Source organism: Medicago truncatula, chromosome 2 (genome assembly GCF_003473485.1).
Source record: "Medicago truncatula cultivar Jemalong A17 chromosome 2, MtrunA17r5.0-ANR, whole genome shotgun sequence".
NCBI lineage: Eukaryota > Viridiplantae > Streptophyta > Magnoliopsida > Fabales > Fabaceae > Medicago > Medicago truncatula.
Window position 1 is genome coordinate 42,186,741 of NC_053043.1, and position 111,428 is coordinate 42,298,168.

At 32.0% G+C, this 111,428-nt stretch overlaps 10 protein-coding genes and 1 long non-coding RNA gene across 13 annotated transcripts; 4 read left to right on the top strand and 7 right to left on the bottom strand.

The window, feature by feature from the left end:
* The first annotated feature begins 6,395 nt into the window (after nt 1–6,395).
* LOC25487530 (serine/threonine-protein kinase D6PKL2) lies at nt 6,396–12,449 on the top strand. The gene is made up of 2 exons (XM_013609474.3): nt 6,396–7,181; nt 11,161–12,449. The coding sequence occupies exons 1-2, from the start codon at nt 6,592–6,594 to the stop codon at nt 11,963–11,965; spliced, it is 1,395 nt and encodes a 464-aa protein (XP_013464928.1). The 5' UTR covers nt 6,396–6,591; the 3' UTR covers nt 11,966–12,449.
* Nucleotides 12,450–15,407: 2,958 nt separating this feature from the next.
* Nucleotides 15,408–23,516, top strand: LOC25487531 (peptidyl-prolyl cis-trans isomerase CYP71). The gene is made up of 13 exons (XM_013609475.3): nt 15,408–15,696; nt 16,539–16,624; nt 16,971–17,059; nt 17,545–17,784; nt 17,911–18,032; nt 18,949–19,024; nt 19,162–19,269; nt 19,351–19,527; nt 19,684–19,901; nt 20,126–20,258; nt 20,540–20,763; nt 20,913–21,066; nt 23,015–23,516. Exons 1-13 carry the CDS (start codon nt 15,554–15,556, stop codon nt 23,096–23,098), a joined length of 1,854 nt encoding a protein of 617 aa, XP_013464929.1. The 5' UTR covers nt 15,408–15,553; the 3' UTR covers nt 23,099–23,516.
* A 2,577-nt stretch (nt 23,517–26,093) lies between these two features.
* Nucleotides 26,094–34,251, bottom strand: LOC25487532 (60S acidic ribosomal protein P2-1). 2 transcript variants are annotated; one of them, XM_039830734.1, is made up of 4 exons: nt 34,234–34,251; nt 34,043–34,132; nt 26,366–26,592; nt 26,094–26,280 (listed from the first exon to the last, which is right to left on the bottom strand). In XM_039830734.1, the coding sequence occupies exons 2-4, from the start codon at nt 34,128–34,130 to the stop codon at nt 26,254–26,256; spliced, it is 342 nt and encodes a 113-aa protein (XP_039686668.1). In that variant the 5' UTR covers nt 34,131–34,132; nt 34,234–34,251; the 3' UTR covers nt 26,094–26,253. The 2 variants fall into 2 exon arrangements, with proteins under 2 accessions (XP_039686668.1, XP_013464930.1); XM_013609476.3 differs by lacking the exons at nt 34,043–34,132; nt 34,234–34,251 and adding exons at nt 27,523–27,612; nt 27,714–27,860.
* Nucleotides 34,252–38,144: 3,893 nt separating this feature from the next.
* LOC120578091 (uncharacterized) lies at nt 38,145–39,779 on the top strand. The gene is made up of 3 exons (XR_005644022.1): nt 38,145–38,298; nt 38,467–38,577; nt 38,665–39,779. It is a non-coding gene; the product is annotated as an uncharacterized lncRNA (long non-coding RNA).
* A 623-nt stretch (nt 39,780–40,402) lies between these two features.
* Nucleotides 40,403–44,699, bottom strand: LOC25487536 (flagellar radial spoke protein 5). 2 transcript variants are annotated; one of them, XM_024775780.2, is made up of 9 exons: nt 44,248–44,699; nt 42,344–42,428; nt 42,057–42,173; nt 41,776–41,840; nt 41,609–41,697; nt 41,441–41,520; nt 41,218–41,329; nt 40,936–41,055; nt 40,403–40,810 (listed from the first exon to the last, which is right to left on the bottom strand). In XM_024775780.2, the coding sequence occupies exons 1-9, from the start codon at nt 44,576–44,578 to the stop codon at nt 40,625–40,627; spliced, it is 1,185 nt and encodes a 394-aa protein (XP_024631548.1). In that variant the 5' UTR covers nt 44,579–44,699; the 3' UTR covers nt 40,403–40,624. The 2 variants fall into 2 exon arrangements, with proteins under 2 accessions (XP_024631548.1, XP_013464934.1); XM_013609480.3 differs by lacking the exon at nt 44,248–44,699 and adding an exon at nt 42,828–43,198.
* A 9,068-nt stretch (nt 44,700–53,767) lies between these two features.
* Nucleotides 53,768–56,606, bottom strand: LOC25487538 (uncharacterized). The gene is made up of 6 exons (XM_039830164.1): nt 56,454–56,606; nt 56,163–56,296; nt 56,022–56,090; nt 54,595–54,666; nt 54,204–54,276; nt 53,768–54,017 (listed from the first exon to the last, which is right to left on the bottom strand). The coding sequence occupies exons 1-6, from the start codon at nt 56,511–56,513 to the stop codon at nt 53,970–53,972; spliced, it is 456 nt and encodes a 151-aa protein (XP_039686098.1). The 5' UTR covers nt 56,514–56,606; the 3' UTR covers nt 53,768–53,969.
* Nucleotides 56,607–58,707: 2,101 nt separating this feature from the next.
* Nucleotides 58,708–62,386, bottom strand: LOC11412219 (uncharacterized). The gene is made up of 6 exons (XM_039830165.1): nt 62,177–62,386; nt 61,893–62,026; nt 61,752–61,820; nt 59,531–59,602; nt 59,129–59,201; nt 58,708–58,940 (listed from the first exon to the last, which is right to left on the bottom strand). Exons 1-6 carry the CDS (start codon nt 62,234–62,236, stop codon nt 58,893–58,895), a joined length of 456 nt encoding a protein of 151 aa, XP_039686099.1. The 5' UTR covers nt 62,237–62,386; the 3' UTR covers nt 58,708–58,892.
* A 913-nt stretch (nt 62,387–63,299) lies between these two features.
* Nucleotides 63,300–64,715, top strand: LOC11412910 (uncharacterized). The gene is made up of 5 exons (XM_024777142.1): nt 63,300–63,582; nt 63,956–64,030; nt 64,064–64,101; nt 64,182–64,331; nt 64,428–64,715. The coding sequence occupies exons 1-5, from the start codon at nt 63,300–63,302 to the stop codon at nt 64,713–64,715; spliced, it is 834 nt and encodes a 277-aa protein (XP_024632910.1).
* A 6,353-nt stretch (nt 64,716–71,068) lies between these two features.
* On the bottom strand, nt 71,069–72,816 carry LOC11412410 (cytochrome P450 94C1). The gene has a single exon (XM_003596730.4). It carries the CDS (start codon nt 72,717–72,719, stop codon nt 71,223–71,225), a length of 1,497 nt encoding a protein of 498 aa, XP_003596778.1. The 5' UTR covers nt 72,720–72,816; the 3' UTR covers nt 71,069–71,222.
* A 10,270-nt stretch (nt 72,817–83,086) lies between these two features.
* On the bottom strand, nt 83,087–88,945 carry LOC11406049 (fatty acyl-CoA reductase 3). Its single transcript, XM_003596733.4, has 10 exons — nt 88,770–88,945; nt 88,585–88,688; nt 87,977–88,179; nt 87,773–87,873; nt 85,560–85,752; nt 84,801–84,962; nt 83,985–84,066; nt 83,629–83,898; nt 83,358–83,485; nt 83,087–83,264 (listed from the first exon to the last, which is right to left on the bottom strand). Exons 1-10 carry the CDS (start codon nt 88,846–88,848, stop codon nt 83,108–83,110), a joined length of 1,479 nt encoding a protein of 492 aa, XP_003596781.2. The 5' UTR covers nt 88,849–88,945; the 3' UTR covers nt 83,087–83,107.
* Nucleotides 88,946–94,381: 5,436 nt separating this feature from the next.
* LOC11425913 (fatty acyl-CoA reductase 3) lies at nt 94,382–104,774 on the bottom strand. The gene is made up of 10 exons (XM_003596735.4): nt 104,617–104,774; nt 104,425–104,528; nt 99,779–99,981; nt 99,048–99,148; nt 98,714–98,906; nt 97,748–97,909; nt 96,803–96,884; nt 95,831–96,097; nt 95,111–95,238; nt 94,382–94,942 (listed from the first exon to the last, which is right to left on the bottom strand). Exons 1-10 carry the CDS (start codon nt 104,699–104,701, stop codon nt 94,789–94,791), a joined length of 1,479 nt encoding a protein of 492 aa, XP_003596783.1. The 5' UTR covers nt 104,702–104,774; the 3' UTR covers nt 94,382–94,788.
* Nucleotides 104,775–111,428: the final 6,654 nt, after the last annotated feature.

Here is a 111,428-nt window from a genome sequence, read left to right on the forward strand (position 1 = left end):
AAATAATGGGAAGAAAAATCAACTAAAGTTTTAGGATAATCATGACACCTCCCCATATCCCCAACTAAATTTTTCCATGTTTGCAAACATATTTGTGTACAATTGAGTGATATCAAGTTTAAATTTGTTCCATTAAAAAAGTTTAAATTTGTGTTTACGGAGTTATTATATTTTTGACTTAAGTGTACAATAAGTTATATAAATTAGTGTATGAGTGAAGTTTGTAAAAATCAACTAAAAGTTTAAAACAGTGGTATGATTTTTATGTTTTTTTAGAGGAAAGGTTGTAATCTATGATTGGCAAGATGCACGTAGGATTTGTAATATACTTTGTGTGCAGTCGCGACAAACAGTAGTGTGAAATGGATTAAACCAAGTGAAGGATGATTTAAGTGCAATATTAATGTTTTTTTCTCCTAATATACTAATAGAGTTGGAATAGGAGTTTGCATAAGAGATGATACACACATTTTTGTTTTGGTAAAAATTGAAGAGTTTACTCCAGTATGAGGTACATGTTGGGGAAACTGTTAAATTGTTGTCAACTTTAGAATGGGTCATCATCTACATTTTGAATCTATTTATTTTGAGCTTGATGCCTAAAAAGTGGTAGATAGTTTTTCATATGCACATCAGGATGTTATAGAGTATTGCATTATTATTCATGATTGGAAAACTATTTTTGAACAATATTATGTTAACTAAAGTGTTGAGTTTATGAGAAGACAAGCAAATGATGCAACTCATAGATTAGTTAAGACGGTCACAACCTCAGCTAATTTCTCGATTTTTGTATAAATACTAGATTGTGTTGAACACATTTAGGTAATGAAATGCTATAACTTCTTTTCCTAAAAAAACTAAAATAATGTGATTAACCATTTTCAAATAAATAATTCGACATCTATCCTTCCTTATCAAACTCCCTTCATGGTTTATGTAATTTATACCTAGCAAAAGATACTATAATTGATTGGAAAATTGTAACCATCCCTCATGGCTTCCTTTTCTTCTCTTTTTGATGGTAGATTATGAGTAATCTGGCCACAACAAAAAAACTACATGCAATAGGCTAGACATGGCTCTAGTATTCATCCTAGCTAGTTTCAATCATATATATTGACCTTTTATTTTAGGCTTAATTACTCATTTGGTCCCTTAACTTATTTTTTGGTTTCGTTTTGGTCCCTTAACTATTAAAAGTTTCGTTTTGGCCCCTTAACTTACTTTTTGGTTTCGTTTTGGTCCCCTAACTATTAAAAGTTTCGTTTTGGTCCCTTAACTTATTTTTTGGTTTCGTTTTGGTCCCTTAACTCTTCCTCCGTCAACCACTTTGGTCCTTTATGTTAGGATGAATGTATTAGAGTTAAGAACCAAAACGAAATCAAAAAATAAGTTAAGGGACCAAAACGAAACTTTTAATAGTTAAGGGACCAAAACAAAACCAAAAAATAAATTAAGGGACCAAAACGAAACTTTTAATAGTTAAGGGATCAAAATGAAACAAAAAGTAAATTAAAGGACCAAAAGAGTAATTAAACCTTTATTTTATTTCAGTAGCTTTGTAAATTGTAATACTTGGTCCAACCATAAAGCTGGCTTGTGGTTAAAATTGCAGCATCAGTTTATTTTTTTTTGGTGAACATTGCAGTGTTAGGTTAGTCCCTACCTTCCCTAGTCGTATCTATTACTTCTCATTTGCATCACTTTCATCTAGCTACCAATTTTGTTCTCTCTCTTGTAGTTTTGTCTCATATCCAAATACGTCCAACTCAATCAAAGTTTAAAGGCCAAATCCAATTGGTTATCCAAACAAAAGTGACCCCTATTAATTAGGCAGACCACTTTCTTATAACTAAGTAATCTTCTGGTGGTGTAACACAAGGCCCAGTTCCTAAAGCTCTAATTTGTAGCTTCAGTCCTGTTGTTATTTTCCACCGTTAAATTGTCTAATTGTATGCCATTTTTAAACACATGCTTAATTCTCTACATTGGTTAACAGATTTCTATCATAAGTATTCATGTATATCTTGGATTTAGTAAATTCATGTTTTGCATAGTCACTCGAGTAAGTGTTCATTTGTGTTTTTGACCTTGTCAAGTCCCAACTTGTCATTGATTTAAGCTACACAACCTATATGTTACATTTTTATGAGTTTTTTATTCAATATTGCTACGAGTCCATTGAGAATGTTTTGATTTGCAAACCAAATCCATGTGAAACTTAACAACAGAATCCAAACCTCAGTTCCATGCATTCATAGACAAATTGAGATCTCAACTTGATCATTCAACTTGACGAAGTATTAGTAATCACATTGGTGGTTTTTTTTAACCCTCCAATTCTTAAAGGAATGATGGGTGCTAATTTAGATTTTAATCAAGAGATAATTAAATTTGATCAGTAATTATTTAAACAACAATGCTATTTGTCGCGAGGTATAGCATCCTTAATCTTTCACGAATTAGGCATGTCCTTAGATTTTCATTTGGCGGAAAAAACGGAAGGTGGGATAAGAAAGACAAATTTTGCTACAATATTTTATAGGTATATAAACTGGTTGTGATGAGTTCGCTAGAAAATTTTCGCTATAACTAACAATCTCCTTATTTAAAACTATGACTCAAACTCAGATTTTTCAAACAATTCTTTCTTAACTTGATCTAATTAACCCTTCAACTCAATAACTTGGTTACTTAACAGGTGATTAAATGGGTTTGTGACCTTTGCGGTTAGAAAATAGGAAAATGTTAACAAATGCTCCCGGAACACTTGTACACTTGTTAAGAAATTATAAAAGGAAATATTGTCTTGGAATGTATTCTACTTTTTGAAAGTTAAAAATATGTTCTTTTCAATATACTAAAACTTGACTTTTCTTTATACTTTTAGTTATTTAACTAGTGTTTCACCGGTTAACAAAATCCTAGAAAATATAGTTAGCTGGCTCTTAATGTATTCACTTGCAATGTTTAATATTTATGTCTCTAAGCAATCTACTTCTCGATCAATCGCATAGTTATATGTTTCGCAATAGACCAAACTAATTACTGTGTGGCATATATGCTCATTGCGCTACCCCCACCCTCAAATAATAATAATTATTCCTAATACGTGACAACTTCACGTGGATTTCATATGTTTGTGCGATTTGCCTTGTAAGTACTAGAAACTAGAAAGTGATGGTGCAACAAATTCTTGATTATTGCTGGAATTGACTATAAGTATGCAAACAAAATAACAAAACAAATACAGAGAAAAATTTGCTTAACATTTGGCAGTTTCTATTGTGTTTCTTTTCTTTCATAAATGAGCTTAAGAAGGAAACGGTTACATGAACCCAAACAAAAATATAATAAAATTTATTAGCTGATATTATATGAACTTTAAACATAAATTAACATTCAGCAAAAAAAACATAAATTAACACTTTTTTTTTGTCCCGTGAGCTTAGCTCGGTAGGGACAAATGCATATTATATGCAGGGGCTGGGGTTCGAACCCCGGACACCCCACTTTACAATTAAAATGTGTGAGCTCCAGCCACTAGGTTACCTGACAAAAAAAAATTAACATTTTTTTTTATTAGATATTAATTGCAACTAACACGGTAGTGGTGATGTCCTTGTTGACCTTTCTTGTGTGCTTGGGCCAATTTTAAGATGGAATTGAGTAGTTTGTTTTAAGTGGTTGTCTTTTATGGTGTTGATTTGTTTTCCAATTGACATAAAACAGAGAGGGGTCTTGAATATAAGCATTGTTCATGATGGCCTCAATAGCTTTTGGGTCTCTTTGACATAGATAATTTGAAGATAAAGTTGGTCACAAATTTAAGAAACAAACAAGACTTACTATATTGAAATTAAAAAAATTAAGTAATTAGACTCAAGTAGACAATAAACTTTAGTTAAGGACAAATTTTTCTCTTTCAAGTTTGAATCATAAATTAATCAAAGCATTAAATTTTACTTATTTTTCGGTCGAATTTATTTATCTGGAAATCGGAGGGTTAAAAGAATAATCATTAGCAGTGTTTGTCAAAAAAAAAAAAAAAAAACAGTCTATTTATATTTTTGGTGAATCTTTCTTTAACTAGTATCATTATAATACAATTATACAAGGACCCAAAAGGGGAACGATGACCTAATGAATGCATATCAATAAGGAGCAGAAGTTTTGGTTAGTGGCAACTATATGCCATAAAGATCCGTCTGCATTATGTAAATAGTGACCTAGTGATTACATAATGATAAATGATAATCGGCCCACCTGCCACAGGTTGCAAATAATGAATAGCATAATCACACAGAGAAAAGAATTTAATACTCTTTTGTACAAACCTCAATTTTACTTTTACTTTTGACAGAAGGAAAAATTATATCATTTTAACTCATCACCAACATGGAAAAGATGAGAATTAACATTAACGTGGTCACCATAGTAAGAGTTGAACAAACATATTCATTTCTGTGTCTTTATAAATTCGAAATAAGAGTTAGGTTAGTGTTTTAATTTTCCTGATACATACGATGTTGGTACTACACATCCTTAAATATAGGAATACTAGAGTTTTTCCCTTATCTTCTTTTATAGAAGTCTTTTTAAATTGTCAAGTGCAATGGTAGTTCTTAACCAACATACTTACTATTAAGTTGCATTCTTTTAATATGTAATAAATAATCTAATTAAAATATTAACCAATTCTCTCATGTAAACTTAAAAACAATAGCAAATGTCAACAAAATTCAATAACACAACAGATTTTCTTAGTTTTAGTGTTTTACTCAAAACGTATGTATATTTAAAGAAGTGTTATTTGAATAACCATTCGGTTGACAACTTATTAGATAGCCATGATTTAAAAAGAAAAGGTAGGTATTTACAGGAAAATCAAAACAATAGGGAGATAAAGTAAAAAATAATGTAAGTACGAAAAAGAAAGTTGTTACAAAATGAATGTTTAAATATCATTTCCTATATATTTAAGGGCAAAGATAGTACTCCCTCCGTCACGGATTAAATGGGTCATTTATTCATTTCATATGTATTAAGAAAAATGTACAAATGAAGGAGAGAGAAAAATGATTTTAAGTGTTCTTGTTAAGTATCGATGCATTCTCCACTATCATGAATATAAAATGGAATATATTGAATTCAGAGTGATGAAAGTAGTACTCCCTCCGGTCCTTATTATAATAAACAATTAACATTTTTAGTTCATTGTGTAAGTGATGTATCTAGACTATATTTACAATAAGATACATTAATTATTCTATGAACCTAAAAAATCAACTTTTTCTTATAATAAGGACCGGAGGGAGTATTAATTAGAGTCATAAAGGGGAAAAAGTAATTAATATTGTATTGAAAGGTGAAATGCTCAGTTATTTTAGGATTTTTTTTTTTTTTTTTTTTGTAAATGACTCAGTTATTTAGGGATGGATAGAATATATAAGGTGTTAAATGAGTAGTAAGTGTTTCATTAGGTAACCTCTTACGCTCAAAATTCAAATTTCATCTAAGAGACATGAACAATTGTAAAATGGTTAGTGTCATCGATATCAATAATAATTTCTCCTCCAATTTTTTTTATTTTTTTTTAAATAACTTTGCTACAATGCATTTTGTGGTTCAAAAGTTTGCAACTTATGTACAGAGGAAAATGTTCATGGTTACTTCCTCTGGTCTCGGACCAAATATATGGGTTACTTAAACTTATCTATGGGCATTTTGTGTAGTGAAATTCATGGTTCCTTAAACTTATCTCTTTTACATTTGTGGAATCTCTTCGATATAAAAATATAAGCAACAAAATTGTTGTGTTTGTTGGTCTCAAATATAAGCAAAGTTAATTATTTTTATTATATTTAATATTTTTATTTCAATGTCACAAAATAATTGTATAAATATTTTTTTTTTTTTGTGACATTGATGTTTTCGAACACATATATTTATACACCTCTGCATTTTTAACACTCATTCAACACCTAATTTTATTTCTCTCGTGTTTTTTCCTATCATATTATCAAATTTCATACCACTTTCTATATCTCTCTCAACTTAAGATGTACACCTTCGTCACTATTATAAACAAAAATCTATATTTTAAGTTTACTAAATACATGATGTATCTGCTTTGTATTATAAACTATATACATAATTTATTTAATAAATTTAAACAATAAATTTTTGTTTATAATAGTTCTCAAAGTCGAAGGTATAGAAGTGCGTACGAGTGTGCGAAATCATTTTCCAAATATATTTCTATTACCTTGAAGACAATGTTGATATCATCATCATTACCATATATAATAATTTACTTATAATTAATTGTAATTATGATCATGAAAAAGCAATTTAAAAATGGAAATGAAGAAATACCCATTTTCAAAATGACTTTAATCCCAAAGTTATTTCCTCCATTTCCCCCGTTTTGAGAAAGACCCATTTTCAACAACTGTAACACTTTCACCTCCGTTTACTCTCACTCTCTCCTTCTTCAACCCATTTATATCATAACACACTCAAATCAAAATAAAAAAACACTCTCTCAACTCCGAGAAATACTTAGTTGGACAAAACACCAACACAATGGACCCGTGGCTCGACGATCTAACCGACGACCTCCAGAGCCTAAGCTTTGCCTCCACAACAACCACCACTGTCACCACCGCCGACATCAAACGCAGTACAAGCTTCAGTTCATCCTCAACCTCCGCTCATCTCTCCGGTCGATCCCTTCCATTTCCTCCTCCTCCTCCAACCACCACCAAACATCACGCTCCTTCCTCCGACCCACGCTGGTCAGCCATTCACCGGATCCAATCCGAATCCCCTTCTCGTCGCATCCTCCCCTCCGACCTCCGCTTCTCCCACCGTCTCGGCTCCGGCGACATCAGCTCTGTCTACCTCGCTGAACTTAATGACGACGGCAAGATTCCGGCGATGTTTGCGGCGAAAGTGATGGATAAGAAGGAGCTTGTTAGTAGAAGTAAGGAAGGAAGAGCGAAGACAGAGAGAGAAATACTTGAATCTCTTGATCATCCTTTTTTGCCTACTCTTTATGCTACCATTGATGCTGCGAAATGGCTCTGTCTTTTGACTGAGTTTTGTCCCGGCGGTGATCTTCACGTTCTCCGGCAACGGCAGCAAAACAAACGGTTCAATGAATCCGCCGTCAGGTAAGAACTTCCATTTTAGCATCATAGTAATTAATTTTTTATTACTTTTTAATTATTAATATATTACCGCCTAGAGAGAGCTCGAAAGCTGGTACAATTTTAGTTAAAAGTATGTTTGATGTGTTCATATATGTTAGTATCCGACATAACATATATAATTACATTGTTACAAGTGAAGTGGTTATTGATTTCAATGTATCAATGTCGTGTTAGATATACCTCTCAATTGTGTTTGAGCTTATTCTTTGATGGTTGGGTGAGTGTGTGAGAGTGAAAATAGAAACTAAGAGGGAGGAGGGGATCGGGTGCGGGAATGTGCAGAAGATCCTACGGTGGAAATCTAGGAGTAGAAACCGTTATCATAACTTTCATAACTGACGGAATGAAAGACATGAAAGCGACGGTTACTAATTCATGTTTGTTTTGTAGGCTCCATAACCACCGTTTCCCATTCTCCGTTTTCGATCTACCTGGGACCCACCTTATGTCACCTTCACTTGTCTGCTTACGAGTAGTACTACAACTATGTTTAGAATCACCAGCTTAACAAAATTGCATAATGTAGTGTTCTTTTAACAAATTCATAATAACCAATACAAGGATGGACTTAATTTCTAGTCTGCAAATTGTTCTTAGATGATTGAGCATATTTATGGTTATGTTAGTAAACTAAAAATTAAATAGACAATTATCAATTATGTTTTTTTTTTTTTTTTTTGTTAAAATCGGTCCTCAAATGTATAATAACTTTTTTAATTTCCTTAACAAATATCTTAAAACACTCTTGAAGATTTATCTTTTATCATTAATCAATTCAATTCATAAAGTAAAAGATATTAAGTTGACTTAGTAGCTAGGGTGGAAAAATTATAAAGTTGAGTTATATTCTTACTATTATAGTACTCCTACTTCTTACTCACTCCGTTTTAAAATGAGTGTCGCTTTAGCAAATTGCATACATATTAAGGAATGAAATAAAGTAGTCAAATGTTCTAACAATTTTACCAAATTATCTTAATCAACTATTGGATTGTTTTTTATTAAAAAAAAAATAATACATTGGAAGTAGTGTAACATAGTATTAATTGAAGGGTGTGAAAAGAAAAAGTTAGCATTGCATTGGAAAACAAAAGTGACATTCATTTTAAAACAATTTTTTTTGCTAAAACAATACTCATTTTAAAATAGATGGAGTAAAATGAAGTAATATTATTCATCCCTTCTTGGAGTAGTTCTGAGTGATTGATTCCTCTATGAAATTTGATTATAGGACAAGTGCAACACAACAATGTCAACGTAAAATTAAATTTTGACGTGGCTTTCCAGCTTTGGCTTACTTTAACCGTATGATTCCGTGATGTGTGTGAGGCAGCACGTGTGTTGGTTAATTACACTATACTAAATACTAGTTGAATAAGTCGCCGTGAGCCTGGTTGACAGGGACAATGCATTATTATATGTTGGGATTGAGGTTCGAACCCTGACACTCCATTTATTCACTTTAAAAGTGAATTTCTAGCCACTAAACTACCTAATAAAAAAATAGGATAATCATCATTCATTCATGTGCCTACAATTTAGGTAAAATGCTAAATATCAAAAGTCAAAAAGACACCTACCGAGGTCAGCACTCATCACTCAACAACATTCACTCATCATGTTAGGACTTAGGAGCAGCGGCTAGCTTCAGTTTTGGTTTGAGTAAGTCTTACGTGGTCAGATTTAGGCAATACAATTACACAAACGTAAAAAATGAGTGAAGTTTTTTTTTTTAAGAGAAAAAAAAAGAGTAAAGTTAAATAATATATTTTTAAAATAATTAAATAATACTCCAGGTAATTTTATGTGTTTTCTTAAACAATTTGTTTGTTCTCGTGAGTTTAGCTCAATTTGTAGGATAATGCATAATACATGTAAGGTTTGGAGTTCGAACCCTCGACCATAAAAAAAAAAAAAAACAAGTATTTGTTTGGAATTGTTACCAACTATTTCTCTTTTGTTTTCACACAATAGGATAATGTACCGTTCCATCAACTACATATTGTGTTGGAGTATTTTCTTTTATTAGTACATTTTGCTATAAATATATGGAGTACAACATACATGAACATTTTTTCTAAAAAGAGTTCAAAATTTAAAATATGAGTCTGATTTTGATATGTGTCAAACTTTTTACACCGTCAACCAATTACATTGTGAATTTAAATAGGTGAATTGCTTTATTTTTCTTTGCAAATATACCAAAAAATATATAATTTAGAACTTATTTAGAACAATTTAAAAATTATTTAATTTGTATATACAACAGTGTAATTCTTTTTTATACATGCATTTGATCAAGTTACTCTATGCTGCCATCTTTTTGGTTATAGTTGATAGAATATCTCTACCAATATCTATTTAAAATTATTTGGTTGAATGTACGGTACGTGTAAAAATATTTTACAACAAACAAAACATATAAATTAATCTCTATAAAAAATCACACCTCCAACTTCTTAAAATGGAATTATGACCCCGCATCAGCCCATTGATCATATCTTGGGGGAAATGGAAATATTTTATCCTAGACCCATAAACTTTTGCGGGATTTCTGGTTTTTAATTTTATAGTATATAAATTAATTTATTTATTGAGAGGTTAAGATTTTGACGTGGTCCCATATCAGGATATGTTCAACCAAAATTTGGTTCTAGTGTTTGCAGCTGTGCTACATTATTTTCTTTTATTGTAACAGCTTTTTCTCTGAAGTAACGTAATTAGTCTATTTTTTCTCATGTTCTTTCATGTATGTTCTTTCTTTATGGGGCCAAAAAGAAATTGTGTTCATAAGCTTGTCTTTTTCGTTTCAATTCAAGAATTTTTATTATATTTTGTTTTTTAGCTTCGGATGCTTGTACGTGGTTAAGAAAACTCTGCATACCAAAACCAATGAAAGCAAGCAAAAGCCAAGTCTTCTTTCATATATGAATTTAATTAACTCGAATTAGTTTTTTTTTATTTTTTTATTTTTAAATTATGCTTTTTTTTGGTTAAAAATATACTCTTGTGACATACTTTAGGGAAGTGTCATTGACAATAATTAGTTTTTTTTTTTAATTATGCCTTTTTTGGTTAAAAATATATTAGTCCTAGTATTATGCTGTCTTTAGAATTGGGTGAAGAGTTATTTTCCAGCTTTTGCTCTGTTGTCATTATTTGCACGTCTTTTGCAAAACACGCAACTTTTTAAATTAACTCTTGTGACATACTTTAGGGAAGTGTCACTGACAATGTTTATTTCCCCTTCTTGGGTGAATAATTATTACTACTATATGAGTAGCTAAAAAACATTATTGTCAATGTCATACAAAAACATCAAAATTAATTTCATATTTTTAGAGGTATATGAAGTTTTTTTGTTTTCTTTTCCTAAAGTGCTTGGTGTTAGCCAAACAAGCAATGGAGTAGTAGCCCACAGTTATACGGCAAGACGATTTATGTCCTTGTCTGATCCTCATGATTCATTCGGTAGGCCTAACCTAACAACCAATATTCTTATATGCATTCTTCGGATCATGTTGGCCAATAATTAAACCTTCTCTTAACTTAGAGATAGCATTATTGCAATCTTTATGCCAATTATAGGCCAATCATCTTTTCTTATTTTAAGTTCTCAAGTTCACAACAATTTGTTTTTGAGGTATTGTTCGTTTTGGGTCTTGTGTGAGCCCTCATGGTTTTGTTTCTTGTAAAAGACATCTCTTTGGGTTGAAGAATATGAGTGGTGTTTATAAACTAAATTTAGTTTACAAACAAGTCCATTTAGCTTGTGTTTTCGAGGTATTGTCCGTTTTAGGTGTGTATGATACGCTTTGGCTTGTGTCTCAACTTCTAAATAATTTTAGTTTAACGGAGTACTGCCCGAACACGCATAACTATCACTCGTTTAAGGTTTGATTAATGTTGATTAATTCTTTATTAATTCATTTTTTTACAGATTCTATGCATCAGAAGTGTTGATGGCACTTGAATACCTTCACATGTTGGGAATAGTATACCGTGATCTGAAGCCAGAGAATGTATTAGTTCGATCAGATGGCCATATAATGCTCACAGACTTTGACCTCTCATTAAAATGTGATGATAGTTCCACACCAGCCCAGATAATAATCTCCAATCAAAACACTCCTCAAGTAGCCCTACCAAAAAATCCCCATACTGAACACTCACAATTTGCCTCATCTTCATGCATAATTCCCAACTGTATAGTCCCAGCAGTGTCTTGTTTCCAACCAAAACGCAAAAGAAAGAAGAAACAAAACCAGTTCAATGGGCCTGAGTTTGTTGCTGAGCCCATTGATGTTAGGTCCATGTCATTTGTTGGGACCCACGAATACTTAGCTCCTGAAATAGTGTCTGGTGAGGGACATGGTAGTGCTGTGGATTGGTGGACCTTAGGGATATTTATATTCGAATTATTTTATGGTGTCACACCTTTTAGAGGCTTGGATAATGAATTAACTCTAGCAAATATCGTGGCTCGAGCTTTGGAGTTCCCAAAGGAACCCACCGTGCCAGCCACGGCAAAAGATCTTATCTCACAGTTATTGGTTAAGGACCCATCAAGGAGGCTAGGATCAATAATGGGGGCTTCTGCAATCAAACACCACTCATTTTTTCAAGGTGTGAATTGGGCATTGTTAAGGTGTACAACTCCACCTTATGTTCCACCACCTTATACTAAAGACAAAGAAGATGTATCTGATGATAGTTGTCCACAAACTCCTGTTGATTATTATTGATCACAATAGGAGAGCTTGGATTCCACATGGATAACCCACATTCACATATTTAAGATATCGATGACCGTTCGATCAAGCTCAGACGATCTAAAACAATATCAAATTTCTTGAATCTGGATCGTCAGATCTTGATCAAACGTCCACACTGATATCTTTATTGTGTAAATACGTGGAAACCCGATCTCAGGGGAGCCGGATCACAATAGAAGGAGGAAAAAGTACAGTTAGATAGCTAGTTGAATTCAGGGAATTCAATTATATTTTTCTTTTTTTAATTTATTTTCTCTCTGTTAAGTTAATTTGTCACCATACTATTGTCTTTATATTTAAGAGGCTTGAATAGCAAAATGTAATATTGTCAACCAAACTATGTTGATTGAGCTTGATGACAAATTAAATTAATAGGTACTCGAGCAGAGCAACGTACCATATGCAGATAAGTTTGGTGAATTATAATAATATAGCTGTCGAAAGCAATTGCACATGATTTTAATAATATTTTGATGGGATCACTAAGGTCAAACAGAGATATGGGCTACACTACATTGAGATGAGACAAATTATGTAGAAACAACAAGTGACATTGACTTAGGAAGAGGATGAATGAACGAGAAAATCGCTGGCACCGCGTGGCTATTTGTGTGCAAAACCATGTCAATATATGTTTTTTGTGTGGCTTTTATGTGTGGAAGAACATGCATCCAACCACGTGGAATGTCGTGTGTTACGTGCACAAGACAACCGTGGGGCTTTGTTGTAGCCACTAGCTTGTGAGTATTGAGAGTGAGATCGGTCACCCTTCATTTTCAGCTTCTGATTATTTAGAAACGCGACACAGACACACAGGATACGACACGGACATCAGCATACTGACATCATTCATAATTTGAGAAAATCAAGTAATTTGATGTAATTATAGATATTATATTGGTGTCGAGACACGCCTAATCTAAAGAGTGTTCTTGTTTCATATGTTCTGTCTAATTGACTTTGGATATTGCTATGTTTCATTTCTACGGTTGATTTGCTTAAGATTGGACTTCATCCACACATATTAAGGTTTACTAGTATGTTTGATTTTCTCCCACTATTTTAAGCAAATTAGATGCAATAGCCAATCGAGATTTCTCTTTGAGGTTCATACACTACTCCACAATGTTCCGTTATATTTATACAACTCTTACATTTTTTTTCAATTATAAAAAAATATGTAACTCTTAAACGATCCACGCTTTTGTCAAAAAAGGCAACACACGTATATTTTTTGATTTGTGTGATACATTTTTTTTTTATTTCAATGCTATAATATTAATATCTAAATTAAACTACTTCAACAATGTAAAGGACATCATTACAACAACGCTAATTTGGTCCATCCATCTATCTAAGCATCTTCAGTAAAGTAAAATCTATGACTCTTTGTCGCTTTTTGGAGATAAACTTGGTTACTTGACATCCTTCTCCCACCAGAATATTATATGATATGATGATATGAATATGATATGATGTCAAAAATGTGTTGGTGGGCAATTCTTAAATATTTAAGTTGTTAATTCAGTTAGAATAGTTGAATTATAACCGTTTTTGTAACAAGCTAATTGTTGGTGTTTGTGTAAATAACTTGTTGAACAAGAAAATAATGAAAGTTTGTTTGTGCATTCAACTCATCAAAACATATTTTTTCCATCTAATTCTCTCATAGAGTTTCCTATCTTTCTCTTCTAAATTTATTCAATTGACTGAATGTGAAATCAATCCGATTGCAGAATGCATTATGTTCTAATAATGGTATCTAGAGCTATAAATTTTGATCATAGCATCCCTATCAAATGGAAATTTTCCTAGAAATCTTCCAATCCTCGGTGCAAATAATTATGATAAGTGGTGCAAACAAATGATGGTGGTGTTTGTATATCAAGATTTGCAGGATTAAGTGAAGTTTGGTGTTTGTATTTCAAGGAAATCGAGAAGAAAAATTTCAAGTCATTGTTCATCGTCCATTAACGTGTCAGATCCAACAATTTTGAAAGAGTTGGTGATGTTGAATCTTCAAAGGAAGCTTGGGACATCTTGGAGAAAGCTTATGTTGGGGAAGAAAACGTGAAGAAATTGATGTTACAAACTCACAAAAGGCAATACGAGTTGCTTCAATTGGAAGAAAAGGAAGGTCTTGGTGAATTGTTTACAAGAGTTGTAACCTTTATAACCTAAATGAAAAATTGTGGTGAAGCTGTAACAAATTCAATTGTGGTTGAAAAGATCGTGAGATCTCTTTTATCAAGATTTGTTATGTTGCAGTAGCAATTGAAGAGTCTAAGAACTCGACATATATGAGCATAAAAGAAATGCAAGGATATCTTGAGGCACATGAGAAAGGATATATTGAACAGTCCAACTTTCTAATAAATTATTAAAATATCACAATAGTTACCACCGAATTTATATAAACTATATTTGATAGTTAAGCTAATTCAATTCAATTCTATGAAGCACGAACGCTCCTCAATTCAATTTACAAAAGTGTTTTGAGAGAGAAATAAAAAGATAAAAGAGAGTGTATAAGTAAAAATGGGGTGCAAAAAGTATTCATATGTTTTTTGTATTATGTTCGTATGTTTTTTATTCGCCTCATATTTGACATCCGTTATCAGGAAAAGTTGGTTTACCAAAACTACGACCCAACGCAATGCTCATAGTCATTTGCAATAGTTTTTTGGTCAAGCAGTCTAGTAACCAGAGCTCACGCATTTTAAATGTGGAGAAGTGAGTGTCTAGGGTTCGAACCTCAGCTCATGCATATAATATTGCAATATCTTTACTAATTGAGCTAAACTCATGGAGATCGTCATTTGCAATAGTTTAATGTTGAATCAACCACCATTTTAGATTCTAAAATTGTAATTGTTTGACAATTTGAGACACTAAATTTACAAATATCAAATTATTCCTCAAATATTGTTGATCAAAATACTCTCCACATCAACTTTTTTAAGTCGATGTCATGTGGTTCTGAACCCTAAACACAAGTTTAACGAGTTAACTACTAAAATTTGAATGCTTAGAGTGTGCTATTTAGTTTTAGAGTTCAATCAACAGAAATCAAATATATACACATAAAACGATAAATCTTTAACTTGTGTGTTAGGATGCATTGCGACATGACATGAATATACCATGTAATCAGTATCACTTAACATTATAAATCATCACATCTAACATAGTTATTAAACCGAAAAGTTAAACAAAAAAGAGAAACAATTTGATCATAATTCATACTTCTTTCGATCTTATATATACACAAAGATTATTTTTTTTTAATTCGTTAAAAAAGTGATGTATTGAGTTTATATAGGAGTCTCATAGTTTTTTTCTTTTTCTTTTCGAAATATAGGATTCTTATAGCTAAGATTCCTAATTTCCAAATTGCAACCGTGAAAAGAAAAAAGAAAAAAAAAAATCCAAATTACTCGTTTACTCTTGTTATTACTACTTGCTACGCTCGAACGGGAAAAAGCATAAGCTCGTTAGGGTTTAGGCAAATTCTCACCTCTTCTCCTCAATCACAAGAAGCTTCTTCTGTATACGAAAATGGAGGAGCATGAAAATGGCGCAAATGCAAGCGAAGACGAACCCATAGTTGGACCCGGTCCACCTCCACCTCCTCGTGCTCGACCCAAACGCCCTCTCCAGTTCGAACAAGCTTATCTCGACGCTTTACCTTCCGCTAACATGTAAGCACTTATTCAGCTTAATCCCTTCAATTAGGGTTTCCTTTCAATCAATTAGGATATTTTGTAACTTGAAACTTTAGCATAGGATTCATTAATTTATGTTTAGGAAATTATATGTAGTTAAACCAAAATCTCGAATACTTGCTTGAATCGACTTATTTGAGCTTATCTACTTGCTATATAGCATCGACACTTCTGATCAAACACATGTCACATGTGATTACATTCAATTAAATCACTCTTTAGATAAATACTGTGTCTGTGACTCCGTGTCTGTGTTGTGTCTGCTTTATAAACAGACATAGGTACTTGTGAGACTTTTTGAGAGATCCTACGACATGTTCATAACTCATAAGGTGTTTTTAGGCTAATTTTCATAAGCTCTTATAGATAAATAGGTTATTTGCAGCTTATAGTACACGTGTTTATCATGATAAGTGCTTATATATTAGCTATTTTTATGACAAAAGATAAAATAAAGTTAAATTGTTTTTGTATTAGCTAAAAATAGGTTTCATAAGCTATCTTGGAGATCTTATAAAAATAAGCTAAAAACAGCTTTTGAACAATTTCATTAGTTGTTTTAACAAGTTCTCCCAAACAGTCTGACTGTACTTATGTCAATAGGTAAGTTCAAATAAGCCAATCGAAACAGGCTGTATGAAAAACAACTTATTGCTTATACAAAAACAATTTAACTTTATTTTATCTTTTGTTATAGAACTAGGTTATGCATAAGCACTTATCATGATATGAGTGCTTATGCTATAAGGTGTTTATTGAAAAAGGGGCTAAGTGTGTCTGAAAGTTGAGAGTTGTTTCTTATTTGTTTGGTTTTACAGGTACGAGAAAAGTTACATGCATCGTGATGTGGTTACACATGTTGCTGTTTCGGCTGCAGAGTTTTTTATTACTGGAAGTGCCGATGGTAAATTATGTTCTGATTGTCATTTCTGCAATTCTATTATGTTTTTTGAATGAGTAAAGTTAGTCATTAATTATGAATTTTATTCACTAGCCATGAGTGGTTTGCAGAGTTCTTTAAGCATCCAATTTAAACGTCGTGATCTTATTAACTACTACCTTAAGTTTTACATATATTTGGTATAAACTTATATTACGTGCTATGTAAACACTTAAAGTGTTAATGAAGGTACAATATTTGTCTCTATATGTGGTGTGGTAGTGCACCTGGATCGTATTGAATATAGCCAAGCTTTTGGGAATAATAACACAGTGATGTATCTCTTTGTGTGGTTTACTGCTGTTTTCAGGGCATTTGAAGTTTTGGAAGAAAAGGCCTATTGGTATTGAGTTTGCAAAACACTTCAGATCTCATCTTGGTCCTATTGAGGGTCTAGCTGTAAGTTCCTGACAACTCTTTTTCATGTATTGATAAAATCTTTTATGATTTAATTGATTCTTGCTTCAATTCTATGACGTATAATATTATCTACGTGGTCATTGGCGGATGGCGGCCGACCCCCAAACCACTATAATGGCATAGTGGGTTGTGGTATGGCCGCTACGTTGGACTTTCGAAGTTTAATGAATAGAATAGAGTAATACACATGTAAAAGCTCAAAAATAGAAGAATACACAAAATTAGAGACATATTTATCCATGATAATTAAAATTCATTGTTACCAATATCCAAACTCAATGTAAATTTTACCAATATCCAATACCAATATCCTAGGCCCCCCTACAGCTGCTATTGACTATTGAAAATTTTGCTAATGATGTATTATTTTTGCAAAAAATTTCTCTTGTTATATTAGGCATGTATTTATGTTTTCAAAACCTTGCTGTACTTGTTATCAACCATGACTTATTTCAGCTGTGCAGGTTAGTATTGATGGTCTGCTTTGCTGTACAATATCAAATGACCGTTCCGTAAAAGTATACGATGTAGTTAACTTTGATATGATGGTGATGATTCGGTTGCCATACATTCCTGGTGCTATTGAATGGGTTTACAATCAAGGGGATGTCAAAGCTAGTCTTGCCATTAGTGATAGGAACTCCTCTTTTGTTCACATATATGATGCACGATCTGGTTCAAATGATCCCATCATCTCCAAAGAGGTGCCAATTCTAAATTACCTTTACTGTTACTGAATTTTCAATATGCATTATCTTTTATTTTAATATTGTGTTATTTCTTTTTACAATTTAATTACAAATCATGTTATTCTTTTCTCCTGCATTCAGATTCATATGGGTCCTATTAAAGTTATGAAGTTCAATCCTGTGTACGATACTGTAATTTCGGCAGATATAAAGGGTATTATTGAATACTGGAACCCTACAACACTCCAGTTCCCGGAGGATGAGTATGTGCTTTGTTATTCTCTTCCTTTAGTTCTGCCTCTGTCTTTTTAATAACAGATTCATCAAGGTTCGAATATTTTTGGTTGCCAGTCCTCAAAACTCCTTGTCTCTTATGTATACTCAAATATGTCAAAGCCACTTACATTATACAAATTTTGAGTAGTTTAACCACTATTAGATGGATTCCGTTGTATTGCACTGGATGGATTATTTTAATTTGAAACGGAGAATTCTAAAGTCCGCATCTAGGTGAAATCATCGACAAAAATCTCATGCATACGTGATACTATTAATAGATTTAGTTGCCAATAAAATAACTGCCTTAAATACAGTATATCATTCCTATTTGGGTGCTATTGGCTGGACATATGGATGTGAATCTGGTCAACTTAAGATGAACTGATATTTGATAAGTTTAATTTTGAAAATTAGAATTTGATTTCTAATGTTGCAACATATAACAATTGACTCATACTGCCGAGGAAAGGGGCCACTAGACTTAACATTAAACAGAATTATAATCAACAATGCTGTCAAATACCAAATATTTGAAAACATTGTGATTTCTCTACATTATGATTATTATTAGTTTTTATTGTACTCCCTCCATCCCTAAATTTAAGCACTCTTTTGGCAAATTACTAGATACATTTATTGCTTCTTTTCCAAATAAACGCTTAATTAATGCCACTAAGTGTCTTGGAATATGAAAAATCAAGATTAATGATATTCATATACAAAGTATTTTAGTTACATCTATATAAAATGGATACATTAACTACACTACCAACTTTCCTTAATAAGAGTGAAATATGCAATAGGTTCTTACATAAACATTTGTGGAAATTCTTAGCTGCATGATGTATGAATTTTGTGTAGTTAATAATGCAATTTAATCATTTCCCTTTGTGCTTGCAGGGTGAATTTTAAGGTCAGAAGTGATACTAACCTCTTTGAAATAGTAAAATGCAAGACTTCTGTTTCAGCTATTGAGGTACCTCAGTTGTCTAGACACACTTCTAAATTATTAGTTGATAACTTAATATTCTGTTATTTAGGTATATAATGAAAGCTATATGGCCATTCTTTGACTTAGATGGTACTTATTATCTGCATTGCATCCTCCTTTAGGTCAGCCCAGATGGTAAACAATTTTCCATTACATCACCTGACCGTAGGATACGTGTGTTTTGGTTCAAATCGGGTAAACTAAGGCGTGTTTATGATGAATCCCTGGAGGTAACAATTTTACCTGAAATTTTGCCATTTTTTTAATTGTTTTTGGACATTTGGTTGGTAAAAGAATTGATATATTGATAGGTTGCTCAAGATCTCCAAAGAAGTGATGCTCCATTATATCGATTGGAAGCCATTGATTTTGGTCGAAGAATGGCTGTTGAGAAAGAAATAGAGAAGACAGAAAGTGCACCACAACCAAATGCAGTTTTTGACGATAGTTCCAACTTTCTTATATATGCAACCTTGCTAGGGATTAAAGTGAGTTATTCCTTAACTGGCCCGCTACCACTTCACTTCCTTCGGTTATTACATTTTTTTTTATAATTTAACTTTTCTTCGTTGCTTGCTAATGCAATGCGGCTACTAGATGAAACTTTATTCCCTAATGTGTTTACATCTTCTGCATGGTCATAGATTGTTAATTTGCACACCAATAAAGTCGCTCGAATACTTGGAAAGGTGGAGAATAATGATAGGTTCTTAAGAATAGCTTTATATCATGGTGAACGAAGTAGCAAAAAAGTTAGAAAGATTCCTTCAGCAGCTGCGAATGCTAATGAGAGCAAAGAGCCTTTGACAGACCCCACTCTCCTATGTTGTGCATTCAAAAAGCACAGAATATATTTATTCAGGTATGACAGTTCAACTCCACCAATCATTGTACCACTGCTTTGAAGTTTGAACTCCAGAGTGATTCAGTCGTATAATTTGGTAATATCACGTGTGGAATTTTCCTGGAAGTATTTTTCCTCAGTGCATTTGAGGTTGTACATTGTGTTTACTTGCATCACTGGTTGTTTGACATGCAAAATTTAAAACCTAAATAATAGCCAAGTTTTGGAATGTCATGTATCAGTCGAAGAGAGCCCGAGGAGCCTGAAGATGCAACTAAGGGAAGAGATGTGTTCAATGAAAAGCCTCCTGCTGATGAACTTTTGGCAGTTTCTGATATTGGAAAGTCACTTACAACTTCACTTCCTGAGAATGTGGTGAGATATCTTTATTTGGCTTTCAATGTAGGCTAGTATGATTGACAATCAAATAGCAGACTGCTTTTCCTTCAAATAATGCAATCCCACACAAACAAAAGTTGTCTATCTATACTATAGCATACTTCTATATTCTTCTATTTAAGTAGTTTTCCAATAGCAGACAGGAAAGATATTTCCTCTCATTCTTTTCTCGATAGTAGTTTTACATATTTTCTTTTCAAGTTACAATTATGTATATTCCCCGTAGAGTCTGACAATTGCAATTCTTCATTTTTCAGATTATGCATACCACTATGGGTGATATTCATATGAAACTATACCCAGAGGAATGTCCAAAATCTGTGGAAAACTTTACAACTCACTGCAAAAATGGCTATTATGACAATCTTATATTTCACAGGGTCATTAAAGGCTTCATGATACAAACAGGAGATCCTTTAGGAGACGGCACTGGTGGGCAATCCATTTGGGGAAGAGAGTTTGAAGATGAATTTCATAAAAGGTAATCAATTTTGTCTGCATACATTACATTGTGTCTTATTATGTACTTGAATTATCATCATGATTTCAGACTCTAGAGTAACTTTAGTAATGATCATCTGTGTTTGATCGTCTATGAAACTTAGACCAAGTAATTTTTTTCTCTTGCAGTTTAAGGCATGATAGGCCTTTCACATTGTCAATGGCAAATGCGGGACCAAATACAAATGGTTCTCAGTTTTTTATCACCACAGTGGCTACTCCATGGTTGGACAACAAGCACACTGTATTTGGTAGAGTCGTTAGGGGAATGGACGTTGTCCAGGTAAATTGGATTCTAATCTTCCACAAGCATTATTTAGTACAACATATTAATCAAGTCATGTCATATCTTGGAATTGTCTGCATGTTCTCATGCATGTTCACTTGGCAAATAATTTCCACAGAAGTGCACTTTTGTATGGCCTGATGACATATCTTTAAACTAGTTATTGCCTTAATATTTTTTTGGCAAGGTTGTCAAACACAAGAGTTTAGATTAACCCATAACCCCCATGAGATATATGTATTCTATTTAATGTGTCTATTTTATGTATTGATGCATTGTTGTCAATGGTGGACGGCGGTATATGGCAAAAGGCAAAAAATCAGCCATATAAACGCGCCACTGTGATCTATGGCGCCGTCATTGTGGGCATCCCTTCATTAATTGCCTATCGCAGTTGTCAGAAAATCCACCATGCCATTCCACCATGGCCACCATTTAACAACACATGGTAGTATTAATTGGGGGTTTTATTTGAAAAAAATATGTATACTTTTTTACAAGAATAATATACTCCTTCCGGAATGAAATATAAGCAAAAATGGTAGTTGAGAGGTCAACGTATGTGGTTAAAAATTTAGTCCACATACCACAACTTTTCAATTATCATTTTTGCTTATATTTCATTTCAGAGGGAGTACATATCTAATAATTTCAAATGAGGCTTATATGTAGGGGTATATTTATTTTTCCAAAAGGAGCTTATAGTTAGGGACAGAGGCAGTATCAACAAATTAAGTGGATAACATTGGGATATGAAAAGCTAAATGCAGCGTGTAATGAGTGACAAGGGGTAAGGACTTAAAAAGAGCAGTTTGTTTAAAACTTAAGGTTCTGTTTTGAGGGGAGGGGAGGAGAGAAAAAGATAGAAAAATTTCACCTTATTTGAGTGTTTTTGTAGAGAATGAGAAGAATTTTTTTATGATTAATATATTTTTAATTTTGAGACTATGATAAAACATCGACAGGATTAGAAGAATTTATCTATGCCCTCCAAAATCCTTCTCCAATGCATTTTTTGAGTTCTCCCACATTAGGGAGCTTTTGTTTCATGAAGAAAATAAACTCCCTATTCCAGTTGGAGGACTATCCTTCCCTTTTTCTTTTCTTTTCTCCTCCCCTTTCCCTAAAGCCCTTCCCTCCTAAGCTGTCAAACATAGCCTAAAAGTACAATCACCAAGTCAACAGACATGAATGGGAAAATTATTAAAAGATGAAAGCTAGGAACATTCTTTTCAATACTCTCCTACACTCACTTTTTTATTGGGTGAAATCCATATGGGTCCCACCACTTTGTGGAACCAATTTCTGAAAGTGTAGGACCCATATTTATTTTACCCTATAAAAGAGCGAGTGTTAGAGGGTTGAAAGAGTGTGTTCATAGCACTCCTCTTGTAAAAAATTAAATAAATAAAGAAATAAAAAATATATAAGCATAGTCACGGAGTATACAAACCTTGCTTTTTGCAGTGGCCGAGGCAGAGGTTTTGCCTGAGTTCTTTGCCTTGAATCTTTACCGAATTCGCTGCTCAAATGTCACCAGAAGGGAGGTAGCGGTCTCTAGGAGCTGTGAAGGTGCTGAGGTTTTCACAAATTTGTTAGCAACATCATGGCAAACATAACTTGAAAACATGAATGAAACACAACCAAACCCTGAGCTTTTTGCTCTTCTTCTGACATATCTTAGACACATGACTGACTCCCCTAGTTCAAGCGAGTTACACTTAGTATACACTGATCCGTGTCTGTTCAACTAACCAGTTTTTGGAACGTGGCAAACTGACTAGCGGATTTGCCAACCCTGCGTTTTGGTTCTATTCTGATTTACTTTTCTCTCTCAACTTTTTATCTTATGATGAATTACATCTTTTCCAGGTCCTTATTGTTTAATGTATGTGATTTTTCTTTTGTACTTTAAAATTGATCAATTGAGAACTTTTTTTGGCAGGCTATAGAAAAAGTGAAGACAGACAAGACAGATAAGCCATATCAAGATGTTAAAATTTTAAATGTCACTGTACCAAAGTCTTGAAGCTCTTGGTTTTTATGACCCGTGCCCTCAGCCTTCTATACTGGACTGGTGATAGGTCGGTGAAGCTCTAACAGGACAGTTTTATATTTCTTCCTTTAGATCAACCTTTCAATTTTTTTTAAAAAGTTGGGGAAGGGGACTTTATATCAACCTTTATTTCATAGGTTTTGTATGAACGTGGAAATTGATTATTCTTCGCATGCAATGCAGCACCTTCATTCATGAACTCTTTCCGTCACAAATTCCCTCTTTCCTTTATCTTGAGTTGTGTTTCAAGCGCAACTGTACTGTCTTCTTTTCTGCTTTGCCAGTGGAATGTACTTCTGTTTTTGGTACAATAGTTTTTCTGGGTACAACCAGTGTAATGCACTTTGAATTCTAAAGGATTGCAGTGACAAAATCTCTTTGAATACTATTACCTGTAGTGTGTGACATTCCTGCTTTATTATTAAGCGTGGCATTATTAATTGTTTCTTGGCTAAATTGCATGTTTGGTTCCTTATGCTTTGGTCCTCTATGTTTAAACAATTTCAAGTTGGTCTCAGAACATTACAACTAGTTTGTCATTTAGTCAAATTTCTGTCTAAAACGTCCATGTAGCTACCAGAGATGCACACATGGATAACGTGGGGTGTGACACGTGGATGTTTTAGGTAGAGTTAACGAAAGTTTGACATAAAGGCTGAACTTATGTTGACCAAGTAACATAAGAGATCAACTTGAATGGTTAGAAACATAGGAGACTAACTTGAAACCTAATATAAACGTAAGGGACCAAACATGCAATTAAACATTGTTTCTTTGAAAATGTTTTTAAAACCTCATGTGATGTGTCTTTGATCTTCAATCTGTTAAAACATAGGTGACTTTAAGTTTGATTCAGACTATTTAGTATTCACTGAATATTTGCTTCCACTACCTTTGAAGTGACTAGTGAGTATTACATGGTTGTAGATTTAATGCACTTGTGTTTTCTTGCCTTTTCCGTATCTGGATTACGGACTGTGCTCAAAATCAAATGGTACCCACCTTAGCTGTGTGATTTTGAGCTAAAATACATCATTGAAATGTGAGTTGTCGTGTCTATTTTTATGGTCTTCGTGCTCAAAATCAAAATCAATCGGTACCCATCTCAACTGTGATTTGAGCTAAAATAAATCATTGAAATGTGAGTTCTTTGACTGTGTCTGATTTTGATTGAGCAGAATGGAATTCGTGAGTGCAGCAAAGGCTGGAAAACACGATATTTAGATAATAGCTTACGGATAGGGAAATAGTGTTTGTCACGTGAGGGTGTATCATGAGTTCACAATGAAACAAGTGATTTTAACTATTTCATACACCATACCCTTCCCCCCAATTGTATTTTTTTTTTTTTTAATCTGTTTTTTTTTTTTCGTTTACTTATATAAAAAAGTCGTGTTTTCACTTTCGCGTTATTTATTTAGAATTGTTATTGTGATATGGATAAGGGATTTGATATTCATGGAACTTGTGTGACAATAAATAGTTGCAGTGTTATATCCAAAAAAACTTGGTGCGGGAGGTAAGATGTCCTTTGGTTTTGTAGAGCTAAAATAGTTGCATTAGTGCTCTCAAATCTTACACTACAAATTAAAATTATTTTTTTTGCAAGGATTTAAAAAAAAAAAATATTAAATAATACTTGGTAATTATAAATGTTTGAGTCACTGAGAGTATAATAGCTTGAAAGAAAGTGCATATTTAGTACCAACAAAACGTCCAGTGCAGGCATTTTCATGCCACAACAAGCTCAGCAGTTACTCCTTCTATTGCTGGTCCATCTACAACATGAAATAATTCAACGACAGTTATCAGCTTAGGTTTGATACTTCGATTCAAGCTTGAGTTGAGTGCTCTTGGTTCTAGTTCACAACCGGTGATTCGAAGCGTGAGTTCACTACATCGTAGTCAGGGCGAGTAAATAGTCAAGTAACTAAGGCTTAGGCTACCCACAAATGAAAGGAAATTGTTAAAGATTAACATTGGAATAAAGAAATACATGTATTCCTTTTTATTTCTGATATGATTCACATAATAAAATAATGTTTGATTTTAGAACCCAAAAAAATAGATTTTATTTTATTTTCATAGTCACATTTTGACAGTCACGTCAAAAATTGGTGTGTATAGACTGTTCATAAATGTGCATCATACAATATTATCTTTTTTTTTTTGTTACAACAAACAAATGTTTATAAGTGTTTTTTTGACGCACAATTTTGACAACAAGTTAAATAGTCAACGGAGTTATGCATATGGTCATGGTCAATTACGCTAAACTTAGGTGCCTTGGTTTGAACAAAAACAGATTGTTTTAGTTTGCCGTTTAAGGTGGTTATTTCAGATTGAGATTTGTCACACAATTTTATCATCAAAGAAATTCAGTTAGTTTTTTTTTTTTTTTTTAAGGAAATAATTCAGTTAGTTAACTCGGTTTAATTGGCTAATTACCATTTAATAGATAATATAACAAGGTGTTATTCTCTCAAAAAAAAAAAAAAAATGAAACCAATAACCAAATCAAACACACGGAAGACAATGAGAATTGATAGTAGACATAAATATGCAAGACAATCACATGAACTGACACTCGATCGATAGTACATGTAAGGCAAGCACGTAAAGAGAAAATTGAAAGTACTTTGTTCATGACATGACAAGTTCCCAACACTTATTTCCGTGTAATCAGTCAACCTTAAGTAGTTAACTAGGAACCAGTATGGAAGAAATCAAAGGAAATGACGGACCTTAATATATGAAGAATGACAACAAGGTGCATGTGAAAGCATGAGAAGTAACCTTGTTACACTCAAGATACTAGGAAACCATGCAATATTAAGACTATAGTTTCACAAGCGAATTCATTTTAGTCGTTTACTAAACAAAGGCACACAATCAAAGGCATATTCATGAATCAACAAGTTGAGGTGGAAAAGAGAGACAATTCATTCCAGTATTATACCCATTCGTAGATAAATAAAAAACACAACCATAACGCAAATTAAATTCAAAAACATAACTAATCTCGATGTCATTACATTGTCTCAAATGTAAAAGCAAAATCTTGATAGTTGACAAAAAAGCTATAACTAAAACAACAAATGTCTAACACACAGATTACTTCAGTCCTTTTAATCGAATAAGCTGAATCCCATATCCTGCACAAAGATAACATAACACAAACATTAGCTTAGCCATGAATTTACCAAATAACAAACAACAAACTATAATCTTGAAACTTACATCATCGGATTCTTCCTTCTCTTCCACCTTCTTCTCTTCCTTTGCTTCGGCAGCAGGTGCAGCAGCAGCAGCACCTCCTCCAGTTGCAGCAGAAACAGCAACAGCACCACCACCTGATGGAACTGAAGCCAACTTTTCTCTTCCACTGGCAATAAGCTCAGCAAAGTCCTTGCCCTTGACTTCACTTAGGAGCAACTCAATGTTGCAATCCTCAGCTTCAACTCCAACTACAATCAAAAAGCCAAAAATAAACTCACTTTTTTAATATACAATTCAATGTTCTAATTTCTTCATTCAAATATCTTTCCTAATCGAAGAAACCCGTTTCCTTCAATGACAGTAAAAAATACAGATAAATCAGACAAATGCAAGCTTGGCTTTGCTGATTGAAAATTCAGTAAAATCAAATTCAACTATAAAAATGAAAACATAAACAACATAAAAAACTAAATGTCTATATCAAACCCATATATGGGGCTGTTTGGGTAAAAACCAGACTTGCAGCTTATAGCACAAGCACTTATAAATAAGATTGCATAGCTATTTTAATAGCAAAAGATAAAATAATTTCAACTTGTTTTTGTATTTGCTATAAATTGTTTTTGGGACCACCATTTGGATTGACTTCTTTTGAGCTTAAGCAAAATAGCTTATACAAATAATTCATAAGTTCTCACTTAACAAAAATTGTATCTTCATTTGCAGTTTTTTAATATGAAAAAGCTTAATTATATGCATAAGCTGTTTTTCATAAGCTCAAAAACATGGCAATACTAACGGGCCCTTTATAAGCTAAATTGGAGAACTTATGAAAATAAGTTAAAAAAAGCTTACGAAAATTGCAATAAGCTGTTTTCATATATTCTCTAACACTCTCACAGAACTTATGCCAGTAGATAAACTCAAATAAACGAATCCAAACATACCCTATTCATTAATCGATTTCCATTGACCTGATTTATACTAAAAATTCCAAACTAGAATTAAAACTATTTTTTTTTCAAAAAAATCAATACTTTATTATACCAACAGTCTATGATTGAAGACAAATAAGGTTCTATTTGTAGATCTACTAAAAATCTTCAGATTATGAACAAAACAAATAAAAAAAACGCACAACAAACAAGATTATAGATTAAATTGGGATTGATATGAACCTGATCCAAGAATTTGCTTTAGATCAGAAGCAGAAGGGGATTGGTTGCCTCCCAAAACGGCCAACAAGTAAGCAGCGATAATCTTCATTTCTGATTTCAACAAAATCAACAAACAACAACAGTTAGAAACACGAATTAAGAACACAGAGAGGTGAAAGTCTGAACATTTTGTAAAGAAATCGATAACTCACTTGATGGAAATGGCGGATTGGATCTCGACTCGACGGTAGGGTTTCAGCAGAGGGATGTTGCAAGCCGCAGAAAATGTATCAGGAGCATTATATAAGAAGAGTAAGAACTAGGGTTTTGGTTTTGATGAGTTTACGATAATGCCCTTGTTCTATTTTTATTTTTGTTTAATTCAATTAATCAATTTTAAATAAAAATCAACATGGCATGATATTATTGGATGATTGCGTAAACTGTTTTTACACTGTCAATGCACTATAATTAACCTTGTTTTTGAGGTCGTGAAGCTGAAGAAATATGGATAATTAACCTTACAATGAAGCACATTTTCATCATCAACGGCAAAGCTAGCCAAAGTTTGGCGAGGAGGCCAAATATATAGAAAAAAAATAAAAAATATTTTTATGAATATTATCTTGACAATTTTTGTTATGACAAAAATTATCTGTGTACTTATTATAGAGACTGGAAATGCCAAAACAAGAAAAGTAATTTATCTATCAGAGGATAATGTGTTGTCTTTCATTTTTATTTTTTTGACAAGAGTGTTGTCTTTCATATTTCTAATAATAATTTTCACAAATAAATTTATTTGGGGTAGCTAAATCTATATTACAAGAGAAGCTAAACATAAAATTACACTAATATTTAAAAAAAAAAACTAAATAAATTAAAAAAATGAGGTAGCCAAATACAATCCCAACTTTCATTATCATTCGCTCTCCACAACGGTATAAAAGCCAGCAATATGCTCTAGAGAAAGAATATTTTTCTATTTGAGCTACTCCCTGAAATCATATATTATGTTGAATATTATTATCAAAGACCAAAGAAGGGGGACCGACCAACTATCATGTTGAGCTCTTTTGGAACCATTGTCGTCAATTTTTTCTAATCCCATGAGCCAATTTAACTAACATCCTTAAGCTATAATTGTGTACCCAAAATATTGACAAAATCAACCAAGTGAAAAGTGATCATAGCCTCGTCAGATAATTATACTAGAATGAGGAGGATCCTTCCCCGATGCAAAATTGAAGATCTTGTCTCAAAGCTTTCAATGCCTTTAAAATACTTATCCATCTTAGAGAAATGTGCCTTTATTTTTTATGTTCCAAATGTCTCAACCTTTAATGTATTAGCGAGATAGAACCCTCACTTAAAGTTTATGAGGATCGTAAAGCAGATTCCAAACTAACTTTCCTATAAGAGCAATACTAGATAGTCGAGCTTTCCTAATAATGAGCCACCCAAACTTCTTAGAAGAAGTAACACCCGACCACTTAACTCTATTTCACTTCTTATTACCACTTGTGCCATCCCAAATGAAGCTTTTCGTGACTATCAAGTTTATCACAAATATATGTAGGCAAATAATGCAACTACAGAATATAAATAGACATTGTCGTAGTAACTGATTTGGTCAGGCAAACCAGCTCCACTTTATTAAGGAGGTTATCTTTCTAAGTTGAGAGTCTTTTATGCATGTTCTCTAAAATACAATCATACATATCTTTAGTAATTCAACATTGTAGCAAAGAAAAACCCAAGTAGTGCTCCATATTGGGCACGAAGCAGATATGTGATATTTCTTTAACACTTCGTTTAACTATCTCATGCACTCTTTTATAACATATAATCTTAGACTTTAAAACATTCACTTTCATACAAGAAGAAATACAAAACTCATCTAAGGAGTCCATCATCACTTTACTTTGATCCAGAGTGACCTTCACAAAGAGAAGAACATCATTAACAAAAAAGAATGTGAGACCAACCCAAACCTTTATGATATATATATATATATATATATATATATATATATATATATATATTAGACGCCAAATCACTTGTTGGACCTTGATTTGAATGTTCAGGGCTAATTTCTCAATGTACAAAACTAATAAATATAGAGACAGTGGGTCCCCTTGTCGAAGGCCTCTTGACGACTTAGACTTATTTGTTGTTGCACCATTCTACAAGATAGAAAGGTTTGTGGCTTTCACACAGTTCATAATCAAAGAGACGATGAATTTGAGAAAATTAAAATCCAACAAAGTAAGCTAAAGAAACTTATAATTAGGCATGGCAACAAAACCCATACCCGTGGTTACTCGTCCGAACCAAACCTAATTTGACGGATTTTCCCCGTTTTGACTGGGTTTGGGTATGGGTATGTGGTTTCCCCGATCTCGAAACACGGGTATGGGATGGGTAACGGGTATATAGGTACTCACCCCGAACCCATACCCAAACCCGTCCCAAATGTAAAAAAACTACTTTATGTTGATATGTTATGTTATTTTGTTTGATAATTGTCATGTTAATAAAAACTACCATTGATATTTAAAGGATCAACTAAATAATTTTGTCTAACAAATGTGAAAGTGAACTTATTGTTGGATAATGTATTACAACGTTGCTCTTGGGGATGCAAAAAAAACTTATATTTTTTATTAAAAAAATTATTCAATGCAGAGACGGGGATGGGGCGGGGATACCTGAACCCGTCGGGGACGGGGATGAGATTCAATTTTTCATCCCCGTTGGGTATGGGTAGGGTAACGGGTAAGTATATGAGAATCGGATATGGGGACGGGGAAGGTAAAACCCGTCCCCACCCCGCCCCATTGCCATGCCTACTTATAATCGAGTCTATCATAGGCCTTCTTTAAGTCTATTTTAAAAGTCAACATTCCTTTTTGGGAACGGGAAACATGCATATGATGGACGACTTTCCAAGTCAAGATAGCATTATCAAGTGTACCTCTCCTTCCGTCAAAAAAAAAAAAAAAGTGTACCTCTCCTTAGAATGAAGCTACTCTGAAAGGGACCAATCAAATCATCAAAGAAAGAGCGGATACGGTTAACGAGAATCTCGGAGATGACTTCAAAAAATACATTACAAACGTTGACGGACCGGAAGTTCTGAAACTTGGTAAGATTGTTCTATTTCAGAACAAGAACAGGTAATGTCTCGACAATTTTATTATCAATATATTTACTATCAAAAGATTGCATGAAAAACTTGTGGAATGGAAAAAGCATTAAAAAAACAAAATTAGAAAATGTAACAATTGGAATTAATGACACCGAACAATTGGAAGGGAGTATTAGAAACAAAAGAAAACATTTATACTATTCATAAGTACCGATGTATATTGTAGTCATCCTCAATTTTTCGTGAATAATTATTATGACTTCTTTAATATTCCTCTCGATCACTATTATAAGGAAAAAACAATCACATTTTAGGTTCATTGAATAACTAATATATCTCGTCAATGATATAGGTCAGATGCATCAATTATTCAATGAATTTAAAAAGTGTATTTTTGCTTATAATAATGACCGGATGAAGTATACGTAAAATATGCAACTCGTGTTTATAATTAGAGGCATATGGAGTATTATAGACAAAATAAAACATTTAGGTTATTCACAAGTACCAATGTATGTCTTAGTTATCATCAAGTTTTGTGAAATCGGTCTGAGTTTTGTCTGTTTTCAAGATGATGACGCCTGATGTGTGAAATCCGCAAGTCACGGTGCTATCAAAGTAGTAAAATATCGTTCCACATGAAGTTATTGTAATTACTGATTTTCTTTCTAACTGTGATTAGCTGAAAAGTTCAAGGTTTTGAAGTTTAGAAAATTTGATTGATATAAAATAATAAAAAGCGTCTCGCGATTATTGGTTCGTCATAATGACAAATCACTCACAATCCAAACCTATATTTAAATCTTATGTTAAATCCGTTTCTAAAGACAAGTTTCTCTAATCTATTTTATGTTTCCTCTTAGAATACATAAGTGTATTTCAATGGCAATCACGCCTATTCTCATGTTTGATTGCTATTAAAATCCATTAAGAACGAAACTTTTAAGATCTCAAGGTTTACTCAACTATTCTCATGTTTTGCAAACCTTGTCTGATCTCACTTGTTCTAATACTAATCTTCACCTTTCGATCCTTCAATTAGTATTTGAAATATGAATTAAGAACGGTGAGATTAGATTAGAAAATATATTTACATAAAATTAGGGTTTTTGGCTTGGTTTGATAGGAATTAGGTCATTAGACTCATCCAACAATCCCAAGACAAAGAAATCTACTCACTCATGTTCATCGTAGACAAGGAGATTAAAGAGATGGAGTAGAAAGACATGAAAGTAAACGGCTGAATGTAAAAGTGCAGAATTGTAAAGAAGAAGAAATTAAAGCTTTGATCAATTTGATTCAATGAAAAACAACTTGTCATAAATATTCCCAAGATTCAAAGATGGATTTACAAGTCTGATTCCTCTCTCTCTATATATGGCAAAAGCCAGCCTCTAGAAAAGGAAATAGTTCCACATTATAAGGCACTAAAATCGGTTATAGAAACAGCCCAAATCGGAACATAAATTTGCACTAAATCAACACATAAATATGCACCAAATCAGCACATTAATATGCATCAAACCAGCACATAAATATGCACCAAATCAACAACATTTTGGAGGTTGGGATCGCGCACGGTCGTGCGTAGCTCACGGCATTGCTTGAAACGACCTATTTGGAAGGGGTGCACGGTCTGTGCAATAGCATGCACGACCGTGCACAATAGATAGGTCAAAATTTCCCTTATTTCTCTTCTCAAACAGGCTTCAATCTTGCATCTTTCATGCCTCAATCATGCTTTTAGACCCCTTCTTTTGCTTCAAGACTTTATCCTTCATCACTTGTGATCCTGAAAATAAAATAAACAAAATTGCAATAAAATAGTTCTAAAAAGGAACTTAAACAAACAAAATTATATTAAAATAAACACTTAAAAACCATCTAAATTACTCCCTCCGTCCCTATATATAAGACCCTTTTGCCAAAATCACGGGAATTAAGATAGTGGATATTTGTATTAAAGTTGTTTGTAATCACTATTGTTTTTACAATTTTATCCTTTAAGAAAGAAGGTTAGTTTATGTTTTCAACATGTTATTTATTGTTGATTGAAGAAAAAGATGTATAATAAATAGGGACATGTATGTAAAGAAATAATTAATGTAGTTGAAAATAACAAAAAGGTCTTATAAAAAGGGACAAAAAAAATTCTCAAAAGGGTCTTATAATTAGGGACGGAGGGAGTACGACTTATCAACGTCAACCATCAATTTTGTGAAATATTAGTCTGAATTTTGTCTGTTTTCAAGATGATGATCCCGTCAAACCAACAATTTAGTATCTCAAGTCATTTGACATGGGAATAAATTCCATCATTTGCATTTTGCAAGCCTCGTTACTTCACATCGAAATCAAATATTTAGAAAAATTCCAACTCTCTCCACTACTAATCAACTACTTTGCAATCTTTTGCTCTTCTTCTTACTCTTCTTCTTTCAACTCTTGATCTACACTTGCTTTTGCATGTTCTACACAAACTTCCCTTTTATCATCTCAAACGTGAATGTTGAAATTTAATTTTAATGTTGCTTTTTTACCGATTATGCAAAATAAGATATCTTACATAGGCAAAATACTTGAACCCTAAGTAAGATCTCTTTCAAGTATTTTGCATAATCGATAAAAGCAACATTACAATTACATTTCAACATTCAAGTTTGAGATGATAAAAGGGAAGTTTGTGTAGAACATACAAAAGCAAGTGTAGATCAAGAGGTGAAAGAAGAGTAAGAAGAAGAGCAAAAGATTGCAAAGTAGTCGATTAGTAGTGGAGAGAGTTGAAATTTTTCTAAATATTTGAGTTCATTGTGAAGCAACGAGGCTTGCAAAATGCAAATGATGGAATTTATTCACATGTCAAATGACTTGAGATACTAAATTGTTGGTTTGACGACATCATCATCTTGAAAATAGACAAAATTCAGACTGATATTTCACAAAAATTAATGGTTGGTGTCATCATCTTGAAAACAGACAAAACTTATATCGATTTCACAAAACACGAGGATAACTAAGACATACATTGGTACTTGTGAATAGCCCAAAATAAATCAATTGAAGAGAGAAATTGACCGACCAAAATAAAATGATAATATATTTTTTTGTAAGACTTTCTCTCTCTCTCTCTCTCTCTCTCTCTCTCTCTCTCCCCTACTCGATTTGATTATCAATTAAAAAAAAATCCCAAACTAGAATTAAAACTATTTTTTGCAAAAAAGTCGATACTTTATTATACACACATTCTATGATTGAAGGCAAATAAGGTTCTATTTGTAGATCTACTAAAATTCTTCAGATTATAAACAAAACAAAAACTAATAATAAATAAAAAAAATAAAAAAACACACAATGAATAAAATTATAGATTAAATTGGGATTGAGATGAACCTGATCCAAGAATTTGTTTAAGATCAGCAGCAGAAGGGGATTGGTTGCCTCCCAAAACGGCCAATAAGTAAGCAACGATAATCTTCATTTCTGATTTCAACAAAATCAACAAACAACAATGGTTAGAAAAACGAATTAAGAACACATAAACGTGAAAGTATGAATTTTCTGTGAAGAAATCGATAACTTACTTGATGGAAATGGCAGATTGGATCTCGACTCGACGGTAAGGTTTCAGCAGAGGGATGTTGCAAGCCGCATAAAATGTATCACGAGCTTTATATAAGAAGAGCAAGAACTAGGGTTTTTGTCTAGTTGAGTTTACAATAATACCCTTGTCCTATTTTTATTTTTGTTTATTTTTAAAAGGTTTATTTTGTTGAATTTTTTATTAAAAAAAAATCAAAATGCCTCAGTTTTCAAATTAAACACGAAATTATTATTATTATTTTTTAGAAAAGACAAAGGAAAACAAAAATCACTAAAGAATATAACACCGAGACAGTCTCTCAAAATGTCACATCTAGCCTTAAAGAGTGTCCAAACTTAGTTAAGAAATCGGCACAGTAGTTACTTTCTCTAAGCAAGTGTTAGAGAGAAATGCTAGAAAGATGCTCCTTCGAACCAAAATTTTCACCAACAAATAAACATATACATGCATATATGAGTGATCAAAATGTTGAAGAAGATGGAGGACTTTTAAAAAAGAGAAATGATATTTGTACAACCACTTTGTGACAATTTTGTGACAACTTTATCTCTCATACTCACATTATACTCTTATTCTCTCTCTTCCTTTTTCTCTTTCCATTGTTCTTAACCAATGAAAAGAGAGAAAAAAGAAGTTGTCACAAAAGTTGTATGAAATAGTTGTTCAAATATCACTACTCTTTAAAGAATTCGCCTCGTAAATAACTTGTTGAATATAGTTGTTGATGACCAACATCAAATCATGATAAACACGAAATCACTCAGCGTAAAACGCATCCCATACCCCTCGTCAGAAGATTAGCCAACTATTTAATATGCGTTGTTGTCACAAAGTAAATCGCCAACACCAATGTCACTACAATCACAACAACTTATATCAAAATTCAACTTAACACATCCATCTTGATGAAGGGTCCACTCAACAATGTGACAAATAATATGGTGCTCCAAGGAGTGAATATCAACAGATGTTACGCCAGTACACATGATGCTTATAAAATGAAGAACATTTTGGGTTTTTATTGCTTGTCGCTGAGAGTATGGTTATTTCTGAAGTTTCGCATCCATCAAATAACTATTGGAAACATGTTACGAAGATGTCATTTAGACATTTTGGGTTTTTCTTCCTTGATTCTAGTCTTTGGTCGAGGTGTTAGATAAAGGAAGAGAATAAAAAAAAATGAAAAAAATGTGTTGGATGTCATTTCTTTTTCTATCGGCAATCATGTTTTTGTTGTTTTTAATGGATCAAGTAACGATATGCTACAATGCTGTTAGAGTTGCATTATTAATAATTTTTTTGGAGGGGTTGATATGAGAAAGTATAGATACTTATTCAATTGAGTTGATCTCCTTATTTGTAACTATAGACAATTACAATTAAAGAGTGTCTCAAAAAAAAAAAAAAAACAATTGAAGAGAGAAATTGACCGACCAAAATAAAATGATAGTAATATTTTTTTAACACTTTCTCTCTCCTACTCCATCTGTACAATGATCGATGAGGATTGCATTGAGACTCGATATTACACAATTCAGTCACTATTATATATAAATAAAATTTAACATTTTAAATCTATTCAATAAATGATGTATGTGATATATATTAAGACCGCATACATCATTAAAAAATGAATCTAAAATGTCAATTTTGTTTTTAATAGTGACTAGAAGTTGTATGTAAGATCATGATTTTTTTACGATAAAGTCAAGCCATTTGATAAGCCTAGCAATAGATCTAACTTCAGATGAGTGAAGATCACTCTTTATCTTCTTCTTTTTCTTCTTTTTTTTTTTTTCAAAAAATGAGTGAAGATTTATTTATTTTATTTATGTTCTATTTACTTATTTTATACTACTTCATCAATTTTGTAAGGATAGCAAAATGTTACTGAACTATTTCTGGTGTATGCGCAACTACATATATATTAGATACCTCATATTTATGCATTTTCAATGATTTGTTTGCCTTGTTTGATCTAATGAAATAAATCTCTTATAATTAAAGCCACTAGTTATAAAGAGTTAAAGAGGTTCAGCTTGTCAATGTAGAGGTATTTTCTTCTTTTCAATGCAATGTCTTAGGAGATTGATATCTTGCCATTAATTGCCAATAACATCATGAAGATATTGTCAAAGCTGCACATTATACTGTCATAACAACACATTATGCCACCTGATGTACATATCTTTAATTTACTTGTTTATATATAAGAAAAAGACTCGATGAAAATCATGACATTCCATCACAAATCAATATTTGTTACAATGCATGTTCATATATAGTTTGCAATGTTTTGTGTTATACATGCATGATTCCAGTTAAATATATCGATCGTTTGAGTGATCTGAATATTGTTAGCGATTTCTAATATCAATGTAAAATTTTCAAATTCAATATGTGTATTTGTGTACTTTGTGATTGAGATGAGCCAGTAGCAAGAATGAAGAATGTTTGATGATGTAGCTTGTTTTGAACAATGGAATGTGTTAATCCATTATATATTCACTTTTTTTGGGCTATATTGTCAAAAATGTTCTCTTGCTCGAACAAATTTCTAGATGAACTGCTTAGAAATACCTTACTCTAATGGGTGTTTCAATATTTAAGAGAGAAGAAAAATAGATAGAGTGATGTGATAAATGTGATATGTTAATAATATAATGGAAACAAAGATAAAGAGAAAATAATGTGTGTGTATATATAGAATTTATGAGTGTCCAAATATAAAAGTTGTTTAAGTAATTGATAAAAGTATTTCTCAACCTTCGCGTGTTTCTTCTTCTTGTTCAATGGCAAGTGAAGATCATTAAGTGTTTGGTTGAAAAATTTGTAATTGACATATCTTTCAACCAATTGAGTGGTTTATGCTCACTTTGTTTTTTGGAGGAGGTAATATATTATTATGGGAAGTTGTGATTTTCAACCATATTTTTTATTTTGCAAGATCTCTTAAAAATAATTGGTTATTTCAAGTTGATCATTTGATAAGTCGGAATCATATATTCAAGCGCATTGTTATATTGATAAAAGCTTGGTGTTACCATGAGAGTCGTCTCTTGGGTTCTAAGAGTGGACTCTTTTCAACTTATGTGTTGGAAATTTTAGTCCTCTACATATTTAATCTTTACAACAATGAATTTGTTGGACCATTTGAGGTGACAAACTTGATTATTTTGATGTATATATTAACATTAATATGGCTTATGAAGAATAAGAAAATTAAATTTATGTTATTTTGATCCTATTGTTATGCATATATGATTGAGTTGATCATATATCTTGAATAATATGTTCTCTTCATTATGAATGATAGCCTTTACTCTCTTTTTTTATCCTGAATTCAAAATCGCGACAGCCGGATGTCCAAGAAAAGATCGCCAAGACTTACTGCTCACAGAAAGCTTTCTTATTGCTTGTAAGTTCTGTTATGGTTGGTGCAACCAGGAAAATCACGAGAAGCATTTTGTTTCCAAACACATCAATATTATTGATTCTCTGCGGGCAAGCAACAACCTGGGGCGTAGCCGCGTAGCATCAGTAAAGGTATATAACTTTAAAACCTTCATCGGAACAATTCTTTTTATTTAAGATGTTTCTGTTACATACGTGTAAGAAAAAAACGTTAATTTGTTCGCTGAATATAGAAGTTGTATGAAGTGTCTGCAGTATATTCTTAAGAGCAATGATATTTTTCCACTTTTGAGTGTGATATTTTGTTTGATAAATTAATAAATGTATTTTCTCCCATTAATGTAATTTTGATAAACAAAATCTCCAAGCATAAGTAACTCCAAATTATGCTGAATAATATATCAGTGGATCCAAACTATTGCAAATTTTAGATGCCTAACTCAACATTGCAATACTTCTGTATCAGCAAATCTTCTCCTATATACAGTGAATCTCCAACTCAACATTACAATACTTCTGTCTCAAAGAGAAAGTGGACCGACCTATTCTTGTTGTTTCTGTATTCAATTTTCTAGGGAAAGGTTTTCCAGCTGTGGTCAAAATCATTACAGACGGAAAAATGAGCAACCAGGTATCTATATGGTTATTTCTTTGTGGCCAGTGTGCCATATGACATTGATTCAGTTATATTTGTAACTAACTATTTTTCTTTAACTTTTGATGCGGATATCATTATAAATATATAACTGTTGATTATAATAACTTAATAAGTGTTTTTGCTTGTGATTGGTTCTCTAAGAGGGTAAAGAAGAAGCATCACATCAAGTTGAAGGCTCAAGTAGTTCTGTTAATGAGCAGGAAAATTCAGACAATTCTCGAGATCAGCCCTGATCATATCCAATTTTATTGGGTAATGCTTTATTTTATTTCATGTTCTTTCTTTTTATTTTTTCACCACTATAGTGCTTATTTAACATACCTTTATATTTTTTGACAGACATCCCTTTTGACAAATGGTACATAAAATGAAATCAATTTGCGAGAGGCCTGCTAAAGTCTAGATTTAATGGAAGTACATTGTTGTCAGCTGTTTCCTTTCACCGACAAATGGGAATTCGCCAACCAGAATTTTAAGCGGGGTCAGATGTATCTGCTGCCAGCAATCAAGCGTCGGAAGACCCAACCGCTAGCAGCAGTAAAATTAGCTGGTGATGGCTGGAACTCGCCGTCAAACTCCGGTGGCGATGACATGGGTTCAACCTTAACAGGATCAGTAGAACTAAATACCCATTGCCCCGATTTATCAAGTGAGAACAAAAAATTGATAAAAGAGAACGAGAAATTGAGCTGTGAATTGGCACGTGAAAGAAGCAGTGCAGCGAGTTGGTAGCTTTTCTACGGGATACTGTCAATGTGGGACATGATCAGGTTAACTGCATCATCCGGCAAGGAACACATGTGTCTAGTCTCAATGTGGAGCGTTTTGATGATGACCATATTGGAGTAGGTGAGGTGCGTATTTCAGATTACTCCTGCAGGGAAGACATGGCATGAACCACATCTTTCATGTTAACTGCATCATTCGGCAAGGAACAAAGGCTCTACATTCACCTATTGCAATATTGTCATCATCCAAACGCACCACGTCAGGGATGGACCCACTTGTCTCTTGTCGATCATGCAATTAATCTGATCTGGTCCCACATTGACAATGTCCTGTAGAAAAGCTACTAACTTGTTGCACTACTTCTTCGCAAGTGCCGATTCACCTTTCAATTTCTCGTTGTCTTTTTTTAATCTTTTGTTCTCAATGGATAAATCATGCAACGGGTGTTTGGTTCTACTGATCCCGTCGAGGTTGATCCCATATCTTCAGCACCAGAGTTTCACGCCGAGTTCCTGCCGTCATCAACAGATTTTACAACTGCTGGCGACTGGGGAACACTTGATTGCTGGCAGCAGCTCCATCTGTCCTCACTTGAAATTCTAGTAGGCAAATTCCCATGTGCATAGGTTCCAGCAGTTATTGGTCAGGTTCATGAGAATGTAGAATGTGACAGATTTATCATTTTGCACAAGTTAAAGATATTGTTAATTATGTCTTTGCCATCTTTTGCTCAAAAAAAAAAAAAAAAATGTCTTTGCCATCTTATCAGGCTTTTTGTGTGATCATTTATGAAGTTTTGTTTCATTGAATTGAACAGTGTTCCACAAGATTGTGAAAACGTATTCCATATTTTTAATTATCATCATGACTTACAAACAAACGTTTTCCTTGTTTGTCTGTGCTTATGAAAAAAGAGAATAATACTAAGAGTACTATTACATTTTAAAATCTTCAATTCACCACCTCCAAAGTTCTTTAGGTCGTTTTTGGCAAGAATTTATACCTTTGAAGCCTCTTAGTTTATTATGTCCTGTAATATATAAGTTAAGTTGTCTAGTGTTATAAATGTAATCATCATGTAAAGCTTTTGCTTGTATAGCTATCACTGCTCACCATCAGCTTGAAGGCGTTTTGTATGCAAAAATCATTAACACATACTTCATATGGTAAGTTTAAAATGATATAAACTATAAGTTCAAACATTTCTTTAAAATAATGGAAAAACACATACTACCTAAGCTAGGAGATTAATCTTCACAATTTCACGCCAAATATCCAATTCACACCAGAGAAAAAAAATTACGTGCAATGAGATATTAAACAATCAAGAATATCATAGAAAAAATAATTTTATCAAAAACAAAACAAATGTATTAATTTACTTATAAACAACCTTTTTGTTTCTTTTGTCTTTAAACTGGTACGGAGTAACATATGAAAGTATTACATACAAGTCCTTCTACTGAGACAAAATTGGGAGTGAATAATTTCCCTTCTTTTTATGTTCTCATCTTCCCTTGTCTTGTATAAGTGAAAACAATCACTAGTTTGATATAGCAATTATCAAAACTCATGCACGCCTGTACTCATCTCCACAATCACCAATCACTTTAAGAAGATCCTTGCCTTTCCCTGCTGCTTCCCTTATGCTGTTTACATCTTCTTCATCAAGAACAAGTGAAAAGATAGCATTGCAGTCTTGTATATGTTCTGACAAGCCAAGTCTTACACCAACCATTGATCCTGCTACAGCAGGCTGCATGTTTCACCATAACCAAAATCAAAGAAATGTGTGAACGGGCTTGTCCAATTTAATATCAATATGAGATTTTAAGTTTACTAGAATTACAAATTCTTGAAGAGAAAACAAATCAACTTCACCTGGTCAAGTATATACTTCACAGCAACAGTTGCAATGGAAACACCATGCTTAGTAGATACTTGTTTAAGAGTTCGAAGAAGTCCTTGGAACAAACCCCATCCTCCCCAAGCATCCACCATCTGCCATGTGATGCAAAGTACAGCAAAAGACGTGAATAATATTACTACGTTACGAGAACAAAGAAATGAAATCTCATCCTCCTAGTGTTCTTAAGCGAGAAAAGGATCAATTATCAGCTTGAAACTAACTTAAGATAGTTAATGATGGTCATGATATCTTACCCTTTTGTATTTTGAGAGGGATGGAGTGTTTATTGCAGGTCCAGCAAAAGGGATGTTTATGTTGGTGTCAAGGAACTTCTCAGACAACAGACCACCCATTACTGTCCCATACCTGCATCATAATAGGGGGGAAATTTTGGTAAATTAATTTCTTTAATTTCACTTTAATCTCATTTTGGAGAATCATTTTGTGATGAAATAATTTCTTAAATGGGGGACAGACGTTATCAGTTTGACTCCTGTAAGCTGACAAAGCTCTGCCATTTTCTGCTGGGGACGCATATCAACAAGTGAATGTTGTACCTGACAGTGAAGATACTTTATAAGAATAATGAACCAGCAGTAAGTTTATATAAACCGAGAGAAGAGAAATTAAAGCACTTGGGTCTACCTGATTGCTCACAATGGGAATCTCATTTTCAAGAATAATTTGTAATCTCTCGGTATCAAAATTTGTTAAAGCTATAGTTTTGATTTTACCTGTACAAGGTTAACAGAAACAGTTTGCTTAAATCTAGAAACGGGAACTTAGATGAGTTAATCAGGAACAAAACTAACCTTCTCCTTTCAAGTCTGTGAGGTGTTTTAGTGCATCAAGGTATCCTGAATTTGAATAATCCCACCTAAATTTGTTACAGATAAAGGAGAGTTGTCACAAGAAACTTAAACCTCAGAGAATCAGAATTATCATCAATAAGTAAATCAACTACATAATTGACATCAAATACTCATTTATTTCAGTAACATACTAGGAAGCAAAGTCGATGAATGACCATGTTATGAAGAATTGTAAAATATTAAGCATACACCAAATAACAAGAGGGGTAGAATTTAAATACCAATGGAACTGAAGCATATCCAAGGATTCCACGTCCATTCTCTTCCTTGACACATTAATGTTGTCTCTTACAAAGCTACTTGTCATCTTAACTGGCGGTGGCACCCACTTAGTGAGACTGCATCAAATAATACAATGGCTGAGACAGTACTTCCTATGTTCTATGGTAATTTTCTTGAGAACCTAGAATTATATAATAGGATATATATTTTCCAAATGCATATCTAAACTTGCTGCATTTTCTTCTAATAGTAAAGACTTATAATATGAATCTCAAAATCAACTCACCCTCTGACCTGTTCCAAAAATTCTGGTGGACGCTCACGACGAACTCGATTGATAAAAATCCCATATAGATCTTCAGCTGGCCCATCTGCAAAACCAAAAGAGCACAACAAATGAGAAAACAATTTACACATATTATGACCTTTAATTATGCAGACTAAAAAACAGCAGCTCATGTAAAGAAGATTGTACATCTATAACATCAGATAACATTCTGCCTACTCAAATGAGAACAGTCTCTAAACACTACTACTCTAATGGATGGATACAATTAAGTGAAATGGAAGCAGAGTCTTAGAATTCGGATTGAACCTAAATCAACTCGACAAAACTTCATAAAACCGCCCTGTAAGAATTCGGTTCATGTCACATCACTATTTAATGCAAAGCTCTCAACACCAAACAAAGCCAATTTTTTTTGGGAATTGTGGTTACATGGACTCAAACAAATTAGGTGCAAGTAGAAGCAACAAGGAAAGTTGAATACATATATCCGCCATATCAAAAGTGGTTAATCCAGCATCAGCGTATTTAAGCATAGAATCAACAGCCTCATCCCTATCAATTTTCCCCCATCCACCACTCGTTTGCCACATTCCATTCACAACCCGAGTTATATCCAATGAATCTTTCCCATTACTGACCACAATGCGCCGATTATCCTCCTGGGTAGTCACACACTGACATGGTCTCAAATGCTTATATTCTCTTGTTACAATTCCTCTTCTTGTTGGTGTTCTGTTTGAATTGTAATAAGTGAATTTGCTCAGAGAATGCTGCAATAACCCAGTCATTTTCAAACTGCTCAAAGTGCCAACAGTAGCAGCAGAAACTCTTAAAAGGTAGCTCCTTTATGCCACTTCTCAAGTTTCCCTATCCTGTATGGGCTAATCTCCACCATATATTTTTATTTTACGTGGTTCCACTTTTATTTTCAATATATATATATATGAAATATACATGAATAAGTAGATATTATTCTTATTATCACCAAAAATAAAAATCAAATTGCTTAATAAAAAATGAAGAAATCAAAACAGAATGTTTATGCTGTCTCCACATAATATTTGGTGTCAAATATTATTTCCATTATTTCACAGTGTCTAATTTGTTAAACTTTTAAAGAATAAAAAAAATATGGAAAATTCTTAAGTAACTTAGGTCCTTAGCAAAACTAATTCAAAATGATATTTACTATAAAAAATAACATTTTTTTTAGGATAAATACAAAAAATAACATAAAATTAAATAATTGAATTATGAATACCCACGAACAAAACTCCAGGATTCAGAAGTGCTCACCATAAAATTTAAGAATTTGACTACTTTAAAGTAAAGAGTCTAATGGACATACACTTTTACGCTAACATATCTTATTTGAACGAATCTACTGACATAAATGTTGTAAGACTCTGTTTGCGAGAGCTTATAAAAACAGCTTACGACAATTTTCATAAGTCCCCAAATATTACTTATAAAACCAACATATAGCGTATACAAAAACAATTGAACGTTATTATACATATTCTTTGAATCCTAAATAGTTTTTGGACAAAAAATCCTCTCAAAAAACAAAAAAGATATTTTTTTTTTTGAGTGAATAAACTTATATAGTACTCGCAATTTTCTCTCGATCCAATTTAGGCACACAAAATAAACTCAAACCAGTTTAACATTTTTCTACGAGACAAATTAGTTCATCCGACCCGACTAAGAGAAAATTGCGAGGACCAAATTGAATTTTCAGTCAATCAATCTAATTCTCAATCACAAAGCAATGAAACAGTAAACCTCCACGTCATCAAATAGGAAAAAACTAAGGTAAATATGCATCCACGTCATCATGGAGGAGAATGTGAATGAAAATGAATGAATGAAAGAGAAAATGAGTGGACTAAGTTACATACAGTGATCAGCCATGTCGAAGGTAGATAAGCCGGAATCAGCATACCGGAGCATAGCTTCAACGGCGTCGTCTCGATCAATCCTCCCCCAACCACCACTTGTCTGCCACATTCCATTAAGAACTCTACATATTTCCAATGAATCGTTCCCGTTACTCAGTTTCACTCTCTGCTGATTCTCAACCGTGTTCGTAGCACATGTGCTCAAATCACCACTGCATCGAATTCGAATCAATCTTGCGCTGTTGGTTGTTTGTGAGTGGGGATTGATTCTTGATGAGCTGTTGAAGCGAGTGAAAGTGGAGAATAGGTTGTGGCTTGATATAACTGCCATGGATTTTTGAGAAGTGAAGAAGAAGAAGAAGAGGAAGAGGATAACGAACCAAATAGAAGAATTGAAATTGAAAATGTTTTAGGTGGTTCGTTCAGGTTTTTGAAATGACCATAATGCCCACTTGTCCATAACTTATTTTTATGTAGAGTAAATTACACTATTCTCTCTCAAATAACAATAAAAAGTATATCTCTTATCTTATGTTAAACTATACACTTCTTTCTATTGAAATATACACCTTAATATTTGTCTGTAACTTTTATTTTTGGATCAATTTAATGGCACACTTCTTTCTATTGAAATATACACTTAATGTTCACTTGTCTGTAACTTTTTTTTTTGGATCAATATAATGACCAGAGCTCATACATTTTAAATGTGAAGAAGTTGGGTGTTTGGGTTCGAACTCCGACTCCTACGTATAATATGCAATATCCCGACCAACTGAGCTAAACTCAGGCTCTTCTGCCTCTCAAATAAACTTGAATTACACTCTCCTCCACTCTTACGTTAAAATATACACTTCACTCTTGAAAACTAACATTTATACTCTTCTCTCCTATGAGATGCTTGAATTACAACTCCCTAAATTAATAATTAAATATGTATTACACTTTGATTTATTTTGACATGATATATAATAATTTTGAACCACCATTTAAGAAAATTCAATTATTTTCTCTAAGATTTAATTATTTTGTTATTAATTTTATAATTTAGAGTATAATATGAACTTTTAAATAACCATATTTTATCGATTTTAGTAATTCTTCACATATTTTAATTTTATTTTGTGTTCTTTCATATTCTATAATAGAGTTTAGATCTATCTGTTAATGAATTATTGAATCAAAGTTAGCGAAAAACACACATTCAAACTCTGATTATATAAAATAGACATGCAATACTTTTTTCATTTACATGTGTTAGATTATTATTTTTTGCTAAGTTATTAGAAATAAAAAAAATATTAATAAAGTAAAGTGTAAATTTTACCATAAGAATGGATGAGAATGTAATTCAAATATTTTTGAAGGAAGAGGATGATAATTTACTCTTTTATTTAATACGGTTAAGATTGCACAAGTCCATTGATTTTTGCTTGCTAATTAACGCCGACATTTATATTAAGCTAGAGAATGTTGAATAAAGTTTTTAGAATTTTGTTAAAAATATAAGTGAATCTATTATGCACTTTTATATATGTTATTTTTTTTTAGGATCATGCTGACGAGTGTCCCTCTAACACTCTTTAAGGATTCCTAATTAAAAAAGTTAAAGACTTCAATTTCCAATTCAATAAATACACAATTTTTCATAAAATCTTTTAGGTGCTAAGTAGTGTTCGAATGACACTTGTTAGCATTTCCTTTTTTGTAATAAGCAGAAAATATAGATTAAGACACTCCTATTGAGAACAAAGTGTGAGGGAGAAAAAAGGTTTAAGCATTCAAGGAAAACAAAAGAGATCACGTGGTAGAATACCCGATACAAACAAAAGGGTTATACACCACTTATTGTATTAAAAAAAAATAAGCACAACTTCCAAGCTTTAAGCCACGACTCAATAAAGCTTAACTCAATCTAATAATTATTCTAAATTAGATGAGATTTTGTTGCAAAAGAACTCGAGAATTACGCTCATTTCACAAATAATCCAAATACAAGTCATCCATATAACATGAAACAATGAGGTGTATGTTTTTATAATAAAATTATTAAATCAATAGACTTATTTTATTAAATTGTTGTTCTGTGTATGTTTTATAATAAATTATACTTGTTGTAGACAAATTTTAATATGGACCAGTTGCCCAATATGTTCCACCATAGATCAGTTTTTTCAAATCGATTTCAGCCCTAGATATAATATTAAAATTTTGATTGGCCAGGATCAATTCATTTAGCAGGTTTTCAATTGGTTTTTTTTTAAAAAAAAAAAAAATATTGTGATGTTTTTGGAAAATGCTCAATAATAGTTATGAAATATAAGAAATAACTTAATATTGCGTCATTAATCAAATTCTTTAACAATTTATTTTTAATTATGTCATTACTGAAATAATTAAGTTCTAAATCCCTAAAATTAAGATTTTCAATTCTTCATTCAACAAAAAATTAAGATTGTTGATTCTTCCTTCAACAATCGATCATGTCTTTACCAAAGTTTGCAACTTTCGCCTTCCCTTCATCGTCGTTCTCAGTTCGCATCGTTCAATGGATGTAGTTTCGGAAAGGTAAAGTTGGTAAAATCTTGGATTTTGATTTTGGTAAAGTTATTGTTAATTGACGTCATATACTTCGTTTTAAGTTATTGAAAATCGATTTGTTAAAAATACAAATAATTGGAATAAACCGGAAGTAACAAGTAAACATTAAGTGGCAACCGGATTTTCAGGTCAATAAAAACTGATCCATGGTGGAACATATTGCCAAACTGGTCCATGGAAGTACTCGTCACTTGTTGTATTGTAACTATTTTTCATTTTTACTTAGAAGATATAAACATACTTAATTATGCCAAGTAAAACAAAAACAACATCCTAATATAAAAATGTGCTTAATTATGCCAAGTAAAACAAAAAACAACATCCTAATATAAAAATCCATAGTTAGCATGATAATACTTATGTTATAAACATACTTAATGATTTTAAAATTAACTTTGAGGGAGTAACCTGAAAGCAATCCTTAAGTGTTTGTACAGTAAACTTTAGAGTGCTATACATAAATTCATGCATTAGATTAAATAGTTGCCATGCATTTTATAGTTTGAATTTCAAAACTTGGTGGTTGTTATATTATATAAACCTGTTTCTCAAGCGAGTGTCTTTAGCACATGCAGGATTATAAATGAGCTTAATACATTGAATGTAGTTTAGAATTTGCCTCTTATCTAAAAAAAATGCATATAAAAAATATGAGGAAATCATTCAAAGCTTCACTTATTAAAAAAAACGACAATACATGAGGTTAGATTCAAACCTTGGAAGATTTATACCTTTCCAAATTGCACAAAAACTATAATATTCTGAGTTTCCCCAGATGCCAAGAAAGAGTTTAAGTCATCTACATAACTTTCAATGAAGGTGCATTGAATTTTATGGATACATTTTAAAAGAAAAAAAAGTGAAAATTTGATTTTAAAGGGTGAACCACAAACAACACCAAGAGAGAGGTCAAAAAGCTCACTAGAAATTTGAAAGTTTAGCTTATACGGATGTCTAGTGGTTTTGTAATCGCCACCATTAGCAGCAACATCCATATTTTCAAAAACATAAAATTTTCCTTCAGTTACTTCAGATTGAAACTTATAAAGTAGTGTTTACCTAATGGCATCATGTCTTCTACCTCCCTGAAAACATATTTTAAAAGTATAAGTTTATTTTTTTCAAATATTTCACAAAAATAATATATTTTGTATCATGTCAAAGTATCATAACTCTAGATAAACGTAATATCATTTTTAAAAGTAGTATACAATTCTTTTACAAAGAATATTATGTGATGTTAAGATTAAAACTTATAATTTTCATTCAAAATAAGTCCCTTTAAATTAAAAAGAAATGAAATTGCTATGTACTTTTAAGTTCAATAATGAAACTTGTAATAAACATATTAAATAAGGAACCAAAGCTCGAAAAATCGAATTACTAAGCAATATATGATAAGTATAACAAAAAAATTAGTTGAAACTCATAAAATATGTCATTCAGTTCTTAACCTTAATTTTTTTTTTAAATTGCTATTTTTTTTTTCCAGTTAAGTAATGAACTGAAGCTTGAAAATAAGTAAATAAAACTTATCAATAACTGGAACTTGTAATAAATATGTTAAATAATTCACTGGAGCTAGAAAATTTGAAGGAGAAAGCATAATATCATTAACCTCAAAATACATAAGCACCATTTCAACATAAAACATCCAATTTTTTTTCTATTAAAGTGTCTAACAGCCCACAACCTAAGAACTTTTGCTCTTAAACTCCAACATGATTTAAAAGAGTTTATCTCACAGATGTTTTGGAATTTGTGTGCCATTGCAAGATTAAACTAAAAGCAAAAAAGTTTTCGAATAAAATAAGATTTTCGAAAAAATAAGTGAGAAGTTTCTAAATGCAATGTTTGAAGTTGGGGGTGAAGATTTGAGTCCTAAATCTCTCAATTTACAGAACCCTAAAACTACAGAAAGGGGGAAAACGAAATTTGAATTCAAGACTTACATGGGCGGAAAAAAAAAACTTATATCTCCCAATTGTGTTTTCATTGACGTGAATGGAAGGTCTCAGAGGTCAATGCAGTAGCAGCAAAAATGAATCCATAAATTGCAACAGAAATGAATCCATAAATTGCAACGAAAAGGGTGATGTAATGGAGTTGTGTGAATTGATAATATTATTTGAAGAATCAAATCTCTTCAATCCATGTTTGTCAACTGAAAAGCATTTGATTCTCTGCATATTTGGTGGTAAAGGAAAAGATTCCTGAAAACATTTCACAAGAATATGAGCTGAGAAGGAGATGTATTCTAATTAGGTCAAATGTATCTAAGTTGGGTAATTTTCTTATGGCATATGGTGTGTTCCGATGAGTTGTTTGTCCAAGCTAGTTCTAGAAAAATAAGTTGTGCCAACAATTCATAGTGGGCCGAGACATTATATTACTTTGAGTCCAATTAGATTATTTTTGAGGAGTATGACGTGTTTACAAAAAGTGCTATAAGTGATATGAAAAGAGAATATTTTAGATTGATGATTCTTAGTGGTTGATGTGATAGATTGACATAGTAGGTTAGAGATTGAACCACGTTCAAAATCATTACATGATAGATAGCCTATGGAAAGGCAACCCTAAACTATTCATACGGAGAAAAGGTCAAAAAAGGGAGGGGGTTCATTCCATTATTGAAAAGATTAATTGGCTAAGCAACCATTGTTTGCCATCAATCATATTACCTTCCCTATGGATGTGGGTACATGTGCAAGACATATTTTTAACTAAAGCAATGCAATTTTTCCATCTAGTTCTCAAACTTCAAGGGATATCAAAATGCAAATTGAAAGCTCTAACAATCATCAAGGAGTCACTCTCAATCAATCTAAATATCCTTCTTGTTAAGCTCCACTGCCTTCTCAATAACAAACATAGCAGCACAAAACTCAACCATGTAAGAGGTAACACACCCTGTATTATGAACAAATCCTCAAAGAAAGAAAATTATATTTAATTTTTTTTTTCTTCCAGTAAACAATACATTAATTTTTATTGAAATAGTTAACAATTCAACTATTGCAATTCTTGGCGATCATCAATTGTTTGTAGTTTTTATTCTATATTTTCACATTATAATAAGAAAATAAATTCATAAAAGAAGATATGCCCGTAATAAAGATGTGTTCATATTAATTATAATAATCATAGAAGATTTTTTTTGAAAGGAAGAATCATAAAAGAAAGATTCTCTATAATTTACATGTATTTATATTATCAAGTTCAAGTTTTGAATTTGGATTTATACACTCATGCAACCGGTGGCGGATTTTGCCTAAAATATCGAGGAGAGTGGCAAATATTAACTAAATATTATAATTGAAATTCATAAAAGTCATATACAATGTCATCTAAAAAAACATCACCACAACAACTCCAACACAAAACTAAAGTTCCAAATCTAAAAATCAGTTAGCTTATACAAACCAGTGGCGGAGCCAATATATATATATATATATATATATATATATATATATATATATTATGGAGGGGCCATATTTTTAAGATCTAAATATATATTGTGAGAAAAATAATTACAATAAAGTTGTAGTTGAGCAGTTCATTTGTTTTTATGTTGCTCCCCTAACCTTTGTTTGCTACTTGTTTTTACAATGTTTTCATTGCATTTATTTTTTTAAAAATACAAAAAAAAAAAATTAAAAATGATCTGTAAAGCTTAACCGCTTTGCTAAAGTATAAAAACATAATTTATAATGCAAACGTTAATATATATAACATAACATTTAATTAAAACTGTGTATATATACCTATTAAAAATGTTTTTTTTTAAACTTTGGGGAGGCCATGACACCCCCTACACCCCTGGCTCCGCCTCTGATCCTAACCTTAGAGAATCAAAACTAGCCAAGCGAAATGCTTGCCACATGCAAAATAGAAAAAACCTTCACACAAGACTACAGATACTCCCTAATGCAAGTTTGGAACCCAACCAAGCCAAGTGCCATGGGTCTATCAACAAACATGTAGTTTCTATCAAATGGCAGTGGTCTATCAACTAACGACCACTGCCATGAATCTATCAAATACAATTTCAATCAATTATCAAATGCAATTTCTATCGGTTACCAAGTACAATCTCCCAAGTAAAGCAAACAAACATATTTCACACCTTTCAAATTCTATCAATTTCTATAAAATCTATTTTACACCTTCCAATTCCAATTGCAATTTCTATAAAAGTATAGCTACCTTGTAAAGAAGACAAGTCAATAAAAAATTAACAATTTTAGGCCTGATAACTAAAAAGTATGTAAGTTGTATGATAAAAAAATTTACATTTGAATCAAATTATTTTAAGTTAACATTAATAAAAATCAAATTATTTTATGCTACTGTTAAAAAGAACACTAAGCCCAATTAAAAACCCAATTATTTTTTGCAAAGAGAAAACTAACCTAAAGTCCTAAAGAAATTCAATTTCACAGAGAATAACATGGTTGTTAAATATTGTTAAAGTTGTTTTAAAAAAAATATTGTTAAAGATTTTCCAAAATAATATTGTTAATAGATAGATCATTATAATTTCAATCAATTACCAACTGTAGTTTCAACCAACATGGTTTTGTATTTTGGATTGATTACCCCCTTGTAGTTTATGTTATATTCTTTTTAGTGCTAAGAAACTAGATTATTTTAAGAAAATCATAAAATACTAGCGTAATTGTTTGCCTGATCTTTTTATATTCTTAAAAACTCTTTCATGTCAAAAATGTTTATCAGTAAAAATTGAACAAAACTTAAAAACTCTTTTTCCTTGTTTGTTCAATATCTTTATTTTTTTGTTTGTTTTAGTTTCTTAAAAAGGCTTGAAACAAAAGATAATATAACAGAAGTTGAACACGTTCTGTATTGTTCTATGCACCAAGCTAGCAAGTATAACGTTCTTTCTGCATATTAACATAATGCCATATATGCAAAGAAAAATTTCTTATGCAATTTTTTTGAAGGAATAAAATAAGTGAATCTTGAAATTTTTATTTTAAGGAAAGGATTTTAATTTAACCCTCAAAAAATATTTTTGCGTGAAACAACAAAAAAAACAATGGAAGAAGAAAAAAAAATCATGCAATTAAAAGACACTTATTGTTTTGTTATTTTGTAGTGATAATTATTGACTACAATAGAAAATAGAATTAAAGCCTATCATATCAATTAATCTAAGCCATTAACCAATATTGGAATTAAAGGTCAAGATTTAGAGTAAGATATTACACTTACTCTTGGAATCAAAATATCCCCACCCATATAGTTAGGATCAAATGACACCATGGTGTCAAAATTAGTTTGACACCAAATCTTATCCATTCATTTCATTTAATCCAAAGGTTTAAAACTATTACCAAATTAATTAATATACACCAAATATTCTCTATCACCTAATTAAGAAACATATCTATCATCATTAATTTATAATCAAACATTCCATTTTTATTTCCCCAAATTTATTTGTTCCTCTTTTTTACTTCCCCAAATTTATAAATTTTCCCATATTTCTATAATCATACTCAAACTTCTTTTCTAAACTTTTTTATAAAATGAATGGTAGAACTCATATACCTATGGTTGTTTGAGTATCATCACCATCAATGATATTTCTTTGTCTTTATCTCATATATACTCATATTTTTTTAATAATTAATTAAATTGTATTAAAAAAAACCAACAAGCTCGACTAATGATTCTTGAATTGTTCATGCTAATTAGATTATTTTGTCACTCATAGGTTTAATTTTTTTAGAGGACTCATCGTGTCTCATATTTAACTGAATTAAGATTTATATATCATGATTTTATAAAAATCATAAAGTTTGAGTTTGTGCTTATGGCCAAAAGAAAAAAAAAAAAGGTAAATAAAAAGGGTTTTGAATCTACCAAAAACAAGAAGAGATTGTTTGATTATGAATTAATGATGATAGATATGTTTCTTAATTAGGTGATAGAGAGTATTTGGTGTATGTTAATTAATTTGGTGATAGTTTTAAGTCTTTGGATTAAATGAAATGAATGGATAAGATTTGGTGTCAAACTAATTTTGACACCATGGTGTCATTTGATCCTAACTCTATATATATATATAATAAAAAGAGATTGTTTTCTCTAAAAAAATGTGTTTTTAAAAAAAAAACATAAACTATCATTCTTTTAAAAAAAACTAACATCAAAGTAATTACATAGTTTAAATTCTCTCAAGATTAGTTGTTAAATGATGGTTAGTGTCAATTTAATAATAATAATTTCCTATTATGTACCCAACTTTTCTTTTTAAAACTAACCTCAAAGTAGTTTATGATAGGAAGCTTAATGTATAAGATCATTGAAAATAATATGATGTAGAAGAAGATTTGATAATATATAAGGAAAAAATTAATAAATTTCTAAATTATTGAAAAAGTTAAGAGAGATAAGGGAAGGGAGCATGCAGAGAAGAAAAAAATTGTAGAATACTTGACATAAAAAAAAATTCAATTTTATATATTGATATTTTGTTTTAAAACAATGTAGAAATTAAAGGAATGCAAATTTTATAGAATCATGACACTTCATAAATTTTTTTTAAATTTTATTATTTTACAAATTTGAATATGGATGAATAGATAAAATAATAAAATATCAATAATGGCATGGTCCAAATGGTAAGAGACTTAGGCCCCTTAACCGCGTGATCAAGAGTTCGATTCCTGACATTTATGCGCAAAAGAACAATTCGATTGAAAGGAGAGAATCCACGTCTATGTCCCACATGTTTTTCGGAGGAGATTAATCAATACAAAATGACACTAAAAATTTCATAGTTCTTACCAATAGATTTTAACAAAATAAAAAAAATCTAATATCAAACATAAGATAACTTCTTAAACGAGCAAAAAAGTTACCTTTGGAAAAGTTTGCAAAAGCACTATCAAGAAGTATGGAAGAGAATTCATAACTTGGAGGAAAACATGATTTTTGTACGCGAACAAGAGACATGGTTCAACATCATTTTTGTAACCGAACAAGGTACATGGTTTAGCAACAATATACTAAAGTTCAAACCAACACATTGTTCCAAAGCATGATTCTTATTATTCAACCGATGGAAAATTCAACAGCACAGATAAACTCTAGTTTGAAGAGTTCGATCTCTCAAGTCTGATAATCCTTCGTTCCATCTGCAAATTGATCAAAGTAATCAAACATATTAATATATCATATGCTTTGGAAACTCAAGAATTGTTTCCCCTTCATGCAGTTAGTATCTAAGATGCATTTTAAAGAGCTAAAAGAGTTCATGCAGCTATGCCCTATCATGGACATGTCGTTGTCGCTTATGTGAGAGGGAGAAAAATGTAACATACCTGAACAAAGGCCTCCAACTTTCTCTTGGTATTGGCAAACTCATGTTTTACCCAGAGCAATGTTCGAGAAAGCCTGAGCAGCAAAATAAATAGACAAAAATTAGATCGGAGGTATATAAAATTATCAAGACTTTACCAAATATAGAAGATAGATACTAAATATGAAATATATTTACATATTCTAATACGCGTCAATCCAATTTCTTATTTAATTTTTTCTTAAAAGAAAGAGCAAGAGCTCTTGACCATACATGAGTGTAGATAATTATTTTATTTGTTTCCTAGGTCATATTTAGTATTCTTCTACAAAAGAAGTTGTAATAGATATAGCAGAAATAGACCATAGAGAGACACAAGACCAAATAAAGGACAATTCAGAAATGGCACTTACATTCTTTTGTTCATCTCATCACAAGCTTTAATGAATTCAGGACATGCAAGCCTCATATGCTCAGCACCAATGCTGCAATATCAAGTAGAAATTTAAGCTATAACAAATGCTAAACGATATACTATGCTTATATTCTCCTATGATTTTAGCATAGTAGGCACTTGTAATTTTATCAGTAGAGCCTTCCAAATCAATGCAAACATCATATTATATAAAGATACAAACAATAAAAAAATTACACAGAAAATAGGGAGGAGGGATTAGAGTAAGGAGGGTCTTTTGGTATTGGGAGGTGGGCACGGCAGACCCTCGAAGTGCTTCCACTGTTCTATAATCAAAGAGAATTCTTCCCCATTTTCCAGCATTAATATACCAGTTTCTATCAGTATAAGGGTATAAAGAAAGACAAATTATACTTTCAAGCTTATTCTCTTCCCACCGTTAGGTATTATAATTATTATCTATCGACGAGTCTTTACCTTACAAATTAAGCTTTTCAAATAGTTTGCCTTAAACATAACAGCACAGTCTCTATGATCAAGAGGTCTAAAGTTTGATCCTTACTGCCTCTATTCTCCTAACTGAAATTGAATTTCAGAAAATGATAAAATTAGGTTTATGCATTGTCCATGCCTTTAAGACCAGAAGGTTCTAGCGCAGGGAGTTGTAATGGAAATTTAGAATAGATATAATCCAAGGTCCTTTAATTACCTAATAGTTTAGGGCATTAGGATAGTTAGTCCCTGAAACAATATCAAAAGAAGTGGATCTGAATTTTCCCAATAGACTCTTACATAGCACCTTCATCCATCACCTAATAATAGCTTAAGCTTTTAGGAGCGTTTGTCCTATAGGCACGATGGAATGTATTGAGAATCCTACCTTGAATAAGATATGACTTGAAAATGTGTTTATAAGTAGGAGACATCTCTCTCATCTTATAATCCGGGTTTGTAGGGTTGAGTTAGACTCAACCTAAATTTACATCAGTATCTAACTGGATATCAAACCAGTATCTATAAAAATATGGCACAATAACATGATTTTTTTAATAAATAATATATAAGATATAAATTTATGTTTTAATTCTAATGCATTTAAGTTTCTGTTTGGCATTTCTGGAAAATATAATCAACTATATTTATGCCACCTTCTCATTTATGAGAACATGCAACCGTTTATCATGAGCTAGGAAATAATTATGTATAAAAAGTATTGTCAGCCTGGCTAAAGCATGACAACCGGACTAAACCCTATGCATATTTCATGGCACAATCAATGATGAGCATATCAAACTAAATAGTGATAACACTATCAGAAAATTTCTACTTAAATAAACATAAGGTGGTGGTTGGGAAAGATGACAAAAAATACAGATTAGCATATAAAAGGATGTATATGGATGCAGTTTCTGAATGATCATTCACCTATCACTTTTCTCCTCAATTTGACGAGCTAGAGAAGCCAACCTAGAGAAGTCAAATGCCGAATTATCACTGTAAATATAGACAAAATAGTTAGATAATCAACTTGAAAATGGAAAACCCTAAAATGAGCAGAAACATTACACATCAAGTGAAATCTCAGTAAGTATCATGTCAACATCAGCAAAATATGTTTCTATCTGCTGCACAACACGCTCTCTTCGTTCCACGGTGTTATTCAAACATACAATCGCATTAAACCGATCATTCACTACACCCTGCAAGAAATAAAAACAAAAACACCACCAAACATCTGAACATTCTTTCAAATAAGACAAATCACTGAAACCATAACAAGATTATATATTCATATGCACCTCAAATTTTAACATGTACAGATGAAAATTAAATCACTTCTGAAGGATTTTTTTTTACCTCATCAAGCAATGCACTCAAGTATCCTTGCATCAATCCTTTCAGAATTGCCATAGTCATGATCCCTAAGAAACAGAAATATTTCTCTTCTTGAGAAGAAAAACTATAAGGAAGATTAATGTTTAGTTGGAAGAGATTATTTTTCACAAGGAGTGTTACTTAGGTTTTAAATAAAAAGGTTTAGAGACAAGCAAAAGCTATCAGCCAACTGAACTGAATGAGTAAAGATGGAAAAAATCTGTCAGTTATCTTGGATTCAGCACAAAAGCTTATGAAATTTAGCATTGAAATGTGCAAATTAACATTCACGCCATTGTAAAAGACAAATTTCAAGGGGCAGTTTCCTTTTCTTAGTCTTTAGGATACGTTTGTTTCATGATTATCAAGATATTCTTGGGAAAGTACATTTCTATGACAGTTACTTTTCAATGATATGTGAATAGAAATTATCCAGTAACTCAATCATTAACCTTAATTCTACTTCTTTCTACCATTTTTTTTTCTCCCGTTATTTGAATTTGTTGCAAACTAAAAATGTTTCGAATTTTTTTTCCTAAAAAACATGAAATATTGACTATTGTTCCATTTTATTCAGATATGGTACAAGGTGAGGTGGGGGCACATTTTCCCTAGCCTACCCCGCCCCGCTCCCAGCTAAAAACCCACACCCATTTCCTGTTAGGATACGAGGATTGTGTTTTATATAATAATAACAAAATTTTAAAAAAATCAAACTGATTATAATTCTTATAATAAAATATAATTATTAAACAATAATAAAATACTGTTATATTAACGTTATATTTTCTAGTGAGAGGTGATTAAAATTTCTAATATATAATTAAATATTAAACAAAATGAACAAGCATACTTGAATAAAAAAAAATAAAAAATATGTGTGATATTGGAGAATACACCAATACTTAACAAGAGCACTTAAAATCATTTTTTTCTCTCCTTCATTTATACATTTTATCTTAATATGTGTGATCTGAGCAAATAGCTCAGTTAATTCGGGACAGAGGGAGTACAAGACTTAAATATCCATGTACTCCATTTATTATTTGTTCATCATATACTTGCAACTACCTTTAATAAGCAAGGGTATTGGATAAAAAGTAACAAATGTCGCATTGATATTATAAAATGATAAATATTTTTTTTTTATTGGCAAATAAAATATTCATATCAAGGAGATTGGAGTGTCATTCAAAGAAAATACAAGGGTACCCTATTTTCCCCCCTAAACCAACCCCATGAGAGATGCTTAATGGTGAATATCACCTCTTCCACCGACGACGACTTGTTGTCTCTAAAGATAGAATCGTTTCTAGCCTTCTAAATCAACCAAAGAACTGAATGTCAAATCAAGAGCAAATCTTGCTTCAACTTCCGTATGAAAGTAAGAGAAGAAAAACTATTCAAGCAAAATGAAAAGGTTTCCCGGAACCACCGAAACCACTCCAAGCCACTTAAAAACATCTCACCAAATTGCTCCCGCAATATTACATTTTGCAAATAAGTGATTTTCCGATTCCTCTACTCCCGGGCACGACCACAATGGGAATGATTACTGCCCCCCAAAACCCCCCTCTTCGTACGATTACTCTAATTGGAAGGCGTCCTAAAAGCATTTGCAGATAATAATATCAGACGGAAGGGTTAATAAACTTTAAAATGGCATACACATGCATGAAACCTGTCCAAAACTTTTGAATTGTATGCAACCTACTGCTTGAGGTAACTGAAACTAATGAAAAAATCGTATTCAGAGACTTGAAAGATTCACTACCTTTAAAATAAATGCTAGTTCTACAGTAACTAGAGGTTTAACACACTCTCTATAACCTCTGAATTATATTTTCCTGTCAAGGTCCATTGCTTATCTGATAAAAAAATGTTTTATCTTTTTTATGATACTTGTTGAAGTGTGCCGGGGCTTTGAATTCAGCTACATACTTGCATAAAGACTCCGATGCTAAAAATTATCCTACTTTAAAAAATTATCCTACTTTCGGAAAAAAATTGTATAACACTTGACATAAGAAAATTTCAATTTTATATATTGATATTTTGGGTTAAAAACAATATAGAAAGCAATGTGAATTTTATAGAATCATGATACTTCATAAAAGAAAATTAATAACAAACATAAGATTACTTCTTTAACGAGCAAAAAGTTATCTTATGTTTGAAAAAGTTTGCAAAAGCACCGTCAAGAAGTATGGAAGAGAAACCATAAATTGGAGAAAGATTTGCTCTTAAAGAAAACATGATTTTTGTACGCGAACAAGAGACATGGTCCAACATCATTAACAAACAAAGGCTCGAAACAACAAATTATTCGAAAACATAATACAAACAACAGTTCAAAACAACACATTATCCGAAAACATGATTCTTATCCAACTGATGGAAAATTCAACACACAAATGAATTCTAGTCTGAAGAGTTTGATCTCTCAAGTCTGATAATCCTCCGCTCCATCTGCAAATTGATCAAAGTAATCAAACATATTAATATATCATACATGCTTTGGAAACTCAAGAATTGTTTCCTTTTCATGCAGTTAGTATCTAAGATGCATTTTAAAGAGCTAAAAGAGTTCATGCAGCTACGCCCTATCATGGACATGTCATTATCGCTTATGTTAGAGGGAGAAAAATGTAACATACCTGAACAAAGGTCTCCAACTTTCTCTTGGTAGTAGCAAACTGATGTTTTACCCAGAGCAATGTTAGATCAAGCCTGAGCAGCAAAAATAAACAGACAAAAGTTAGATGGAAGGTATATAAAACTATCAAGACGTTACCAAATATAGAAGATACATACTAATAAATATAAAATAAATTTATATATTCTAATACGCGTCAACCCACTTTCTTATTTTATTTTTTCTTACAAGAAAGAGCAAGAACTCCTGACCATACATGAGTGTAGATAATAATTTATTTGTTTCCTAGAAGGTCTTGTTCAGTATTCTTCTACAAAAGAAGTTTTAATAGATAGCAGAAATAAACCACAGTCAACAGAGAGACAAAAGATCAAATCATGGACAATTCAGGCCAGGCACTTACATTATTTTGTTCATCTCATCGCAAGCTTTAACGAATTCAGGACATGCAATCCTCATATACTCAGCACCAATGCTGCAATATCAACAAGAAATTTAAGCTATAACAAATGCTAAAAGATGTAATATGCTTATAATTCTTCTATGATTTTAGCATAGTAGGCACTTGTGATGTTTATCGGTAGAGCCTTCCAAATTAATGCAAACATCATCTCATATAAAGAAAAACAATAAAAAAAATTCACATAAATACGAAGATAAATATTCGAGCTCAAGACTTGCTGCTACTACAAACATCCTCATATACCCAAAAATGATCAGACAACTGTATTGTTCTGTAGTACTGAAGAGTATATGGAAATGTGTACATGATAGGTTTGTTACTGTTAGATGAAATAAATAAAAGCATGTCACCTATAAATAGGGAGGAGGGGTTATAGAGTGAGCAGGGTCTTTTGGCATTGGGAGGTATAAGGATATAAAGAAAAACAAATTATACTTTCAAGCTTATTCTCACTGTTAGATTTTATTTATTATCCATATCTATGGTCAAAAGTTTGATCCTCACTGCCTCTATTCTCCTATCTGGAAATTGAATTTCAGAAAATGGTAAAATGTTTATGCATTTTCCATCTTTGTTACCTCCATTTTTCTATATAAAATTGAATTTATCCCAAGACTCTTTAATAGTACCTTCATGCATTACCTAATAGCTTAAGTTTTTGAGAGTTTGTCCTTAAACTCACAAATAGGTATTCAAACATTTACGGTGTATGAATAATCTAGTATTTATAAAGTGAAGATGGTTGGTTTGTGATTCAACCTGGAGTTCAAGTTGCACATTCAAATCATGAAAACTTCTAAACTAGGATGTTTATGTGAGAACTTGTTTTTGTCTAAGCATGCATGCATATGCATTGAAATTGACAGCTAAATGCAATACTAGAGGGGATACTAGACCGGATCAAATCGGTGTTCTTACCGAAAATTATACATGTGGGTTAGTTCATTTAATGTTAATATAACACTAGAGGGGATACATTATGGATAGCTAAATGCAATAAAACTTGGCGTGTAATGATTCTAAGCACTAAAATTTGTGGCCTGATGCATATCTAGACTATATTTAATTTCATAGGCCATACAATAATAAATCCATTAAAGCAATTTCTATATTTCACTTTAATAATGGATTGGATGGATATCCATCCATTGAAAATATAATAATGGATGGATTGGATTATTTAAAAAAATTTAGTGGATTTTTTTTATCTATCAATTACAATCCAAATTCATATGAATACAATTCATCCATCTTGCCACCCCCTAACAAGATATCATTTGTCCAACTGAAATACTTGTTGAAGTACTTATTTATTCATAAAGAGGTTAGACAACAAATTACATGCACGTCTAACAAAAAAAAGTGATATCTATGTCTATTACTATCCGCATCGATTAGGCAACCTTGAGAGTTTCACATTTGACGAGATATGACCTGTAAATGTGTTTTATATAATTAGGAGACGTCAGTTATGTTACAGGACGGTTTTATAGGGTTGAGTTGGACTCAATCCAAATTTTAAGATAGTATTAGAGTTTAGCCAAGACTTGTTGGGCTACTCGTTATCAAGCCACGCTCCAGATGTCAAGTCCTAAGCATGATGGAGTGCATTGAGAATCCTACTTTGAATATGACATGATCTAAAAATGTGTTTATACGTAGGAGACATCTCTCACCTTACAAGTCGGTTTTGCAGGGATGAGTTAGGCTCAACCTAAATTTGGTAACATTACAAAGTTATATAATGGGATGTCAAACCAATATCGATAAAATTTTGGCACAATAACATGGTTTTTTAATAAATAATATATAACATAAATTTTTGTTTTTCTGTCAAAAACAAATTGTTTTAATTCTATTGCATTTAAGCTTCTGTTTGGCATTTCTGGAAAATGATTTATGCCACCTTCTCATTAATGAGAACATGCAATAGTTTATCATGAGCTTGAAAATGATTATGCATAAAAATATTGTTTGACAGCCTGTCTAAAGCATGACAACAGGACTCTATGCATCAGAAAATAGTAATAACATATCAGAAAATCTCTACTCAAAATTGTAAGAATATAAAAAGGATGTATATGCCATATGGGTGCAGTGTCTGAATGATCATTCCTGTTAAAGACTTGGAAAAATTGTGATAAAAGGATGTTAAAGGTACCTTTCACTTTTATCCTCAACTTGACGAGCAAGAGAAGCAAACTTAGAGAAGTCAAATGCTGAATTAGCACTGTAGATATAAACAAAATAGTTAGATAATCAGCTTGAAAATGGAAAACCCTAAAATGAGCAGAAACATTACAAATCAAGTGAAATCTCAGCAAGGATCATGTCAACATCAGCAAAATATGTTTCTATCTGCTGCACAACACGGTCTCGTCGTTCCACGGTGTTATTCAAACCTACCATCGCATTAAACCGATCATTGACAACGCCCTGCAAGAAATGAAAAAAAAAACCACCAAATATATGAACATTCCTTCAAATAAGACAATCGCTGAAACCATAACAAGATTATATTCACATACATCTCAAATTTAAACATGTACAGATGAAAATTAAATCACTTCAGAATGATTTTTTTACCTCATCAAGTAGTGCACTCAAGTATCCTTGCATCAGTCCTTTCAGAATTGCCATAGTCATGATCCCTAAGAAACTGATATTTAGCTAGCTCCCTTGAGAAGAAAAACTATAAGGAAGATTAATGCTTTAGTTGGAAGAGATTATTCTTCACAAGGAGTGTTACTTAGGTTTTAAATAAAAAGGTTTAGAGACAAAGCAAAAGCTGTCAGCCAGCTGAACTGAATGAGTAGAGATGGAAAAAATCTGTCAGTTACTTTGGATTCAGCACAAAAGCTTATGAAATTTAGCATTGAAATGCGCAAATTAACATTCACGCCATAGCAAAAGACAAATTTCAAGAGGCAGTTTCCTTTTCTTAGTCTTTAGGATACGTTTGTTTCATTTATCAAGATATTCTTGGGAAAGTACATTTCTATGGTAGTTACTTTTCAATGATATATATGTGAATAGAAATTATCTAGTAACTCAATCATTAACCTTAATTCTACTTCTTTCTACCATTTTTTTTCTCCCTACTTGAATTTGTTGTAAACTAAAAATGTTTCGAATATAGAGGCGGGGGCTCAACTAAAACCCCGCACCCATTCCCCATCAGGGTTGGAGTTTGCGTCCCCCGTCCTCACCTCAGATGGGATTGTGTTTCTCCACTCCCACCATATATATATATAAAATAATAAAATTTTAAAAAATCAAACTTATTATAATTCTTATAATTATTAAACAATATTCCCTCAGTCCCTTTTTATTAACCACCTTTTTATTAACCAATTGTCTCGTACAAATCTAAATATATCTCTATTTTTCTAAACTAGACAATGACCCCTTTCATAAACTGTAAGGGATCATATAGTGATAAATCTTCCTAATTCAATCTATATATATACCTTGCAGCATGCTCGTCTCCATCTTGCCATATAAACAACTACAAGTATTGAATTGTAAGAATATCGAGACCTAACTCATCCCTACAAAACCGGCTTGTACGGTGAGGAGTGCCTCCTCTTTTAAACTCTTCTCAAGAATCCTATCTTATCCGATGTGGGACTAAATCCCAGCTGAGAGTTGGCCGCCAACACCAGGTGGGATTTAGTCCCACATCGGATAGAGAACTTCCGTCGCAACTATGAGTCTCGTCTCTCCCAGGTATCTTCATCTCTGGAAGGATCTACAAGCCTTCGATTTCTACTTTGACCGCTCAATTCCGTTTGAAAAGGCTTCATTATTCGTTAACTCTGTTCTCTCCCTCCGCAAATCCCGTGACATTCAAAAGTTCCATCTCACTCTCACATTTGATCGATACAAATCCTTCGATATTAAGAAGTTTCAAGCTAAATGTGTTGAAATTTGGATCCTTGCTGCAATTGGACCCCACCTTCAAGAACTCATTCTCTCAATTTCCAGTTATTGTATAAAACTCCCTCCTTCTTTCTTCATCAACTGCACAAACCTCGTTTCCCTCAGGTTTTCCGGTGCCATCGATATGCTGGTTCAAGATTACTCGGTTCATTTTCCATCACTGAAGAAGCTCTCTCTCGGCGCAGACATTGTGTGCACGCCACAGATTCATTACTTTTCTTTCTCTCTGGCTGCCCCAACCTCGAAACTTTGCAGGTTTACTTTTACTTTGACTCTCAACACATATCTTTGACCAAACCTCTCGTCACACCTTCCTCCAGTTCCAACAGCTTTAAATCCGCCGATCACAATTTCACTTGCACTTACTTTGTTTACTTCTTAAATGATGGATTATTCAAACTGGGCATCATTGGCTGCTGGAAGCATTTTTTGATGTCTTTTCCCTGACTGAAAGTGAATTTGTCGACCCTATTCTCAACCTCATCAGAGATGACAACAGTGAATTTCATACACAACTCCTAGTTAAGGAAGATGATGTATATCTACTTTCACGTCATTTGACATCAAAGGTGAATTTTTACTTTTATGGTTTATTTGTTTTTATATGTGTAGTTTAGCACTAATATTTGATGTTACCGTATACATGCAGTGGCCAATTCATGCCCCTGTTCTAGATTATCCTGAATTTCGCCATTTACATCATTTGAAGTTAATTCTTCTATGTTTTAACTCAAATCTGCTGGGCCATGTTCTTGAGCAATGCCACATGCTTCAAGTTCTCATAATTCAGAGCAACAAGGTTTGTTTACTTCTCAAGTTTAATTCAAACAATCTTTGGTCTGTCTATATATACATGCACACAAATATATTTTTGAGTCTCCCTTGTTGCTTATAGGAGGAACCACCACCATTGAGAACATGGCAGCCGGAGTCAACAACAGTTTCTCAATGTCTCAAATCTCACTTGACATATATTCATTTAGAAGGGTATCAAGGACTTGAAGATGAGCTGACATTTGCTGAATATATTTTGCGGAACGGACTTTTTTTGAAGACAATGCTTATTTTTGTTGATATTTCAATGGACAAAAAGGACAAGGACTGCTCTCTCAAAAGATTAACTGACATACCAAGGGGCTCTATCATGTGTCAACTTGAATTTGACCCAGCTGTATCTCCTTAAGGTGAAGCCTCTTGCTGTCCTTTTTTTTATCCGTCTTACTGCATTAAAGTTGATTAAGACTGGCCTTGTATTTTTACTAAACTATCTGACTTGAGTTCTTGACAATTGGATGTGCCTTGTATTTTTACACGCTTGTTAATTTTGCCCTATTTTAAACTATGCTGTGGTATAACTATGTAACTCCATGCGTATCCAAATTTTCTTTGATTTATTTGTTTTCTCATAACAATTTTTGTTTTATGACTTCGACCTTTGCGAGAGTTGAAATGCACTAAATTATAAGTTTGAGAAAGTGTTGGCCTTCTAGATTTCATGCCACTTAATGTACTTAGCGGTTTTCTTCTGTTTACTCTATTATTGCTAACAAATCTATATTTAACTATGTACTTTTATGATGGCATAGCAATATTTTCAATTCATGGTATAGTCTGAGATTTTTTTTATTTTGGATTACCAAATCACTTATTAGTCAACTCCAAATGAATACCAATTATATTAACAGTATATAAGGTAAAAGTTATAGTCATACCTGTGAGGACTCCTATGCACTCATTTGGAACCTTAAATTCTTCATATGAAGCTCCTTAAGTTTATAATAGTTTGTAAACTTTTCCGTTGGTTCGCTTATTTTGGAGTGGCCTCTGGTTGTGGCCTGTTGCTGGCTTTGTTTGGTGGATTTAGTGGGAGTGTGGAGTTTTGTGGGGGTCGGTTTTGCTAATGCGGTGTTCTGTTGATGTGGAGTGGATAAGGGGAACATGTTCGTGTTGGAAGCTGATTTTGGCTCTTCGCCATCTTTTTCCAAATAATTGTTATTTTTGTTATCTTAGTAGTTAGTGTGTTTTATTCAGATACGCTCTGAAGTTGACTCTTAAATGTGGAGTACTAGAGTGGTTTTGGCTTTGAACTCGTTATGTTGTCTTGATCGTCTCAGATATTAGAACTTCAGAGGGTTTGGCTACTTTGTGGACCTCAACATGATACTGAACTTGTATTTTTGTGGAAGCTCATTAGTCGTGGTGTTCAGTTGTAGAAGTGTGTTTTTTCCTTTTCCCACTGTCAATGGGATGAGCACAACGGGTTGTGCAATAGTAGGTATTGGAGTGTGTTGGTGTGTGGCATGGTGGTTGACAAGTGTATATGGGAGGGTGGTGGATTGTGATTTTAAGCAGAATTTCTAATCAAGCTTAGTATATAGTCTCTTGCAAGCTTTTGTCAATTATTTATTTCACTTCCTGAATAATTATTGCAGCAAAGTGTGGAGGTTGGTTTAATTCTTGTTTGTTGGGTTAGGAACTTGTGTGGGTATACTCTTTTGTGTTGAGAACTTGGTTGGATTGTTCTTTGCATAGTGCACTTCTTGTGCCTAAAATTTAGGACAGCGACACTGAGTATTAAGTTGCCTACCAAATGCAGATGCTCTATACTCAGGATATTTTTCTAAGACTATTCATGCTTTAGATAGACTTGTACAAGATTGTTTTAAGATACAAAATGTGTTCCAATCTATTTATTACTCTAGAGGAACAGTTATGTTGATAGAGAATTACAAATGATCTCAGTAGTAGAACTTTTTTGTGTGTATAATGGAGGTAGTGAAACTTGAATCTAAGACCTCATACATGCTAACTACCTCACAGTTTATGCTTCATCGTTGAGAACCTCAATTCCCTCTCTTAGTACATTCCTAGAAGCATAACAAGAACACTCGTTTTCCCAAATTTGTTATTTGGATTTTGGCAAAAAAAAAAAAAAAAAAAGAGGTTTTGATGCTTTGTTAGCATATTTTTCTGCCTTGCTGTGTTTGCATACCATGTGTACGTAGATAGTTCTTTTGCAGAATGCTTGAATTAGGATTTGCTTTTTATGTTCAAATGATTATAATCGATACTGTTTTGAGTACTGGATTGATTTAATGTAATTGTACTTCATTAAAATCATTTCTATGGGCACTTCATGTAAAGGTGTCCATAAAGCTTTATAATTGTGGGATGGAGGATCAAACCTAAGGAAATACGTTGCTAAGGGCAGTGTTAATTTGTTTTTATTTTTTTGTGGATAAGTTTCTTCTTCTATTGTTGGGTTACAAAGGTATGTTTCTTTGAAAATCAGTCAGTGTTTGTTGCATATGCTCTTTTATTTCATTTGCCACTTCAAAAATCACTTTAGTTCATTTTTGTTTAATATATATTTTTGTCCTGCCTCAGTCTGTCATTGAACACAGTTATAGTATAGCACTTGCTCTGCTTCAAAAGGAATTATATAGCAATAATATTGGCTTATGGCTTATTGTTTAATACATGTTAATAAGGGAAGACTGAAATTGTTTTGATTATTTTTGGAACCTGAAGCAGGACAATTTAGAAAGATGATGGCTCAAAGGAAACTGAGGAAAAAAGTCTATTGCAGCTTGATTATTGGTGATAGACACCACTTGAAACAGAACAAATATGCTCCAATGAAAACAAAGAAGTGCATATTTGGTTTGAAGTTGACAAAGTACATTTAGAACAAAACTACATTTTCATGGACTTTGAATTTATGTTTGGTGCCTCCTATAGTAGTACATCAGGCAAACCATATTTGGCTTCAAACATATACTCGTATGAAAGTAAGGTCTATGATACTTTTTAGTTCAGCTTTTGTCGTTTCTGGATTTAAAGGGAAGCAAGTCCTTTGCTTGGATAATATCAAACACGAAGCGATCGCTTGTCGCAGAAGAAGAAAACGACGGTGGAGGAGTCACTAACCTCACTCAATCCTGTGTCATATCATGTCCTTCCTCCCAACCAGAACCTCCCAACCAGACAAAAGGACTCTTTGAATACTCACCTCCTCCGTAGGACTCCCGTTAACAAGCATGGGCATTGAACCACCAAATACACACACCTTCATCCATCCAATCCACTTAGAACAAAATCCCACTCTCCTCAACGTATACTCTAAGAAACCCCAATCAACCGAGTCGTAAGTCTTTTCGAAATCCAACTCAGATTAAACATTCCTTTTGTTTTTTTTTGCTCAATCCAAAATCTCATTCACCGCTAACACCGCATCCTCTTAGCCAACACTTTCACAATTAGTTTATACAAGCACCCCAAAAGCGAAATTAGACGATTTTTTTTTAACTTATCAATTTTTGGAATCAAAGCCACAAAGTATGACAACAAGCTTTTGGGCAAAACTTCATTCCCATGGAATTGGTTGAACATCAATCTAATATTCTCTTTCAAAAGGTACAAGAAAGCCTTGATGAAAGCAAAATTGAGACCATCGGGTCCCATACTTTATTACCCTCAATTTTCAAAACGACTGCTTCTATTTCCAAAAGTGAAAAAGGTGCCACCAACAAAGTATTTCCCACCTCCTCAAGCCTTGCAAAGTTTACCCCATCCAACTTTGGTCGATCCCAAGTAGATGAGACATGGCTCCTAAAATAATTCACCACCGCCCCCTCACCTCTAATGTTTTTTGAATCCAAACCTCATCCACCTTAATTGCCTTTATTTCATTTCTTCTATTTCTATCTTTAATACAATTATGAAAAAAATTTAGAGTTTGCATTCGTTCCTTTAAGCCATTTAGACTTAGATCGTTGAACTAACAAACCATATTTACTTCTCAAAAGTCTCCATAGCTCCCCAAATTTAATTTTCCTCACCTCCACCTCCGCATGCGTTAAAATCCCTCCCTCCCCTCTCACAACTTTGCAATTTCCTCCATAAGCAACACTAGCATATCCTCCAACTTCTCATATTCCACCTTATTCCACTCTTTAATCACTCCTTTGAATCTCTTTAATTTTTCTTTCAACACAAAACTCATCCACCCGATCACTTGAAACTCTTCCCAAGCCTCCTCCTCCACCCTTTTGAAATTTCTATTATTCAACTAATGATTATTAAATCTAAATGGCTTCGGTCCCCAATCACCATCTCCTTCCTTCAACACCTAAGAGCAATGGCCCAAGACATCCCTAGGAAGAACCTAAAGCGAGTAATCCCCTCCCATAATGGACCAACATTCTAAAAAACCTCATCACTTCTATTCCTCCAAAACTCCCAACAAATAGCTATAAAGATAGAACCTAATTTCGCCATAGCATGATATTCGAACCATAGAGAAATCATTTGGATAAGTGAAACAACTTGTAATTTGAGAGTTGAGACAGAGAGAATAATTATTGATGGAGAAAAACATTCAACTATCCACTATCCGAGCTCTATATGTTGGATAAAACTAACATTAATGCGTATGAAAAAGGCTACATTATACTTTGGATTCATATATTCATTCCTTCCCTCTTGACTTTGAATGTGAAATCCATGCACTTTCGGTAAAATGCGTATGAAAAAGGCTACATTATACATTTGGATACCTGCACGTAAACTAATGCCTGCATCAATATTTTTTTTTTTTTTTTGTTTTGTTTATGATATGGGGCAATGACTATTCTAGAGAGGAATGATGATGTGTGCCATCTGCCATGTTTTGAATTTCTCATCACGGGATTTGAAAGTCTATATTTAACTAATTTAAATATAACACGTTTAAAAAGGAAAATGAAACGATTATTTTTATATATTTTAGTGACATGCAACCGGTATGGACAGATATTTTGAGAGATTCACCACAAAAAAGAAAGATATTTTGAGAGATTGAGCATGATTTATTAGGTGGGGGAACATGGAAACATTTCACCATGCTACCACGAATATCCAAACCCTCTTCATTGCTTAAACACTTGATATAACTAGTTTGTTTTTTTATTTTTGAAACAAGTATCTCTTGTACTTTTTTCTGACATGTACGTTAAGTATTTTTTTGTACTTTTCTTTTTATCTAATATATTTGATTGTTAAAAAAATACAATGACCTAAAACATTTCTTTATCTCGTTAATTATCTTTAATTATTGCTTATTAATATGAACATAGTCATGATCAATGTATACCATACAATGTATATACGGTGATGAATTATTGAATCAGTTCATATGCTATATTTTTATTTGTTTGTTGTGAAACGTATATAATATTATAAAAGGATGTATGTAAAGAAGACTATAGTGGATCTTTGAACGAAAAAAAGAGTATAAAATAGTTGATTCAATATTATATAAGATTAAATCTAATAAATAACAAATGATTGAACTTTGGTGGTTAATAAATTTCAGCTAAGTAAATTGTTGAAAGAACCCACATTTAAATTTTTATCAGGATAATTTTTACTCAAACTCTACTCGTTCTCCAACCTAAAATTGGATTATCATACCCCCAATATTGAGAAGCAAATATCAAAATTAATAAATAAATTAGAAGAATGATGTACAAAAAGCCACTGCCCAACAGCAAAACTATAAACATGAAACAAGCAAAAACGGAATTATCATCAATCGTAATCTAATGAATGACTGACACACATCTATGGACCAATATAGAAGTCATGAACTCATTAAAGCAGCTGCTATAGGAGACTACAAAAGAAGAAAAAAGACATTAAACTTAAATTTCCAACAAACAAAACTAGCAAAATCAAACGAGTACCATCTTAAATTTACCCGCAACAGCAACAAGTCGCTTCAAAGCAACTAACATCGAATACAATCTTACGGTGAGATCTATGTTACCCTTTGATGAATTAGGGGTAATTTATCTTTATCAAAATGTCCCTAGTGCATAAAGTGTACAATGGAGTATGTGAATAAATGGTGTTCATGTAATATTTTCCTATCTATTAGTATTATAGTTTTGGAATAAATAAATGATATAAATGCATATATTTTTAAAATTGATGACATTAATTATACATTCTTACATCAAAACTATAATAATGGAGATGTGTATTTCCTTTAAAAATGAAGTGGATCTCTACTCATTTATACAGATATTGAATTATGAGTAGAGTTATGATACATAGACATCCTTAGATGACAATACATCCTTTAACTCCCACACAAAAATTTGACACGTGGCCACATGGACCCCGCACAAGCATACTTTCTCTTTTCTCTCCTATTCTCTCTTCCTAATGTATGGGGTGTACAAGAGTGTATGAGAATAAAGGGTGTTTATGTAACATTTTCCATAACATTACTCTTAAATTATATATGCATGGGCAATCTCAAATTTTTTATTTATTCATCTTTTTTTTAATAACTAAAACTACTTAGCCAAATAAAAGAATCACATTATGTATTCAGATAATTTCCCGGTCATATCTCAGCAACTCTCAGCAACCAAATAAAATAAAATGGGGTGGAGGGACCTAGAAAATGAATAGAGTATGAATGCATTTTAAAAATCAACAATAAAAGCAGAGAGAAAATAAGTAGGTTGATATGGAGAGAAAGATATGTCAAAAATCTAACAACCGACAAAGAGAAAGATGAACTTTCAATTTGATTGTGGGATTGATTATTTACACCATTACATGACTAATATACTACATGATACATGATTTATTTTCAATAGATAGATAGATAGATAATAATTAGAACTTCCATGTGATATTATTTTTGAAATACCCGAACCATCAACCCATCCTTCAAAGAGGCAGTAAGACCCGGCCCGAATTTAAGCTCTTGATTATCTCCATCAACCCGAATCTCAAACCTTCTAATCAAACCAACAACAACACATTTCATTTCCATTAAAGCCAATTCCTTCCCCAAACAAACCCTAGCACCACCTTGAAAAACCGGATACTTAAACATACTCTCACTCACAAAAACCCCATCTTTCAACCACCTCTCCGGTTTAAACACCCTACAATCGGATCCCCAAACCCGCTCCATCCTACCCATTGCATACGGGTGATAGGTCACCCGACTCCCTTTTGTCACGTAACTTCCATCTGGTAACACGTCATCATTTTTTGCAAATTTTGAGTCAAATTGAACCGGCGGAAAAAGTCTTAGTGTTTCATAAACAACAGCGTTTAAGTAGTGCATTTCACGAATTTCTTTGAAACTCGCATATTCATGGGCCGGGTTCATTACCCGGTTCACTTCCTCCTGAATCTTTTCCTCCACTTCTTGGTTCTTCGATAACAACCAAAACAAACAAGTCAACCCTGCTGCCACCGTGTCGCGACCAGCCAATAAAAAACTCGCAACTATGTCTCTTAAATATTTTTCCTCATTTACCGAACACATAAACCTTGAAAGAAGATCATTTCTCGCTGAAAAACCAATTTCTTTACGGTTTTTTATGATTTTCTCCGTTAACTTGTTCACTACGTTGATAGCTTCCTTAAGCTTCTTCTCTGAACCAATATTGAAGAACCGTTTGATTTTCCATATCAACGGTGATGGTGACAATGCACGTCGAGCTGAAATCTTCGAAGCCGTGTCAAACGCTGCAGCTAAATCCGACACCGGTAAAGAAAGTTGAAGACATTGTGGATCCCAACCAAACGAAAATTTGCATATGTTGTCAAAAGAAAAACGTCGCATGATGTCTTGTAAATCAAAAACTTTTTCATCACGTGAAAATGAAAACAAAAAAGGAACAAGTCTCGTGTGAATTTCTTCGTTAATAATTTCTAAAGCGTAGGAACGTACCGTTACACTTGTGAGTTCAAGACTTGCCATTTTACGTTGAAAGTTCCATGAAACACCGTCAACGTTAAATATTCCATTACCAAGAAGATCACCAAGGATTGTAGAGAATGGTTTTCCTTTTGGGTAGTTATCAAAACGGGTTTTGAGCATGTGTTCTATGTTTTGTGGGTTGCATGTGATGGTGTTGTTGAGCACATGGATGTGGATGGTTCCAGTTGGTGATTTTTTGAGGAGGTGAGTGTACCAATCACTAAGGTTTATAAACTCTTTGGCCCAATTCATGGTTATGTAGCTCCAACAAATGTGGCAGTTGCACCATAGTTTCATTCTTGAGATGAAGATAAGGAATGAGAAGATGGAGAAGATAAGTGTGAAGGTGAAAAACAAGGTGAAGATTGTGGTGGGTATGGAATTTTGGAACCATTCTGAAATCTCAAGAGTCATTTTGATTTTTAGAATAACTTTATTAGCTCTTTAGCATGAAATGAATGAGGTTTTCAGAATGGGTGCCTAACTAGTAGGGTTTGGAATATATATATTCACCATTAGTCCATTACTATATAGTGAGAGGTTTGGTTAAAAAGATGAAATGAAAAAAATGTGCGTTTTGTATTTGCAAGCTCATATTCAAACAGGTTGTAATAATCACGTGTGTCATTTTTATTCAGACTCTGAGTGGGTATAAGTGGTAAAAAAAATTATTCCACTTTAAAATATCGTATTTTTTAATATAAAAGTCAAGTCTCCTAAATAAAAAAGTAGAAAATTAAGTGGTCCAATAGTTTATTTTTTGAGGTGTCCAACAGAGGGTGTCACCGAATATGTATTTTCCATGTAATAATCATGTGACGTCAATTGAGATATGGGTTATATGTAGGTGTTGAGCTTCGAACTCTGAACATTCCACTTATTTACTTTGTAAAAAAAAAGTGAATTCTAACTACTAGATAACTTATCAAAAACAAACGTTAAATGCAAATTAGAATTGGAATAGTTGTTGAGTATATTAATATAGTATTGAGTCCATCCTCGTGAGCTTAACTCAGTTGGTAGGGACAATACATAATATATATGCAAGGTTTAGAGTTTAAATCTCAGCCAAAAAAATAGTATGAGCCCGTTCTCGTCAGCTTAGCTCAGTTTGCATGGACAATGCATAAATATATATGTAACGTTTGAATTTAAATCTCGGCCACCACAAAAAAAAAAATATTGAACCCGTCTCCCGAAAAATAATTTGGCTGCGAATTTTCCTCTTCAACCTCAAGAAACTCGGTTCAAGACTGGACACCAAACCAGATAATATAATATTGAATAATTAAATGACAATACTTAACCAAACTTTAGAGTTAATTGTGTTAAAAATATAATATTGGAATAGTTTAGTTGAGTATATTAATATAATATAGTAATTGTGTTAAAAATATAATATTGGAATAGTCGTTTTCTGTTTTTTTATATAGAGGAATCTGGAATAGTAGTTGGCATCACTAATACCATTTATTTACATGCATGACTCAATTTGGAATAATGGGCATTAACTCATGATTTCGTCAAACATGCAAATAATTTTTTTTTTTTTTTTAAATACAATAGTGGCTATAAATCAACGTTTAGGATAAACAAGCAATCATTTTGCGACAAATTTTATGATAATTTTTCTCTCATATTCATATTGTGTTTTTACTCTATGTCTGTTTTGTTTAGGTATTAAGGCGGAGGTATGCTAGTGGATGTTGCTGGTATATTTTCGCCTCAGTAGCCATTCGAGTGGTTGGTTTTTGGCGGTTCGGGTTTTCCATCTATATGCGGTGCCGTATTTGTATTATCATTTGTTTGATCCGCGGGTTGTGCTTCTTGCACTTCCCGACGTGAATAATATTAACCATTTCAAAAAAAAAACTCTCTGTCTGTTGCTTTACTTTATATGTCAATAATCATATTTCTTTGTATATTTTAATTGTCCAAAGATTTTTCAAATAACACGCCTCTATAATAAGAGAAGAAATAGAGAGAAAATAAGATGTTAAATTGATGTATGAAAAGTAAAGATGTGCATGTTTATAGTTTTTCTCATTGAAAATGAAAGTGGTACAAGCTTAGGGTAGCCAACCCTCTACACAAGGAAATGGATTGGTGAACTAACAATGGGTAATTTTCGGTTGAATGGTTTTGTATCCCCTTTTTGTCCTATTATTATAAATTTTTGAAATATTTTGGGGGTTTGGATAGATGAGTATGGGCAACTAAGCAAGCATGTAATGAAACAACACAAGTAGAAAATAAACATGGTGAGAAGTTGAAGTTGACATTATGACAACCAATGGCAGAGTGTGCTTGAAAGAATATGTGCATGATTAACACGCGGGAAAAATAACAAGACTTTACCTTACACACGTCATCGCACACCGCACTGATAGGTTCGGACCATTCTCATGCACGTGACTATTAGGTCTCGTTAATTTGTCAAAAAAAAAAAAAGGTCTCGTTAAATTATTTTATTTTATTTTGTAAACAAATAAACAATCCACTAACATTTCGTCTCATTTTAATACTCCTCTGTTCTTTTATAACTGTCACTTTTACATAATTTTTTTGTTTCTAATTAAGTGTCATTTTCAAAGTTCAATATAACATTAAATGTTGTTTTTTCTATAATGACCTTAGTAATTTATTGCAGGGAGAGAAATATGATATTAAATAATTAAGGATATTATAGGTAAACCATAAATTATTGTATCAAAAGTAGTGAAATACATTTAGTGTTTTGGTTTGTGTAAAAAGTCAAAATGTGACAATTAAAAAAGAACGGAAGGAGTAGTTGATTAAGGATCATATACAATTTTTATAGAAGTGATTAATTTTGTTGATTTTAGTGATAAAATTAATATCATTTATTAAAATACTCTTATAATTATAATTAGTGGATTAAGTTTAATGAAATTCAATAAATAAAAGTATAATAGTTGAAATAATAATAAATGATGCATTGATATTTCAAACTAATAGTAATTATTTTAAGAGAAATAAATGAGACAGAGGGAGTACCACATATTCATAAATCGATGCGCCTTGGTTCATTTTGTTAAGATTTATGATAGCAGAGAAAAAGTTTGAAAGATTTGTATTGAATTAATAATAGAAAATAGGCATGGCATCCAAACATATGGTTAGCAGCGGACACCACTCTGATTTGACGAATTTTTTTTGTTTTAATAGAGTTTGAGTTTTGTTCGATTTCAAAATATGGGTATGAGATTGATAACGGAGGTATAGATATCTATCCTAATACCCAACCTCATATCCAATGTAGACAATTACTTTATTACCCCATTATTACTCTTATAGAATAATAAAAACTCAACCATTAAATAGAAGTAATAACTTGAGATTTAACCGGTTAACGGAAACAACAATGTTTAGCCACCATAAAACAAAAGCTAACATAAAGAAAAAAAATACTCCCTTCGTTCCAAATTGTATGTCGCTTTGGAAAAAGAATTTGTCTCAAATTATATGTCGCTTTACAATACCAATGAAATATTAATGTTACTTTTCATATTTATCCTTAACTATTAATTACTCTACCTTCTTTCAATTATTTCATTTATCTTTTTCATACCATTTATTAGGGATAATTTTGTAAAACAACTCATAATTTCTCTTCCCCACACAATATTAATTATATTTCTTAATATGTGTGAAATGGCCAAAAACGTCATACAATTTGGGACGGAGGGAGTAACAAACAAAGAGGACAAAATGTGTATATTCAATAAATTAAACCGTCCTGATTATAAATATTTTTTGAAATTTTTTCCCTAAATATAAACTCTTATACCCACCCCCATCACTATAAAATTAAAATTTACTTCCTCCGTTCTAAATTGTATGACGTTTTGGACATTTCATACATATTAAGAAATACAATTAATATTTTATGGGAAAGAGATATTACGAGTTGATTTACAAAGTTTTCCTTAATAAATGACATGAAAAAGATAAATGAAAGAAGAGAGGGTAATAAATAATTAAGGATATAATAGGAAAAATAACATAATGTTTCATTAGTATTGTAAAGCGACATACAATTTGGGACGGATGGAGTATGTTTTAGATTCATTCAATTAATAACATACATATTATTTATTATATAACATTTACATCATTTAATGAATAATTTAAAATATTGATTTTTCTTATAATAGTGATCGGAAAATGTACAAATTACTAGATGAATTTATTATTTTTTCTTAAACATACCCCTAATTAATATCACTAACTTATATTGAAATGATAAAAGTCAAATTTAATACACATACAAATAAAAGACAATTTAATAATACTCACACATGAAATAGACATATTATTTGCACTAACAATTTTTCTTAAGAAACGTGAAAAAGTTAAAAAGGTTATATATAGGGACAAAGAGAGTATTTTACTACATCCGTCCTTAATGATAAGAACCTTTTGAAATTTTTTTTGGTCCCTAACTATAAGCTCATGTACAAATTACTAGATTCATTTATTATTATTATTTTTCAAAACATGCCTCTAATTAATAACGCTAATTTATCTTAAAATATAAAAAGTTAAATTTAATATGTATACAAACAAAGAACAACTTAGTGATATTCACACGCAAAATAGACACATTGATTTTATTAATAATTTTTCTTAAGAAATATGAAAAAGGTAAAGAAAACTTGTATGTAGAAACGGAGGGAGTAAATCTTAAAAAATAGTGTGCATGTGCAACACCGATAACACTAATTGAGTAAGATAAATGATATATTTTTTTTTTTACAAAAATAAAATGATATTCATTCATTCAAATTGACAGAGAACATCAAATACAATAAATAACATGTTCAACATCGATAAAAATGTAAAGGGTGAATTTGCTAAAAAAACTCAGGGGCACCCTAGTAGCATATAATGACAAAATGCCTACAAATAATTAATATGATTAATTTTAACGTTGACGTCCAAATCATTGATTGAATATGTAATTGTTTGATGTTGATCTTTCAATAGAAACCAAACGAACACCGCAACAAGACGCGGAATCAAACGCCACACTCAGCCGACGAAATCACAAAAAAACAAAAAATGAAAAACTTGATATCTGTGATAACCACTTATTCAGATCGGTGATTATCGGTCAAAAATGACCTAAAACCACCTCTTCTTGATGAATGAAGGAGAAAGAAAACTTAGAGAGAATGTGAAGTTTCTTTCGAAATAAATGATATTTGTACAACTATTTTATGACAACTATCTATCTCTTACTAACATTTTATTTTTACTTTACTTATTTTTCTTTGTAAATATTATGGCTGTTCCATAAATTATGACACAAATTGTTCAAATAAGACACTAATTTGAATTTTCCATGCCATGAGATGAGTTCTTCTTTTTCTCGATTAGAGGCACGAGTTTTTTGTGATACACGACTTTGCATTCTTGAAAAAAAGGCACGAGTTTTTCGTGATACACACGACTTTGCAATAGCCAAATCCTACTTTTTAAGTGTCGCTGTCTCTTGGGGTGTGGCATTGGGGGAGAGTGAGCCGTAGGTTCTTTTTGGACCAATTGTCTTAGCAGTGCCCTGCTGGGTCTGCGGCTCATTTGCATCTTTGTTGGGACAAACAAACAAGAAGGGTCATGCCACATGTTAGACCATTCCACAAATAACAAATACTTCCTCGTTCTAAATTATTAAATTTATAAAAGAATATCTATTTTTAAATATAAAGTTATCTACAAATTTTTAAATGTACTATTTGTTAGTCTTATTTCAAATATACCATTTATTAATACTATCTATTGTTTTAAAATATATATAAAATAACAATATCAAATACATTTATACATAAATGACAATTTAGTTATACTCTATTAGTTTTAAATTGTAAGTCGTTTTGAAGAATTTTTTTTATCTCAAATTAGAAGTCGTTTTATAATACCATTTGAGTTTTTTTTAAGAGGTTAAAATGAAATATATTACCAAATCAAAGTGTTCTTCCTAGCACAAAGTTTACTAAGGAAGAAACAACAAAGTCGAAACAATATTTACAAGAGAATCTGAGCAAAAACTTAAAACCAGAAGAGAAATAACTATTAGCCTATACCCAACATGGTAAATGGACTAAAACACCAACCATGATAATTGAAGAGAAGAGAAGCAAATTTCACCATAACCACATAAATGTGAGCGACTTAATCTTATCAACCACCTGTATTACGGTGTATCGGTGGTGTTGCTTTGAGACCTTTGAGTATACTCCTCCTCAAGGTATTAAGTTCAATTCTTACTAGTGCCAATTTGGGCGGGTTAGTTTAATATTTTTTTTTTAAAATAACAATAAAACATTAATGATTTTTTTCATGTTATATCTTTTACTATTTAATACTCTATATTCTTTTAATTCCTTAAATTTCTCTTCCTTATACCATTAATGAAGGATAATTTTGTAATGGCTTAATAGCAGTTTTAGCCCTCTAAGTTTCACGAAGTTGCGATTTTAGCCCCCTAAAAAAAACTACAAAACCACCCCCTAAGTTTTGCCCCTATGGCAGTTTTGGCCTCCTAGGTCAATTTTGACTCCGTCAATGCACACGTGAACGCCATGTGCATTTTTTTTTTGTAATTAAAAAATAATGTTTATTTTTTAATTATTTAAAAAAAATATATTAAAAAACAATTTTTTTAATTCAATTTTTTTTTATTTCTAAATTATTTAAAAAAATACACACGTGTGCGTTGACTGGGTCAAAATTGGCCTATGGGTCCAAAACTGTCACAAGGTCAAAACTTTGGGGGAAGTTTTGTAGTTATTTTTTCTTAGGGGCCAAAATCGCAACTTCTTGAAACTTAAGGGGCTAAAACTGTTATTAAGCCTTTTATAAAATTACATATAATTTTCTTTTCCCATACAACATTGATTACATTTCTTAATTTATGTGAAATAGTAAAAACGACATATAATTTAGGACAGGTGGAGTAGCTATATACTTTTTAAACAAACTTATTACTCCAACAATTTTTTTTAATACTCATGATTTTTGTAAATTATTACTCCATCCGTTTCAAAATACATGTCACAGTCAACCACTTCACACATATCAATGCACAACTTTGACTTTTAATATCTTCAATTATCTAAAGTAAAAAATTATAAAAATTTAATATTTTAAAAATATTTATTTAGACAAATCAAACATCTTAGATGTTAATATTTTTATTTATATATTAGTTAAAAAAATATGGTCAAAATAAATCATGTGAATAATGCGCATTGCAAAATTACGATATTTTGAAACGGAATGAATACTATAATAAAGAACAGAGGAAGTATTAATTGAAAAAATGAAATGATATTGTCAACGAATGTATCTAGGGCATTCTATAAAGATTCTCAATTAATACTCCATTCGTTTCAAAATGAGTGTCGTTTTAGCAAAAAAAAATTGTTTCAAAATGAATGTCACTTTCCGTTTCCAATGCAATAATAACTTTTTTTTTTCAATTGTACCCTTCAATTAATAACATCTTATGAGTAATGGTCTTGCCTTGTGACGCTTCTAGTCATTATTACCAAATCAGTTTTATTGGTGGTGTGGCAAAGTTAAGGCGGTCCGTCTTGTTGGGTCACGAGGGGAGCGCGGGGGACCGTCTACATCGAGGCTATAACAACCACACAAGCAAGAGAGGCACCACACTCTTACCCAAAATCTTAAGGCAATGGGTTTATGGGTTCCCTTACTTATAAGGTGTTCAACCTTTACTATTTTATCCGATGTGGGACCGTCCACAACACTCTTACCCAAAACCTTAAGACAATGGGTTTATGAGTCCCCTTACTTATAAGGTGTTCCACCTTTACTATTTTATCCGAAGTGGGACATATAACTCACACTTGCAAACCAACAGTCCCCCTCAAGTGTGAGTCCATCACTTTAATGTGTTCCCCTAGAGCGGAAGCTTTTTACTTTTGTCTATATCGTCATTGCTGCTTTCTGCGCAACTGACCGGTGGCCTTGGTCGCACCCTTCGTCGAACCGGGGCTCTGATACCACTATTGGGTCACGAGGGAGCGCGGGGGATCGTCCACATAGAGGCTAGAACAACCACACAAGCAAGAGAGACACCACACTCTTACCCAAAACCTTAAGGCAATGGGTTTATGGGTCCTCTTACTTATAAGGTGTTCAACCTTTACTATTTTATCCGATGTGGGACATATAACTCACACTTGCAAACTAACACGTCTTACATGTTGTCTGGTTTGCAACAGTTTGGGAAATATCGAAAGAAAGAAACAATCGGATTTTCAATGACAAAATTTGCTCTATACTGCAAGTGGTGGACAAAATCAAGTCTCTAACCTTCATGTGGTTGAAGGGGAAACATGTCAGTCTTCCCCTCAATTACCATGGTTGGTGGCTAAGTCCGTTTTCTATTCTCGACATCGGCTAATTGTTTTTATCTATTGTTGTTTTCTGGTGGTTTGGCTTTAGCCTTGTAAATATTGTTCAGACAACCGTTAACACTGTTTGTACTCTGGTGTTCTTCCTTAGCACACCTTATATTAGGAAAACCTTTTTGTTGTGGTAATACAATTCATTTTAGCCTCTTAAAAAAAATAATTTGTGTCTTATTACTCTCTTAGTATTTCCCAAACATGAATATAACAATGAATAAAATAAGAGTAAAAACATTAGCAAAAAATAAACTAGGTGTTGTTTACGCCATTGCAAAAAAAAAAAAAAAAAAAACCGATAAGCATACTATTGACTTCACCTAATTATATTGCTGCGAGTTGTTTACGCCATTGCAAGCAGGCAAACACAAGTAAACGAAGGGGGTGATTAATCGAGTTATGCTAACAAGTAGATTCTCATTACCAGACACTACTAGTGCGTGTTCTTCCAACACTTATGCTTGCCAAACCTTTCAACTTATGCTTGTTAAACCTTACCTATGTCATGACTCCATAAACACACTTCACTTAGATCATATATCTTAAAATGAGTCTATGTCCCCTCGTAGGCTTTACACGTATATGAATCAATGCATATTAGACATGTTTGACATTTTTTTTTTAACCAAAAAGGTAGCTAGCAAAGTGCTAGGCTACCAACATGTTTGACATTTAGACAACACAAGGTTTTACAATATAGTAATATCTACAATACAATACAATCTTAACACTATATTTTTATATTAAAATTATATTAAAATCTATCTTTTAAGAAGTGTAATTAAGAAACTAATGTTAACCCACTTGGGTTGGGCTGGTCTGATGGATTGACTTGGGAACTGGGAATGTGTTTCTCTTATTAAAGAATACAATTATATTTTTCATAATCTATTTGGGGTTGGTCTGGTGATTAACTTAGGATCTTGGAGTTTTTTCATCTCGAGGTCTCATGTTCGATTCTCCCTGATGTCAATTTCGATAGGCAAGTCCATACAAAGTTTTACTCTAGTTTTGAATAGGCCCTGCAAGGGATGGTGAGATTGATTCCTTCGAAATAGTCGATTTTTGGATCGGATACCAAATTTTTAATTTTTTTTTCATCTTTATTATTAAAATAACATATGATCTTCATCTCATTCGTTAATAAATGGAATCATACTTGTCTTTAAGGGTAAATGCCTCAATTCATGAAGAAGTAATGTAAATCCCACCTTAAAATTAATGTCTAATTTTCTACTAAGAGTCATCATGAAAAAAATGCCTGCTAAAAATCAATTAATATGAAAATCAACCGATTACTAATTGTTTATCGGTAAACGAGATGGGCAAGCATTATTTTTAAGTGTCAGTAAGATGTATCATATCATGTCCTCATAAAATTATAAAAGTAAGTCCCACCAAACAAATCACCCATTAACAAATTGAAAAATAATACTACCACACTGTTATTTTGGGGGCGGCATCTTTAAAACGATTACTTTTCATTTCATGTTAGAGAAGAGTTCATCTGATCAAATTGAGAAATAATATTTTTACAATTATTTTATGATAATTTTTTGACAATTATCTCTTTCATATTCACATTACGTTTTTATTCTCTCTCTTTCTTTTTCTCTCTCCATTATTTTTGACAAATAGAAAGAGAGGAAAAAGAAGTTGTCATGATAGTTGTAAAAAATAGTTGTTCAAATATCACTACTGAATCAAATTAGCTTTGTACACACCTGTAAAGCTTGCACACATCCTCACATAAAGAAATACCAATTGTAGTCGGTGTGACCACACCAGAAAATTATTTATTCTGCAAGAAAATATTCCATATTTCCCAGCCAGGATTTCCTTTAGAAATTAGAATCTTGGAGTTTTATATGTTTGATTTGTATGATTATTATAATAAGAAGGACAGATAATAGAGTATAATGTATCTTTGTAAGTTTTTGTGCCTCGAGATATGCCTAGACGAGATTTACCGTACTTACTTTTTAGTAGATCAAATATATCATATGTGTAATAGTTGTGTTCAAACAATCATCTACACGAGACTATAGAAGTAAAATATATATATTTTTTGATGGAAAGTATAGAAAGTAAAACAAATATGAAATATAAAACACACGGTAAAATTAACATTTGATCACATATATATGATAAATTATAAAATTTAAATAGTATATTACAGGTCAACGTATGATATGTGACAAGCACAACTTTAATTTGAAAGCAAGACAATGAAATTACAAGTTTAAATCATAGAACATATATAAATCAACAATTGCCAATGCAAAATACATTATCACGCACAAACTCACTTTAATTAATGCATTTTTTTTTTTTTTTGTATGATTAAAACTTTAATGCATACTTGAAGATACCAGGGATGTGGATATTCATGAAGTAATCTTCCCAGTCAATAATTTTGGGATCAAAGTAAAACAAATTCACTTCTACACCTTCTTGTTTTACGGCTAATAGCAACTTTTGTGTATTCATATCATCAAATCTGTGTGCAAAAACAAACACTCTTAAGTTAATTAATGAACCAAATGCTTTAGTATGATATTTTAATTAAGGTGCTAATTATCAATTAACTTACATGCCATTGAAGAACAAGTAAGGCAGGTAAAGATCAATCAACCGCATAACTGTACTGATTTTCCGGTTTAGGTCAGTATATATTCCCTGAAAATATTGACACAAAATTGAATTTGCGACCTCTAGTCCCTGTTAAAGCAAACTTTGTTAGCACATTGTTGCGATTCGGGAAAATTACACTCACCTCTCTGCACCACAATGATACATATGTTCTACTTTGAAGGAATGTGAATTTGAATGGTAGAAATTAATGAATAGAAGTGATTAACTACCTTTAAAGGAAGCATGTAGCATATGAACATGTATCTCCGGAAGCTAGCTATGTTGCTAAACACAGTAATATTGCCAACCTTAATCGATTTTCCATCCTTGTTTATCAATGGTTTTTTGGTGAAATATCTAAGGTTATAGTCTCTGAAAGTACGGTACGTAATTGGGTTTCTAATAGAGGAACCAACATGATATATGATATTATCATTAGGTTGATTTGCATGAGCCATCATAGCTACTATAATTGCATTTACCACCATGTCTGCTGGTATCTGCTCAAAATTCAACATCAATATTAACTAATGCATCATTTTGTGGAATTGATCAAAAACAGGAAAAAATTTATTTGGTGACTCACCACGTCGAAAACTGCATCGAGATCCGCCATGAAGCTTGTTAATTTTCCTTTACCATAAGCAACGACTATACTGTCTATGGTTCTGTATAAAACTCCAAATATAAGAAAAATGGAGGATAATTGAAATTCAAAACTTTACTAGAAAAAGTAGAATAATTTACTGATAAAAATTATATTCATATTTAATTACGTTACTAATATTTTTCACTAATATTACTTATTTCTATTCAACAACATACGAATAGTTCCGTGATTTTGGCTAAGTGATTTTTTAATTTTTGCCTTGTAATGAATGGAAAAAAATGGATTGATATTGATCCGATCCGATTCATTATCCGCGATCAATCCTAAACCAGATGGGTCATTTCTTTTTCTGATATATGCAGTATTCGATTTTACTAAGTCAATTCTTAGAAAATACTCAATCAAACCGTTTGTACGTGAGCTTAGCTCAGTTGGTAGGGATATTGCATATTATATGCAGGGGCCGGGGTTCGAACCCCGGACACTCCACTTCTCCACAATTAAATTGTGTGAGCTCTAACCACTAGGCTACTTGACCAAAAAAAAAAAAAATTAAATATGATTATTATTATTATTATTATTATTTTTGTTCAAAAAAATTTAGTTCAATCGTAAGAGTTTAATTTTCGTAACCTCAAACAAATGTAATTCAATTCTCAATGGAATGATAGTAAAATGAATGACCAACCATTTAGGTCACTTTAATTAATAATAATGTTTTCATTCCCAACAAAAGTAAAAACTCATTCAACTTTTTTTAATAGAATAAGATATTATAATTTGGTGATTTACCTTAAGCCTTCAACCCATCCAGGGAAAGGTTCTCTAAAAGTGCTAGTAACAATGGTGGGACGAACAATAACAACAGACATGTTTTCCTTGAAAGTTTCTACAAGCATTTCTCCCATTGCTTTTGTAAACACATATGTGTTTGGCCATCCATATTTAGTAGCTCTAATAAAGTCAATCATGCAAAAAAAAACCAAACATATTCAACTTTTTGTATTTATTAGAATTCACAATCATGCAAAAACTACTTAAGTTGAAAGGAAAGTTCTATCGGACAACAGTCCGACCGGCGTTGTTGTATGGTACGGAGTGTTGGGCGGTTAAGAGTCAACATGAGAATCAAGTAAGTGTAGCAGAGATGAGGATGTTGCGTTGGATGAGTGGTAAGACTAGACATGATAGGATTAGGAATGACACTATTAGAGAGAGAGTAGGGGTAGCACCTATAGTAGAAAAGTTGGTAGAAAATAATCTTAGTTGGTTTCGGCATGTAGAGAGAAGACCCGTAGATGCCGTGGTAAGAAGAGTAGATAAAATGGAGGAGAGTCAAGTTAAAAGAGGTAGAGGAAGACCTAGGAAAACTATTAGAGAAACCATTAGAAAGGATTTAGAAGTCAATGAGTTGGATCCAAATTTGATGTATGATAGAACACTATGGTGCCATTTGATCCATGTAGCCGACCCCACTTAGTAGGATAAGGCTTGGTTGTTGTTGTCGTCGTCACAATCATGCAAAAAATTGAGAGTTTCACTTATTATTACCTTTCCATACCTAAGTCCTTCATGGCCACTTCAATATCATGTTCAGTTGTTCCCTGTGCCTGAAATTGATTCAATTTCTCCTCCACTAATTTCTTTTCCATGTCAATGTCAAGTCCTGGAACTCCATTTAGTGACACACCGTAGCGATGAGGATCCTCTAGTATGAGTCCTCCTCTCTCACCACACACATAAGCTGCAAGGTATAACAATAAGAAAAAAAAGGTTCGGTAAGTACAACTTAGATGATTAAAAAACTTATTTGAGATTTTATTAACAAAATACTTGCATGCATGGCCGGATCTAGTATAAAGATTGGTTTGGCTATAGCTACGCCGAATTTTCTCCAATGAATTTTTACATAAGAACAGGGCCATTTTTGAGATTTGATGGCATAGGGCGAATCTACAATTTTGATCTTAACCTAACTAATAAATATATATAAACATCAAGAGAATTGCTCTTCTCCCATTTAGAATTGCCCATTCCCATAAAATAGTTGACCGTGAGCTAACTCACATAGGTGTATTTTCAACATTAGTCAGACATTTTTTTCAGCGTGAGTTAACTCATATAGCACGAGAATGAGCAAAAACAAATGGGTGAAGAGCAATTCTCAAACATCAAACTTGATACAAAATACTAAGCAACTTTTTTTAGGGTTTAATAGACCCCTAAAAAAAATTTGGAGGTCCAAATTTTGTACTTATTTTTTGGGGTCTAGGGCGGTCGCCCTCTTCGCCATGCCTCAGATACGGTCCTGGGTGATGTCTATAAGAATAAAATATTGGAGAAAGTTGACACTCATTTTGTTCCAATTACAATTGTTAAGATCACAAATGAACTTAGATTCGTAAAATTAACTCAAACAAAACTACTAAAACTATTATTTTATGTGAAATAGTACATTGTCTTTAATTTTATTAGGTAAATTTTTGACATTATTATTTTAGCCACACCAAAAATCTAGTCGTGTATCCGTCCCTACTTTGCATGGACATAAAACATACTACTTTTTGAAGAAATATATATGTTGACTTGTGTTTTAAGTAACATATTATATATTAAAATATAATGTTATGTCAATGTCATGAAGATTATTTGCATTAGTATAGTCGATTCAAAAAAATGTAGGTAGTCTAATTAAGTTGTTGCAACAAATGTGACTAAAAAAGACATCTTTTTTTATACGTGCATGTTTGAATACAAAAGGATTGATTTTGATTAAGATTTGACTTTATTATATGGATGTAGTCGCTCTGCCACACGATAATATATAATCCCCTAGAAAAAATAATGAACATATTTGACAATTTCAAAACAAATTACAAAATTATATTAATAAATAAAAATAATAATATTTAAACTATATTACTCTTTTTTTCTTCTTCTTTTGAACGAACTATATTAATCTTATTAATTACTCCATCGCTCTAATCTTGAATATAAGTGAAGAAATACTTACTTATATTTCGAAGTCTCAAACATAAGGAAATTCAACTATTTTTACATCATTGAATAATGTCATTTCTAAATATACAGTCTTCAATTAGTAATTTAAATTGGGTTAATACCTCAAATAATCTCTCTAATTTATGTGAGTTCTGTGTAAAAAGAAAAATATAGATTGCACCCCTGTAATTTTGAACTCTTCCTATTTTTCCCTCACCTTGTTTAAGTAGATATTTTGGGGAAGTTTTAAAATAGCCCTTGCAAAAGTCATGATGCCTAGAAATTATCTGTGTAAATGGTTAAAATATAAAGAATCTAAAATTACAGAAGTTGAATTTATGGTTTTTCTTTTACAACGATTATTTTTAAACCTCCCCAAATGACAATGGTTATTTGAGGAATTAAGCCGTTTAAATTTATTAGTTAACATTAGTTTTTCACATATGTAAATATACTATTTTTTTAATAAATGTAAATATACTATTATTAACTATAAGAATTTAAATATGATAACATGTATAATCATTAATCAAAGTCATCAAAATGTCATGTTAAATATTAAAATAAAGTTTAAAAATAAGCCATCGACATACAACAAACTAAACCTTGATTTTGTTTACTAGACCGGACCTAAGTATTTCAATGTCTAACTCTACCGAACCTTTTTTCACTCCTTGTAAGAGTAGTAATTTTTACTTGAGCGTGCGCGCGTCCACATACACATACATATAGAGAGACACACGCAAACACATACGCACACTAACCTGTTGAAACGTGGACAAGCACCTTGAGTTGAATACATTTTTTGGCAAAGCTCAAAACATGCTTGACTCCTAATGTATTTATACCCAACGCAACATCGTATCTGCATGCATTTAATAACAATTAATGAAGAATTATTACAAAAAATGTACAACTTCTAACCATAAAGAAGTTAACGTGACACATAAGGTTCTAAATTGTATCACCTTTCATCAAATTTCGTTGTTGCAGCCAAATTAACTATAACATCCGTTTGATTGCAAATCTCCTCTTCTAGAATGGATTCCTTCAAATTCAAGCCTTCTTTAGAAATGTCTCCAGGCACCAAAGTCAACTTTTCAGAGACAAAGGAGTTGAATTTTGGACCCTGATTTTCCTTCAGCAATTTAAACAAGTCCTTCCCTATTATCTACATATCACACACAAACTTATTACGTATACATAATGAGAAAAAAGTAGTAAAAATGTCATTTAAAATATCCAAAAACAGAAAGAAAGAAAAATGTTATTTTATACAAAAATGAGACTTATATTCAGGGTCGATCCTAAGATTTTTGGTGCCCTAAACGAAACGGTAAAATTTTGTCCTTTTAATTATTCTAATGTTTTTCTTCATACATTTTTTGTTGCAAAAGATTTATTTATAATCAAAGTTCTCTAAAAATATATTTTCAATATAATTAATCAAAGAGAATTAAAAAGAAATATATATCTATATTTCAACAAAATGGTGCCCCTGGACTGCCGGCCTTTCCGCCCACCTCAGGACCACCGCTGCTTATATTTGTTCTAATAATATACAAATATTCATCACCTCATTGCGGAAACGTTGGGCAGCAGATTCAGAATCCTTAGCTCTTAGAAGAAGATAAAGTTTCTTCACATTTGGTTGAACTCTCAAAATCTTTTCAACAAAAACTGCAAAACCAAACAAGTAAACAAACATATATATAACTAAGTCATGGCTTAATGATGAGAGAAAGAGAGATATATGTATACTTTTTGCGAGGAAGCCAGTGGCACCAGTGACTAAAATTGTTCTTCCCTCAAGAAAGTGCAATATGCTTCCCAATTCCATTTGAAATAAAGGAACAAATTTTTTCAAGTGGAGTTTTCTCTATAAGTGAATGAAATGGCACAAGGACGATGTTATGGAATTATGATTAATGCCTTGATGGTGATATACCAATACCATATGTCTTTATATAGATATATGACACATGAATACTATAATATTTTTTGAGGGGACATGAATACTATAGTATTATTAAGTGGTATTTAGGTAAGAAAAAGAAAATATGACGTTGGATGAATCAATGAAAATAATACTACTAACACACTTTTTTATTTGTTTAAATTTGTGGATCTCACCAAAATTATATACGATCCACGTAGTTTAATGAGACCTGTATGAAATTTAACTAACAAAAAAGAGTATCTTATTGTACAAAAGAAAAATAGAAGTTAGTCACTCTAAATATAAGTTTATGGTATACTCATTCTCACAATTGAAATGCCGCCTTACCGATGTCGGTTCAAAAAAGAAAAAAAAATATATTAACTCAAAATACAACTTATATATGTTAGATTAACGTCAAACAAGTCGTGTCACTCTAGCTCTAGAGACACAGAAATCTTAATTTGAACTCAAAGGTATAAGTTGCAGGGATGAATCTACGAATTTATTGAATGGGGGGTGGGGTTTGAATCTTTTAATAGTATACATTGAAAATAAAAAATAAAAAAACCTAAAAATCACTTAAATCACCAATATATCTCATCTATTACATCTCTCTCAATTCAACGTGTAAAATATGTATTTTGGTGTCCTTGGATTATTTTCCTTGTGAGAATTAAAGAGTATAAATTTATCCAAACAATTGCCTATTATTTTTACTATATGAAGTAAAGATCCAATGGTAATGCAAACTTTTTACTATGGTACACTGGATTGGTCCTAATTCTGAAAGTTTGAGTGTTAAGCTCTCTACTTTGTTAGTCACCTACACATGTGACATATGTCAAAACAAAATCGGTGATCAAACTGTTGGAATAAACAGTACCAACAAAGCACCTCGTTGAATCTAACATTTTCTAACTACGTATTATGTCTCCAAATCAAAATTGTGAAGCTTGACGATTTGATATTTCAAGAAGGCATCAAGCAAAGTAACAATAGTAAAAAGGATGGAAATGGGTTCGGTGCCGAACAATCAATGCAACATATTGTTTTCTTTTTGGTTACTATGCAAAATATTGTTTATTAATTATATAACAAAGACAGGAAAGAAGGTGGTTGAAAAGAAAAAATTGGAAGAATAGTAGCAGAAAATTGATGAACAAGCTCAAAAAATTGATGACCAAGTCTAAACTATCGACATATACGACAAGAAATTTTGCTAACTTGAAAGGGTTTTGACCACTAGCAGATTATGTACGAAATATTTAGAAATTTTTTAGTTTTGGTCCTATGTGTGAATTATTATGTTGTTTAGGTAAAGAAATATAGTTTGCATAAGTGTATTTTTGAATGTAATGGTCATCTTAATATATTTAACATCTAATGTATACCGGATTGATGTATATTTAATCAACGTAAAATATACAAGAGGTTTTCCATGCGACGGAGTTACGCTAGTTCACGGTGAATGTAGTTTTCTATTGAAATTACAGTGATATTATAGAGAGAATTATGTCTAAGAGTCTATGAGTGAAAAATATATTATAATGGTTCGCAACCGTCTTTATACAAGGGTGTCCAACTATAACTGATCTCATGTAACTACCTCAACAACGGGAGAAGTCGTCCCCTCCAAAGAAGAAGTCTGTCAACAATACCCGGGCTTCCAAAAAGAGAAAGGAGGAGGATACCAAGAACTTCCCTGCAGCCCTTACCAAATTAGGATGGGTATTCTACAACTTGGGGTGACAACTCCCTCAGAGAGCGGGACGAAAGCCCCAAGGTCACAAAAATGCAAGGACTGTGGGATTTTCTAGTGATGATTACTATATGTTCGGCGGTATCTTCCCTAACAGGACCGATAGCTCACCCACGGAGGGCAACGAATGGCCGGAAAATGAACAACAACACCCCCTGGAGATGGAGACATCGAAGCGAAGATCCATGAAGGGCACCTGATTGCGCTACCTCGAGGACCTGGAACACCAAGGTGGGGGAGCAGATCAGGACATAGCCACTCAAGAAAAAACCTCTCAAACACAATCTCTTCCTTCATTTATTTTGTTATAATTTATTTTGTCATTGTCCACGTGGGCTCAGTTGGTATGACATTGTATTATATATGCAGCGGTCGAAGATTCAAACCTTAGACATACCATTTATTCATCTTTAGAGATGAATTTTTGGTTATTAGACTACTTATCGAATAATAAAAACTAATTCTTACATCCTATCTCTACATACAAACTCTACTCCTGTGCAGTCTCTTTTGACCACAAATACATGGTTGTAAGATTTTAATGTTTAAAAAACAATGAATAAAAAATACGATAAAAATGATATTAAATTAAAAAAACAAATGAACAATGTGAACAAATCATATTCATGTTTCACAAGTCAATTACTTCTTTCTAAGTGAAAAATCTTCACCAGTAAACGTGTGTATCTTATTGCTTCTTGTACTTTACGGTAAGGGTAATGTCGCTTCTGTAGAATTGTGTTACTTTTCCTACCAAGGGATATACATGTTTAGAACTTAGAAGAAACATTGAATTGCGTCAAGCAAAACTATAATATATTAAAATATGAAACATCAAATTAATTAACTATTTAAAAGAAGAAAACACTTGTAAAGTGATCATATAAAAAGAAGAAAATAGAGAGATTAATATCGTAACGCTTTCAACAATAAAAAGTGCTAATGTGTAGTTCGTCATTTTATTGACAACATTGTAGGTATTGATAATTGAGCTTCAACCACTTTTGATTGGACTCCAATCTTCTTCTATGTGCATTTAACTTGCTGATTCTATTCATTTATTTTCGGTCAAATGATTTAGTAATTAAAAAACTTAAAAGTAAATAAGTGAAAAAATTCTTCCCGTGAGGTTAGTTCAGTTGGCAAATACATACATTGTTATATGTAAGGGTCGAGGTTCGAACCTCAGACACCCCACTTATTCACTTTTGAAAAAGATGAACTCTGATCACTAGATTACTTGACCAAAAATATAAGTGAAATTTTTTGGATACAAAAGTAGATCATACAAATATAATATTATTATCAATTGAACTATATTCACATGCTTGTCGATTTACCTATTTTAATTTGACAGGAGTGGTCTAAAATTCGTATATAAATTCATTATCGAAAAATAGCATGATAATATTGCGACCATGTTTTTTTAAGGGAAAAGAATTATATATTGTTGTTGCCCAAAATCGAACTAGAGACCACCGGTGTGTAAGGCCGACATGATAACCATTACCCCACGTCAACTTGTAGGCAACCTTTTCTTGAAAACAAAATTAATTCTACGAAAATAAAAAGTTTATTCGAAAATTTAATCAAGAAAATTATTTGAAAATGTTTATACAATTAACTTATTATACATTTTTTTGAAAGAACTTATTATATATTTTAAAAGTGAAAAGTTCTGATGATATATTTTGTTGGTTATAATTTTTAACTTTAAAATAAAGTTATATTTTAAAAATGTTTCTATAAAAACCGAAAAACACATTTAATTTCCAACGAAAAAAGATTATCACATTTAAAATATACAGTAAACACACACATTTATTCTAAATTGATTTGACCAGTGATTTAAAAATGCTCCTATTTAAATACATGTTAAAATTATATCGGTATGTAAATCTCCTCTTACTAGATTATTTGATAAAAAAAACAATATATGTTTTGAATTCAGACTCAAAACTCACATGAATAAATTTAAGAGTAGTGTTATTTGAACATCTATTTGTTTGATAATCAAATAAACAAACCATGTTTTTACAAAGAAAAGCATCTATTGATATGAAAATTAAAGTAATAGAGAGATAAAGTAAAAATATAATGGAAGTATGAGAGAGAAAGTTGTCATAAAAGTTATTATAAAATCGTTGCACAAATATCATTTCTCTAAACTTAAATGTGTGGAGCAAAGAAAATCAGTAACCAATATCAAATCAACCTCAAGCAACAATAACAATAACAAACCTAGATCTAATCTAGGAATCAAGTATTGCAAATGAGTTTGGCAAGTATTGCAATCTAATCTAGGTAAGTATTGTCGAGCATCTCTAAGAAATGAAAATACAATTGACCCTATTGTATAGTAAATGTAAGTTAGAAGTTGCACTTTATTTGAAAAAATGAAGATTCAATAGGCTTCATAAGACTTTACAAGGGGAGGAATTATGTTTTCAAGTTCCAAGATAACTTACATTGAAGCAAACACCTAAAAAGGCAAAGAAATCAGACATCATAGTCAAAACAGTAACGACTTGATAGTATATATTCTTCCGGTCCTTTATACAAGAAACAAAAGACATAAAACATAGGACCAAGAAAATACATTGAAAATAGTTATCTTTATTTAATACACCTCTATATTTCAAAAAAAAAATCATTAATACCCCTAAATTAATTACTCTTTATTCCACAACTTACTTACTTTTAATATTCTCTCTCATAATAAATAAGGGCACAAATGAAATTTAGCTTCAAACATACTTGAAACTTAGTCAATATTTCTTATAAAAAGGACCAAAAAAAATCTCACTTTTGTTTCTAATAAAAAGGACCGGAGGAGTACTACTTTTGTAAGTGTAAGAAAAATATTATCTTACACAAACTTTATAACTACCACATGGAGATTCAATCACATTAAATAATTTTTTTCTTCATAAATTTAATATGTAATTTGATTTTAAGTGACATGATATTTTAAGTTTATGTGAAAGACAAATGTTTGCACAACGGGTGACATCCTAGTCTTTATCTGTATTTTTTTTTAGGGAATTTCTATGGTACATTTATAATTTTGAGTGTACCGGTACTTTTGTTTTACAAAATATATAAATTAAAGATCACTTTAATGAAATAAAAAGGTATTTGTCAATATTTATATTTTAGAAAACATCATTTCATAAGAAAAACCATCATTTCATTGTTTATAAGGATCATATTACAAAATTTACATTTTGTCATAAAAAATAATCAATATTCATTGTTATGAGTAATAAAAATTCTTAAAAATTAAATTTTATTTCGTCGAAGCTTTTGGTATATAAAATTTAATTATCTTAGTTGTCAATGATAGAAAATAATTATTTTTCTTCAAAAAAACAACTCATTTATTATTAATTTTACGACTTGGTGTACCGATACACCCAAATTTATTGTTAACATAAGAGACTATATAAACGACGTGTTATAATTTAAATGATGTAATTGTTAAACTATTTTGATAGCACTAACTATTTCAACGATCAATTTGCTTATTTGCTCTAAATTTTTACCTTTACTTTCACGTCCAAAACAACATTAAGACTTTGTACCCAAAAAAAAAAATACACAACATTAAGTTAAGACGAGAGAAAGAGTGTATACGAACATTTCCCAAAGCAAGGAAGGAAGGAACAAAAATAGGAACTAAAACAACACAAAATTATATTGACTTCCATCCAATAAACATTAATACACTTTATGTTTTACAAACTTATTTGAGATAACCATATTATTAATGTGAAATTCTACTAACTTTGTTGGTGATTAATTTTCACCAAAGAATCTGACTTGAGTCCTTTAACTTTTAATGGAGTGTCTTCTTCCAACCACATTTTGTCTCATCAACAAGACTCGAATTCGAGATTTGTTGATGAAAAAAGCATGGATGATAGGTGAGACTCCAGGAAACGTTGTCAATATTATGGAAGCAACCTAATATCAATTACACCACCCTTGAACAATAAATAATTAAATATACAACCCCACAATAATGTAATGTAGTCCTTCTTCTATATAGCACATTTGAATTTAATCAAATCTTCGTATCACTTGAAAATGTACTTGACTAAACCAGGGAGATGAGTGTTCATAAAGTAATCTTCCCAATCCATCTCTTTTGGGTCGAAGTAAAATAAATCTATCTCTGTTCCACTTTGTCTTGCTGACATGCGCAACTTCTCAGTGTTTAAATCATCAAATCTGTGTTCCATAATTAACATTCATGACAGAATATAATTCATATTAATAGGATGCATAGTTCTTCACAACAGAAAAATAGTTTTGAAAATGTTAACTTAAAAAATATATATAGAAACTAATTTTATATTATAAATATTTTCTAAAAATGTTGTATAAACTGATTCTTACATGCCCTTGAAGAATAAATAAGGTCTGTAAAGTTCCACCAACCGCATCACAACTTGGATCTTCCTGTTGAGCTCAAGATAAGTTCCCTGAAAATACTGGCAAAGTGCTGTATTGACCAATTTGAGTCCCTAATAAATGTAAAATGTGTTGTCAGCAGCTATCCTTGTTAAATTTAAGTTATTTTGATGATGATTATTAAGGAGACATTATTAAAGAGAAAATGTATTATTTAATTAATGGTGATGCTGATTTTGTTGAAGCTTTAAAGTATAGTTTTTTCAAAGAGGAATGATATTTTGACAACCAATTTTAGACAACTTTGGATTATAATCTTTTTCCTCCATTCTTATTGGACAATAGCAATAGAGAGAGAAAAATGAAGAGAGAGAATAAAGTGCAATGAGAGTATGAGAGAGAAAGTTGTCACCGAAGTTGTTAAAAATGGTTGTTCAAATATCATTTTTCTTTTTCAAATCATGTTGGCTCGTCATGAAATTTGCAGCATATAACAATTTTATATGTTCAAAACTATAATAATAATAATAATAAAACACATTTATATTTTCTAGGAAATAAAAAGAATCTCTATTTTATTTTTTTGTGGTGGCTGGAATTTGAACCTCAGACCTTGCATATTTTATGCATTGTTCAAACCAACTGAGGTAACATCACGAGGACATAATCTCTACTTGTTATGAACAACAATATATAAATAAGAACCTTTAATGGAAGAAGGTAGCGAATGAATATGTATCTTTGGAAGCTTGCCATGTTGGTTAATATAGTCATTTTGCCAACCTTAACAACCGTTCCATCTTTGTTTATCCAAGGTTTTGCTTTGAAATATTTTAATCCATAGTCATGAAAACTTTGGTATCTCAATGGGTTTCTAACAGAGGAACCCACATGATATACCCCATCTCTAGGTTGATTTGCATGAGCCACCATAGCCACTAACATTGCATTGACCACCATGTCAGCTGGTATCTGCTTACCAAGATCATGGTATATTGAAATGAGATAAAAATTGGAGAAATCATTAGAGATAGAAAACATAACAATGAATGTAAGGCGAACGAAATCTGTAGAAATTTTAAAATTTTAAGATACTATACAACTAAGTTACGTTAATAAAATTAAATCAAAAAATTTATAATACATTATCTTTATTTTGGTTATAAAAAGGAACGTGGAACTGCAAATATATAGCACTTATAAAGAAATAAACATTACTAGTTTATCATTATTTTTTGGAAGTATCCTAAAACTCATTCAAACATTTCATCAAACACTTAAAGTGCAAATTATACATAAATCTTAAAACTCATAACTACAACATTAACATGTAGACATCTAAACAATTAAGCAATATAAGTCATTTACATATAACATTGTATCATTTCATGAAGAAAAAAAAATTAAACAAACCCTAAATCTAAAAAAATTCTCTAAAATTCAAAACTACAACATAAACATGCAGACATCTAAACACTTAAGTAACACAAGTCATTTTTATGAAAATATTGTATGATTTTTTTGCCAAAAAACCAAAATTTAAACGAACCCTAAATCTAAAAAATTTCTAATGTAAGAGGAATTTTTTGGAAGTATCCTAAAACTGTAAGTATCAAATACATGTTCAACTTGCATACCTTTCCCATTTTGAAGTATTAGGGCTAAACAAAAACTCACCGCATCAACAACACCGTTAATATCTCCAAGAAAACATGTTAGTTTTCCTTTCCCATAAACAACAGCTAAGCTGTCAATGGTTCTGTATAACAAACATTTATAAGAAAATATTCCTTCTCAATAAACATTTTCAATAACAAATCAAATACATGTTCAACATTGTTGAGTTTCATGTCTCTTTAAATTTATTGGTTATTTATAGAATGTTTTAACACTAATTGTTGCATCATTTACTTAAATAAATAAGAAGATGTTTACCTAAAAGATGAGCAACAAGTTATATAAATTTTGTGTGTATATATATTGTCTTGGCAATCTAGTTCTTAGGGGAAGAGGACTCTGGTAATTTAGAGTTCAACCGTCAAGTAAGCAAAGTTTGACCAGTAAATTTTTCATCTAATATTCGAGCTCGAGACCTCTATTATAATTCATCCTTGAATGAAGTTCATTAATCATTTCAGCATGTTGACATAATAACAAATGTGAAAAAGAGTTTCACCTGGATGAATTAGTTGAAGTAAATATATAAAAAAATGAAAGAGTTACATAAAGACATAAATTCAAATTTTATACATGTTAATGCATAAAAAAACAGGCTTAATAACAGTTTTAGCCCCCTAAGAAAAAAAAACTACAAAACCGCCCCCTAAGTTTGCAACTGTAGCAGTTTTGGCCCCCTAAGGCAAAAAAAAAAAACACATGGCACCTCACTTAGGGTGCCACGTCAGCGTAGACCGAGTCAAAATTGGCCCCCAAAGATGCAAAACTTAGGGGGCGGTTTTGTAGTTTTTTGAGGAGGCTAAAACTGCTATTAAGCCTAAAAAATAATAATTAGAGATATGTTTATATTTTTTGTTCTTCAAAAGTAAATATAGTTTAATTAGAGATATATAGATTCAATTTTAAAAATAAAAATGATAAGGTAATTAAAGTCTTTATATTTACCTGAGACCCTCAACCCAACCAGGGAAAGGTTCTCTTAATGTACTTGTGACAATGGCAGGACGTAAAATAACAACAGATAAGTTTCCTTTCAATTTCTCCACAAGCATCTCCCCAAGTGCCTTTGTAAACACGTATGTGTTTGGCCAACCATACACATTGGCCCTGAAATTAAATGAGATACACTTATTTGAAGAACCTAAAATGAAGTACAATTATGTAAGAGGTTGATTTGGCGAATAGTATCTCCAAAATGGTTATTCGACCCATTAGTGTAAAAAAATTAGGGTTGTAGGATCATTCTAGCACTTTAAATGTCATTTAATAGTGCTAAAAAGACATCTGTTGTTGTTAATAGCTGTCCTTCTAGCACTATAAATGATCATTTGTGACCATTAAACGTAGCGTTTTGACACCCTCGAGTTTTTAAAAGGCAGCATTTTGATCCAAGTCAACAACTTAACGGCTATATCAGCATCAGTTAAACGGAGACTGACAGCAGGGGTAACGGTGAAATAGTTTATCAACTAAAATGACCTATTTGAAACTTTTGAAACTCAAATGACTAACTTGGAAATTCTGTCAAACTAAAAAGACCTAATTGAAACTTTCGAAACTTAAAGGACTAATTTGAAAATTGTCAAACTAAAAGGACCAAAAGTAATATTTAGCCTATAATTATTCATCTATTGGGTTGGTAGGCTATTTAAATACGTTCATGGAAAATAAATTTTTAAATAGAATAACTGACTATACAAACTTTTAAAAAAGGTCAGACCAAAGATTAGAAGATAAATCTATAACAAACTGCATACTAAGGACCTTAAATTTTTTGACTAGCTGGCCTTAGTTTTGTAACACCTGATTCTTGCAAACCCTACCTCAACCCAATCTATTAGATGCTAGTGAATGAATAAAAATTAAACATAAGGTAACTTGAAGTATACTATTATGTAGATTTTCACAAACCTTGTAATACCTAGGTCCTTCATGGCCACTTTAATTTCATGCTCCGTGGCTCCTTTCTCTTGTAGCTCACCTAATTTTTCGGTTACTAATTTCTTTTCGGCATTTATGTCTAATCCAGCCACACCGTTTAATGAATCGCCCAATAGATAAGGACTTTCTAGTATGAGTCCACTTTTTTCACCACATACATAAGCTGAAATTAAGGCATGACAATTGTGTTGCAATAAATGTAAGACATGACTAATAATGCTGGCATGACTAATAATGCTGTTCTAATCTAACCATAATATAGTACCACTTCTACTATTGATTATTGACATTAAATAATAATGACCTGTTGACACATGGACAAGCACTTTGAGTCTGATACATTGTTTCGCAAAGCTCATGATATGTTTAACTCCAAATGTATTTAGATCCAATGCTATATCATACCTGTATTTTGAAGGAGAAAAGTCAAATAAAAAAATAGTTGAATTGCACTTTTGATTTCCTATTTTATCAAGCTAAAAAAAATATTCATTCATTTTCAAAATCGAACTTTGGTTTTGACACCCATTTTTTACCCTAATTAAAAAGGATAATTTTTGTTTAAAAATGATGATTTTTTTACCTCAAAATAATCTTAATCAATAATGGGACAATCAAATAATCACTTTTGGACAAAAAAAAATAATACTATATTTCAAGCCAAAAGCTTTGGTTAAGATCAAAACTACAACAACTTTGGGAACTAAAAAGTTTGATTTTACCCTTTTTTTTTTTTTTTTTTTTTTTTTTATCTTTGGATTGTTTTTATTTAAAAGTGCTCCTTGTAATACATTTTTTTTATCACTTTAGTTCTTTCTTAGGTTTAGCTTATGTGTATGTGATATACCTTTTTTTAAAGTGATGAGTAAATTAAAATGGGTAATTTAAAAAAACTAGAGGATCAAAATTGAGGATTTTAAAACTATGGGACCAAAATTGTAAAAGGAGAAAATACAGGGACTAAAAGTAAATTAAGTCTACCAAAAATAATTTAGAAAAAAGTCTAGTACTATGAGAAGTAATAAACATTTGTACCTTTCATCAAAATTAGTAGTTGCAGCCAAATTAATAATAACATCTGTTTGAGAGGAAATATCTTCCCTTAAAATGGAATCCTTCAAACCCAAGTCCTCAAAGGTGATATCCCCAGGCACCACAGTCAACTTTTCCGAAATAAAAGACTTGAAATTTGTACCCATTTTTTCGTTTAGCAAGTTAAACAAGTCTTTTGCTAAAATCTAAATGCCAAAAATATATATTAAGCACGTATTAGTCACAACAACCTTAATTAATTGACAAAGTGAGAAAAAAAAGTGTCATGTTTTCTTTTTGTTAATCATTAGGAGAAGCTTGACAATCATATATGCGCAAATATAGCAAGGCATAAAGAAATGTCATGTTTTCTTTTTGTTACAATATCGTGATATGGTATATGAAATGGAGAGTTATTCATCAATAAATTTTTTTTGGTGTGTGATATACACGAGAGGTAGAATGCAATCTCTCATCAATTCTCAAGGCTACGAGAGACAAACACGTGAGGAGTTTACATGGACGTGAAATATCACATTTTATCTGTGTAAATGACACATGTATATATGAATTCATTTTAGTAGCTATTTTACTACTAAAATACTTTTATTTATTAAATTCGACTTCACTTAACTACTCCATTGATTATAGTTGATACGATTGTTTAATAAACTCTACTAATTTTGCAATCGAAATCAACTTATTTAATCATTTTTTTAACAATCACCCACATCCAAATACGACAATTGAGACGAAAAAAAGAGATATGATTACAATCATTTGAACACAATATTTAAATATTCATCAATCTACAAACTATATCATTTAATTATTTTGAAAATATATATTATTTAATTCTTTTCTTTTTCTACCTTCTTCAAATATATAGATGTTATATTTACCAAAAACAAAAAAACAAAAAAAAAAGACATATATATATAGATGTATCTAAATATTACTCCGTCCCTTAATAAATGACCTAGTTGACAATATGCATTATTGATTTGATATACTTTGACCGTACTTTTCTACTAATTCACAAAGATAAATAATATCATGTAAGATGTTGTTGGATTCGTCTCGATGAGTATTTTTAAAATATTAAATTTTTATAATTTTTTTTAGTAGAGAATCGAAGATATCAAAGATAAAACATATGCATTAGTATGTGTGTCAGAGTCAACTAGATCATTTATTTATGTATAATTGATTGTGACCACCTAAAACTTCTTCGGTACATAAAGCTTTTATTATGTTGATTGACATCAAACTCAATTAAATTTGGTTTGCAATTCTTGAATTGACATCATGAGTCTTTTTTTTTTTCCTTTCAAAAAAAAAATCATGAGTCTTTTTTTAAGCACCGTTTCCTTTTATTTTTTAGGTATGGAGGTCCACTTTTTTCATGGATTTGATTAAAGTGTATTTTTCACCCCCTAAGTTTTAAAATGTTATGATTTTAGCTTCTTATTAAAAAATATGAAAATTTTGGTCCTCTATCTTTAAAAAATATGCTCTTTTGACCATTTAACTTTATGAAAATATGCTTTTTTGACACTCTATCTTTAGGAAAATAAGCAATTTTAACCCTTTATCTTTACAAAAAGTTGCAATTTTGACCCCTATTTTGGAACATATGGCGTCTCCTAAGCAGCTTTACAACATTTTGTAAAATTAAGGGGTATAATTTTCATTTTATAATAGGGATCAAAATTGTAACTTTTTAAAACTTAGGAGACGAAAATGCACTTTAGCCCAATATCATTTTATCTCTCTCTCTCTTTAACACATCACCATTGCATATTGAAGTTGTATCTCTACAAATCATTTTCCTATAATATTTGGGTCTTAGCTATCTATCACATGATTTTTTTTTTTTTTGAAGATATCCATCACATGATTGAAAAGTCTCATTAATTTTTATTTTATTTGCTGTAAAAAATACAATTTTGTTTTTAGTCTTTTTACCTTTGTAGATATATCTTCTATTTTATCTTTGATATTTATTTTAATTTTTGAATTTTTTTTTTTAGGGGTAATTTTCGAAAAAATTCTTCATATCAAATTGGAAAATTATAGGTTGACATCTTCATTTTGTACACACTTTGTACCACCACTGATGTGGCAGGGGTAATTTTGTATTTTCATAGCACACCATCATCTCCTTCCACCTCTTCAGATCTCTCTCTCTTCTCTAAAACTTCCACCACCGCAGCCTTAGCCATCCACCCACACCGACATCTTCTTCCCCTCTTTCTCCCTGACCTTTGTCCTTCATCTTTCTCCCTCACACGTTTTTCTTAAAAAAATAATTCTAGCAGATTTCCCCTCTCCTAACCACTGTGAAACTCTCCCTCTCTTTAACTGTTTGTCCATCTTCTTTATTACCGCTCCTCTCTCTTCCTCACTTAAACCGGCGACCAACAAAAGCCTTGCCGATGAACAAGGAGGTGTGGTGGTGATCGGAAAAGAAGGGATGTAGATCTCAGTTTTGTGTGTGGTGGTGGTGAAGCGGCGCTGGTGATGGCAAGACAGTGAGGTTAGAGGACGGAATGAAACAGAAAAGTAGTAGATCTAGCACGGGAGAAACGAAGAGGCGCCGATGTCGGAAACGGAAGAGACAAGGGACGGCGTCATTGCCGGAAATGGAAGAGATAGAGATCGACGGTGGTGAGTTGTGGACAAGTACGGTGATAGTGGGGAATGAGAGGGGGAGAGATTGTTGTTCTGAATGGATTGGGTAGACGGCGACGAGAAGACCTCCGCCGGCAAGGGCTGCGATTGCAAAAGAGAGAGAGGAGTGAAAATGTTTTTTTTTTCTTTTTCAATTTTGGGTGACATGGATCTTACCAATTTTTTTAATAAAAATTTTGCCACACAAGGGTGGTATATGGGTGGGATTGCCACCTATGGTGGTTAGTGTATAAGGACTCTATCAAATTATCTGATTCTTATGATATTTGTTTTAGTCTTTATTTTGAGTGATGAAAGTTAAATATTTTATATATTACATAAATCAACTAATTCAATACAATTTTTTTTTGCATAAACTTAAATAAAATAACACGGACCAAAAATAAAAAGTGGTATATTTGCAAAACGTTAAAAAAAATACATAAGTAAAAGAAAAATAGTGTTACATTTTCAAACACAAATATATATTATCGAACAGATACACAAATATATATTATCGAACAGATATTCAATGACTTATATATGTAATTGGTCCTGATAAATATCAAGGAATTTTGGTTTTAACCATGTAATAATATTTTTCTTGTTTTTAGTTTTTACAAATATACAACTTTTTATTTTTTATTTTTCATATTTCATTTTGGTCCTTCAAATTTTATTCTTATTGAAATTGATCTTTGTAAAAGGAATATTACATAGACCAATTTTAATACAAACATATTTTGCAGGAACTAAAATAAAATACTAAGGACCAAAAGCAAAAATAAAATATTGGCAAGGTTTAAAAAAAAAACTTTACAGGAGTAAATATTTGTAAGATTCAAGCATATATTTACTATTATGCTAATATATAAGAAAGTATATTTATTTGGAACCCAGCCATTATCAAATTAAAAAAATGTAATTAAAAACTTAGTATGCCATTGGTATTAAAATCCAATGGATTATGCTAACAAGTGTATTAGAGCATCTTAATCGGAGCTTCTTTACCTATTAGCAAGTATTGTTTACTAGTTATCCCCATTAGAGAATAATAAGAAAGCATATTTATTTGGAAGGAAGTGAAAGAAGATGCTTATACAAACATACTATCTCTCCTTCCGATGTGTGGATCTCTTAGAGTTATTGGTAGCTAGAAAAAATGTAAATTATTGGTGAAATGTATGATAATTTGAAGTTGGTTTTGAAGTTGTTTATAGTTTGTTATTTGTCCCACTTTGTTTAGGATCCCGGGTATTGAATACCCTCGTTTTTTGAGTTAGCTTTTGGGAGGAGATTCAAGCATGTTTAACATGGTATCAGAGTCGGGTTAAGAATTACAATGTGGAAATTGGACTCAAGCTCACGTTAAACGTGAGAGTGAATGTTGAAATTGTTTGTAGTTTGTTATTTATCACACATTGTTCAGATTTCCAAATTAAAAATAGGGTTAATAGTGTTTTTCACCCCTGTAATATATGTCATTTTCGGTTTTCGCCCCTATAAAATTTTCGGTTTGATTTGCACCCTCGTAAAAATTTTATTTTCTGGAAAACACCCTTAATAGGCCATTCAAAAACCAAAATTTCTTGAAAAAAATTCTGAAAATGGCCTATTAGGGATGTTTTCTGGAAAATAAAAATTTTACGAGGGTGCAAATCAAATCGAAAATTTTATAGGGGCGAAAACCAGAAATGACATATTACAGGGGTGAAAAACACTATTAACCCTTAAAAATATATGTTTGAGTACCCTCTTTGTTTAGTCAATTTTAAGAAGTGATGCATCGGAGAGGTTAAATGTTTGTTTACATATGTGACAACACTTCTTAAGATTAAAACGCTTAGAAACAACAAATCTTTTCAAAATTTGAATTATCCCTTTTCACTATTTTGCAACATAGTAGTATTTATTTGTTTGTTTCCTTAACCAAAGCACTAAAGACACTCAACTATAATTGTGCACTCATGAATTACCTCATTTTGCAAGCGACTAGCTGCAGATTTGTCATCAGAAGCTCTTAAAAGAAGAAAAAGCTTTTTAACATTTGGTTGAACTCTCAATACCTTCTCCAAAAATACTACAAAAATACCAGAAAATGTGCACTAATTAGTACTAGTATCAAAGGAATGATCATGATGAAGGAGACAAAGGGAGAGCATACATACTTTTTGCAAGAAAACCAGTGGCACCAATAACCAAAATGGTCTTGCCCTCAAGAAAGTTGAGTATGCTTCCTACCTCTTGAGCCATTAGAGAAAAAGAAAATGTTAATAATAAAGCAAAGTGGCTTCTATAAAGAAATAGGCATATATGGATGTAAAGCTTGTTTCATATTTATAAGCAGGAAAAAAAAGATAGAGCAATAATGATATGACTTATGAGAGGTGCGTGTAACTTATAACCTGTTTTTTTTTCTTTCAGTGAGTACTTTTTATGCATTCAACTTCAAGTGTTTTAATTGTCAAAAAAAAAAAAACTTTGAAGTGTTTAAAATATAAATAAATGAAGTTAGTTATATAATAAAAGCTGTTGGTAGGTAAAAAGTATTTCAAATTTCATATTCATATCAGAAGTGTAACGTGATTCAACTCATCAACGATCCTTTGAAGGAAAAAAAACAAAAAGCTCAACGATCCTAAAATAACGAAACCTAATTTTTTATACGGAAATCTATGTCATCTAAATAAGGGCCATATATACTGCTATAAGTTATAACAAGTGTCCTAAGATATTTTCTGTCAAAAAAAATAATGGTGTCCTAAGATATTGGATAAGAAATGGAAAGTAGAAATATTTTATTGGCAATAACTATTTTTTGAAGAAGTTGAAGACACATTTTTTAAGAGAATAATTCGTAAATAATTTTTAAACTTTAACCTTTAAAAAAATGACTAAAATTTGAGATCCAAAAACCATAGTAGAGTGGTGATTTAGATTTGAGCTTGACATGGGTTTCTCTGGTCCTACATATCTCTAACATAGAAATGCGTATTTATAGATGTGGCATGCAACCTCTTTTTCTATTGTTACCAGAGCCTTTTTATTTTGTTTTGGATATTTCCTTTGTTTGTTACATGAGTTGATTTATTCTTATCAGATAGCTGGGGAAAGGGGAAGCTTATCACCTTTATGGATACTAGCGATAAGACGAGCATTCACGTATCCGTCTTTCCGCTGTTTTTATTGCACTGTTTGAAAATTATGAAAGGTGTTTTTTTATGAAATTATAATTTTAATTAAAAGAAAATATAAATGTTTTTTGCTTTCAAATTATAGCAAATTAAACTAACCATGATTATCTATTTCAATTTTATTTATTTTATAAGGCCAGAACAAAATAACATCAGACAGAGAGGCTCCCAACTAAGTTGGTACCCTACTCAAATCTCTCTCAAATGCTCATAAATTTTATTAAAAAAAGGAAATAAAAAATACATAAAAACTAGGGGACATAAACTTAACTCAGTAAAACCACACAAGAGTGTAAATCGACCCCAAACGGGAGATACAAAAATAAAAACAACACACAAGTGTATCAACCTCTAATTAATCCTAAAACTAATTAAAGGTCTTCGATGCGGTGATTGAACCCTCGGTCAACACAGAGGTGGTTCATGTACCATCAGCTCCCTGCAACAATGGCAACAAGTTAAACGACCCTTTCGAGCCTCACAGTCCAATCAAACAAAGTGAACAGCGGTTCTTAGTCTAGCGTATGAATCGTCTGCCAACACTGAAATAATTCAAGATTCATCAACTCCCTGCAAAAACAACAACAAGCTCTACACGACTCTTTCGAGCCCATGAGTCCAACATCAGACAAATAGAATGATGAGGATTTTAAAACAGTCCGAAATCAATCACGAAAAACGATACGGATATTAATGTGGCAGTTGTTCGGAGGAGGCAAACCTTAATCTTGACACCTGCAAATCTCAACAGATCTGGACAGTGATCAGAGAGTCAAAACATCGGAACGCCTACCTCGAATCGATTACACACCTTCAAATATCAAAATCATGAAACCAACAACAACTTCCTTTTGAAAATAATTAGGAGCATAACATTAGAGAAAACTGCGGCGGCGCCGACGGTTGTGAGGACTACCCCCTGTTTGGGTTTTCGACACCAATAGAAAACAGGCCACAACGAACACAGTGTCCGTCGATCAGAACAGACGCGACGGTGGTCGAACCAAACACCAACACGTTATAGAAACCCATATGCCAGACCGCCAGAAAAGATGAAAACAAGCGGCGGCGCCGTAAGATCTGACGACTAAAAGGTGGTGCGGAGGACAAAGGTACTCATCGCACCACCGCAACCGAATCTACATCTCGCCGGAGCAATTTGAAAAATAAAAGGGAGAGGAGAAAGGAGAACGGCGGAAAACTTCAAGTGGGAGCTTACGGTAGAGTTGAAAAATAAATTAACACTGCTTTGTTAATCTCAATTTTAGAGTATTGATCTAGTTGATCAAGGCGTAGGAACTTTGTCTCTTGATTATCTATTTCAATGAAATCAACAATATAACAAAAGAATATAATCTAAATTCTTATTTTTTTAATGACACCAACAACAATATTTATTATAGAAAAAGTCATTTTTATGGGTATAATTAGGATAATGAAAAAGTGAGTATAGATATATTCATCTAGTTTGTTACACTTTTTAAATGATAAAAAAATGGACTTATTTGTATTAAAAATTGAAGACATTTTTTGAAAGAAAAAAATTCAGTTCAAAAGAGTTAAAATAAGTTATTTTCTTTATATATAGTATAGAATATGTTGTGAATTCCGGTCTCAAAATCACACTAATACAAACTATGATGTGTGGAGCAAAGGAAAGTAGTAACCAATAACAAAGTGAACACAAGCAATAATCAACAATAACAGCACCTAGATCTAATCTAGGAATCAAAGTGAAAAGCAGAAACCACAAGCAAAATATAAAAGGAGAGAAGAGAGAAACAAACACACCAAAGATTGTTCACCCAGTTCGGTCCAAACTTGACCTACTCTGGAGGATAGATTGAACTCTCCAATCCGCTGTCAATGAGTTCTTCAAAGAGATACAAAAGAGTTACAAGAAATTAGCTTTGACAAGTTCACAAAGAACAACCCTAATTTCTACCATTTTTCCCAATCTCACCAATGAACAAGACACTCAATGATTTTCACTCACCAAGGTGTTTACCATGTTTCCCAACCCAAGAGAACTCTAATCAAAGACCCTAAACCCTAAAGTTGCTTCCTTTGATTTCCCAAGTTTCTCTCTCTTCAAGCTCACCTTCAAAATCTGCAAAGAACACTTATATATAGCTGTCTTCTGCGTCAAAATCGTGTCACGTTTTTCCCCAATCGTGCCACAATTGATGCGTACAATCCAAGGTACGACCAACCTTATCCTGAAAATCTTTCCCAGCAAGCCAAAAATCGTGTCACGATTAGACGCCTGAAAACCAGCTCTCGACATTACCAAAATCGTGTCACGATTGCCAAATCATGTCACGATTTCTCTGCTTCCCAACTTTGCAATTTGAAGACATAAACAACAGAATAGATACATGTTATGCCAATCCACAACCCTAAGCACGAGACCCGTAAAAACAAAGTGATTTAGTTATAGCGAACGTCATCCAACTTGGTCGCCTTTTAGGCTATATTTCTTATGACGTAGTACGGCCCAAATATCAAATGTATTGTTTTCCCTTCAAAACAGAATAACAGAGAAAGTCTTACGTAGATACAAACACAAATAAAATTATTTGGACACACACATGTACAACAATGAAGAAAATTAAAAGATAAATAAATTAGTCACATCATTCAACATCTTTAAACCAATTTATCTTTAAAAGAAAATATATTTGTGTGAGTGTGTCCAAACCTTTTTACATTTGTGTTTGTCACAAAGTAAGTATTTCTTAGAATAACATCAATCAAATGCTTCTTAACTTACGTATGTAAAACCACAAACCCTTAGTTTTGGCACATATATATTCGAATAAAATCTGAGTCTCTAAACCACCAAGTGCCCTTAAAATTAAAGGAGCTAGTACATTAGTAATTAAGAAGCTTCTTCAGCGAGCTGGTGGAGAGTGACAGATGCTTACGCCTTAGTAAGACGACTACATAATACATATATGATCATAAAACATCGTCGACTTTAAGATTAATTGAAGTTGTTGTTATTTTTTTTTCTAAAGAATTAAAGTTGTTATTTGTAGGTAGCCATTTTTTATATGATGAGACAGAGGTAATGCAAAATCATCATTTGTATAGATAAAATAACGAATAAATAGGTAATTATCTCTTGAAATTTTAAGTTTCGTCAATTACTCCTTTGAAATTAACAAAACTTCAATTATCCTCCAAAATTGACAACGTCAATCAATTTACCTCCTCCGTCCAATTCTTCTGTTAGTCAACATGACGTTTTGCAAATACCCCCTGATGTTTTGCACTTATGTGTAAAATGTCCCATGAACTTGAAAATTTATATTTTTTTCTTATTCTTAAAAGTGATTGCATTATCACTTAATTGTGGAGCATATTAGCTAAGTTTTGACGGTATATACAACCATATATGTTCCCTGAAACGAACAAACATTAACCATGTATTAGAGCTAATGATATGAAAGTCAGCATAGCAAAGTACAACCACACCTGTCACATGGAAAATTAATGCATGACATACATAATGAAGCACATAAATGACATATGATTGACATAACCAAGATGTCAACATATATGCCTTTGTTATTGCTAATTTTAACCACACCAAAAATTTCAACTTCCTTTATATTGTGAGCACTGCGCACTCTACACCAATACACTATCAAGAAAAAATACATAAACTTCTTACCTCTCTCACTTTATAAAAGATCTTGAAGGAATCATGGTCTTCTTCCCCGCGTTATGATTCAAAGGAATGGTAATAATATTATATTATCTATATTTCATTATGTTTTTTTAAGAGAATAAAAAAAAACATGATAGCCACCATCCTTTTGATCTCTAATGGGGTGAAGAACAACTTGAAAATGAAAAAACAACATCCGATGTTGGAACAAAGAAATGCTTTTATGTTTGTTTTGTAAATATTCTTGAGTTTTGAACATTATTGTAGGGTTTGCCAAATACTGCGAATTTGTTCTACCATACTGCCAATATATGATTGTATACCGTCAAAACTTAGCTAATATTGTCCACAATTCAGTGATAATGCATTCATTTTTAAGGATAAGAAAAAAATATATAAATTTTCAAGTTCAGAGAGCATTTTGCACATAAGTGCAAAACTTTAGGGGGTATTTGCAAAACGTAATATTGACTAACTGAAAGTTCAGGGGGCTTTGCACATAAGTGCAAAACTTCAGGGGGGCATTTGCAAAACGTAATGTTGACTAACTGAAGAATTTGACGGAGGGGGTAAATTGATTAACGTTGTGCAATTTCAGGGGGTAATTGAAGTTTTGTTAATTTCAGGGATAATTGATGAAATTTATAATTTCATGAGGGTAATTGCCTATTTACTCATAAAATAACAGGAAAATTGCTCTTCTCCCATGCAAAATTGCTCATTTACAGGTAACCAAAATACTTTCAACATAAGTTAATGTATGTTCGGTATAACGAACGTGAGTTAACTCGCGTTGAAGTATAACCTACGTAACTTAACTCACGTCGGTAACATGCAAAATATGGAGTGTGAACACTGCTTGAACTTCTTTTTAGATTAACTTTATCAAAGATTTGAACAAACAAAAAAAACCACAAATGACTGAAGTAAAAGCAACATATTCATTTTAACTATGCTAAGTATTTTTTTTAGAGAATTCTCATTAAATCGGAATTGATTCTCCTGTAAGAAGCTCTCAAGTTTGTTTTTGTAAATTTGAAGTTAAAAAGAGTACGAATAACATTTAACTCTAAAAAAATGTGTTGCTCATTACGTAAAATAATTTCGACATAGATTTTAATTATCTAGTCAAATGATTGATTTGATGCAGTATCTGACAACTTTTGGTGGAGGTCAAATTGGAAAAGGATATGAAAAAGGTGCAGCAGCCATAGAGTTTATATTAAACCACCCACAATGGGGTTATTAAAAGCTATTTTTAACTATTTAAACCATTGAAGAAGGGTTATTGAAGATGATGTGGATGAAAGAGATGATGAACCAATTCAACAAGTTAAAAGTCTACCACGCATGTTACGCGTTGCGTTTCTGTTCGTTGATTTGGGCGCATGTGATGCACGCGCCGACAGGGCGCGTGGATTGAAGCTGGACGCAGAGAGAGAAGATTTTTTGGATAATGTAGGGACACGTGGTGCTTCCTGATTGGCTTTTTGGATTTTTATCTTCTTAATAATTTGGACTCAATTATTTCATTGCAAATGATTTTACCAAAATTTGTGATTTTTTTTTCTCTACAAATAGAGACTTGGATCATTTGATTTAGACACAGAAAAAAAAATGATATTTTTCACTCTCTTAATATTATTATTAGCATTTCTTTTGAAGTTTTAGTCTTTGTTTAGTGAAATGGATCCCAATAATAATCAATTCAACACCCAAAATTCTTCTGATTATCCATTTAGCTAACTAAATCCCAACAATTATCAACACTTAAATCAATTTCCCAACCAAAAATAAATAGTTAATTGTATTATTTTAATTTAATTATAATCGATAATTTTATGTAATTATAAAAACAAAAATATAAAATTAAATAAGAATAAGAAATAAAAGGTGGTGGGGTAGAGTGTTGAATGGAAAACCATAGGAGAGATAAAAATTGAATGAGTGTTGAATTAAGAAAGAGAAAATGATGTGGAGTGTTGAGAATTGAAAAAGTAGGTGTTGAAGGGTATTGAAATTTTTTTACCATTGGACATACAATGAGTCAATGATAGTAAACAAACAACACATATTTTTTCTGAAAGAAAAAAAAAAACACATATTTTAG

Coding starts and splice junctions, on each gene's coding strand:
- LOC25487530 (XM_013609474.3), top strand. CDS start 6,592: ATGGACCCGTGGCTCGACGATCTAACCGACGACCTCCAGAGCCTAAGC. Junction 7,182..11,160: donor TTCAATGAATCCGCCGTCAG/GTAAGAACTTCC, acceptor ATTTTTTTACAG/ATTCTATGCATCAGAAGTGT.
- LOC25487531 (XM_013609475.3), top strand. CDS start 15,554: ATGGAGGAGCATGAAAATGGCGCAAATGCAAGCGAAGACGAACCCATA. Junction 20,259..20,539: donor CTTCACTTCCTGAGAATGTG/GTGAGATATCTT, acceptor TTCATTTTTCAG/ATTATGCATACCACTATGGG. Junction 21,067..23,014: donor GGGGAATGGACGTTGTCCAG/GTAAATTGGATT, acceptor TTTTTTTGGCAG/GCTATAGAAAAAGTGAAGAC.
- LOC25487532 (XM_039830734.1), bottom strand. CDS start 34,130: ATGAAGATTATCGTTGCTTACTTATTGGCCGTTTTGGGAGGCAACCAA. Junction 26,593..34,042: donor TAAACAAATTCTTGGATCAG/GTTCATCTCAAT, acceptor TTTTGATTGTAG/TTGGAGTTGAAGCTGAGGAT. Junction 26,281..26,365: donor AGAAGGAAGAATCCGATGAT/GTAAGTTTCAAG, acceptor ATCTTTGTGCAG/GATATGGGATTCAGCTTATT.
- LOC25487536 (XM_024775780.2), bottom strand. CDS start 44,578: ATGGCAGTTATATCAAGCCACAACCTATTCTCCACTTTCACTCGCTTC. Junction 42,174..42,343: donor TTTTTGGAACAGGTCAGAGG/GTGAGTTGATTT, acceptor TATTTGATGCAG/TCTCACTAAGTGGGTGCCAC. Junction 41,330..41,440: donor ACAGGAGTCAAACTGATAAC/GTCTGTCCCCCA, acceptor ATTATGATGCAG/GTATGGGACAGTAATGGGTG.
- LOC25487538 (XM_039830164.1), bottom strand. CDS start 56,513: ATGACTATGGCAATTCTGAAAGGATTGATGCAAGGATACTTGAGTGCA. Junction 56,297..56,453: donor TGAGTGCATTGCTTGATGAG/GTAAAAAAAAAT, acceptor TATTTCTTGCAG/GGTGTAGTGAATGATCGGTT. Junction 54,277..54,594: donor GATGAGATGAACAAAAGAAT/GTAAGTGCCATT, acceptor TTTGCTGCTCAG/GCTTTCTCGAACATTGCTCT.
- LOC11412219 (XM_039830165.1), bottom strand. CDS start 62,236: ATGACTATGGCAATTCTGAAAGGACTGATGCAAGGATACTTGAGTGCA. Junction 62,027..62,176: donor TGAGTGCACTACTTGATGAG/GTAAAAAAATCA, acceptor CATTTCTTGCAG/GGCGTTGTCAATGATCGGTT. Junction 59,202..59,530: donor GATGAGATGAACAAAATAAT/GTAAGTGCCTGG, acceptor TTTGCTGCTCAG/GCTTGATCTAACATTGCTCT.
- LOC11412910 (XM_024777142.1), top strand. CDS start 63,300: ATGAGTCTCGTCTCTCCCAGGTATCTTCATCTCTGGAAGGATCTACAA. Junction 64,031..64,063: donor CCTCATCAGAGATGACAACA/GTGAATTTCATA, acceptor TAGTTAAGGAAG/ATGATGTATATCTACTTTCA. Junction 64,332..64,427: donor TCATAATTCAGAGCAACAAG/GTTTGTTTACTT, acceptor TGTTGCTTATAG/GAGGAACCACCACCATTGAG.
- LOC11412410 (XM_003596730.4), bottom strand. CDS start 72,719: ATGACTCTTGAGATTTCAGAATGGTTCCAAAATTCCATACCCACCACA.
- LOC11406049 (XM_003596733.4), bottom strand. CDS start 88,848: ATGGAATTGGGAAGCATATTGCACTTTCTTGAGGGAAGAACAATTTTA. Junction 88,180..88,584: donor CCCAACGTTTCCGCAATGAG/GTGATGAATATT, acceptor TGTGATATGTAG/ATAATAGGGAAGGACTTGTT. Junction 84,963..85,559: donor AAGGACTTAGGTATGGAAAG/GTAATAATAAGT, acceptor TGACTTTATTAG/AGCTACTAAATATGGATGGC.
- LOC11425913 (XM_003596735.4), bottom strand. CDS start 104,701: ATGGCTCAAGAGGTAGGAAGCATACTCAACTTTCTTGAGGGCAAGACC. Junction 97,910..98,713: donor AAGGACCTAGGTATTACAAG/GTTTGTGAAAAT, acceptor ATTTAATTTCAG/GGCCAATGTGTATGGTTGGC. Junction 96,098..96,802: donor TTAACGGTGTTGTTGATGCG/GTGAGTTTTTGT, acceptor CTTGGTAAGCAG/ATACCAGCTGACATGGTGGT.